Below are 144,179 nucleotides of genomic sequence, written 5' to 3' on the forward strand. Positions count from 1 at the left end.
TTCACCCGAAACCCCTCCGCCACGGAAACCTCATCACCAATGAACCAGAGCCCCTCCACCGTCGACTCAACCACCAGCAGGTAGGCAACGATGAGCTGGACCTATTCCTGTCGTCGTTAGGTCGAGGATGTCGGTAGCCACGCCGGCGAGCCCATCCTCCTCTCTGGCCAGAGGTAGGAGACGACCCCGACAGGTGTGCCCCACCTATCGGTTTCCCATCTGTCTCTCCCTCGCTGCCCGCAGGCACTGACCACAAGGGACCACGCGTCAGGTTCAAAACTGACGGCGCACGCGCCTGGGTAGGCTGGTTGGCTGGCCAGTGGGCTGGTCCAGTCCCAGGCCAAGCTAGGCCAGGGGTTGTAGCCCTTTTTCTTTTTTATTTAAAACTTTATTTTAAATGATTTTTGTAAAAAGATTTAACCAGTGAAAATTATGATTCTTCCATGATATTTTTCTAAAAATATGTAGTATTTAACAAAACCCTTGGCTGAATTTTTATAACAACTATTTTATTTTATAATAAAAAGGGTTAATTTGGAATAGTTTTGCTTCTGTTACAATGATATTAAAAATATTCTTTCACTAAAACCAGAGACTAATATTTTTAAAATAATAACATGGATTTATCAGAATTAAACAACATTTTTAAAGTGACTTGGTGATCTATTTTGGAGTGAGCTACTTATTGCTTTTTATTTAAATTGACGCTAGAAAACCCGTGTGACGAAGGAGTTGGACTGGAAGACCCCGAAGACCTCGGATACCTAGCTGTCCAAGGCAAGCAGCCCTTTGACCATGTTTTGAACATATGTTATATTGCATGCTAGTAGAGAAAATATTTCCGTTGCATGTGATCATAAGCATCGGTAAATCATTGAAGTGATGTTACCGATGGCTCCTCCCGAGCACTTGCATTTCGAGCATGATCCTACCACCTATGAGGGTCACGCTAATATCATGTTGACCTGCAAAGCTAAGCAGAGTAGCATGAGCATGATGTTGGTATAAAAATCAAAGGTTTACGAAAACCCCGTTGGGTGCCACTAATGCCCGAGGGTGATGATGAGTTAGGTGGCCCCTTTTGGTGAAGTGGTGCACCGGGGAATTCTGTGTGTATGGTTTCGGAAAGGGGATTAGATTTATGATGTGTCGGCCGTCCCAACCTTCCATGTACGACCACGTTACCCCTTTATGCGACGTGGCTTTGTTGATTACTCTGGTCGGTGCTAGCAAAGAGCCACATTACTAGTGGCGGGAGTGATGTGTGGTCACTCTCGTGATGGGGTCGTGCCAGGTAGGGCGACTATGTCGTTTTTACATGTTCCAGGCACACCATTGATCACCGCATGGACGATACTGTCCAGAGTCAGTGCTCATAAGACGTACATCATGTGGGCTAGGTACCAGTCGAGTGGACCTCTTTGTCGAGTATCGTCAGGGGAAAGGCATTGATCGGGTACTTACCTTGGGTATGTTATATACCGCGAGTCGTGGATGACACAAAAGTTTCCCGGATCTCGTGGATCCAGCATGCTACCTCTTCAAAGTGTAAAACTATTCGAATAGTCGTGTCCACGGTCAAGAATAGTTGGGTGCTGCTGTTTAAACTACATCCAGTTGTTTCCACATAAACCAAGTGTGTGTGGTAAATAGTGTTAATATGAAACAGTTGATATGACCAAGTTTGGTGACTTGGCATAAAGGGTGAATCCGGAGTATTCATCCCTTGAGAGTTATGTTAATATTTGTAACCTGTTTTCCAAATCAACATCTAGTTTATGTTGCATATCCTTCATCAAGTTTATTCATAGATAAGAAGCTATCCACCAAAGATGCATATTACATGTTATACTTTCAGCTGCAATGTTCATGCCATGGGCTATTTGCGAGTACATTCAAAAGTACTCATTGGCTTGCCACTGATTCTATTATTGACCAGACATGGAAGGACCGGAGTTTGGAGAAGAGTACGTCTTCGGAGACGGCCCTGCGAACTAGGACGCTTCCCAGTCAGAATGGTTGTTGGTGTAGGCTGATGGCATGGGCACCCGCTTAGCCCCAAGATTTCTGCCGCTAGTTGTATCAGTGGGATTTGGCCTTCTAGGCCCTACCTTGTGAACTTGACCATTCGGTCATGTGATGTAATAAATTCGGCACTTGGATGTAAGACTCTTATTATTCATCATCTGTGTGTTCGGTGAGCATTGATCTCTGGGATCACTGAGCATTGATCTCTGGATGCCTTATGTAGCATTGACGATAGCCGAGAGAATTAGTGCACCTAGTCCTTACCCTGAGATTTTCTGCGCCCACTAAAACTTTCTAACCCTCTCCCGTTCATCTTTGTAGATAGCCGCCGTACCTGAGATGCTTCTGGAGACGGGCTTTCCCCTACTTTTGGGACATAGCCTCGAGATGTGTCATGTACGCCGCACGCCCATGTTCCTCTACCACGAGCACTGGGTCAACGCTAACATCAAGGAATATCACGGAGATGTGATAGTGAAGGCTAATGACTCCCCAACTAGTTGGTTCTTTGGAGGACCACAGATGGAGGATTTGATGTTGGTAGTGGAGATAGCCGCACGAGAGGCGCTCGTGCGTCTCCGCAACATCCTTCCCGAGATGGCTAACGAGCTAGCTACTCGTCACCTACCTTCTATTAAAGATGGGATAGACGGGAGTTGGACACTCAACCCATCCTTATAAGACGATATGTCACTAAGGTTTCAAACCTAATTCAGTCTCTCCTCCGACACTTTGACTCACCTTTTGATCAAGGAGTTGACCAAGATTCGCCAAGAACTGCACCAAGTCAAGGACCTACTTCGCCTGGAGAAGATGAAGACCCGCAAGGTCAAGTAGGAAGGAGCACCTGGAGGGAGATCAGCCATTGCCTTCCGAGGAGGAATACCACCGCTTCAAGCCACTCCTATTCAGAGTTGCCGCCTGACCGCGGAAGAGTACACTCAGCTCCTCACTGCTTCACCAACTAAGAGACGCCGGGATGGACCACTCCCTTCTCCTACTCCTCTGAAGGAGGATAGCACCAATGAAGATGAAGACGAAGACCCTGCAGAACCCGCCTATGAGACCGAGCAGTCCGCCGCTTAGGATTACGGCTTAGGCAATTAGAAGTCTCCACAAGCATAGTGAGTTCATGTATAGGTTCATGAAACCATGAGTGTTGTGTAAGCATGTTTGATGCAAGACACATTTCTCCCTTAGGCAGCTTGTAAGCGACTACATCGCTTGTTTTTAATATAATGTGTTAGCTTTTCCCAAAAATCTTTGGTCTAAAAATCTCACACTAGCACGACAGCAAACCCCCTTAATAGAGCATCATCCCTTATGATTCCGGCCAATTCGGCATATTGACCTGTCTACTCCCCTGACAGGATGGTTATTTCAACTCGCACGAGCACCTTTGGCAACCCCGACTCTGCCTCTTCATGTCAACAGCAGGGAACCGAAGGGGACCCGCAAGGTGGAGATCACCACGAGCAGCAGCAAGGCGATATTCCACCCCCACCGCCTCCTCCAGAAAGCTTGACTATGGCTCAGTTCCTTCAAGCTCTCCAAGAGGAACGTCAAGCCAGTAATGCCGCTATCCAGCAGCTGGCTCATGTTTTGGTGAACAACCCACCGTAGAATGGGAATGGCAACGGTCGCTCTACTCTATCTGTGTTTATGCGGACTACGCCACCCATATTTACGGAGACGACTGAACCATTGGATGCCGATGATTGGATCCGTACTATCGAAGACCTCCTCGCGCTGGTCAAATGCACTGATGATCGTGAGGAAGTCCTTTATGCTTCTCACTATCTTAGAGGCACAACCAGAGCTTGGTGGGATGGATTCCATATCATGCGAGCAGGACAAGTCATCACTTGGGCAATGTTCAAGGAAGGATTCTGCGCCGCTCACATTCCTCCCGGAATGATGACCATTAAGAAGCGGGAATTCCGAGCATTAAGGAAAGGCAGTGGAACAGTCAAGGAGTATTTGTAGAAGTTCAACCTCCTGTCAAGATAAGCACCAGAGGACGTCAACACTGAGGCTACAAAAGTGGAACACTTTATGGAAGGACCGCAGCAGTCAGTCTAGTATCACGTGGTTGTTTGTGAACGCCGGACATTCCGCGATCTCGTTAGTAAGGCCCTTATGTTGGAAGATAAGCGTCGTGCAATGGATGACACCCGTAAGCGCAAGCTGATTGGTAGTGGAGGACATAGTAATCTGAAGCCTCGACCATGGCAGTCAGCTCCAGCAAGACCCAGTCATCAGCAGTAGCAGTATAAGGCTCCAACATTTTGCCAGAACTACTAGCCTCAGCACCAAGTCAACACCAAGCCAGCATTCAACCCACCAAACAACAGCGGAGTTAAGACCAACCTTCCAGGACAAGTTACATGTTTTGGATGTGGACAGACTGGGAACTATTCCCGGCAGTATCCCAACAAGAAGCCCGACGCACCGCGCCCCCAATGCGCCAAATCAAGGTCAAGGAGCACCAGGCAGGAACCAAGCTCCCCGCAATCAGCAGTATCACAACAGGGGACATATTAATCACATCTCCGTAGAAGAGGCACAAGAAGACCCAGACTGCATTATGGGTACGTTCCTCGTCAACTCCATCCCAGCAACAATATTGTTTGATTATGGTGCTTCGCATTCTTTTGTCACTCAGAAGTTTGCGGAAAAGTGTGGTTTGAAGCCTACCCTGCTTAACGGGCAAATGGCAGTACATACCCCGGGAGCAGTGTTAAGGACCAATCTAGGGTGTAGAGGAGTAGGGATTGTTATGAATGGGATAAGCTTCTCAACAGATCTCATCGTCATTAAGTCGTAAGGCCTAGAAGTAATTCTTGGTATGGATTGGTTGGCCAAACACCAGAGCATCTTGGACTGTGCCAACAGGGCAATTACCATGACAAGCGACCAAGGGGTCAAAGTCAAGTATGTCTCTGAGCCAGTATCCACTCGAGTACCGCAGGTTAATAGCCTATCGGGAGAAGAGCTGGACCGAGTGTCGATAGTCCGTGAGTACCCAGACGTCTTTCCTAATGAGCTACCAAGGATACCTCCTGACTGAGACATCGAGTTCATCATTGAGCTCATGCCCGGATCGAGGCCTATCTATAAGAAGCCTTATAGGATGGGATCCGAAGAGCTAGCAGAGTTGAATGAGCAACTCGGGAAGGGATTCATTCCTCCGAGTTCATCACCTTGGGGATAACCTTTTATGTCTGTGTCCAAGAAGGATGGGACTATCAGATTCCGCGTCGATTACTGTTCTCTCAATGAGGTCACGATCAAGAACAAGTACCCACTCCCCAAGATTGAACACTTGTTTGACCAGTTAAATGGAGCCAACGTATTTTCCAAGATCGATCTCCGGTCTGGATTTTACTAGCTGAAGATCCGACCTGAAGATATACCCAAGACTGCATTCGTGACCCGGAACGGTCTATACGAGTGCACTGTTATGTCTTTCTGTAAGTGCATCTAGTGCCCCTTAGTGATTTTGGTGGTTTGAAGACTTATAGGTTAAGTATCTAATGTGTTTATAAGTGTACACATGATCTATAAGTCATTGAGGAGTTTGAGATATTTGAAGAATATCGACCCCTAAAAATATATGTCTTCAGTTGAAGAAATTGGTCTGAAGCTGAAGAAATGAATCGCGAAGAATTTGCGATGAAATTGATATTCCTCATGAAGATATTGATATTGAGAAGATCGGTGGTTCCTGAAGAAAATCGTTCTTAAGAAATTGAAGCATGAAGATTTACGTTTTCTGTTTTCCTTTCTTCGCATTTGATGAATAGGAACACCGTACTGTTAAAGGGGGTCAAAGTAACGCTATGGAATGAATTTCCTCATGATGCTCAACCCAAGCCAAATCCTACCAAAAGCCTCAAGTGAGGAATATGAGTCACATGAGGACTCTCACAGTTGAGGGTCCCGACCGTTTCGATAGCCACGCCAAGTCACTGGTCTTATCCACTCCAACGGTCATATTATTTAAGGGCATTAATGTCAAATCATGTCGGGATGCTCCCAGGCAATAAATAGCCGCCCCCCACAACCACTAGCTGGTTGGCTGCTCCGTTAGAAACTGACACTTGTCATAAGAGCAACCCAAATTCCTCAGAGCTTTCGAGAGTAAATCATCAGTGAGGAAATACACCACCCACCGAAACCACAAACCAAACCTAGTGATTGAGCATCACTGAAGAAGTTGTTCCTGTATGGAACTGAAGCCTTTTACCTTTGAGGACTATGCATCCTCCAGACGGTTAGGCGTCATGGTCTAGAGCAATCCAGCAGTCAATTGTGGATCGTCGGGTGACCGAGTTTGCGAGGGTTTGGAAGTCTGCCCTGAAGACTTACCACGAGTGTTGGGCGAGGACTGTGTGTCCTTAGCTCAAGGAGAGTACGGTAGGGACTGTGTGTCCCGGGACTGGGTGTCCTTTGGTTTCAATACCAAGCCGCTCCAAACCAGATGTACGACTGTCACAGCAGTTGGAACTGGGTCATCAACAACAGTCTTCACCAAGAATCGGGTTCTAATTTCTCAACTCTTTACATTCTCTGTATTATGTGTTGATGACATTCACTGTGACTGTTTGAAAAATTTGCTGAAGACTTTCTCTGAATTTCCTCAACCCCAACTTCTTCACTTGAGTAAATCATCATCTGTATTCTGTGTGCCTGCTTACTGTGCAATCTGTTTTCATAATCTTCACTCTGCAATACTGCTGTTGTGAACGATTGCACTACTGATCCTTAACTGTTTCCGCTGTAAGTTAGTCATCAGTGAGGAATTTCCTCAAAAGGAATTTCCCCAGTGATGAAATTCTAATATTCTCCTATTCACCCCCCTCTAGTCGATATAACGCACTTTCAATTGGTATCAGAGCAAGGTACTCCCTTGTTCTGTGTGATTTTGGTTTAACCACCTGGAGTTTTAGTTATGTCGACTGCACGCATGTTTAAGGTGACTGCAGCATGTCCTACCTACGAGGGAAAGAATTTTCCCTTTTGGAAGAACAAAATGCAAATGCATCTACAAGCTATAGACAATGATCTCTGGTATATTGTGGAAAATGGTGTCCCCATCATTTCTGCTAGTGTCACTGCAGCTGATGTGAAGAAATTCAAGCAACTCGAGTCTCAAGCGAAGAACATCATCTGTGGTCATCTGAGCCCTGGCCAGTTTGGAAGAGTAAGTGCCTTAGGCTCTGCAACACTGATCTGGGAGAGACTGTGCAAGGTAAATGAAGGAGTATCAACCCAACGCGACTCTCGTGTTGATATTCTTCGCAATCTCTTCAATCGCTTCAAGAGACATGACAATGAAAGCTGCCAAGACACCTTTGATCGCCTCACTGACATATCAAATGAACTGCAAGCACTGGGAGCTCGAGACATCACTGATCACGAAGTTGTGAAGAAACTGTTGAGATCTTTGGATTCTTCATTTGACACTTTAGTTCTGATGATCCAAGAAAGACCAGACTACAAGATGCTACATCCTGCTGATATCCTTGAAAGTCTAAATACTCATGAATTCCAGCTAGAAGAAAAGAGAGATCTATATGGACAAAGCTGTTCCAGACCACGTGCACTGAAGGCAAGAGCAATTTCCTCATCTAAAGAAGAAGAGACAGATGACAGCAGTTGTGACCCTGAAGAATTTGGTCAGGAACTTGCAATGCTTGTGAGGAAATTCCAGAGATTTACACGACGAGGCCAGTTTGGTAAATCATCAAGAAGAGACATGAGGAAATCAGAATCTGCATCTGAGGACTACAAGAAACGGACCTGTCACAAGTGCAAGAAATCAGGTCATTACATTGCTGATTGTCCTCGCTGGGGAAAGGAATCAAAGAAGAAGAAATACAAGGATGACAGTTCTGATGACTCAAAGAAGAAGAAGAAATCTTCAAAATCCTCATCTTCAAAGTCCTCCTCACACAAGAAGACTAGTTTCAGAAAGGCTCGGGCACTTATTGGCAAGGAAATGGATTCCGAGGCAGAATCAGAAGAATGTGATGATGAAGAAGGCTCTGGAGAAGATTCAGAATCCGGACAGGCTAGTCTTGCACTAGCAACCAATTTTGTCAGCAAGTCAATCTTCAATCTTGAAAAAATGAGTGCACCATCCATACTGATGACTATGCTGATGACTTCGCTCCAACCTATTGCTTCATGGCAAAAGGTTCAAAGGTATCACATAATGCCTCCTCATCTGATTCAAGTGACTGTGAACATGATGATTACAAAAAACCCAGTTACAGTAAACTTGCCATCATTGCCACTAAACAACAAACTGCTCTGGAAAAGCTTCAAAAACTGCTAGACAAAAGTGATGATCTGTTGAATGATGAAATGAATCTTAATAAAATCCTCGCTGATGACATGAAAAATCTTCAGTCTAAATTTGATATTCTTCGGGATCGTTATGATACACTCCTCACTAATCATGAGAAGCTTTCCTACGAATTTCTTCAAAGGAAGCTTGATCTTGAGAAGTTGAGGATGTCTTATGATGATCTTCGTATGGAAAATAATTCATTACTAGCTCAACAGATCAGCGCTAGTCAAGTTGAATTTATACCTCCATGTATTAAATGCATTGATCGTGAAACTGCTAATTCTTCACCAGAATCTTCAAATGCTACCACTGCTACAAATACTTCAACTGCACCTGTTGTGTCTATTTCCTCACTTGAGGAAAATACAAATGTCACTGATGAAAATGCAGGGTTGAAGGAATTGTACGTAACAGGCATGTACAAAAGCCTCAAAGGACATCAAATCCTTTGTGATGTGCTCAAAAAGCAGATCTTGAACAGGAACCCGAGGAAAGAAGGAATTGCCTTTGAGAGGAAATTGAATGCTGATGGATCTTATTGGAAACCTGAGAAGTATCCCAAAAGCTCATGGGTTGCTGCTATAGGGCCTCGTTTTGATCCATCTAATCTAACTGGCTTCTCATGTGAATTATCCTATTCCTCGGATGAGTCATTTGATTCCAACTATAAACTGTTCAAAGATCAATCTGGTGAAGTATTTGCTCGATATGTTGGAACTAACTGCAGGAATGGCCCTCCTCTGAGGAAAATCTGGGTTCCCAAAAGTTGTCTTGAAAATGTTCAAGTAAATGTCCTCATGACATCACCTCTGAAGAATCTGAACCCCAGATCAAATTCCTCAGGAGGACCAAAGTCTTCAAGAGGATCAAAATCCTCAACTGGTCAAAACTATGCTCATAACCGTGCTTATGCGTCTAACATGCAGGGAAACTACAAGGAATATGATTATGAGCTCTATTCTTCAAGTCATTATGTTCATAAATCCTCAAACCAGTTCTCTGCATACTCATATGGGTACTTTAACCCCCCTACTGTTAAGAGAAGTGCATTAGCTTCAATGCCACCTTTCTCATATGGTGCTCGCAGGATGATGAACGCTTTGCCACCCCTTCAGATGTGGGTGGTGAAGAAATCAAACTAATCACTTCTACAGGTCAGGTCTCCAGATGAATATCATCATCTGAAGAATTTGCTGGAGACCTGAGGAAATGCTTGATAGGACGCAAGCTAATGATTGATGAAATAGAAATATTTCACACGTCCTTATATTTCTATTATGATGAAATTAGTATCATATTCTTCAAATTTGAAGCATATGAGATGGTAAGCTGTACTAATTCATCTGCAGGATGACAAAACCAAAAATACTGAGTGGGTTCTCGATAGTGGCTGCACACATCACATGACTGGTGATAAAAGCCTACTGATGAATATGCCACTAACTCCATCACCTCTGAAGCAAATCACATATGCTGATAAAGGTAAAAGCAAGGTATTGGGCCTTGGCAAAGTAGTTATTTCCAAGGATAGGCATATGGACAAAGTGATGCTTATTGAATCCCTTGGTTTTAACCTCATGTCAGTCTCGATGCTTTGTGATCTTGATATGATTGTTATCTTTGGTAGATATAGATGTGTAGTCATCATGGAATCTGACAGATCCAAAGTCTTCGAAGGTGTAAGAAGAGGGGATTTGTACATTGTTGACTTCTCTACAGGTCCTTAACCAGCCACTTGCTTACTAGCAAAAACCTCAGAAGGATGGCTGTGGCACAGAAGACTAGGTCATGCAGGCATGAGGAATTTGCACACACTTGCAAAGAAGAAGCATGTCATTGGCATCGAATGAGTCAAATTCCTCAAGGATCATCTGTGCGGTGCTTGTGAATCTGGGAAAATGACCAGATCCAAGCATCCCTCCAAAACCATCATGACCACTACACGTCCTTTTGAATTGCTTCATATGGATTTATTTGGACCTACACACTATGCAACACTAACCAATGCAGCATCCATATATGGCTTGGGTGCATATCATAGTGTATAAAACTGAAGTGCAGGAAATCTTCAAACGATTTTCTTCAAGGGCCTCGACGAACTTCGGCATCAAGATCAAACATATTAGGAGTGATAATGGAACCGAGTTCAAAAACAATGGTCTTGATGATTATCTTGATGAACTTGGTATTACTCACGAATTGTCTGCTCCTTATACACCTCGGCAGAATGGTGTCGTCGAAAGAAAGAACAGGACTCTGGTTGAGATGGCGAGAACTATGCCTGAAGAATATCAGACTCCTCATCGCTTATGGCCTGAAGTAATCAATACTGCATGCCATATCATCAACAGGGTATATCTTCAGAAATTCGTCAAGAAAACCTCATATGAACTCCTCACTGACAAGAAACCCAATGTAAGTTATTTCAAAGTCTTCGATGCAAAATGCTGGATTAGAGATCCTCATCATAGCTCGAAATTTGCACCTAAGGCACATGAAGGTTTCATGCCCGGTTATGGAAAGGACTCGCACACCTACAGAGTCTTCAACAACTATCACAACAAAGTTGTTGAGAGTGTAGATGTGCGGTTTGATGAAACTAATGGCTCGCAAAGAGAGCAATTGCCTTATGATCCAGATAAGCTGTCTCCTGAGGAAGCAATAAAGCTTAAGCCTACTGAAGACATTGTTCCCTCTGAGGAAATTGGTGAACAAACAATCCCTATCGTTGATGAGAGTCAAGAAGATGCTCCTGAGGAAATTGCAACAGCACCACTTCCTCAGCCCAGACAAAATCCTCAACCAGCTCATCCAAGGATTGCAAATGAAGTAGAACTTGACAAAATCCTCAACGACATCAACGCGCCAGGTCCTCTCACTCGCTCAAAAGCTTCACACTTAGTTAACTTTTGTGGGCATTTTTCTTTTGTATCTATCACAGAACCCTCTAAAGTAGCTGAGGCTTTTCTGGAACCGGAGTGGATCCAAGCCATGCAAGACGAACTTCTTCAATTCAAGCTGAATGACGTATGGGAGCTCGTCAAACGACCAGATCCTCGCAAGCATAACATAATCGGCACCAAGTGGATTTTCCGAAACAAGCAAGATGAGGACGGTCAAGTGGTGAGGAACAAGGCACGACTTGTAGCCCAAGGCTACACCCAGGTTGAAGGAATAGATTTCGATGAAACTTTCACACCTGTTGCTAGACTTGAAGCTATTCGAATCCTACTTGCTTATGCTAATCATCATAACATCATCTTATATCAAATGGATGTGAAAAGTGCATTCCTCAATGGTAAGCTTGAGGAAGAAGTATATGTTGCTCAGCCCCCAGGTTTTGAGGATCCAAAGAATCCAAACAAAGTCTTCAGACTCAAAAAGGCTCTGTATGGCCTCAAGCAAGCCCCTCGGGCATGGTATGATACATTGAAGGAATTCCTCATGAAGAAAGGCTTCAAACCTGGTTCACTCGATCCAACTCTTTTCACAAAATCTTATGATACTGAATTGTTTGTATGTCAAATATATGTTGATGATATCATATTTGGCTGTACTGACAAAAGATACAGTGATGAATTTGCCTATATGATGAGTGAAGAATATCAGATGTCTATGATGGAGGAGCTGAAATTCTTCTTAGGTCTTCAAATTCGTCAACAAAGCAATGGAATCTTCATATCACAGGAGAAATACCTCAAGGATGTTCTGAGGAAATTCGACATGCATGAATGCAAAGGTGCCAAGACTCCAATGCCTACCAACGGTCACCTCGGCACTGATGAAAATGGTAAAGATTCCGATCAGCAGGTATACCGTTCTATGATTGGCTCTTTATTGTATCTATGTGCATCTAGGCCAGACATAATGCTTAGCGTTTGCATGTGTGCACCTTTTCAAGCAAAACCGAAGGAATCACACCATAAGGCTGTGAAACATATTCTTCGATACCTAGCTCACACACCAACACTAGGATTATGGTATCCCAAGGGCTCCAATCTTCATCTAGTAGGGTATTCTGATTCAGACTATGCTGGTGACCGTGTGGATCGCAAGTCAACTTCTGGCACATGCCATTTCCTCGGAAGATCACTGGTTTGCTGGTCCTCAAAGAAGCAGAACTGCGTATCACTCTCCACTGCCGAAGCTGAGTACATTGCTGCTGGTTCTTGCTGTGCTCAATTACTATGGATGAAGCAAACCCTCAAGGATTACGGCATCAACATGAAGAATGTGCCTCTCTACTGTGAAAATGAGAGTGCTATCAAGATTGCCTACAACCCAATACAGCACTCGAAGACCAAGCACATCCAGATTCGTCATCATTTTCTTCGGGATCATGTCCTCAAGGGCAATATCCTCATCGACCATGTGAAGACTGATGATCAACTGGCTGACATCTTCACTAAGCCCTTGGATGAGAAAAGGTTATGCAAGTTGCAGTGTGAGCTAAATATCTTAGAGTCTTCAAATGTTTTGTAAAAACATGCACACATCCTAACACTTATGCAAAGTTGATGACTTAGATGTGCAACACATGATGAAACGATTTTCTTCAACCAATGAAGAAAGTCACTCTGAATGTGAAGAAATTAACGAAGAAATTGATTCTCAGGGCCCTACGACAATTGTACGCGGCGTCTGTAATCAACATTCTTATATGGTGGGCAACGCCACCGCCCAATGTGAAATTCCTCAAGTTGATTTTCTTCAAATGATCAAATTCCTCACAATGTATTTTTCTTCAAAACAGCTGTTCTTCATTGTGATGATCTATTGCAAAATCTTCAAAAACACTTGATGACTTTCATTTGCCTAGGTAGACTGTGATTTCTAGTCCTCAACAGCATTCACTTATTGCTATTTCTTCAAGTTGATGTTTCTGCTAAGTGAATGTGATCGGACCCTATTTTCCCTCTATGCTATACTTATCTAGTCTATTTAATTCATCATATGCGTTCTACTTGAAACTTTGTTCAAAATCCTCACTGCATCCTTGTAAGCTGATGATTTTGTAACAAAAATCCTCAAATCTTCAAAAAATTGTTTTCTTCCAAGGAACAGTAACTGAACCCCCACTTCCCACGATTGGATAGCCACGATCTCCACTATCTCCACCGCATCGTACGGGAGCTACACGTGTCCTGCGGAGACGTAGCGGCAAGGGCTATTCGGTCCGAAACTTTCGCGCCAAACATTAAATTTCGGGCTATAAATATGTCCTTGACCCCCTCGGTATCATCTTCTTCGCCTCATCGCTCTCCTGCCACAGCACACCGAACCCTAGCGCCACCGCTGGTAGTCTTGTCGCCGGCAAGGAAGAGCTTCACTGCCTCAACCTTCCCGTCGCCAGGATCACGCCGGAGTCGGAACATCTACGTCCGCCGCCGCCGTAGACGTCCTCTGCTAACAAGTTAGGGTGCATTGGACACTTGACCGAAGAGCCTCTCCAACACCACCTTTTTGTGTTCTTCGTTCGCACCTTCCAGGGAAATTATATCCCATTTTTACAACAGATTAGATCTGAAATTTTACCTCTCCCATGTGAAATCTGTTTTTTCCTCAAGATACGATGCGCACATGATTCCTCAAACACTATCCATCACCACAATCATTGATGAACTAGCTAAGCATCTAAGATTTTCACGAGATTCCTCAATTGTGCGAATTTCCGGATCTGTACAACTCTGGAACCCAAGAACAGAATGCTTAAGCAAATTCCTCAACCACTGGTTATATTCCTCAAACTGTCAAACTTTTCATTTTCTTCAAATCCGAGAACGCATATGACCTCTCCAAATTCCTCGCAACTATACTCTGTTCACAGGTACACACATGTCAGCTGATGAATCTCTCGGTTCTCATCACATTAACTCATTTGCAGCGTTTCTGGAAGAAACTCTTCAAGGCTCATCAGAATCCTCAAGAGTTCAAAATCCTCAGAAAGTTCCTTGTCTGAAGAAAATGGAGGAAGAAAGGAAACAGAAGGGTGGAAAGAAACTGGAGCAGAACACAGCTGTTGATATTCCTGATGACAAATACCTGGACTATTGCACGCGTGATGATGAACCTGAGACTATGCCTAAAAGAAAGATTAGGCTGCAGAAAATTGAACGCAGATGGGCAAAGGAGTGGAAGGAGTACAGGTTTGTGACTCCAAAATATGTGAAGAAATTCGCGTTGAAGCCTCCTGGCAGAAGGGCCCCACTTGAGGATCATCAAGTACCTCATCCCTCAAGTCTTATGTCACTTGATGACTACCCAGATGAAAAAGAAAGGCATCTGGCCAAGCTCAAGAAGCAAGCCGAAACAGTAGTGAAGAAATTTCATGAATCCTCAGATGCTGCCTCCGGTGCTGCTCATTCATCAGCAGCAGAAACCTCAGGCTCCGACATTCCTCAACCAAAGTCTGTGCCAACAAAGCCAAAAGCTTCAAAGCCCCAAGAGAAGGTTGCACAGACTTCTGTCACCAAATCCTCAGCTCCACCTCCAAAGCCAGTACAGAAGAAAGTCGTGAAGACTACGACTGCCAGCTCCAGCTCCTCACTCCCAGCTGCAACAAGCTCGGAGACGAAGTCTTCAACACCCCTTTTGAAGACTTTGACAACAACTGAACCTGCACCTCTGCCCAGCCCCAGCAAAATCATCACAGTCCCATCTGCATCAGAGGGAAGTGATGAATATGATGATGAAACTCTGGAAGCCATCATCAGGAACAAGCAAGAAAGGGTAGCACAAGCATCAGGCAGTGCTATTCCTCTGGCGATGGACCCCAAGGTCCTCCTTGACTTCATCAATGTCTGGTATGAAGACCCAAACACACCCATTGATGATTTGAAACTTCCTCCTCGTGTCAGCCACATGGTGGCTACCTTCATAAACGAAGCCAAGTGGATGGAACAGAAGGCCAAGCAGGCAAAGATTGCAAAGGCCAGAAAGGAGAAATTCCTCAGGCAAAATGTTCTCAAGCTGACGCTTGAAGCATTGGTGTCCACCCAGGCAGAGCTGCAAGTCTTGACTGACAAGTGTGAGAAACTGTCGGACCGCACAAGCATCAAACGCAATTTCATCAAGCTAGCCACTAGTGCTGTTGATGACTACAACAAACGTCACCCCCACCAGCACCGACTCCTCAGCCCCTGGTTGAACAGCCAGAAGATGCATCTCCTGATGAGGAGGAAATTCCTCAAGCTGAGGAACAACACCAAGAGCGTCGTGCTGATCAGCCAGCTATTGAAGAAATCATCACCGAGACCGCTCCTGATGAATCTGCAACCCCTGATGAAACTGCTCCTGATCCAGCTGCTTCATCAAAGAAGGCTGGTGACTCTGTTCCAGCTGGTTCCTCACTGCCAGCTGAAGAATCTGTTGAGAAAACACCCTCACCAAAAACTTCAAGGGTGAAGAAATTAATCCCATCTGCATCAGACGCGAAAAAGACAAGAGCTGCTGAGAAGGAAGCAAAGAAGAGAAAAGCTTACTCAGCAGAAGAAAAGATTGAGGCAAAACGCCTCAAGGAAACTGAAGAATCTGCCCCTCTGGACCCGGTGCCTCTAAATGTTGCACCCTCATATGAAATGGTCGTCCTTGGTGACCACACTACAAGGGCAGATGAGGAAATGAAGGATGCTGCCTCTGAGGAGCATATCGATGAGGAAATACAAATTGATGACAGTCCTCAACCTCATATTCCTCAGAAAGAGACTACTGAAGCTTCAGCTGCAGCAGCTGATGAATCTGCTTCGGCCACAAAGTCAGCTGATGAAAATCAAGCTGAAGAAAATGTCCAGTCTGAGCAGGCTCCTCCCACTGAACAGGCTGACCAAACTCCTCAAGCTGAGAAGGAAGAAGAAATTCCTCAGCCTGATGCTCAGCCTGAGCAAGAAATTCCTCAACCTGAGGAAACTGCTGAAGAAAATGTTCCCGCCCCTGACAATGAATTCATTGTGCTCAACCCAGAGACTGCCATGGTTGTTTCCCCTCCCATTCCTCAGCACAATCTCAATCCAGTTCAGCGCCTGCCATTCTCAAAGCGGCCAAAGTTTCAGAAAGAGAATTTCTTTGAGGAACGCATGTATTTCATCGGAGAGAATCCTTATGACAAGCCTCAAATGAGGCATCTGAAGTTTTGGACCAGGACTCAGATGAACTACTATGCTTCTGTGCTCTGTGGCCGCAACAAGATATTCCAGCACAGGCACATTCCTCATGATGAACTTGAAGATATTCCCTGCATGGAACCAGTCCTCAGTGTACTACATGATGCAGGTTTGCTCCCTATGTGCTCCGACATATCAGATTGGAATAGTGAGCTAATTCTTCAGTTCTATTCAACTCTGCACATCTCAGGCAATGCTGATGACATCAACACTTGGGTGTTTGACTGGATGACCCAAAATACTCACTACAAGGCTCCAGCGTCTGAACTCCTCAGAGAACTGCCCGTACCAATTCCTTCAGAAGGGGTAGTGAAGCTTTATGGTGAGCGTGAGCTGCCAAATGGAATGATGGAAGTCCTCATGAAGCCTTTGGCTGCAGGAAAACCCTCAAGAACCACATTCCTCGTCCATGAGCTCAAGTACACACCCCGGTCTGTCTACCGCATTCTCTGCAGTGTGCTAGCGCCAATCAAAGGCCATGATGATGACGAAGATGTCGTCGACCTCATGAAGAATATCCTCTTCAACATCATTCACGGTATCCCCATGAATATCCATGATTTCTTCTTGAGGACTTTGGCTGACAATGCAATGTGCCCATATGATCACAAAATTTATGCACCATGGATCATGAGATTCCTCAGGACAAGGACAGGCATCAACTTTCACGCAGATTTCCAGAACCATGTTGGTTATATGCCTCCTATCCGGGTCAACAAGAAGACTTTCGAGCCCATTGAGGGAAAAGGAAAGTTTGTAATTGATGAAGGAAGCAGGCCTCTTGATGGTCAATCTAAAGAGCCAGATGCATATTCCTCATGGGACGATACTGAGACTCGTCCACCAAGCCCAGTTCCTCCTCGCGTGCTAAACACCAGAGAGCTTCTTCTCAGTCTTCATCAAAAGGTGGATCACAACCACAAATGGGTCAAACGCCAGTTTGGTGCCATTGTGAAAACCCTCACTGAGACACAGAACTGTGTGAAGCTTAATCATCACTATCTGCATGAGGTTTTTGATCGCACCTGGGCTACCCTTGCCCATCTGATGACCCAGACTAAGCTTGAAGAATTGAACTTTGAGCAGGACTTTGACTGGTCGTGGCCTCCCAAGAAGAAGTTCAGGCCCATTCCAATGCCAGATCTTGAAGACAGCTCCTTCTCGTCCTTCCGCACCACCGAATCTGATGAGGAACAGCTCGACACCGCAACAGGCCCAGGGAAGAAGACTACACCCAAGAAGCGCCAAGGATCTTCATCAACCGCCAAGAAATGAAGTGTTCACGGGAGTTAGTCCTCAGTTTGTCCCTTTTTGTCACTTGATGACAAAGGGGGAGAAACTTGAGAGTTAGTCTTCAAACGGGAGTTATTTTTGGGGCTTATGAACTATATTTAAGTTACAAACTCTTGGATCTTCTAAAGTTTTTATGTAATGAATTGTAACATAAGCCCGATGGTACTCTGGCGCTTTTTGAACGTTTTTCTTTCCATGCTTATTCCTCAAGTTTTAATGCACGCATGCTGGAATTCGTCAGATACCATTTGTCATCATGCATCTTCATTTTCTTCATATGATATGTTATATGTATGCATGATTTACAAGATTCAGGGGGTAATCTCCATGATATAAATCATCAATGTGCATATGCTATAAAAGCAAAATCCTCAAGGTTTGCACATCTTCAGGGGGAGTCTCTGTGAATCTTGTCTTCAAATTCCTAAATTAAGTATTTACACTTCACATTTTTATTCCCTGTTGAAGACTTAACCTAATTGTCATCAACCACCAAAAAGGGGGAGATTGTAAGTGCATCTAGTGCCCCTTAGTGATTTTGGTGGTTTGAAGACTTATAGGTTAAGTATCTAATGTGTTTATAAGTGTACACAGGATCTATAAGTCATTGAGGAGTTTGAGATATTTGAACAATATCGACCCCTAAAAATATATGTCTTCAGTTGAAGAAATTGGTCTGAAGCTGAAGAAATGAATCGCGAAGAATTTGCGATGAAATTGATATTCCTCATGAAGATATTGATATTGAGAAGATCGGTGGTTCCTGAAGAAAATCGTTCTGAAGAAATTGAAGCATGAAGATTTACGTTTTCTGTTTTACTTTCTTCGCATTTGATGAATAGGAACACCGTACTGTTAAAGGGGGTCAAAGTAACGCTATGGAATGAATTTCCTCATGATGCTCAACCCAAGCCAAATCCTACCAAAAGCCTCAAGTGAGGAATATGAGTCACATGAGGACTCTCACAGTTGAGGGTCCCGACCGTTTCGATAGCCACGCCAAGTCACTGGTCTTATCCACTCCAACGGTCATATTATTTAAGGGCATTAATGTCAAATCATGTCGGGATGCTCCCAGGCTATAAATAGCCGCCCCCCACAACCACTAGCTGGTTGGCTGCTCCGTTAGAAACTAACACTTGTCATAAGAGCAACCCAAATTCCTCAGAGCTTTCGAGAGTAAATCATCAGTGAGGAAATACACCACCCACCGAAACCACAAACCAAACCTAGTGATTGAGCATCACTGAAGAAGTTGTTCCTGTGTGGAACTGAAGCCTTTTACATTTGAGGACTGTGCATCCTCTAGACGGTTAGGCGTCATGGTCTAGAGCAATCCAGCAGTCAATTGTGGATCGCCGGGTGACCGAGTTTGTGAGGGTTTGGAAGTCTGCCCTGAAGACTTACCACGAATGTTGGGCGAGGACTGTGTGTCCTTAGCTCAAGGAGAGTACGGTAGGGACTGGGTGTCCCGGGACTGGGTGTCCTTTGGTTTCAATACCAAGCCGCTCCAAACCAGATGTGCAACTCTCACAGCAGTTGGAACTGGGTCATCAACAACAGTCTTCACCAAGAATCGGGTTCTAATTCCTCAACCCTTTATATTCTCTGTATTATGTGTTGATGACATTCACTGTGACTGTTTGAAGAATTTGCTGAAGACTTTCTCTGAATTTCCTCAACCCCAAATTCTTCACTTGAGTAAATCATCATCTGTATTCTGCGTGCCTGCTTACTGTGCAATCTGTTTTCATAATCTTCACTCTGCAATACTGCTGTTGTGAACGATTGCACTACTGATCCTTAACTGTTTCCGTTGTAAGTTAGTCATCAGTGAGGAATTTCCTCAAAAGGAATTTCCTCAGTGATGAAATTCTAAAAATCTACTATTCACCCCCCCTCTAGTCGATATAACACACTTTCACTTTCGGGTTGACAAATGCCCCAGCTTACTTCATGTACCTCATGAAGAAGGTCTTCATGAAATACCTAGATAAGTTTGTCGTCGTATTTATTGATGACATATTAATCTTCTCCAAGTCCGAACAAGAGCATGAGCAACACTTGAGGTCAGTGTTCGAGAAGCTTCGAGAGCACCTACTTTATGCCAAATTCAGCAAATGCCAATTCTGGCTGAAAGAAGTTGGATTCTTGGGTCATACCATGACGGCATGTGGATTGGCGGTCGATCCTTCCAAGATTACTACGGTAACCAACTGGGAGTCTCCAATCGATGTGAAGGAAGTCAGGAGCTTCCTCAGACTCGCGGGATATTACCGCAAGGTTGTGGAGGGATTCTCCCGCATCGCTCGACCCATGACTCAGCTCTTGAAGAAAGGCATGAAGTTTGAATGGACACCAAAGTGTGAAGCAAGCTTCCAGGAATTGAAGTAGAGATTGACTACCGCCCCGTTATTGGCTACTCCATATATCAGCAAGGAGTTTGTGTTATATTGTGATTCCTCCAAAACCGTGCTCGGTGGAGTCCTAATGCAAGACGGTAGGGTCGTGGCGTATCTGTCACGGCAACTGCGCCCGCATGAGGAGAATTATGCAACCCATGATCTCGAGTTAGCAACAGTAGTGCATGCTCCTGAAGACCTGGCGACATTACCTTCTAGGGAAGTGATGTGTTCACACTAACCACAAAAGTCTGAAGTATATATTTACTCAAAGGGAATTGCATATGAGGCAGCGAAGGTTGTTGAGGTTAATGAAAGACTACGACCTCAGCATTCAATACCACCCCGATAAGTCCATTGTAGTTGTTGATGCCTTAAGCAAGAAGGCCAGCACCTTGAATGTTATGCTCAAGGAAAGGCTACCCGCATTGTATGAAGAAATGGAAAGCTTCGTGTTGGAGCTAGTTGAACCAGGATTCCTGGCTAATCTCGAAGTCAAACCAACGCTGGCTGATGATACGTCCATTTTGAATCATGCTTTCATGTTAATATTTATCGCTTTATGGGCTATTATTACACTTCATGGTACAATACTTATGCCTTTTCTCTCTTATTTTGCAAGGTTTACATGAAGAGGGAGAATGCCGGGAGCTAGAATTCTGGCCTGAAAAAGGAGCAAGTTTGATATACCTATTCTGCGCAACTCCAAAAGCCATGAAAATCAACGAGGATTTATTTTGGAATTTATAAAAAATACTGGGCCGAAGAAGTACCACAGGGGAGCCAGCAGGAGACCACAAGCCTGCTAGGCGCCCCCTGGCCGCGCCTAGGGGGCTTGTGGGCTCCCAGCAGGCCCTCTGCCCCCCTCTTTTGCTACAAAAAGGGTTTCATTCCAGAAAAAATTAAGAGGAGGCTTTCGGGAGGAATCGCCGCCGCCACGAGGCGGAACTTGAGCAGAACCAATCTAGAGCTCCGGCAGGGTCGTCCTGCGAGGGAAACTTCCCTCCTGGAGGGGGAAATCGTTGCCATCGTCATCACCAACACTCCTCTCATCGGAGGGGACTCATCACCATCAACATCTTCATCAGCACCATCTCAACTCCAAACCCTAGTTCATCTCTTGTAACCAATCTCCGTCTCGCAACTCCGATTGGTACTTGTAAGGTTGCTAGTAGTGTTAATTACTCTTTGTAGTTGATGCTAGTTAGATTACTTGGTGGAATATTATATGTTCAGATCCTTGATGCTACTTATTACCTCTCTGGTCATGAATATGATTATGCTTTGTGAGTAGTCACTTTTGTTCCTGACAACATGGGATAAGTCATGCCATAAGTAGTCATGTGAATTTGGTATTCGTTCGATATTTTGATGTGTTGTATGTTGTCTTCCCTCTAGTGGTGTTATGTGAACGTCGACTACATAAAACTTCACCATTGTTTGGGCCTAGAGGAAGGCATTGGGAAGTAGTAAGTAGATGATGAGTTGCTAGAGTAACAGAAGCTTAAACCCTAGTTTATGTGTTGCTTCGTAAGGGGCTGATTTGGATCCACTAGTTTAATGCTATGGTTAGACTTTGTCTTAATTCTTCTTTCGTAGTTGCGGGTGCTTACGAGAGGGGTTAATCATGAGTGGGATGCTTGTCCAAGTAAGGAAAGTACCCAATTGCCGGTCCACCCACATATCAAACTATCAAAGTAGCGAACGCGAATCATATGAACATGATGAAAACTAGCTTGAGAGAAATTCCCATGTGTCCTCGGGAGCGCTTTACCTCCTATAAGAGTTTGTCCAGGCTTGTCCCTTGCTACAAAAGGGATTGGGCCACTTTGCTTCACCTTTGTTGCCGTTGTTACTTGCTAGTTGCTATGAATCATCTTGTCACACAACTACTTGTTACCGATAATTTCAGTGCTTGGAGAGATTACCTTGCTGAAAATCACTTGTCAGATCCTTCTGCTCCTCGTTGGGTTCGACACTCTTACTTATCGAAAGGACTACGATAGATCCCCTATACTTGTGGGTCATCAAGACTCTTTTCTGGCGCCGTTGCCGGGGAGTGAAGCGCCTTTGGTAAGTGGAATTTGGTAAGGAAACATTTATATAGTGTGCTGAAATTTATTGTCACTTGTCACTATGGAAACTAATCCTTTGAGGAGCTTGTTCGGGGTATCTTCACCTCGAACGGAAGCATAAGGAGTTGCTCCTCAACTTGCTGCACCTACTGAAAATATTTTCTATGAATTTCCTTCGGGTATGCTTGAGAAACTGCTGGCTAATCCTTTTACAGGAGAAGGAACATCACATCCAGACTTGCATCTAATCTATGTACATGAAGTTTGTGGTTTATTTAAGCTTACAGGTTTGCCCGAGGATGAGGTCAAGAAGAAGGTCTTTCCCTTATCTTTGAGGGATAAGGCCTTGACATGGTATAGGCTATGTGATGATACTGGATCATGGAACTACAACCGGTTGAAATTGGAATTTCATAAAAAGTTTTATTCTATGCATCTAGTACATCGTGATCGGAATTATATTTATAATTTTTGGCCTCGTGACAGAGAAAGCATCGCTCAAGCTTGGGGGAGGCTTAAATCAATGTTATATTCATGCCCCAACCATGAGCTCTCGAGAGAAATTATCATTCAAAACTTCTATGCTCGGCTTTCTCATGATGATCGCACCATGCTTGACAATTCTTGTACCGGTTCTTTTATGAAGAGAGATATTGACTTCAAATGGAATTTATTGGAAAGAATTAAATGCAACTCTGAAGATTGGGAGCTTGATGAAGGTAAGGAGTCAGGTATGAATTTCAAGTTTGGTTGCGTTAAATCCTTTGTTGAAACAAATACTTTTTGTGATTTTAGCGCTAAATATGGACTTGACTCTGAGATAGTAGCTTCATTGTGTGAATCATTTGCTGCTCACATTGACCTCCCCAAAGAGAAGTGGTTTAAATATCATCCTCCCTTAGAATTCAATGTAGCTAAACCCAATCCAGTTGAAGAGAAAGTCATTGCCTATAATGATCCTATTGTTCCTAGTGCTTACATTGAGAAACCACCTTTCCTTGTTACAACAAAGGATCATTCTAGAGCTTCAACTGTGATACGTAGGGGCCACATTAGAACACCTACACCCCCTGAGCAATTTAGAGTTGAACCTAGCATTGCTATTATAAAAATCTCCTGTCCGATAATGTTGATGGCCATGGTATTCACTTCTGTGAAGATGCTGCTAGAATTGCTAAACCACATGCTAGAGACAAACATAGGCCTGTTGTTGGCACACATGTTGTTTCTGTTAAGATAGGAGATCATTGTTATCATGGTTTATGTGACGTGGGTGCTAGTGTTAGTGCAATACCTCAATCCTTATATGATGAAATAAAATACAAGATTGCACTTGTTGAGATGGAACCTATTGATGTGACTATCCAGCTTGCCAATAGAGATACTATCTGCCCTGTGGGAATTGTCAGAGATGTTGAAGTCTTGTGTGGTAAAACGAAGTATCCTACTGATTTCCTCGTTCTTTCTACCACACAAGATAGCTTTTGTCCCATCATATTTAGCAGACCCTTCCTCAATACTGTCAATGCTCATATTGACTGTGAGAAGCAAACTGTCACTGTTGGCTTTGAAGGTGTGTCACATGAGTTCAATTTCTCCAAGTTTGGAAGACAACCTCATGAAAAAGAATTGCCTAGTAACGATGAAACTATTGTCCCGGCTTCTATTGCCGTGCCTCCTATTGATCCCTTAGAGTAATACTTGCTAGAGCATGAAAATGATATGCATATGGATGAAAGGGATGAGATAGATAGAGTTATCTTTGAACAATACCCTATCCTTAAGAATAACTTGCCTGTTGAACTGCTTGGAGATCCACCCCCACCAAAGGGTGATCCTGTGTTCGAGCTTAAACAGTTGCCTGATACTCTTAAGTATGCTTATCTTGATGAAAAAGAGATATATCCTGTTATAATTAGTGCTAGTCTCTCAGAGCATGAAGAAACTAAGTTACTAAAAACTCTGAGGAAGCAACGTGCTGCTATTGGATATACTCTTGATGATCTTAAGGGAATTAGTCCCACTCTATGCCAGCACAATATTAAAACCGATCCTGATTCCAAACCAGTTGCTGATCATCAACGGAGATTAAATCCTAAGATGAAAGAGGTAGTAAGAAAAGAAATACTAAAGCTCCTGGAAGCAGGTATTATCTATCCTGTTGCTCATAGTGATTGGGTGAGTCCGGTGCATTGCGTCCCTAAGAAGGGAGGTATTACCATTGTCCCTAATGATAAGGATGAATTGATCCCACAGAGGATTATTACTGGCTATAGGATGGTGATCGATTTTAGGAAATTGAATAAAGCCACTAGGAAAGATCATTACCCTTTGCCTTTTATCGACCAAATGCTAGAAAGACTCTCTAAATACACACACTTCTGATTTTTAGATGGTTATTCTGGTTTCTCCCAAATACCTGTTGCACAATCTGATCAGGAGAAAACCACTTTCACCTGCCTTTTCGGTACCTTTGCTTACAGACGTATGTCTTTTGGCTTATGTAATGCACTTGCTTACAGACGTATGCCTTTTGGCTTACAGGTCTTCTTTTGATGATTGCCTCAGCAATCTTGATCTAGTCTTGCAGAGATGTAAAGATACCAACCTTGTCTTGAATTGGGAGAAGTGCCACTTTATGGTTAATGAAGGCATCGTCTTAGGACATAAAATTTCTGAAAGAGGTATTGAAGTCGATAAGGCTAAGGTTGATGCAATCGACAAATGCCATGCCCCACGGATATCAAAGGTATAAGAAGTTTCCTTGGTCATGCTGGTTTCTATAGAAGGTTCATTAAAGACTTCTCTAAGATTTCTAGGCCTCTTACCAATCTCTTGCAAAAGGATATTCCTTTTGTTTTTGACGATGATTGTGAGGAAGCCTTCGAAATACTTAAGACGGCTTTGATAACTGAACCTATTGTTCAACCACTTGATTGGAATTTACCTTTTGAAATCATGTGTGATGCTAGTGATTATGTTGTTGGTGTTGTCCTAGGACAAAGAGTTGATAAGAGGTTGAATGTTATTCACCATGCTAGTAAAACTCTAGACAGTGCCCAAAAAAAACTATGCTACTACTGAAAAGGAATTTTTAGCAGTCACTATTCACACTGATCATGTTGCTATTAAATACCTCATGGAAAAGAAAGACGCTAAACCTAGATTTATCAGATGGGTTCTCTTGCTACAAGAATTTGATTGGCATGTTGTCGACAGGAAGGGTCCTATTGATGACCCACAACCTATTGATGATAGCTTTCCTGATGAGCAATTGAATGTCATCAATGCTTCACGTAGTACACCGTGGTATGCTGATTATGCAAACTATATCGTTGCCAAATATATACCACCTAGTTTAACATACCAGCAAAAGAAGAAATTCTTCTTTGATTTGAGACATTACTTTCAGGATGATCCTCACATTTATAAGGGAGTAGATGGTGTTATTAGACGTTGTGTACCTGAACATGAACACGGACAGATCCTACAGAAGTGTCATTCCGAGGCCTACGGAGGACACCAAGCAGGAGATAGAACTGCACACACGGTATTGCAATCAGGTTTCTATTGGCCCACTCTCTTCAAGGATGCCCGTAAGTTTGTCATGTCTTGTGACGAATTGTAAGTGCATCTAGTGCCCCTTAGTGATTTTGGTGGTTTGAAGACTTATAGGTTAAGTATCTAATGTGTTCTTGAGTGTACACAAGATCTATAAGTCGCTGAGGAGTTTGAAATATTCGATGAATATCGACCCCTAAAAATGTATATCTTCGGTTGAAGAAATTGGTCTCAAGCTGAAGAATTGAATCGTGAAGAATTTGCGATGAAATTGATATTCCTCATGAAGATATTGAAATTGAGGAATTCGGTGTGTCCCGAAGAAAATCAATCTGAAGACTTTGAAGCATTAAGATTTATTCTTTCTGTTTTCTTTTCTTCACACTTGAGTAATAGGAAAATTGTACTGTTAAAGGGGGTCGAGGTAACACATTGGAATGAATTTCCTCATGATGCTCAACCCAAGCCTAATCCTACCAAAAGCCTCAAGTGAGGAATATGAGAGACATGAGGACTCTCACAGTTGAGGGTCCCGGCCGTTATCGACAGCCACGCTACATCATTGGTCTTATCCACACCAACGGTCACATTAGTTAAGGGCATTAATGTCAAATCTTGTCGGGATGCTCCCAGGCTATAAATAGCCGCCCCCACAACCATTAGCTGGTTGTCTACTCCGTTAGAAACTGACACTTGTCATAAGAGCAACCCAAATTCCTCAGAGTCTTCGAGAGTAATTGATCAGTGAGGAAATACCCCAAACACCAAACCACAAACCGAAAACCAAGTGATTGAGCATCACTGAAGAAGTTGTTCCTGTGTGGAACTGAAGCCTTTTACCTTTGAGGACTGTGCATCCTCCAGACGGTTAGGCGTCATGGTCTAGAGCAATCCAGCAGTCAATTGTGGATCGCCAGGTGACCAAGTTTGTGCGGGTTTGGAAGTATGCCCTGAAGACTTACCACGAGTGTTGGGCGAGGACTGTGTGTTCTTAGCCCAAGGAGAATACGGTAGGGACTGTGTGTCTCGGGACTGTGTGTCCTTTGGTTTCAATACCAAGCCGCTCCAAACCAGATGTACAACTGTCACAGCAGTTGGAACTAGGTCATCAACCTTTGACTTCACTGTGAAACGGGTTCTATTTCCTCAACTCTTTATATTCCTCAGATTGTGTATTGATGATTTTCACTGTCACTGTTTGAAAATTTTGCTGAAGACTTTCTCAGAAATTCCTCAACCCCAAATTCTTCAAGCAAGCTAATCCTCATTTGTTTTCTGCGTGCCTGCATACTGTGCAAACTGTTTTCATATTCTTCATTCTGAAAAACTGCTATAGTGAAACTTTGCACTCCTGATCCTTTACTGTTTCCGCTGTAAGTTAGTCATCAGTGAGGAATTTCCTCAAAAGGAATTTCTTGAGTGATGAAATTCTAAAAATCTCCTATTCACCCCCCCTCTAGTCGATATAACGCACTTTCAATTGGTATCAGAGCAAGGTACTCCCTTGTTCTGTGTGATTTTGGTTTAACCACCTGGAGTTTTAGTTATGTCGACTGCAGGCATGATTAAGGTTACTGCAGCATGTCCTGCTTTCGAAGGGAAGGACTTTCCCTTCTGGAAGACTAAGACGCAGATGCATCTACAAGCTATTGTCAATCATCTCTGGTATATTGTGGAACATGGCGTCCCCATCATCTCTCCTTCTGTCTTTGCTGTTGATGTGAAGAAGTTCAAGAAACTTGATTCTCAAGCGAAGAATATCATCTGTGGCCATCTGAGCAAAGGCCAGTATGGCAGAGTGAGTGCTTTGGGCTCATCGAAACTTATCTGGCAAAGGCTGTCCAAAGTTAATGAAGGAGTATCAACCCAGCGTGATTGTCGTGTTGATGTTCTTCGCAATCTCTTCAATCGCTTCAAGAGGTTTGACAATGAAAGCTGCCAAGATACCTTTGATCGCCTCACTGGCATATGAAATAAACTGCAAGCACTAGAAGCTCGAGACATTACTGATCACGAAGTTGTGAAGAAACTGCTAAGATCTTTGGATTCTTCATTTGCTACTTTAGTTCTGATGATTCAAGAAAGACAAGACTACAAGATGCTTGATCCAGCTGATATACTCGAAAGACTCAATACTCATGAATTCCAACAAGAAGAAAAGAGAGATCTATATGGACCAAGCAATTCTAGACCACGTGCACTGAAGGCCAAAGCAATTTCCTCATCTGAAGAAGAAGACTCGGATGGTGGCATTGGTGATCCTGAAGAATTTGGACAGGAGCTTGCAATGCTCGTGAGGAAATTCCAGAGGTCTACATGACGTGGCCAGTTCGGTAAATCTTCAAGAAGAGATATGAGGAAATCAGAATCTTCATCTAAGAACTACAAGAAAAGAACCTGCCACAAATGCAAGAAATCAGGCCACTACATTGTTGATTGTCCTCGTTGGGGAAAGGAATCAAAGAACAAGAAATACGAGGATGAAAGTTCTGATGACTCGAAGAAAAAGAAGAAACCTTCAAAATCCTCATCATCAAAGTCCTCATCGCACAAGAAGACTAGTTTCATAAAGGCTCGGCACTTATTGGCAAGGAAATGGATTCCGAGGCAGAATCCGAGGAATGTGATGAAGAGGGGGGTTCTGATGAAGACTCAGAATCCAGACAGGCTAGTCTTGCACTTGCAACCACATTCGTCAGCAAGTCAATCTTCAACCTTGAAGAAAATGATAACACCATCCACACTGATGACTATGCTGATGACTTCGCTCCAACCTATTGCTTCATGGCAAAAGGTTCAAAGGTACCGAATGATGCTTCCTCCTCTGATTCAAGTGACTATGAACCTGATGATTATAAAAAACCCAGTTATAGTAAACTTGCTCTCATTGCCACTAAACAACAAACTGCCTTGGAAAAGCTTGAGAAACTGCTAGATAGAAGCGATGATCTGTTGAATGATGAAATGAATCTTACCCAAATCCTCACTGAAGATGTGAAAAATCTTCAGTCTAGTTTTGATAATCTTCAAGATCGTCATGATACACTCCTCGCTGATCATGAGAAACTTTCCTATGAATTTCTTCAAAGGAAGCTTGATCTAGAGAAGTTGAGGATTTCTCATGATGATCTTCGTATGGAAAATGATTCATTACTAGCTCAACAGAGCAGCGCTGCTCAAGCTGAATTCATTCCTCCATGTCTTAAATGCATTGAATGTGAAATTGCTAATTCTTCACCAGAATCATCAAATGCTTCAATTGCTACAAATTCTTCAACTGCTCCTGTAGTGTCAAATTCCTCACTTGAGGAAAACACAAATGTCACTGATGAAAATACAGGGCTGAAGGAATTGTATGTGACAGGCATATACAAAAGTCTCAAAGCACATCAAACCCTTTGTGATGTTCTCAAAAAGCAGATCTTGAACAAGAACCCGAGGAAAGAAGGAATTGCCTTTGAGAGGAAATTGAATGCTGATGGATCTTATTGGAAACCTGAGCAGTATCCCAAAACCTCACGGGTTGCTGCTACTGGGCCTCCTTTTGATCCATCCAATCTAACAGGCTTTTCATGTGAATTATCCTATTACTCATATGAGTCATTTGACTCCAACTATAAATTGTTCAAAAATCAATCTGGTGAAGTATTTGCTCGATATGTTGGAACTAAGTGCAGGAATGGCCCTTCCCTGAGGAAAATCTAGGTTCCCAAAAGTTGTCTTGAAATTCTTCAGGTGAATGTCCTTATGAGACCACCGATGAAGAAGTTGAAGCCCAGATAAAATTCCTCAGGAGGACCAAAGTCTTCAAGAGGATCAAAATCCTCAACTGGTCAAAACTATGCTCGTACCCGTGCTAATACTTCTAACATGGAGGGAAACTACAAGGAATATGAATATGAGTGTTATTCTTCAAATCATTATGTTCATAAATCCTCAAACCAGTTTTCTGCATATTCATATGAGTACTTTAACCCCCCTACTGTTAAGAGAAGTGCATTAGCTTCAATGCCCCCTTTCTCATATGGTGCTCGCAGGATGATGAATGCTTTACCACCCCTTCAGATGTGGGTGGTGAAGAAATTGAACTAATCATTTCTGCAGGTTAGGTCTCCACATGAAAATCATCATGTGAAGAATTTGCTGGAGACCTGAGGAAAATGCTTGATAGGACGCAAGCTAATATTGATGAAATAGAAATATTTCACACGTCCTTATAATTCTGTTATGATGAAATTCCTATCTCATGAAATTGATATCATATACTTCAAGTCTGAAGCATATGAGATTGTAAGCTGTACTAATTCATCTGCAGGATGACAAACCCAAGAGTATTGAGTGGGTTCTTGATAGTGGCTTCACACATCACATGACTGGTGATAAAAGCTTGCTTATGAATATGCCACTAACTCCATCACCCGTGAAGCAAATCACATACACTGACAAAGGTAAAAGCAAGGTATTGGGACTTGGCAAAGTGGTTATTTCCAAGGATAGGCATATGGACAAAGTGATGCTTGTTGAATCCCTTGGATTTAACCTCATGTCAGTCTCGATGCTTTGTGATCTTGATATGATTGTTATCTTTGGTAGATATAGATGTGTTATCATCATGGAATCTGACAGATCCAAAGTCTTCGAAGGTGTTAGAAGAGGGGATTTGTACATTGTTGATTTCTCTACAGGTCCTCAACCAGCCACTTTCTTACTAGCAAAAACCTCAAAAGGGTGGTTGTGGCATCGAAGACTTGGTCATGCAGGCATGAGGAATTTGCACACGCTCGCGAAGAAGAAGCATGTCATCGGCATTGAATCAGTCAAATTCCTCAAGGATCACCTATGCGGTGCTTGTGAATCTAGGAAAATGACCAGATCCAAGCATCCCTCGAAGACTATCATGACCACTACTCGTCCATTTGAATTGCTTCACATGGATCTATTTGGACCTACTCATTATGCCACACTAACAAATGCAGCATCTTTATATGGCTTCGTCATAGTTGATGATTATTCCAGATATACATGGGTGCATATCATCTTATATAAAACTGAAGTGCAGGAAGTCTTCAAACGATTTTCTTCAAGGGCCTCGACGAACTTCGGCATCAAGATCAAACACATCAGGTGTGATAATGGAACAGAGTTCAAAAACACTGGTCTTGATAATTATCTTGATCAACTTGGTATTACTCACGAATTGGCTGCTCCTTATACTCCTCAACAGTATGGTGTCGTCGAAAGGAAGACCAGGACTCTGGTTGAAATGGCAAGAACCATGCTTGAAGAATATCAGACTCCTTGTCGCTTTTGGCCTGAAGCAATCAACACTGCATGCCATATCATCAACAGGGTATATCTTCACAAATTCCTCAAGAAGACCTCATATGAACTCCTCACTGACAAGAATCCCAATGTAAGTTATTTCAAAGTCTTCGGGGCAAAATATTGGATTAGAGATCCTCACCATAGCTCAAAATTTGCACCTAAGGCACATGAGGGTTTTATGCTCGGTTATGGAAAGGACTCGCACACCTACAGAGTCTTCAACAACTATCACAACAAGGTTGTTGAGACTGTAGATGTGCGGTTCGACGAAACTAATGGCTCGCAAAGAGAGCAATTGCCTTCTGATCCAGATAAGCTGTCTCCTAAGGAAGCAATAAAGCTCAAACCTACTGAAGACATTGTTCCCACTGAGGAAAATGATGAAGAAATCATTCCCATCACTGATGAAAATCAAGAAGATGCTCCTGAGGAAATTGCTCGAGAACCAATTCCTCAGCCCGGACGAAATCCTCAACCAGCTCATCCAAGGATTGCAAATGAAGTAGAACTTGACAAAATGTTTTGCAAGTTGTGGTGTGAGCTAAATATCTTAGAATCTTCAAATGTTTTGTAAACACATGCACACATCCTAACACTTCTGCAAAATTGATGACTTAGATGTGCAACACATGATGAACCGATTTTCTTCAACTAATGAAGGATATCACTCCGAGTGTGAAGAAATCAACGAAGAAATTGATTCTCAGGGCCCTACGACAATTGTACGCGGCGTCCGTAATCAACATTCTTATATGGTGGGTCTCGCCACCGCCCAACGTGAAATTCCTCAAGTTGAATTTCTTCAAAGCTGCATTTCTTCAAAATTTGATTTTCTTCAAAACAGTTGCTCTTCAAAATCGTTTTTCTTCAAAACTGAAATTCATCATCATGACGCTTTATCACAAAATCCTCAAGTCATTCAAATCTTCAAAAACACTTGATGATTTTCGATTACCTAGATAGACTGTGATTTCAAGTCCTCAACAGCATTCACTGATAGCTATTTCTTCAATTTGATATTTCATCTAAGTGAATGTGATCGGACCCTACTTTCCCTCTATGCTACTCTCACCCAGTCTATTCAATTCTTCATATGTGTTCTACTTGAAACTTTTTTTGAAATCCTCACTGCGTCCTTGTCAACTGATGATTTTGTAACAAAATCCTCAAATCTTCAAAAATGTTTTTTTAATACACAGTAATTGAACCCCACTTTCCTCGTTCGGATAACCACGATCCCCACGGCTTCTCTCGTGAGCTACACGTGTCCTGCGGAGACGTAGAGACAGGGGCTATTTTGTCCGATATTTTTGCGCCAACAGTTACCTCCTGGCTATAAATATGTCCCCATCTCCCTCGGTAAAATCTTCTTCGTTCCATCGCTCTCCTGCTACAGCAAAAGCTCCAAGCCCTAGCGCCAACACTAGAAGTCTCAACGCCGGCGAAGAAGAGCTTGACTGCCTCGACCTCTCCGTCGTCGAAACCACGCCGGAACCGGACCATCTTCTTCCGTCGTCGCCGTAGCCATCCTCTGCTGCCGAGTTAGGGCGCATTGGACTCGCATCGAAAGAGCATCTACTGCTACCTCTTCTCTGTTCTTCGTGCGCGCCATCTAGGGTAAATAAAAACCCTATTTTTACAGCAAGTTTGATCTACTATTTTACCTTTGAGATGGGAAATCTGTTTTTCCTCAAGAATCCATCAGTTTCTTTTCCTCAAACACTGCCTATCACCAAACTATTGATGAACTTCACTAAGCATCTAAGATTTTCACGAGATTCCTGAGTTGTGCGAATTTTCGGATTTGTACACCTCTGGAACCCAAGAACAGTATGCTTAGACAAATTCCTCAACCACTGGTCAAATTCCTCAACTGTCAAAAAATTTCATTTCATCAAATCTGAGAATGCATATGACCTCTCCAAATTCCCCGCAACTATACTCTGTTCACAGGTACACACATGTCAGCTAATGAATCTCTCGGTCCTCATCAAACTAACTCATTTGCGGTGTTTCTTGAAGAAAATATGCAAGTCTCATCAAAATCCTCAAGAGTTCAATCTCATCAGCAAAAGCCTCAGCTGAAGAAAATGGAGGATGAAAGGAAGCAAAAGGGAGGCAAGAAACTTGAGCAGAACACTGCCGCAGATATCCCTGAGGATATATACTTGGATTACTGGACTCCTAATGAACATGAAACTATGCCCAAGAGAAAGATCAGGCTTCAAAAGATAGAACACCGATGGGCTAAGGAATGGAAGGAGTACAGATTCGTCACTCCCAAATACGTGAAGAAATTTGCTCTGAAGCCTCCTGGCAAACGGGCTCCACTTGAGGATTATCATGAAGCACATCCCTCAAGCCTCAAGACAATTGATCACTATCCTGAGGAAAAGTCTAAACACTTGTCAAAGCTTCAGAAGCAAGTAGAGGCTACTGTGAGGAAGTTCAATGAAGAATCTGTTGTTGCTGCAACTGCCGCTACTTCCTCTGCAGCTGAGACTTCTGGTACAGCAGTTCCTCAACTAAAGTTTGTGCCACCCAAACCAAAGGCTTCAAATCCTCAAGTGAAAACTGCTCCCGCATCAGCACCAAAACCTTCGGCACCAAAACCCTCAGCTCCAAAGGCTTCAAAGCCTGAACAGAAGCCGATAGTGAAGCAACTGCCCGCTGTCTCCAGCTCCTCAGTCCCATCTGCAACAAGCTTGGATACAAAGTCTTCACCGACTTCTCTGAAGACTAAGGTGACTGCTAGGAGAGGAACAAGACCAAGCCCAAGCAAAATCATCAAAGTCCCTTCTGCATCAGAAGGTAGTGATGAATTTGATGATGACACTCTGCAAGCCACCATCAGAAACAAGCAAGAGAGGGTAGCTCAAGCTTCTGGCAGCTCCATTCCTCTGGCCATGGACCCAAAAGTCCTCCTCGACTACATCAACATCTGGTACGAGGACCCCAACACTCCACTTGATGATTTGAAGCTTCCCCCAGGCATGAGCCACATGGTGGCCACATTCATCAACGAGGCCAAGTGGAAGGAGCAACAAGCCAAACAGGACAAGGTTGCCAAGCTCAAAAAGGAGAAATTTGTCACGCCCAAGATGCGACCCTATCCTCAATTTGGCACGAGGGCCTCGTTAGGGATAGAAGCGCATCTCGTCGTATCGCAAGAATGGATATCGTTACATGTACATGTACTGAAAAGAAGATATATATATATATATATATATATATATATATATAATTGGCTTACACTCGCCACAAGCTACATCAGAGTCACAAAAGTACAGTACATAAACATCATGAAGAAGAGCAGGGTCCGACTACGGACGACAACAAACGAGAAAAGAAAATGACGTCCATCCTTGCTATCCCAGGCTGCCGGCCTGGAATCCATCCTAGATCGATGAAGAAGAAGAAGACGAAGAAGAAGAAGAAGCAACTCCAAATGAACAATCAATGCGCTCGCGTCAAGTAACCTTTACCAGTACCTACAACTAGTGTTGTAGTAAACTGTGAGCCACAGGGGACTCAACAATCTCATTTCCAAAGGTATCAAGACTAGCAAAGCTAAATGGGTGAGACATGGTTATGTGGTGAGGTTGCAGCAGCGACTAAGCATATATTCGGTGGCTAAACTTACGAGTACAAGAAATAAGAGGGGGAAGATCTACGCATAGCGGACGTGAACTACGGATGATCAAATGAATGATCCTGAACACCTACCTACATCAGACATAACCCCACCGTGTCCTCGATCGGAGAAGGAACTCATGAAAGAGACAGTCACGGTTACGCACACAGTTGGCATATTTTAATTAAATTACTTCAAGTTATCTAGAACCAGTGTTAAACAAAGTTTCCACGTTGCCACATAACCGCGGGCACGACTTTCCGAAAAGATTTAACCCTGTAGGGGTTCTCCAACTAGTCCATCACAAATTACCACAAGCCGCATAGAAATCCTCAATCATGACACTCGCGATCTCGTCGGATTCCTTAGTGGAAAACCTCAACTGTGAGATTACCCAAAGCATCACCGGAATCCCGATGCACAAGATATATCGTCAAAGGTAAAACTAATCCAGCAAGGCCGCCCGACGTGTCGACGATCCCGATAGGAGTCGCGTATCTCGTTCTCACGACACGACGGATAAGCTAAGCTAGGGTGGCCTGATAGACATCACCCGAGTTGCCCTGGGTTGGCCCCGCACGGTGCTCTGTTTTGGACCAGCACCATCAGCACTGGCCCTCCATCTATTATGTAGAATTACTCCTCGGGTTCATGACGCCCTATGCTTTCAGTATTAACCGAATTATTATGTTGGGAAAATGTAGAACCAATGTTGGGCCTTGCCAGACCAGCTTTAATCTAAAACGAATTATCAAGGGGGTCCCCATAACAACCCCGATCGTGTTAGGAGCGCTCAATTATGGAACATAACACCGCTAGCCGAAACTAAGGGGGAAAAGGTGGAACAAAACACCCGGCTAGAAAGGCCGATCCTTCCACCTTTTACCAAGTATATAGGTGCATTAAATTAAATAGCATTAATATGGTGATATGAGAAGGAACCCATGTAATCACATGGAAGCAACTGCACCTGCAACTAGCAACGCTAACACAGGGTTAAGCAAGCGATAACATAGCCAATCAGTGGTTTGCTAGGTCGAACAGGTTGAAGGTTATCATGGCATTGTTGAGAGGCTGACATTTAACATGTGGTAGGCAACGAGAATAATCGGTAGAAGCGATAAATCTAGCATGGCAATGATAGTAATGGTATCTGGGGAAATGGTCATCTTGCCTGAGATCCCGCTTGGAAGAAGAACAACTCCGTGAAGTCGGCGAACCAACATAGTCGAACGGGTCCTCACATTCCGACACGCTTGCGGAACTCTATCGAGACGGAACAAACTGGAAACAAACATCAACACAAATATTCACCACACGATGCACAACATGATGCATAACCTACTATGATGCATGATCAATTCAAAGATGCAAGGGATGGCATGGAAATTCACCTCACGCAAACACTACACATTAAGTGAAGCTCGATATGCAACGATTTACATATCGACGATAATCCACGATAATTACACGACAATATTTAATTGTTGTTAACATAGCAAGGGTGAAGCAATGGTCCTACATGGCACCCTAGACGGTTAACTCGCGGAGCATAGATCGGAGCTACGTCACAAGAAACATGCAACACATATATCATGCCATGAATGCGTCATGCATGCAAGTTCATCAACACCACGGGAAGAAGAGACATAAACAAGTGTCGTCATAACGAGCGAAAGGGGACCATGGCGGTAAAACGGAAATGATGCCACGGCAACGTTCCTATCCCGATAGCTCGTCGAGATATCGTGCCAACGTATAGGAAGCGTGTGCGGGAACGTTAAATAAAGAATGGGGTGATCCCGCTACCGGGTTCCCATGTGTCGGGGCACAACATAAGAGGAACACAACGTGCAACGGCCAACATACGGTGCAACACACGATACAATTCATACATCACATTCATTCGTTACACGACACGTCTCATCAGTATACCTTCGACGCGTGCGAATCGGAGCAGTTCGGTTCGGTGAAGGGGAACAACGGTCGTCATGGACGTCGTGGAAGTCGTGGTACCGGTCTCGTCGACGGTAGTCGTTCTCTTGCGTCGGTAGACGATCTTCGGTGTCGGGAGTCGAACATGTTTCCGAAGAGGCCGTCGAGGACGACGTGGTGCTCGTCGAATTTGTCGACGGGCCACGGTGGCGGGGATGGTGCACCGGTCTTCGGTGACGTTCCCGAAAGGCGATAGGGCGAGGCACGCAACAGCAAGCAGCATCATCTGGCAGCAGCCGGCTTCAGCTAACACTAACAACAAGCTATGGCAGCAAGCGGCAGCACCTAAGCAACTAGCAACAGCAGCAAGCACTAAGATGCATAGCAGCAGCTAGCAGCAGCAAAACGCAACGCGGCAACAGGCAGCAGCTAACTCGGCAGCGGCAGGCAGCAGCAAGAGCATCTCCAAGCAACAACTCGCAACAACAATAAGCAACGGCAACCAGCATGCATGCAGCGGCAGTAACCTGGCAAGCAACAGCCAGCTACACAATGCGGCAACAGGCTCGGCACCAGCACAGCAACAGCAACTTGGTAGGAGGCAGCAACATACAGCACAACCTCGGCAAGAGGAGGAGGCCGGGGCCCTGGAGGTCTTGGCGAACTCCGGCGAACGGAGCAGGCGGGCGCGCACCGGCGGGGAGAGGGAGACCGCGGCACGGCGGCACGGTGAGGAACGGCGGCGCAGGCAAGCTGCGAGGCGGCCAGTTCAGCAGGGAGGCGAGGCGGCGCGTGAGGCACGCGGGGAGGCGGTCTGCTGCAGGGGCAAACCGGCGGTGGGGCGAGCACCGGCGGGGGACGCAGGGGACCTGCCGACGGAGGGCCATGGCCAGGGCAACGAGGACGACACGGGGCAGCGCGGGGAACGGTGCAGCGAGGCGGCGCGGCGAGTATGGCGGCTGCCGACAGCGCTGGAGCTGCGAGGGCCGAGGCTGAAGGCGAGGGATAGGGCGAGGCGGAGCAGGCGGGGGAAAGGAGGCGCTAGGAGGAGGGGATCGAGCGAGGAAGACGGTGCAGGGGGAGAACGAGAGGGATTCGGGCGAGGGAACCTCCTGCGCTAGGGTTGGGGGCTGGCTGGGCCTGGGCCGGCTCCTCCTTCCCTCTTGTGTTTTTTTTCTTTTAAAAACTTTTAAATCAGATAATTTTAAACAAAGAAAGCTTTTAGCAAAAATAAAATCAAAATAAAGGCTTTTGACTCCTTTGAAAAAAAAATCTCACCTATAATAAATAGTTGGGCATTTTCAAAAGAAATAAAATAAATCCTTTGAAGGATTAAAATTAAAACCCGTTTACAAAAGAATAAAAATCAAACCCCTTTGAAGAATTAAATAAAACCTCTTTATTTAAAGAATAAAATAAAAGCCCTTTAAAAGAGAAAAGAAAATGAGAGGGTTCTAAAATAACACAAAAGGAGAAATAAAATAAAAACCCAAGGGTTGCCCCCACATTTAATAAAAGGAGTTTTCAAAGAAGACGATTTTTAAAAGGGGTTAAAACGGAACTTTAGCAAAACCACAAAAATGAAATAAGAGGGGAGAGAAGATTTTAGGTCCGCGGTGCAACAGGGTTTGAGGTGGCGCTCACGCACCCACTCTCATCACTCCAACAAGACAACGCCACTCACAAGGCACTAACACCCAACAACACAGAGCGACAAGCAAGAGCGACAAAACACAGTTGACATGATGCCATGCATGATTCCATGATGCAAACTAAATGATGATGCAACCAACAAAATAAAATAGCCACACGACGGAAACGGAATAAAGGGGGGAATCTTCTAGAGCGTCGGTCTCGGGCTGTCACAACTCTCCTACACTACAAGAGGATCTCGCCTCGAGATCCAAGAATGAAAGGGGGAGAGGATGAGAAAGAACAAGAGGTAAAAACTTAGTCGCTTCTTTGACAAACGAGTGAAACCAACGATCCTTGAAGGTAGCAAAGAGATGAGGAATCATATGAGAAAGAAGCAAGAATTCACGGAAAATTTCGGCAGCACTTCGGTAGGAAAATGGGACAAAAAATTCCATAAGATAGGAGAAATAGACAATATTCATAACACACAACTAAATAGAACAAGGGAACACCATGATCTTGGTAGAATAACATGATAGACCCAAAAGAGCAACATCACAAAGCCTCCGGAACAAAAGAATATGAACTAGCTCATACGGAAGAAGAGAATGAAGAGAGAATGACAACTACTAACTCCAATGAACTTGGGAATCATCCTTGCAAGAAGAATTGAACTGAGTTGTTGGAAAAACAACAACGAAAAGAACAAGATAGAAGTGGGCTTATGAAACTCATCACAACATTTATGAGGTGACGACCAACCACTAAAAGAAACAAGGATAGATTGGGAGAAACAAGATATGGACAATTCTTACCCCAAGAGGATACATTGTGAACTTGGATTAATGACAAGCACCATGAAAGCAGCAATCCATAGGAAAATCTTTAGGTGAAATCCAAACCAAGATAGCTCAATGAAGAAACCATGGGTTGAAATATCTCATGATCAAAGAATTGGTGGTTTAAATATCTCATTCTTGAAAGGATAACTCTTCGAGGCTCCTACACTAACAAGAATGCTATAATACCACCTCAAAAGATAAAGGAAGAACAAATGCACTGAAAATGGAAGAGAAAGAATACTTGAGGTATTCCAACATGAATCTTGAAGAACACTTCAGAATGAATGAAATCTTGACGAACCACCAAGAAGGACCTCTGTATACAAATGAATGATGCAAAGATATGAAGGTACAAAAGAATAAGATTATGACCTTGCCAAGATTTAGATGAAGCTTCACAAAGAGATACTTGAGAAAACTTGGAACTCCGAAAAAGAAAAGATAAGAACACTTGAGAAAAAGGAATTGATACCGTGAGCCACTCCGGAAGAAGAATTCAGATTACTATGAACAAGAATAAGAATTATGTTGCGCTCATCCTTCATCAATTAAATTGATGACAAGCAACGGATTTAGCATACAACTTATTCTTCCTGAAAGAATCTTGAAGAGACAGAGAGATAAGCACCACTTGAGGCATAATTGAAGGAAGCACCGGTAAGAATTCAGAGGAACACCACAAATTAATGGAGATACATGAGAACGAAGAGATCATGAGTCACCTGAGAGGGAGCTAAAACAAGGCACCGGATAAACAAGAGACGAACGAAGAGACAACAATGGAGAAGAATTGAGGATGAAAGCTGAAAGCTGAGAACGAAGAATCTTCTAAAATGATGGCCTTCGGAGGAACGAGAAATAAAAACAACTCAGAGAAGCACCGGATAGCACGAAAGGGATTACTCATGATTGGAACAAATAATATAATGCTACAAAGCTGAAATGAAGAATCTACAAGAGAATGGACCAAGATTCGAGAGAAACACTCCTTCGGTCTTGAAAGAAGAGAATGATGAGAACACCACCAAGAATTAATGAGACACTCCGGAATAAAGAAGAATGAAATGTTGAGCCAATATGAGAATTAATTCAAATAAATCTTGAAGAAGTAATATGACTGATGGAAATCATACTTACGTCATAGTTGAAAAGAATTAATGATCTCCGGAGATCATTAAAAGAGCCAGGTAAGATCCTGGGAAAGAACTTGTGGGTTATGGGCCCACTCAAAGAAACCACCTTTGAAAAGATTGCTTAGAAGAGAGATATTGCACCGGTATGAAGAGAACTAGATGAGGTTGAGAACCTCGAAATAATTGAAAAGACTCGAAAGAAGAACTACAGAGATAACTTCAATGCTCCGGATCGAAAGAGAGAAATAAATACCAAGATAGGCTCATAAAAATTTCCGACATGGGAAAGAATTACAAGGATAAATAGGATATGATGAACATGGACAACAGAATTAAATTCACCGAAAAAAGATAACCAGGTTGAAGGAATGATGAATTAGAACTCCTGAAAATCTAAACAATGAATCGCCGGGTAAGAGAGAAAAGAACAAACAGCGAAAGCACAATGAAAAGAAAACTCTTGGATGAAAATTGAATCACTGAAGAAAAAGGGTGGGAGGGTGGGGAAAAACAAGACAACTTGGGACAGATGAGACAAACTCCCGTAAGAATTGAGAGATTGATCTCCAAAATTAGAGAGGATTGAATTCACTTGGAGAGAAACACACCGATTGAATGGAATTGATATGATGACTCCGGTTGACAAGAATTGAAAAGACACTTTGATTGAGCAAAAGAATTAGTACTCTCATAAAAATATGAGAACACCTCTTAGAAAAGATCTGAAATCACCACTTGACATCGAAGCAACACGAATTTGTTGGAAGATCGCCCGATAAGTAACTACTTGAATTCCCATCTAAGAATTCCCGAAATTTCTGGTCATGCAATCTGGTACACGGTACAAGGAGTAATATCACACAACTCCTATACTAACCCGTCACCTGTATCACATCCGTCAACACACAACCAGAATCTCGGACCTTCATCTACAACAGACCCTCGTGATCACAACGATACAAAGTATGGCAGTACTCCCGAACAATCTGCACCAGTACTGGGGACATCGGGGTTATCTCGCCACTACTAGTATTGAAGCAATCACGAACATCCTTCGTTCTGAGATACTAAGAAATCTGAATGATAACGATGTGCTCAAGAATCCCCTCGAGCTCAGATAGGAGGCACCAAGACAGAACTCCGTCACATCGGCATCATATAGATTCCAAAAATATCCGCGTGATCCTAAAAAAATTGAGTGAGAAGACGAGTAGAATTAAATTATTACGTCAAGATTCCTCACCAGAGCATAGAAGAGGAGAAAAAATAATCCTACTCTCCGATATATAACTAGACTCAAAGCAGTTTTTCACTAGACTCGACTCGGCCAAGTTCGATCAATCAAGGGGGCTCCTAGGTCGGTACTGCTCTGATACCAACTTGTCACGCCCAAGATGCGACCCTATCCTCAATTTGGCACGAGGGCCTCGTCAGGGATAGAAGCGCATCTCGTCGTGTCGCAAGAATGGATATCGTTACAAGTACATGTACTGAAAAGAAGATATATATATATATATATATATATATATATATATATATAATTGGCTTACACTCGCCACAAGCTACATTAGAGTCACAACAGTACAGTACATAAACATCACGAAGAAGAGCAGGGTCCGACTACGGACGAAAACAAATGAGAAAAGAAGAACGACGTCCATCCTTGCTATCCCAGGCTGCCGGCCTGGAACCCATCCTAGATCGATGATGAAGAAGAAGCAACTCCAAATGAACAATCAACGCGCTCGCATCAAGTAACCTTTACCTGTACCTGCAACTGGTGTTTTAGTAAACTGTGAGCCACAGGGGACTCACCAATCTCATTTCCAAAGGTATCAAGACTAGCAAAGCTAAATGGGTGAGACATGGTTAAGTGGTGAGGTTGCAGCAGCGACTAAGCATATATTTGGTGGCTAAACTTACGAGTACAAGAAAAAGAGGGGGAAGATCTATGCATAGCGGACGTGAACTACGGATGATCAAATGAATGATCCTGAACACCTACCTACGTCAGACATAACCCCACCGTGTCCTCGATCGGAGAAGGAACTCACGAAAGAGACAGTCACGGTTACGCACACAGTTGGCATATTTTAATTAAATTACTTCAAGTTATCTAGAACCAGTGTTAAACAAAGTTTCCACGTTGCCACATAACCGCGGGCACGGCTTTCCGAAAAGATTTAACCCTGTAGGGGTGCTCCAACTAGTCCATCACAAATTACCACAAGCCGCATAGAAATCCTCAATCACGACACTCGCGATCTCGTCGGATTCCTTAGTGGAAAACCTCAAGTGTGAGATTACCCAAAGCATCACCAGAATCCCGATGCACAAGATATCTCGTCAAAGGTAAAACTAATCCAGCAAGGCCGCCCGACGTGTCGACGATCCCGATAGGAGTCGCGTATCTCGTTCTCAGGACACGACGGATAAGCGAAGCATACGGTGGCCTGATAGACATCACCCGAGTTGCCCCGGGTTGGCCCCGCACGGTGCTCTGCTTTGGACCAGCACCATCAGCACTGGCCCTCCCTGTATTATGTAATATTACTCCTCGGGTTCATGACGCCCTATGCTTTCAGTATTAACAGAATTATTATGTTGGGCAAATGTAGAACCAATGTTGGGCCTTGCCAGACCAGCTTTAATCTAAAACGAATTACCAAGGGGGTCCCCATAACAACCCCGATCGTGTTAGGAGCGCTCAGTTATGGAACATAACACCGGTAGTCGAAACTAAGGGGGCAAAGGTGGAACAAAACACCGGGCTAGAAAGGCCGAGCCTTCCACCTTTTACCAAGTATATAGGTGCATTAAATTAAATAGCATTAATATGGTGATATGACAAGGAACCCATTTAATAAGATGGAAGCAACTGCACCTGCAACTAGCAATGCTAACACAACATGTGGTAGGCAACGAGACATAATCGATAGAAGCGATAAATCTAGCATGGTAATGATAGTAATGGTATCTGGGGAAATGGTCATCTTGCCTGAGATCCCGCTTGGAAGAAGAACAACTCCATGAAGTCGGCGAACCAACGTAGTCGAACGGGTCCTCACATTCCAACACGCTTGCGGAACTCCATCGAGACGGAACAAACCGGAAACAAACATCAACACAAATATTCACCACAGGATGCGCAACATGATGCATAACCTACTATGATGCATGATCAGTTCAAAGATGCAAGGGATGGCATGGCAATTCACCTCACGCAAACATTACACATTAAGTGAAGCTCGATATGCAATGAGTTACATATCGAGGAAACTCCACGTTTAATTATTTAGTTCACTCCCGATTATTTACACGACAATATTTAATTGTTGTTAACATAGCAAGGGTGAAGCGATGGTCCTACATGGCATCCTAGACGGTTAACTCGCGGAGCATAGATCGGAGCTACATCACAAGAAACATGCAACACATATATCATGCCATGAATGCGTCATGCATGCAAGTTCATCAACACCACGGCAAGAAGAGACAGAAACAAGTGTCGCCACGGCGAGCGAAAGGGGACCATGGCGGCAAGACGGAAACGATGCCACAACAACGTTCCTATCCTGATAGCTCGTCGAGATATCATGCCAACGTACAAGAAGCGTGTGCGGGAACGTTAAATAAAGAATGGGGTGATCCCGGTACCGGGTTCCCATGTGTCGGGGCACAACATAAGAGGAACACAACGTGCAACGGCCAACATACGGTGCAACACACGATACAATTCATACATCACATTCGTTCGTTACACGACACGTCTCATCGGTATACCTTCGACGCGTGCGAATCGGAGCAGTTCGGTTCGGTGAAGGGGAACAACGGTCGTCATGGACGTCGTGGAAGTCGTGGTACCGGTCTCCTCGACGGTAGTCGTTCTCTTGCATTGGTAGACGATCTTCGGCGTCGGGAGTCGAACAGGTTTCCGAAGAGTCCGTCGAGGACGACGTGGTGCTCGTCGAATTTGTCGACAGGCCATGGTGGCGGGGATGGTGCACCGGTCTTCGGCGACATTCCCGAAAGGCGATAGTGCGAGGCACGCAACAGCAAGCAGCATCATCTGGCAGCAGCCGGCTTCAGCTAACACTAACAACAAGCTATGGCGGCAAGGGGCAGCACCTAAGCAACTAGCAACAGCCGCAAGCACTAAGCTGCCTAGCAGCAGCTAGCAGCAGCAAAACGCATAGCGGGAACATGCAACAGCTAACTCGGCAGCGGCAGGCAGCAGCAAGACCATCTCCAAGCAGCAACCCGCAACAGCAATAAGCAACGGCAACCAGCATGCACGCAGCGGCAGCAACCTGGCAAGCAACAGCCAGCTACACAATGCGGCAACAGGCTCGGCACCAGCGCAGCAACAGCAACTCGGCAGCAGGCAGCGACATACAACGGCAAGCACAACCTCGGCAGGAGGAGGAGGCCGGGGCCCTGGAGGTCTTGGCGGACTCCGGCGGACGAAGTAGGAAGGCGCGCACCAGCGGGGAGAGGGAGGCCGCGGCACGGCGACGCACGCAAGCTGCAAGGCGGCCGGTTCAGCACGGAGGCGAGGCGGCGCGTGGGGCACGCGGGGAGGCGGTCTGCTGCAGGGGCAAACCGGCGGCGGGGTGAGCACCGACGGGGGACCCAGGGGACCTGCCGACGGAGGGCCATGGCCAGGGCGACGAGGACGGCACGGGGGTAGCGCGGGAAACGGTGCAGCGAGCCGGCGCGACGAGTATGGCGGCAGCCGACAGCGCTGGAGCTACGAGGGCCGAGGGCGAGGGACAGGGCGAGGCGGAGCACGCGGGGGAAAGGAGGCGCTGGGAGGAGGGGATCGAGCGAGGAAGACGACACACGGGGAGAACGAGAGGGATTCGGGCGAGGGAACCTCCTGCGCTAGGGTTGGGGGGATGGCTGGGCCTCGGCCGGCTCCTCCTTCCCTCTTGTGTTTTTTTTCTTTTGAAAACTTTTAAATCAGATAATTTTAAACAAAGAAAGCTTTTAACAAAAATAAAATAAAAATAAAGGCTTTTGACTCCTTTGAAAAAATATATATTCCCAGCTATATTAAATAGTTGGGCATTTTCAAAAGAAATAAAATAAAACCTTTGAAGGATTAAAATTAAAACCCGTTCACAAAACAATAAAAAATCAAACCCCTTTGAAGGATTAAATGAAACCTCTTTATTTAAAGAATAAAAGAAAAGCCCTTTAAAAGAGAAAAGAAAATGAGAGGGTTTTAAAATAACACACAAGGGGAAATAAAATAAAAACCCAAGGGTTACCCCACATTTAATAAAAGGAGTTTTAAAAGAAGACGATTTTTAAAAGGGGTTAAAACGGAACTTTAGCAAAACCACAAAAATGAAATAAGAGGGGAGAGAAGGTTTTAGGTCCGCGGTGCAACACGGTTTGAGGTGGCTCTCACGCACCCACTCTCATCACTCCAACAAGACAACGCCACTCACAAGGCACTAACACCCAACAACACGGAGCGACAAGCAACAGCGACAAAACAGAGTTGACATGATGCCATGCATGATGCCATGATTCAAACTAAATGATGATGCAACCAACAAAATAAAATAGCCACACGATAGAAACGGAATAAAGGGGGGAATCTTCTGGAGCGTCGGTCTCGGGCTGTCACAAAATTCCTCAGGCAGAATCTCCTCAACCTGACGCCTGATGCACTTGTGTCAACACATGCTGAATTGAAGACTTTGACAGATAAGTACTCCAAGCTGTGTGACCGTCAAAGTCTCAAAAGCAGTTTCATCAAATTTGCCACTGAAGCTGTTGACAACTACAACAAAAAGGATGCCCCTCCAGTACCAACTCCTCAGCCTCTGATTGAAGAACCAGATGATGAAATGGCTCATGCTGAGGAAATCCCTCGAGGAAGCCGTGCGGATGAACCGGCGATTGAGGAAATCACCAAGGAAAATCCAGCTGATGACTCTGCTACAGCTGGTGAGACTGACTCTGCTCCAGCTGGTGCTTCAAAGCCAGCTGATGAAAATGTCTCTGCTAAGAAAACACCTTCACCAAAAGCTTCAAATGTGAAGAAAATGACTCCGTCTGCATCAGACGTGAAAAAGACCAGGGCTGCTAATAAGGAAGCCAAGAAAAGAAAAGCTTCATCAGCAGAAGAATCCACTGAGGCCAAGCGCCTCAAAGCACTTGAGGAAAATGCTCCTCTGGATCATGTGCCTCTTAACAGCGCTCCATCTTATGAGATGATTCCCTTCGCAAGCGAAGATTAGGAGCAAGGGACAGATGAGGAAATGAAGAATGCTGAATCTGACGAACATATTGATGAGGAAATTCGCATTGATGAGAGTCCTCAGCCCTCCATACCTCATGAAGAAACTGCACAAGGATCAGCTGTACCAGCTGATGAATTTGCCTCCGTCACCAAGCAAGCTGAGGAAGAACAAAGTGAAAATCCTCAGCCTGATGAAAGTCACAGTCCTGAGCAAAATCCTCAACCTGAGGATCAGGCTGACCCAACTCCTCCTCCTCCTGAGAAAAACCCTCAAGGTGAGGCTCAGGATGAACCTATTCCTCCTCCTGAGCAAAACCCCCAACAGGATTCTCCAGTTGACGACATTCCTCAGCCTGAAGCTTAACCAGAGCACATTCCTCAGCCTGAAGCTCCGGCTGGTGAAATTCCTCACCCTGAGGACCATGCTGAGGAAAATGCACCAGACCCAGACAATGCCTTCGTCGTCCTCAACCCAGAATCTGCAATAGTTGTCTCCCCTCAAGTCCAGCCGCAAAATCTTCAGCCAATGCAGCGTGAGCCGTTCTCCAATCAGCAAAAGTTTCAAAAGGAGTCCTTCTTTGAAGAACGCATGTTCTTCATCGGAGAAAATCCCTATGACAAGCCTTGCATCAGGCATCTGAAGTTTTGGACAAGGACTCAGCTCAACTACTATGCCTTTCTGTTGTGTGGAAGAAACAAGATTTTCCAGCACATGCATATTCCTCACGTTGAGCTTGAAGAAATAGCATGCTTTGCTCCTGTCCTCAACGTCCTTTTTGAAGCTGGACTCCTCCCAATGTGCTCGGATATCTGTGATTGGATCAGTGAGCTTATTCTTCAATTTTATGCAACTCTTCACATCTCAGGAGATCCAACAGACATCAACACATGGGTGCTAGACTGGATGACGCAAACCACACACTTCAAGGCTCCTGCCATTGAGCTACTGCGTGTACTACCAGTATCAATTCCCTCAGAGCAGGTCATGAAGCTTTATGATGAACGTGAGCTGCCTAACAAGCTGATGGATGTCCTCATGAAGCCTTTGGCTAAGGGGCAGCCACCAAGAACGACCTTCCTGATCCATGAGCTCATATATAAACCCATGACGGTTTATAGAATCCTCTGCAGCGTTCTTGCGCCAATCAAGGGCCATGATGATGAAGAAGATGTCGTAGGCATCATGAAGAATATCCTCTTCAACATCATACATGGTATTCCCATCAACATTCATGATTTCTTCTTGAGGACTTTGGCCGAGAATGCAATGTCTCCTTTTGACCACAAGATATATGCTCCCTGGATCATGAGATTCATCAGAACAAGGTCAGGCATCAATTATCACGCTGATTTCAACAACCATGTCGGTTATATACCTCCTATAAGGGTCAACAAGAAGACTTTCAAGCCTGTTGAAGGAAAAGGCAAGTCTGTCATTGATGAAGGCAGTTGGACCCTTGATGGCCAGTTCAGAGAGCCCGAAGCTTATTCTTCATGGGATGACACTAAAACCCATCCTCCAAATCCTGTTGCTCCTAGGGTGATGAATACCAGAGAGCTTCTTCTCAGTCTTCACCAGAAGGTGGATCGGAATCACAAGTGGGTCAAATGCCAGTTCGGCGCCATTGTGAAAACCCTCAATGAAACGCAGAATGTTGTGAAGCTTAACCAATATTATCTTCATGAGGTTTTTGATCGCACCTGGGCTACACTGGCTCATCTTAAGACTCCAGTAGAACTTGATGAATTGGAGTTTGTGCGGGACTTCGGCTAGTTGTGGCCACCAAAGAAGAAATTCAGGCCAATTCCAGTTCCAGGCCTTGAGGACAGTTCTTTTTCTTCATTCTGCACTGCTGAACCTGATGCAGAACAACAAGACACTCCCACCGGTCCAAGGAGGAAGTCTGCTCCCAAGAATCGTCACGCGTCTTCATCAACTGCCAAGGAGTGAAAGTCTTCACGAGCGTTAGTCCTCACTTTGTCCCTTTTTGTCACTTGATGACAAAGGGGAGAAAACTTGACGGTTAGTCTTCACGCGGGATATTTTGGGGGCTTATGAACTATATTTAAGTTACAAACTCTTGGCTCTTCCGAAGTGTTTTATGTAATGAGTTGTAACTTAAGCCCGATGGTACTCTAACGCTTTTGAACGTTTTTCTTCGCATGCTTATTCCTCAAAATAATAATGCACGCATGCTGGAATTCGTCATATACCATTTGTCATCATGCATCCTCAATTTCTTCATACTATATGTCGTCTGTATGCATGATTTACAAGACTCAAGGGGAGATCTCCATGATATAAATCATCAATGTGCTTTTGCTGTGAAAAGCAAAATCCTCAAGATATGCACATCTTCAGGGGGAGTCTCTCTCAATCTTGATTTCAAATTCCTCAAATGAGTATTTACACTTCATATTTTTATCCCTGTTGAAGACTTAATCTAATTGTCATCAAGCACCAAAAAGGGGGAGATTGTAAGTGCATCTAGTGCCCCTTAGTGATTTTGGTGGTTTGAAGACTTATAGGTTAAGTATCTAAGGTGTTCTTGAGTGTATACAGGATCTATAAGTCGCTGAGGAGTTTGAAATATTCGATGAATATCGACCCCTAAAAATGTATATCTTCGGTTGAAGAAATTGGTTTGAAGCTGAAGAATTGAATCGTGAAGAATTTGCGATGAAATAGATATTCCTCATGAAGATATTTAAATTGAGGAATTCGGTGTGTCCTGAAGAAAATCAATCTGAAGACTTTGAAGCATGAAAATTTATTCTTTCTATTTTGTTTTCTTCACACTTGAGTAATAGGAACACCGTACTGTTAAAGGGGGTCAAGGTAACACATTGGAATGAATTTCCTCATGATGCTCAACCCAAGCCTAATCCTACCAAAAGCCTCAAGTGAGGAATATGAGAGACATGAGGACTCTCACAGTTGAGGGTCCCGACCGTTATCGATAGCCACGCCACATCATTGGTCTTATCCACACCAACGGTCACATTATTTAAGGGCATTAATGTCAAATCATGTCGGGATGCTCCCAGGCTATAAATAGCCGCCCCCCACAACCATTAGCTAGTTGGCTGCTCCGTTAGAAACTGACACTTGTCATAAGAGCAACCCAAATTCCTCAGAGTCTTCGAGAGTAATTCATCAGTGAGGAAATACCCCAAACACCAAACCACAAACCGAAAACCAAGTGATTGAGCATCACTTAAGAAGTTGTTCCTGTGTGGAACTGAAGCCTTTTACCTTTGAGGACTGTGCATCCTCCAGACGGTTAGGCGTCATGGTCTAGATCAATCCAACAGTCAATTGTGGATCGCCAGGTGACCAAGTTTGTGAGGGTTTGGAAGTCTGCCCTGAAGACTTACCACAAGTGTTGGGTGAGGACTGTGTGTTCTTAGCCCAAGGAGAATACGGTAGGGACTGTGTGTCCTTTGGTTTCAATACCAAGCCGCTCCAAACCAGATGTACAACTGTCACAACAGTTGGAACTGGGTCATCAACCACTGTCTTCACTGTGAAACGGGTTCTATTTCCTCAACTCTTTATATTCCTCAGATTGTGTGTTGATGATTTTCAGTGTCATTGTTTGAAGAATTTGCTGAAGACTTTGTCTGAAATTCCTCAAGCCCAAATTCTTCATCTGTTTTCTGCATGCCTACATACTGTGCAAACTGTTTTCATATTCTTCATTCTGAAAAACTGCTATAGTGAAACTTTGCACTCCTGATCCTTTACTGTTTCCACTGTAAGTTAGTCATCAGTGAGGAATTTCCTCAAAAGGAATTTCCTCAGTGATGAAATTCTAAAAATCTCCTATTCACCCCCCTGTAGTCGATATAACGCACTTTCACGAATGTCAAAGAATAGGTAATATCGGTACACGTCAGGAAATGCCTATAAATTATTCACTTGTCATTGTACCATTTGATGTTTGGGGCTTTGATTATATGGGACCTTTTCCAAAATCCAACGGGTATACTCATATCCTAGTTGTTGTTGATTATGTTACTAAGTGGGTAGAAGCTATCCCAACTAGTAGTGCTGATCACGACACTTCTATCAGGATGCTTAAAGAAGTTATTTTCCCTAGATTTGGAGTCCCTAGATATCTAATGACTGATGGTGGTTCACATTTTATTCATGATGCTTTGTGTAAAACGCTTGCTAAGTACGATGTCAATCATAGAATTGCATCTCCCTATCACCCTTTGTCCAGTGGTCAAGTAGAGCTAAGGAATAGAGAGATTAAACTAATTCTGCAAAAGACTGTCAATAGGTCTAGAAAGAATTGGTCTAAGAAGCTCGATGATGCACTGTGGGCTTATAGAACTGCCTATAAGAATCCCATGGGCACGTCTCCGTACAAAATGGCTTACAACAAAGCATGTCATTTACCTCTTGAGCTAGAGCATAAGGCTTATTGGGCAATCAAAGAGCTCAACTTTGATTTCAAATTTGCTGGTGAGAAGAGGTTATTTGATATTAGCTCACTTGATGAATGGAGAACTCAGGCATATGAGAATGCCAAGTTGTTCAAAGAAAAGGTTAAGAGGTGGCATGATAAAAGGATACAAAAGCGTGAGTTCAATGTAGGTGATTATGTCTTGCTATATAGTTCTCGTTTAAGATTTTTTGCAGGCAAGCTTCTCTCTAAATGGGAAGGTCCTTACATTGTTGAGGAAGTCTATCGTTCCAGTGCCATCAAGATCAACAACACGGAAGGTAATTTTCCGAGAGTGGTAAATGAGTAGAGAATCAAGCATTATATCTCAGGTACTCCCATAAATGTTGAAAGCAATATTATCAATACCATAACTCCGGAGGAGTACATAAGGGATATTTATCAGCCTATTTCAGACTCTGAAAACGAAGAGGTATGTGATTTGGTAAGTAAACTGACTCCAAAACTTTTCCAGTAGGAATTTTTCTCCGTTTGGAATTTTTGAAAAAATAGAAAATTTTAAAGTAGTCCGGAAAGCGCACGAGGAGGCGACAAGCCTGCGAGGCGCGGGCCACCCCTCTCGCTGTGCCTGGGGGGCTTGTGACCACCTCGTGTGCCTCCCGGACTCCGTTTTCTTGCGGAGTACTCCTTCTGGTTGGAAAAAAAATCATTATATATTCTCCTGAAAGGTCTCACCCTCGTATCACGCAAATTCCCTCTATTTTCGTTTCGAGTCTGTTTCCGCTGTAGATCTAGATGGACATGGCATCCCCAAAATCTCCAAAGGACAAGATCTTCGAGAAGGTCATCAATCCCTACCTCGTGGGAGTGCTGCAACACCCTCAATCTATCGAGATGCGTGAGGGGATGCTGCACATCCGTGATGTTGAGGGGCCCAAGAAGACTGGAAGCGTGGAGGCGAGGCTCGAAGAAATGGAGCAACAAGTCTTCAAGTGCCAAGGGATGGTGGAGCGTGGACTCAACGCCAACCACATGATGATCACGGAGTTTACCAACAAGCACAAGATCGATGCCAATGACATCGGGAAGCACCTCTCCAGGCTCTATGATAGAATTGATCACCTCCAAGCCGAGATCTATGACCTGCAGAAACAAAACTGTGAGTATGAGTATAGATTTAAATCAATACGGTTGGCTGCAGATTTGAGGATTCCGGAGACTCGGTCATCTTTCCATGATGGAGCACCTATGCCTTGGAAGACAGAGGATCAAACCCAGGTTGCAACAACTCTACCACCATCACCTCCAAAGGAAGACAACTAAGAATGGGTATGGGCAATCCCCTTGGCTTGTGCCAAGCTTGGGGGAGTTCCCCGGTATCGTATCACCATCACATCTTTTGCCTTTACCTTTTCTTAGTTCGTTCCTTTTTGGTTTTATCTTTCTTTAGTAGAATAAGGTTCTTAGTGTTTTAGGCTTGAGTTTTGCTTTGTGTCTCCCCCGATGTATTCGAGCTCGTGAGCCTTATAAGAAAGAGAGTCTTAGTTAAGGGCCTTGCCTCATGCCATGATCAAGATAATGAGAAAAGAACAAAAGCATGAAAGATCATGTAATGATCTTATGGGAAGTGACGGCTTCACATATAAAAAGAAAGTTGATTGAAACTTGTTGAGGGTAGACAAACATAGACCTTGGTCATTGTTCCAATTAATAGGAAGTGATAAAGAAGGAGAGGTTCACATATAAATATAATATCTTTAACACCATCTGTGATTGTGAACACTCACTAAACTATTACATGCTTAGAAGTAGATGTTGGACAAGGAAGACAACATAATGAATTGTGTTTGCTTGGTTCCGAACAATGTTATATGACTAGACATCCCTTAGCATGTGACGATTGCTTCCACCTCTTATTAGCCAAAACTCCCGCACCAAGTAGAGATACTACTTGTGCATCCATAAACCTTCAACCCAGTTTTGCCATGAGAGTCCACCATACCTACCTATGGATTGAATAAGATCCCTCAAGTAAGTTGTCATCGGTGCAAGCAATAAAAATTGCTCCCTAATATGTATGATCTATTAGTGTGTGGAAAATAATCTTTGTACGAACATGTGACGAGGAAGACATAAAAGCGACAGACTGCATAATAAAGTTCTTTATCACCGGAGGCAATATAAAGTGACGTTCCTCCACACTAAGAGGACACACATCCAAACCTCAAAAGCGCATGACAACCTCTGCTTCCCTCTGCGAAGGGCCTATCTTGTACCTTTACTTTTTTCCCTCGAAAGAGTCATGGTGATCTACACCAATTCCTTATTCCGCCTTTATCTTGGCTAACGTCATATGCTAGGGAAAGATCTATATTCATATGTCAACTTGGAAGTAAGTATTCGTGAATCATTATTGTTGACTTTACCCTTGAGGTAAATGGTTGGGAGGCGAAACTATAAGACCCTATCTTTCTCTGTGTCCGACTGAAACTTTGATCTCATGAGTACCACGTGAGTTGTAGCAATCGTAGAAGACAAAAGGATGATTGAGTATGTGGATTTGCTTTACAAGCTCTTATTTGACTCTTTTCGATGTTGTGATAAATTGCAATTGCTTCAATGACTAAAGGTTATCGGTTGTTAATTCTCAGTAAGGCTCTTGATCCATACTTTACCTTGTGAAGGAATTGTCACATTAGCATAAGAGTTCATATTATGGTATTGTTGTTCTGACTATGATCATGATGTCTGCATGTCCATATCTTGTTTTGTCGACACCTCTCTCTCTAAACATGTGGGCATATTTATTGATCTCGACTTCCGCTTGAGGACAAGCGAGGTCTAAGCTTGGGGGAGTTGATACGTCCATTTTGCATCATGCTTTCATGTTTATATTTATCGCTTTATGGGCTGTTATTACACTTCACGGTACAATACTTATGCCTTTTCTCTCTTTTTTGCAAGGTTTACATGAAGAGGGAGAATGCCGGCAGCTGGAATTCTGGCCTGAAAAAGGAGCAAGTTTGAGATACCTATTCTGCGCAACTCCAAAAGCCATGAAAATCAACGAGGATTTATTTTGGAATATATAAAAAATACTGGGCCGAAGAAGTACCAGAGGGGAGCCAGCAGGAGGCCACAAGCGTGCTGGGCGCGGGGCCCCCTGGCCGCGCCTAGGGGGCTTGTGGGCTCCCAGCTGGCCCTCTGGCCCCCCTCTTTTGCTACGAGAAGGGTTTCGTTCCAGAAAAAATTAAGAGGAGGCTTTCGGGAGGAGTCGCCGCCACAAGGCAGAACTTGAGCAGAACCAATCTAGAGCTTCGGCAGGGTCGTCCTGCTAGGGAAACTTCCCTCTCGGAGGGGGAAATCATCGCCATCATCATCACCAACACTCCTCTCATCGGAGGGGACTCATCACCATCAACATCTTCATCAGCACCATCTCATCTCCAAACCCTAGTTCATCTCTTGTAACCAATCTCCGTCTCGCGACTCCGATTGGTACTTGTAAGGTTGCTAGTAGTGTTAATTACTCTTTGTAGTTGATGCTAGTTGGATTACTTGGTGGAAGATTATATGTTCAGATCCTTGATGCTACTCATTACCTCTCTGGTCATGAATATGATTATGCTTTGTGAGTAGTCACTTTTGTTCCTGAGGACATGGGATAAGTTATGCTATAAGTAGTCATGTGAATTTGGTATTCGTTCGATATTTTGATGTGTTGTATGTTGTCTTTCCTCTAGTGGTGTTATGTGAACGTAGACTACATAACACTTCACCATTATTTGGGCCTAGAGGAAGGCATTGGGAAGTAGTAAGTAGATGATGGGTTGCTAGAGTGACAGAAGCTTAAACCCTAGTTTATGCGTTGCTTCGTAAGGGGCTGATTTGGATCCACTAGTTTAATGCTATGGTTAGACTTTGTCTTAATTCTTCTTTCGTAGTTGCGGATGCTTGCGAGAGGGGTTAATCATGAGTGGGATGCTTGTCCAAGTAAGGGAAGTACCCAAGCGCTGGTCCACCCACATATCAAACTATCAAAGTAGCGAACACGAATCATATGAACATGATGAAAACTAGCTTGACAGAAATTCCCATGTGTCCTCGGGAGCGCTTTACCTCCTATAAGAGTTTGTCCAGGCTTGTCCCTTGCTACAAAAGGGATTGGGCCACTTTGCTGCACCTTTGTTACCATTGTTACTTGCTACTTGCTACGAATCATCTTGTCACACAACTACTTGTTACCGATAATTTCAGTGCCTGCAGAGATTACCTTGCGGAAAACCACTTGTCACATCCTTTTGCTCCTCGTTGGGTTCAACACTCTTACTTATCGAAAGGACTACGATAGATCGCCTATACTTGTGGGTCATCAGCTGACGATATCAAGGAGGCCCAGAAGGGGCACAAGAGCATTGAAGGCATCAAGAAGAAGATCCAGGAAAGCAAGGCCCCAAGAATTTCGGTGGATGAGCAAGGACTAGTGTGGTTTGGGAAATGTTTATGCGTACCCAACAAGGCAGAACTGAGGAAGCAATGACAAACCCTACTCTATTCACCCCCGGTGGTACCAAGATGTATCAAGATCTCCGAGAAATATTCCGGTGGCATGGCATGAAGAGGGAAATAGCGTCTTATGTTGCCAAGTGTGACATGTGCAAGAGAGTCAAGGCTGAGCATCAGTGACCTGCTAGACTGCCACAACCTCTCCAAGTGTCTGAATGGAAGTGGGACAAAGTCGACATGGACTTCATCACTCGGTTGCCCAGGTCAAGGAAAGCGCATAACTCCATATGGGTTATTGTCGACCATCTGACCAAGGTGGCCCATTTCATTCCACTCAACACCACTTATGATGGAAGCCAGTTGCATAGTCTGTACATCCATCGTTTAGTGAGTCTCCACGGAGTTCACCTCAAGATTCTGGAAGAAGTTCCAGGAAGCCCACGGAACCAAGCTCTCTTTCAGCACCGCCTTCCACCCGCAAACGGGCGGACAAACGAAAAGAGTGAATCAGATACTAGAAGATATGCTCTGCGCTTGTGTCTTGGCACATGGTGCCAAATGGGAAGACTGTCTGCCATTCGCTGAGTTCTCAAACAACAACAGCTACCAATCCAGTCTCCAGATGGCCCCATTTGAAGTGTTGTATGGACAAAAGTGCCGCACCCTACTTAACTGGTCCGAAACCGGTGAAGGGTTGATTTTTCAGGCCTGAAGTTCTGCAAGAGGCAGAAGATAAGGTGCAGTTTGTCCGAGAAAACTTGAAGGCAGCCAAGTCGTGACAAAAGAGCTATGCGGATTCTCACCGCAGAGAAGTGGAGTTCATTCCCGAAGACCAGGTGTACCTTCGTGTCACACCTCTCAAGGGGATCAAGCATTTCCACGTCAAGGGGAAACTTGCTCCAAGGTTCATTGGACCTTTTATGATCACGGCAAGGCGTGGAGAAGTTGCCTACCAGTTGGAGCTACCTCCGAAACTTTCGGGTCTACACAACATCTTCCACGTGTCACAACTTTGGAAGTGTCTTCAAGCGCCAAACTGTCCAGATCTTTATAAGGACATTGACCATCAGACCATCGACCTTTAGCCAGACCTCACTTATCGTGAGAGGCTGATCCGCATCCTGGATGAAGCAGAGCATTGCACCATAAGCTGCACCATCAAGTATTTCAGGGTTCACTGGAGCAACCACACCGAAGCAGAAACAACATGGGAGCATGAAGACTAACTCCAATGTGAGTTTTCTTACCTTTTTAGCACCTAGCTTAGGAATCTCGGGGACAAGATTCTTCTAAGGGGGATAGGTCTGTCACACCCTATTTTCACTATCACTTTTTGTGTAATTCAAAAACCTAAGTTTATTAAAACTTTTTCAAAACTAATGTTGAGTGTGCCATGATTGTCATTGTATGCTTGTATGGTTGATTATGTGATACCAAAAACCATATTTCACCTAACTTATTTATTTTAAAAAACCTTTTTCGTATTTCTCGTAAATACAAAACCCTACTTTGGGTTGCACTACAAGTCCTTGATGGCAAGAAGTGCTCTCAACCAAAGTAGGTGATTTGGTTCTAAAACCATTGTAGCTCACCAAAGCCATAAAATAATTATTTTATGAATTATTTCCCTATTTTATTTGCATTTCCATTTTGAGGCCAGAAATGGTATTCCTATATGGAAAAATACTTTTCTGCCTTAGAAAAATCTGAGAAAATTTGGAGATACTCAAAAGGACATATATTTTCCACACATAAGGTTTTCAACCCCTATTTATGTTATAATCATTTGAGTAAAACCCTGAAAACCTTTTCTGTCTGTTTTGACCTTTTGAAATATTTCCAAAGGAAATATTCTCAATAAATTCCTAGAAAATTCTAGCGGTATCCCTAAGCCATATTTGGTGCCCATATAAAGTTTCACCTTGATACAAGGTGGTTAAGGTCACCAAATAATTGCAAAGCCCCTTTTGTCCAGTATGAAGTTAGAGCAACTCTATAGAGCAAAGTTTATCCAATAGAGCTGAAACTTTGCGGGAGTGCCTAATACCTCAAATGAGGACTCCATGCCAAAATTGGGATTTGCGGGACTTGATTTGCCCACACTCCCTTTGGAAGGAACAGATCTGGTCATTTAGGGATGTTTTCAAGTTTACAAAGCTAAACTTCTCCAATGGAGCTCAAACTTGGTGTAGCCTCATGTTTTAGCACCAAACCCAATCATGTTAAGTTGCAAAGCCAGTGGTGGGGTGCAACCTCCGCAAACCACTTTCGAGCACCTTTTACAGTTGGGTAAAACCCCTCCGAACCTTAGCTAAACCCAATCCCTTTCTCCCAAACTCATAGATTAGGTGGACGATACCAATGCCTAATTCCAGTCAAGTGGCCCCTCTCTTGATCAAAGTAGATAAACCAAAATCTCCAATTTAAGCTTCAGCCCAAGGCTGACAACACATGTTTTCTTGTCTTCCATTGACCAGCCGTGGCTCCCACGGGACTCCAACGGCTAACCATCTCCAAGCGAGTGCCCAGGACATGCTAGACACGTCCAAGGCACCCCACAGCGCGCCAGCATGCCATGCCATGCCAAAGCTGCGCTCTAGGCGTGCTAGAGAGAGCAACCGAGGTGGGTTGACTCCCTCGGCCAGTTCTGGTCTCCCCAGTGTGTCTCTCCTCTCCCCCTGACAGCCCCTCTGCATCAGGCAGCCCTCAGGGCCCCTCCTTTCCCGCGCTAAGAGAAGCCCCAGAGGAGCGCGACTGCGATAGCTCGCCTCTCCTCTCTCCCTCTCTCTCGCAGTGAGTCCTGGAGGTCCAGAACCATGTCCTCAGACCGTGGTTTCGACCCAGCCTCTCTCTGCACACCCATGCATGCCATGGTGGATCACCAGCGCTCCTGGGTCGGCTCACCATTGCGGGCCTATAAATAGCCCCTCCCCTCGCTCCAGAACCCCTCACTCCACCTCACTAAGACCTCAGTCACCTCCCTAGGCACCCCATTGAGCAAGCAGAGCCCCGGTGCTCGAGATCAACCAAGGACCCTCCGCCTCGGAGCTCCGGTCGATCTACGGCTACACGTCAGCTCCCACATCCCTCTGCCCACCAGAGCACTCCCCGTGACACCAAGAAGCTTCCCTCCTCTTCCCCGAGCGAATCCGTGGCCGTAGCTGCCACCTCCGCCTTCACCCGAAACCCCTTCGTCGCGGCAACCTCGTCGCCGGTGAACCAGAGCCCCTCCGCCGTCGACTCGAACACCAGCAGGTAGATGACGACGAGCCGGACCCATTCCTGTCGTTGTTAGGGCCCGAGGACTTCGGTAGCCACGCCGGCGTGCCCCTCCTCCTCTCTCGCTAGAGGTAGGAGACGACCCCGACAAGTGTGCCCCATCTGTCGGTGGATCATCTCTCTCTCCCTCGCTGCCCGCAGCCACTAACGTCAGGGGCCCGCGCGTTAGGTTCAAACCTGACGGCACGCACGCCTCAGCAGGCTGGTTGGCTGGCCAATGTGCAGGCCCAGTCCCAGGCCAAGCCAGGCCCGGGGTTGTAGCCCTTTTTCTTTTTGTTCAAAACTTGATTTTAAATGATTTTTGTACAAAATTTAACCAGTGAAAAATTATGATTCTTCCAGTGATATTTTTCTAAAAATATGTAGTATTTAACAAAACCCTTGGATGATTTTAAAAAGGGTTAATTTGGAATAGTTTTGCTTTTGTTATATTGATTTTAAAAATATTCTTTCACTAAAACCAAAGACAAATATTTTTAAAATAACAATATGGATTTATCATAATTAAACAACATTTTGAAAGTGACTTTGTGATCTGTTATGGAGTGAGCTACTTATTGCTTTTTATTTAAATTGACGATAGAAAACCCGTGCGACAAAGGAGTTGGACTTGAAGACCCTGAAGACCCCGGATACCTAGCTGACCACGGCAAGCAGCCCTTTGACCATGTTTTGAACATATGTTATATCGCATGCTAGTAGAGAAAATATTTCCGTTGCATGTGATCATAAGTATCTGTAAGTCATTGAAGTGATGTTACCGATGGCTCATCCGGAGCACTTGTATTTCGAGCATGATCCTACCACCTATGAGGGTCACGCTAATATCATGTTGACAAGTAGAGCTAAGCATGGTAGCATGAGCACGATGTTGGTATAAAAATCAAAGGTTTATGAAAACTCCGTCAGGTGCCACTAATGCCCGAGGGTGATGATGAGTTAGGTGGCCACTTTTTGTGAAGTGGTGCACCGGGTATTTGTGTGTGTATGGTTTTGGAAATGGGATTAGATTTATGATGTGTCGACCGTCCCAACCTTACATGTACGACCACGTTACCCCTTTATGGGATGGGGCTTTGTTGATTACTTTGGTCGGTGCTAGCAAACAGCCACATTACTAGTGGCGGGAGTGATGTGTGGTCACCCTCGTGATGGGGTCGTGCGAGGTAGGGCGACTATGCCGTTTTTACGTGTTCCAGGCACACCGTTGGTCCCCGCATGGATGATACTATCCAGAGTCGGTGCTTGTAAGACGTACATCATGTGGGCTGGGTACCAATCGAGTGGACCTCTTTGTCGAGTATCGTCAGTGGACAGGCATTGATCGGGTACTTACCTTGGGTATGTTATATACCACGAGTCCTGGATGACAGAGAAGTTTCCCAAATCTTGTGGGTCCAGCGTACTACCTCTAAAAAGTGTAAAACTATTCGAATAGTCGTGTCCACGATCAAGGACAGTTGGGTGGTGCTTCTTAAACTACGTCTAGTCGTTTCCGCATAAACCAAGTGTGTGCGGTAAGTAGTGTTAATATGAAAGAGTTGATATGACCAAGTTTGCTGACTTGGCATAAAGGGTGAATCCGGAGTATTCAGCCCTTGAAAGATATGTTGATATATGTAACCTGTTCTTCAAATCAACATCTAGTTTATGTTGCATATCCTTGATCAAGTTTATTCATAGATAAGAAGCTATCCACCAAAGATGCATATTACTTGTTATACTTTCAACTGCATTGTTCATATCATGGGCTATTTGCGAGTACATTCAAAAGTACTCGTTGGCTTGCCACTGGTTATATTATTGACCAGACATGGAAGGACCGGAGTTTGGAGAAGAGTACGTCTTCGGAGACGGCCCTGCAAACTAGGACGCTTCCCAGTCAAAATGCCTATTGGTGTAGGATGATGGCATGGGCACCAGCTTAGCCCCAAGATTTCCACTGCTAGTTGTATCAGTGTGATTTGGCCTTCTAGGCCCTATCTTGTGAACTTGACCATTCGGTCACGTGATGTAATAAATTCGGTACTTGAATGTAAGACTCTTATTATTCAGCATCTGTGTGTTTGGTTAGCATTGAACTCTGGGATCACTGAGCACGTTCATTCGGTGATCTCGACCCGTAATTCGGGGTCCCCACAGTAGGGGAGAGTTGTGACACCCTTGGATTAAGCTATAGTGATCATTGTAATTAAGCTACAGTGATGGCCAAGCTTAAGCTAATGCTTTTTGTAAAAAGTGCTTCAGTCTTAGAGTCATATCTCATTTCAAATTTTGTGTTGAAATTCAAAATTCAAATAATAAGTTCAAAGAATCAACTAAGTATTACCCCTTCCTTTCCTCTTTATCTTCCTCATCTCACTCCAAGATCTTGGGTCGAGATCTCTTGTTAGTGAAGGGGAGTTGTAAAAGCCCGAGAGTGACGCTTCAGATGCCTTCAATGTTTTCCGTGTTTCGTCGTGTGTTGCATTTGTTTGTTGCATTCATCATCGCATCATCCGCATCATTCGCATAGCATGCACTCCTTGACATCATTTTTTTCAAAACTGGTATCCATTCTGGTTGCCGGTTCTCCTCGTTTTCGTCGACGACTGTCTGAGACCAACACACTCGCATGCGCCCGCAGCATCGCTAAAATACCGTTTTTCTAAGTGCGTATAAAACTTTCTTGAAATGGGTTGAAAGTTGGTGTGTGGTTTTAATTTATTTTAGGTAGATCGCGTGTCCAATTTCGTCGCATTCGGAGGTTGTGTGATACCCCAACAGTTAAACCTATAGCGGCACTATAGCAGGTGAAATCGCGAACGTTTTCGGTTTTTGAAAACTTTGTTGTAGGGCTGCCCGATTTTTCTCTCATCCGTGCCTAGCTTTTCTGCAGAGTCCAAAACATCCCGAACCCAAAACGTACGATCATGACTGTTGGAGCCGGATCAGCCTCGTAATACCCGAGACTATCATCGGTTTATCAATTGGATTTCTTAGCCTAGTTATTCTCAACCATCCGATCTAATCGGACAATCCAAATGGCCATAAATTTAACCCATTTGCTATATATAGTCCACGGCTAGTCCAAAATCAGACAAACCCTAATTTGTAGGAACCTACCCTAACATCGCCAGCCACATTCCCTCAGGATCCACTCCCGATCCACCTCCCCGGGAAACCACTGTATCCAGCCAGCCAACCCAATCTACTCCCTCTTCTCCACCGTTGGATCGTGGATGGATGACCATGAGAGCCTCCCAGCCCCTACGCTCGCTCGTACAGGCGCCTCTTGCCTTGGAGCTCAATCCCTCATTCTCGAGAGCTGCCGCCGCCTTCGTTCCGCCATCGGCAGCCGCGTCGGCGAGCGCCGCCGCCGGACCTACATCGCCAAAGGCTAGCCCTTATTGCCCGCTGCAGTAGCTTCTCTCCTTTTTCCACGAACTCTCTCTCTCTCTAATTTCCCTCTCACTGTCGTTCTATCCCGGAGATTCCATGGCCGTGCCTAGTGAAGCCCCAACGTCGCCACCACGGGAACTGTCCGGATCCGTTGAACATCGCCCAGATCCGGTGTCCCTCACCCATGCATCATCCGCGCATCCAAGGTCCAGCTCGCCCGCACTGTCGCTCCCCTGCATCTCAAGGCACTGCGCGCAGCTCTCTGCATGAAAGCAGTAACGCAAGTGCAGCAAACGTGCTTTCATCGACCACGCGTGCACTCATCTTGGGCTGGCCCATCCGTCAGCCGTGACCTCCTCTGTGTGCGTCCCCATCCACCAGACCCGAAGGCCCGACCTCCCTTGCCCATTCCCAGCATGGTCATGGCCATCATCCTCTGTTTCCCGATGTGTGAATTGTATCTGAACTTCGTATTTTCGTAGATCCGTTCTGGTTGTAGAGGTTATTTAGACTTGGCACTATATTTGTCCACGAGCACAATATTACTGCAGTTCGCTAGACTAGCCAACCTGGACCTCGAGGTCCCGAGTTCGAATTTCAGGTCCACCAATTTTTGCATGTTTCTCTTTAATTGGACGCACACACACATTGACCAATTGGGTCGATTCCCCTGCTGGGCTACTACACTCTGCTGCTTCTGTCCCGAGGAGTTTTTTTTTTTCTGTTCTGAGGGTCTAGCTGTTTTTTTTCCGATGCATTGCATAATTACAAAATGTCATGATTTTAAAATGCTAATGACTAATTAGCTGCACATCTAAATAAAATATATCATATGTGAAAAGTTATTATAAATTCATGTAGTTTCACAATATGCAACTTTTATCCATGATAAAATTGTTTAACTTGTTGTTTGCAATAATGACCTAGCAAAACGATTTATTCGATATCTAATTAACCGTTGCTCTAATTAAAATATTATATATATGTAACTTGACTAGAAAAACGTGTAGAATAACATGATATAGTTTATTTTCCTATTTAATAAATATCAAAATATGGTTAGTTTAGATCTTGTCCAATTTCAAAAATTGCAAATGGGGTTCTTTCGAAAATATTATATGTTGTTTTCGGCCTCATTTAAAATGCCTAGATGATATATTTGTTCATGCTTCACCTCTTGCCATGATTAACAATGTTTAAAATGATTGCTTAGTTAAAACAACATTAATCACATTTCTCTTACATATGGAATGTTAATATTTTGTTATATGTATGTTCTCCTTCTCCATTAAAAATTGCTTAATTCCATCTTCACCTTATGTCATGACCACCCATGTTTAATAAGATTTAATATTGTCGTGTACCTAAATGGGAGTGAACTAAGTAATTTAAATGTAGAGTTTCGTTAATATGCAACTCGATGCATATTGAGCTTCACTTAATGTATAGAAGTTGATTGTTGTGCTTCACTTAATGTATATCACTTCTATCGATATCTCTTGTTACCTACCACGTGAATGTCAAGGCTCTCAACATTGTCATGAAAAGCCTCTAACCCCTTCACATCCCAGCAAACCTTTGTTTGGATATGTTGTCGCTTGCTCATCCGTTCTTATAGCGTTGCTAGTTGCAGGTAGAAGTTGCTTCCATGTGAAAGCATGGATTTCTTGAGATGTCACAATAGTATAGCTATTTTATTTAATGCACCTATATAGTTTGTAAAATGTGGAAAGCTTGGACTTTTGATCGGTGTTCTGTTGCACCTTTGTCGCCCTAGTTACTTATGTACCGGTGTTATGTTCTATATTGAGCGCTCCTAAAATGCTTGGGTTTTTTATGGGGACCCCCTTGATAATTTGTTTTAGGTTAAATCTCTTTTGGCAAGGCCCAACATTTGTACTACATTTGCCTAATAACTAATAAAATTATATAGGGACTTTCCAAATCTCGTGGATAATTAATCAACCCCCAGGCCAGTGAGTCGATGGCCTTGCTGGATTTGTTTTACGTTTTACAAAATATCTTGTAAACCGGGATTCCGGGGATACTTTGGGCTATCTCGAGGTTTTGGTTTTCCACCAGGAATCTGAGGTGACTACGAGTTTTCCGTTTAGAGGTTTTCCACGCAACTTGTGGCTAGTTTTTGATGGATGAGTTGGAGCACCCCTAGAGGGTTAGATCATTCTAAGAGCCATGTCCGCGGTTATGTGACAGTTTGAAAACTTTTGTTAACAAGCGGACATAGGAAACTTGAAGTAAACTCAAATAAAATATGCCAACTGTGTGCGTAACCACGACTGACTATACTCGTGAGTTGTGAATCCGAGAGAGGACACGATGGGGTTACAGTTCACTCATAAGTAGGTGTAGATCATTTCTTGATCAGTATTAGTTCACAGCCATTTATGTGTAGATCGCCCACCTCTTATTCTTGTAATCATAAGTGAGCCACTCAAACAAATTCTTAGTGCTTACTACAACCTCACCACTTAATCATATCTCATCCATTAAGCTTTGCTAGGCTTGATACCTTTGTAAATAAGATTGCTCGGTCCGTGTGGCTCGGAGATTACTACAAAAACAGTTCCAGGTACAGGTTAAGCGATACTTTGACGTGAGTGCGATGATTGTTCTATTCAGAGTTCTTCTTTTTTTCATCGATCATAGGATGATTTCCACGCCGGTATCCTGGGATAGCAAGGATGAACTTGTTTTTGTTGTTTGATTGTGTCCGTAGTCGGACCCAGCTCTTCTGACTAGTGACTAAATGCATGTTTGTATTGATATGATCATTATTAGCTTGTGATGAGTGTAAGACAATTCCATATACTCATCTCTTCTTTACATGTATTTGTAACGATATCCATTCTTGTGAAACGACAAGATGCGTTTCAATCCCTTTCGAGGCCCTCGTGCCAAAATAAGGATAGGATCACATCTTGGGCATTACATTCCCAAAAATGATATAAAATAGAACATAATTTGATATAAAACATCCAAGATTGATAGTATAATAGCATGTAACAACTAACAATTATCACTTTGTTGGAGAAGTATTGATGCAGAGCATCCTATGGTCATCCCCATGTACACTCCGACTACTCCCTAAGCCCCAATTGCCATTGGACATAATGTGAACTCAGTCCTAAGTCCCTCTCCTTTCAATTCACTCGAGACATGGATGCTACCGCAAGCGGAAACACTATGCATGCTTAGGTACCATGAATGTGACCTCGGAGACACTCGGAGTGAAGGCCAAGCCCTCAGGAAGACAAACGACAAAGGTCATCAGGTGGAGGCATGCAAAGTCTACAACAGTCGGACATCAGGTCCATGGCCGACACATCTGGTGCGTGAAGACCTATCTAGTGCTAAGGCAGGGCCGACAAAGCTATAACGATTGGACATCTGACCTCGCCCTAGACATCCAACTGTTGGGAACGTCGCATGGGAAACAAAAAAATTCCTACGCACACGCAATACCTATCCATGGTGATGATCATCTACGAGAGGGGAGAGTGAATCTACATACCCTTGTAGATCGCTAAGTGGAAGCATATATAACGCGGTTGATGTAGTGGAACATCTTCGCGATCCAAATCGCAGCCCGTCCTGCGATCTCATCACGACCCGTCCCGCGATCCCATCACAATCCGTCCCGCGATCCCATCACGATCCATCCCGATCTAGTGCCGAACGGACGACATCTCCTCGTTCAGCACACGTACAACTCGATGATGATCCCCGACTTCTTGATCCACCAAGAGGGGCGGAGAGTTAGATGAGTTCGCCAACATGGCAGTGTGGTGGTGGTGGTGAACTAATCCAGCACAGCTTCGCCTAAGCACCGTCGAACTAGACTAGAGGAGAAACATATCTAGAGAGAAGTAGAGGGAGCACGTGGCTGTTTTTCTGTGTCTCAAAAACCCTCAATACCTCTAGTATATACAGGCGGGAGGGAGGGGAGGAGGCAGCCTCAAACCCTCAAGGTTTGGCCAAAATTGGAGGTGGAGGAGTCCTACTCCAATCCTACTAGGAGTAGGATTCCTCCCTTCCACTTGGAAACGCTTTCCACCTTTTCCACCTTTGGGTTTTTTGCCTCTCAAACCTCATGGGCCTTAGTGGGAGCTTATGTCAGTCCACTAGGGGCTGGTTTGTATCCTCCCGTAGCCCATAAGGCTTCTAGGGGCGTGACACCCCTCCCGATGGTCCCTGATACCCTCCCAGCACTCCCGATACACTACCGATGATCCCGAAAATTTTCCGTTGACCAAAACAGGACTTGCTATATATCATTCTTTACCTCCGGATCATTCCGGAGCTCCTCGTGACGTTTGGGATCTCATCCGGGAATACGAATAACTTTCGGTTACCAACACCTATAACTCAACTAGACTGAAACGTCACCGTAGCTTAAGTGTGCAGACCCTGCAGGTTCGAGAACTATGCAGACATGACCTGAGACACTCCTCGGTAAATAACCAATAGCGGGTCCTGGATGTCCATATTTGCTCGTACATATTCTAGGAAGATCTCTGTCAGTTGAACCTCTATGTCAAGGATTCAGTTAATCCCGTATGTTGTTCCCTTTGTCCTTCGGTATGTTACTTGCCCGAGATTCGATTGTCGGTATATCCATACCTAGTTCAACCTCATTACCGGCAAGTCTCTTTACTCGTTCCGTAATACAAGATCTTGTAACTAACTCCTTAGTCACATTGCTTGCAAGGCTTGTTGTGATGTTATATTACCGAGTGGGCCCGAGATACCTCTCCGTCACACGGAGTGACAAATCCCAGTCTTGATCCATGCCAACCCAGCAGACACCTTCGAAGATACCTTTAGAGCACCTTTATAGTCATCCAGTTACGTTGCGTTGTTTGATACACACAAGGTATTCCTCCGGTGTCCGGGAGTTGCATGATCTCATGGTCATAGGAACAGATACATTGACATGCAGAAAATAGTAGAAATAAACTGACACGATCATATGGTACGTTTATAGTTTGGGTCTTGTCCATCATGTGTAACGACTAAGATGCGGTCCTTTCCGATTTAGGGGAACGAGGCCCCAAAGAGGAAAGAAGCGCATCTAAGCGTTTCGCAAGCACGGTAACATAGCACATACATAACAATAGAATGACAATTAGGGATTGAACTGCCATCTCATAAATAATATCAGAGTTACATCACACATCCAAACAAGGTAGTTCCGCTACGGACTACAAAACATGAGAAATGACTATGCTACCCTGCATGCTTGCCCACGATCACGACCACGCCTGAGTCTTCTGGATAGTTCACGTGCAGGCAGTCGTTCTCCTCATCGTACTGCCACGCCAGCTGCATGCCGTCGGGATCACCTGTGTCGGGGGTACCTGTACCTGTTGGTGTTTTGAAGGAATATGTGAACCACGGGGACTCAGCAATCTATGACCTCGGTGCCAGAACTAGTCAAGTTATTAGGTAAGGAAGGTTCAATGTTTAGGTTGCAGCATGCTAAGCATATATGGTGGCTAGCTTACATAGAACAATTATTGAAGGTGGTATATACTAGCGATCGATGATTAGCTGATCACTAAGTGATCCTGAACACCTACCTACGTCAAGCATAACCCCACCGTGTTCCCGATGAAAGAGAGGTCTTCGAGGGGACGGTCACGGTTACGTAAATAGTTGGCAATTTTATTAGATTAGGTTCAAGTTATCTATAACCGGATGTTAACAAATATTCCAAGTTGCCACATTACCGCAGGCACGGCATTCCGAAAGATTAAACCCTGGAGGGGTGCTCCAACTAGTCCATCAGAAACGGTCATGGGCCGCAAAGTAATCCTCTATCACGAATCTCGTGATCTCGTTGGATTCCTTAGAGGAAAATCACAACTCTAGGGAGAACCAAAGCTTCACCGGGATTCATATACGCAAGATATATCGCTAAGGTAAGACAAGACTAGCAGGACCTCCCGGTGTGTCGACGATCCTGATAAGAGCCGCGTATCTCAGTCTCAGGACAACACCGTCTATGCATAGTGGACAATGACCAAACCTCAAGTTTCCCCAAGGTGGTATTGCCGACTGCTAGGTGGGTGGACCAACACTCATGAGGAGCACTGGCCCGGGTTGTTGATTAATTCCTCGGGGTAGCTATTCCTTATGCAGATTATTAAGTGATTAGCAGATTAAAACCAATGTTGGGTCCTGCCGGACAAGTTTTAACACTGCATGATTTATCAAGTGGGTCCCCATAACAACCCCGAACGTGTTAGGAGCGATTAGTTATGGAATCGAACACCGGTAGCCGGTAACTGTGGCGGCAATAACGGAACAAAGCACCCGGCAAAAGGCTAGGCCTTCCGTTATTTACCAAGTATATAGGTGCATTAATTAAACATCAGATTTAACATAATGATATCAACACATGTTATCACATGAGATAAATGCACCTGCAACTAGCAACACGAACATTTGAAGCAGAGCAAAGCCTACTTAGCCATTCAAGATTTGCTAGGAAGGGATAAGTGTTTGGGTTTCATGGCAATTCAGGAGGCAATTATTTCAGTGGTAGGCAGCGAGCATATGACGGAAGAAACGTGAATCTAGCATAACAAGTCTAGAGATGGAATCAAGGTCATATCATCTTGCGTGTGATGTCCTCAGCTTGGAACTGCTCTTGTTCGTCCTGCACGTACTCTCCTGGATCCACGTACTCGTTCTCTGATCCCGGTGCTACCCAACATAAAAATAGCATCCAATGAACAACAGCACAATAAGATGCAACAAGCACATGATGCATGAGATGAAAATGAACATGCATCTCTATTCTAGTCACTAGCACAAGCACGAGAAGATAATACAAGTTCCTGGACAGAACTGCACTCTAAGCTATCTTGACATGCATGAGGATGACATTAACAGATGCGTCACGCGAAAATGATGCAAAAACATATAAAGAACGTAACGATCGGAGCTACGGATCAACGGGAAACAACGAAACAAGAAAGGAAGTCCTACATATCAAAACCATCACAACACACTCCAATGGCATACTTCTGGTATTCCCAGGTTGACAAATCACAAAACAAACAAACATGGATGGGATGGTGCAAGGAATATCACCACACCATCATCTATGCACTCACAAGCATCAAAACATTAATAGTATACAATCTGCCACAAACAACAACATAGCAGTTTGAGGGCTACATGCAAAGTACCTACAGCCACCCAAATATGCCAAATAGGATATGTGGAAGAAGCTATTCAAAAGTACTACAAGCATGAGCAACAATCTAATTAAAAGGAGTTACACACAGGAAGTTACACAACTGCTAACTTGGACAAAAACATCAGTTTTCAGGGACTTAGTGAAAATTCCAGATTCTCACTAGCTGTTTATGCTCTGAAGCATTTTGATAGCACCCAAAAACAATATATACACGACTCCAAATGGAATGAAAATTGACAGAGATCTAGACAAACACAAAAGATAAAACTTTCCACTTGATAGCAAAGGCTGATTCCCAACACATGGACTTCTACAAGCACTACAACAGGAGAAGAAAATATACGCAGATTCTGAGACTTGGTGAAAATCCCAGATTTTCACTAAACTGGAATTTCAGCCACATGCCTACTTTGACTAGGCACAACTTGCACACATGAACTCCTAAGCATGAAACAAAACCAACATGTGGTAGAGGGCTTCACCCTCTACTGCCACAACAAAGAATCAGCCTCTTGGGCTCATCAAAACACATGGAACCAAGCTCTAAACATGGAACAAACCGGAAATATGACATTCCCTGAAAGTGTTCCAAAGTGGAATCTGAACCCACCATTGGATTCCTGGGATGATTCTACCCCAAAAACATATATAATACATAGGCACTTGCATAGAACAATTGGGCACAAACTTGAAAAGCAAATCTAGATGGAATCACATAGGGTGAATAGTGCATCGTCACATGTGCTTCTCACTAGGACACCACCTACACAAGCATATGCATACTCTCACAAGGCCAATGGTGCACATGAGGGGTGGACCTCATGTTCATGTGCTTTAGCACACCACCACACGCACACATACATCAAACACATGCATAAGAAGCACCTACACATGCTAGTTAGATCACAAGCACTAACTTACCTCACATGCACATACATACACCCACACACTCCTTGGGTGCTTGCACCACACAAGCACACATGCATAGAAGGTGCACCACATATAAGCCTAAGTATAAGAACAAACAACACAAAGTATGTGGGGGAAACCTTCACATACACACACACATACTCTTGCACACACTAGTGCATGAGCTCATCACCATGCACATGGATACACACCACACACATACTCACAAGCCTACACATGCATTCCTACACATGAGAAAAATGCTAGAGGCAACCTACTTGATTGGAGGCAGGCAAAATAACTACACAAGCATCACTAGCTTATAGCAAGCACACATGTTAATCACACACACACATGCATATTTCTTGGGCCACCTACACTAGGATAAATCTCTACATATGTCTACTACCAAGCAAGCAAAACACAAGAGACTACATGCTGCTTGTGAGGGGAAATAAAATACCTCACAAGGCTACCTAGTGCACCATAGCAACTACATAGCAACAAAAGAAATCGGCAAGAGAATAGCACAGGAAAAAAAATAAAAGGAAAGAAGGGGATTCGAACCCAAGACTTCCTGGTTCAACCCACAAAACCATACCACTCTGCTACCAGGCACTAGCTCGACGTACAAGGAAGGCTAACTGGGTAAGTCATCCTATGCGCTACTGTACAAAAATAATCCCACAAAGGGGGTGGCACCGCGGGGACTCGAACCTAGCACCTCATCATCAACTGGCCACACTGCAACCACTACGCTACGCTACGGATCTCGACAGAACAGAGGCATCCAACTAGGTAAACCACACGGATGACCTGCTCTGCTACGCACAGGGATACTGGCAGCAACGCCGACGCATCAAGCCACCGGAGCATGCCTTCTACTCTACTGCTGTGCCAGGGAAAAACCTACGGCTACTGCACCTACTGCGCTGCTCTGCTCTGCACAACCCGAGCACAACCACAACACTGATCAACACATGCACTACAACACATGCAAACCATCACAACATCAACTGCACCTCGTGCTCGTCTCTGATCAGAGAGGAATGGCCTCGATCCTTGCCGCAACTACAGAGGGGAAAGGGAGGAAGGATCACGGCTCACCTTGTGGAAGAAGAAGGGGGGCGATCTGATCGGAGAAGAAGCCCTGAAGACGACGAAGATGATCTGAAGAAGACTGAAGGTGTTCTGTCGCCGAACCGAAGAAGAGGAAGATGATCACCGGGTACACGCCGTGGACGAGCTCCTGCCCGTCGCTGTGGTCGCTCCCCGACCTCAACGACGGCGGGAATGGAGCGCGGGCATCCTCCCCGATCCCCTGGACATGCTGGCCGGTGCCGGAGACAACGGACACGCGGAGGACGACGGCGACACCCTTCTGTCTCTCTCTCTGCTACCGATCTACAAAGCTCTTACCTCGGGAGGAAGGAGAGATGGAGGGAGGTGGCGGTGCTAGGAGGGGAAAGGGAGGAACCCTAGGCCAAGGGGCACTGTGACAGCCCGATGCCGACGTTCCAGAAGATTCCCCTTCTATTCCGTTTTCGTCGTGTGTCTATTTTGTTTTGTCGCATCATCATCGCATCATTCACATCATCTGCATTGCATCGACATCTCCGTTGCCGCCAGTATTCAAACTTGCATCCGTTGTTAGTTGCCGGTTCACGTCGTTGTCCGTTTTGAGCCCAACCGCACACGCACGCGCCCGCGGCATCGTCAAAACCACGTTTTAAAAGTGTGTTGAAAACTTTCTCTGATCGGGGTGAAACTTGGCAAGCGGTCGTAATTAGTTATAGCTAGGCAACGTGTCGAATTTCGTCGCGATCGGACACCGTCTGGTACCCGAACGGTCGACCGAAGCGGAACCATATTCGGCCTACCGTCAGACGGTTGTCGGTGTTTTTAAAATACGTTGCCGGGTGCCCGTTTTCCCTCTCATCTCCGCCTAGCCCCTCTGCACAGTGCATCGACCCTACGCGCAGCCCAGTCCGAAAACCGCCCGGAACCCGAACCCGGCAGTCGTGACCGTTGGATCCGGATCAACCCTGTTTTACCGCAAATCGTCATCGGTTTGTCCATTGCACTCCCGAACCTAATTATCTCGACCATCCGATCTAAAACGGAGGGTCCAGATGCCCCTATACCTAATCCACTAGCTATATAGACTACCCTAGCTCAAATAGACCGAAACCCTAGAAATTCTCCCCTGTCCCATCAGCGCCGCCGCCGCACACCACCTGGTCTCCTTTCTCGTTTTTCTCCACCTCCCAATCAGGCGCGAGATCCATTCCCTAGCCCACCTAGATTTCCCCGCTAGGCAACCAGGCGCCCCTGCAGCCGCCAGCCCCTCACCTCGATCCTCTCCCCTCGTCCCGAGCTGCCCCGCCTCTGTGCTCGCGTCAGCGCCGCCTCCTACCGAAAAGAGAGCCCGTGCAGCCCCTTCCCTCGATCTGCGAGCCGTCCCCGCCGCCAGCTCCGCTCAAACCCCGAGCCGCGCGTGCCGCGTCCCCAGTTGCGCAGTCAGCCAACCGCCGTGTCCTCGACGCCCCCCTGCTGACAGTCGCCCTCGGGAGCATCGCCTCCTTCCCGCGATCTGGATTGGGAGTCTAGATCGGGAGGCGTCCCGAGCCGTCCAGCGCCAGCCGCTAGTCGTGGCCTTTCCCCGGGCGATGGGAACGAGGCAGCGAGTGCCTCGCACCGGCGTTGACTCCCGTGCTAGTCCAGGCCCCGATCCAGCACGCCCCGTGGGCCTTCGCCCCGGCCCAGCAGCACGCAGCGCCAGCGCCCCTCCAGCGCCCAAGGCATCGGCTCCCGTAGGCCAACCCCAGTTGCTCCCATGTTCGACCCATCTCCAGCAGCTCCCCAACCGGCCCAAGGTGAGACCCCCTCCCCTGGCCTTTTGTTTTTTCCCTCGCCCAGGCAGATGGTAACTATTTTGCACGCACCTGTTAGACCCATTAATAAACTTAGGTATTTTCGGAATTAATATAAATTCCAGAAAATAAACGATATTAATTGCCTGTAGTTTAATAACCGCGTGTCGGTTCGAGACGTATTGTATATGGTTTTGGTGTAGAATTTCGTGTAGAAACCGAATTTACAACTTGCATATTATTTGACGTCGTTTAGCATGACGTATGCCTAGATTCGTGTGATGTCTATAATATTTTGCCCGTAGTTATTTTTTTCGCGCGCGCCTGGATTGCTCGAATGCCTTAGATAAAATGTCCATGTTTTAGGAACCCCTTTGTCATGTATTTTAGAGTAGCCGTTGGTATTTTTGTATGTAGGGATTTGCCGCTAGTTTATTTTTCGTGCTTAGGACATTATCTCGCATTTACGTGTGGTGAAATTATTGTTATGCAACCCCACATTTTTCTGTGCAATTAGTTTTAGCTTTTGAGCAAGTTAGTTCGCGCGATATTTTGCTATGTTGCCCTCTTGTCTATTTCGTATGATTTATTCCGTGCTTCGTTTGAAGGGGTTGTCAACTAGAGAGTTGCCCTTTGATGTTTAGTCCAGCCCCTGGTAATTTTGGTTGCAGTAGAAATGCATGTTTAGGTGTGGTTTTCTTGCTCTCAAGTTGCTAGAAATAGTGTAGTTTTAGTGATGCTGAAATATTTCTAAGTCTGGAATCTGTTATATTTTGTTGCTGTCTTGTCTTGCTTCTATCTTGTGATCTGTAGCTCTTTTGAGGTTGGTGCAATGGAGTTAGTTGTAGAATTTGTGTTTATCTAGCATGCGGTAAATTTTCATGCCATTTGGAGTCCTGTAGCTTATGTTTTTGCTGCGGTCAATATGCCTTCAGATCAAAAACTGCAGCTTCATAAACTGCAATTTTCACTAAGTCTGAAATAGTGTGTGATAAGCCATTTTGTGACTTCTTTTCCTAGTGATCCATGCTCCCATGCTAGGTGTTATAAGTTCTTTGTTGTAGTGCTTCTTTCCCTCTTTCGTGTCATGCCTTGGTTGAGTATATTGGAGTTGTGTAGCTCGTCGTTGTGGGGTGTTGAAAGTGCTATGTGGCTGATTTTGGCAGATTGTAGTGATTTCTTGTTTAGCTCGTAGTTTTTGATCCGTAGCTCCGTTTTGATCGTGTCCTATATGAAACTTGCTTAGAATATCGTGTAGTTTCATTTTCCCTTGCTGGTTGTATGTTTCGGAGTGCTCGTGACTGTCGTTGCATACATTTTGCATTCATGCCACCATATCTTGCGGTGTCCGTATCTTTTGAACCGTAGCTCCGTTGGAGATGATCTCTATGTGTAAATTGCTTGTAACGACGCATAGAATCATGTGAAGCTATTTTTTAGCTGTTTAACTACTAATTAAATGTGTTAGTTCAGATCTGGACAGAATTGTAAATTAACACGTGAGGTCCTCTCGGAGATGCTATATGTCATTTCCGACCTCATTTAAAATGCCTAGATAGGTAGATAAAATTACGCTTCACCTCTTACATGTTTAACCACATTTAATATTGTCATGTATCTAATCGGGATATAACTAAATAAATAAACGTGGAGTTTCGTCAATATGCAACTCGTTGCATATTGAACTTCACTTAATGTGTAGTGTTTGATTGTCGTGAATTGTCATGCCGTGTCTAGCATGTATTCTTTTGTTCATGCATTATTTGTGTTGTGCATCGTGTGGTGAATATCGTGTGTTTATTCTTGTTTCCCGTTTCCTTCGTCTCGATAGAGTTCCGCAAGCGTGTCGGATTGTGATGACCCGTTCGACTACGTCGGTTCGTCTGCTTCACGGAGTCATTCTTCTTCCAAGCGGGATCTCAGGCAAGATGACCATTTCCCCAGATACCATTACTATCATTGCCATGCTAGTTTTACCGCTTCTATCGTTTATGTCTTGTTGCCTACCACATGTTAAATATCAGCCTCTCAACAATGCCATGTTAACCTTCAACCTGTTCAACCTAGCAAACCACTGATTGGCTATGTTACCGCTTGCTTAACCTTGTGTTAGCGTTGCTAGTTGCAGGTGCAGTTCTTTCCATGTGAAAACATGGGTTCCTTGTCATATCACACTATTAAATGTTATTTAATTTAATGCACCTATATACTTGGTAAAAGGTGGAAGGCTCGGCCTTTCTAGCCTGGTGTTTTGTTCCACCTTTGCCCCCTTAGTTTCGGCTACCGGTGTTATGTTCCATATTTGAGCGCTCCTAACACGATCGGGGTTATGGGGACCCCTTGATAATTCGTTTTAGATTAAAGCTGGTCTGGCAAGGCCCAACATTGGTTCTACATTTGTCCAACATAATAATTTGATAATACTGAAATGAATAGGGAGTTAGGGCTACCCGAGGAGTAATTCTACATAATACAGGGAGGGCCAGTGCTGATGGTGCTGGTCCAAAAAGAGCACTGTGCGGGGCCAACCCAGGGCAACTCGCGAGATTTCTATCAGGCCACCGTACGCTTCGCTTATCCATCGTGTCCTGAGAACGAGATACGCGGCTCGTATCGGGATCGTCGACACGTCGGGTGGCTTTGCTGGATTAGTTTTACCTTTGACGAGATATCTTGTGCATCGGGATTCCAGTGACTCTTTGGGTAATCTCAGAGTTGAGGTTTTCCATTAAGGAATCCGACGAGATCGCGAGTGTTGTGATCGAGGATTTCTATGCGGCTGGTGGTAATTTGTGATGGACTAGTCGGAGCACCCCTGTAGGGTTAAATCTTTCGGAAAGCCATGCCCCCGATTATGTGGCTACGTGGAAACTTTGTTTAACACTGGTTCTAGATAACTTGAAGTTAACTTACTTAAAACTTGCCAACTGTGTGCGTAACCATGACTGTCTCTTTCGTGAGTTCCTTCTCCGATCGAGGACACTGTGGGGTTATGTCTGACGTAGGTAGGTGTTCAGGATCATTCATTTGATCATCAGTAGTTCACGTCCGCTATGCGTAGATCTTTCCCCCTCTTATTTCTTGTACTCGTAAGTTAGCCACCAAATATATGCTTAGCCGCTGCTGCAACCTCACCACTTAACCATGCCTCACCCAAATAAGATTTGCTAGTCTTGATACCTTTGGAAATGAGATTGCTGAGTCCCCTATGGCTCACAGATAACTACAACACCAGTTGCAGGTACAGGTAACGATTACTTGACGCGAGCGCGTTGATTGTTCATTTGGAGTTGCTTCTTCTTCTTCTTCTTCTTCTTCTTCTTCTTCTTCGACCTAGGATGGGTTCCAGGCCGGCAGCCTGGGATAGCAAGGATGGACGTCGTTCTTCTTTTCTTGTTTGTTTTCGTCCGTAGTCGGACCCTGCTCTTCTTCATGATGATTATGTATTGTACTGCTGTGACTCTGATGTAGCTTGTGGCGAGTGTAAGCCAATTCTATATATATATATCTATTCTTTTCAGTACATGTACTTGGCACGATATCCATTCTTGCGACACGACGAGATGCGCTTCTATCCCTGACGAGGCCCTCGTGCCAAATTGAGGATAGGGTCGCATCTTGGGCGTGACAAGTTGGTATCAGATCAGTACCGACCTAGGAGCCCCCTTGATTGATCGAACTTGGCCGAGTCGAGTCTAGTGAAAAACTAATTTGACTCTAGTTATATATCGGAGAGTAGGATTCTTTTTTCTCCTCTTCTATGCTCTGGTGAGGAATCTTGACGTAATAATTTAAGTCTACTCCTCTTCTCACTCAAATTTTATTTAGGATCACGCGGATACTCTTGGAATCTATATGATGCTGATGTGACGGAGTTCTGTCTTGGTGCCTCCTGTCTGACTTGATTTCTTCCGGGGAGTTGAGCTCCAGGGGATTCTCGAGCACATCATTATCATTTAGGTTTCTTAGTATCTCTCGACGAAGGATGTTCGTAATTGCTTCAATATTAGTAGTGGAGAGATAACCCCGATGTCCCCAGTACTGGTGCAGATTGTTCGGGAGTACTGCCATACTTTGTATCGTTGTGATCACAAGGGTTTGTAGTAGATGAAGGTCCGAGAGTCTGGTTGTGTGTTGACGATGTGATACAGGTGACGGGTTAGTATAGGAGTTGTGTGATTATTACTCCTTGTATCCGTGTACCAGAATGCATGACCAGACATTTTGGGAATTCTTAGGTGGGAATTCAAGTAGTTACTTATAGGACAATCTTCCAACAAATGCATGATGTTAGGTTGGGGTTCGACATCTAGTGGATTCGTTTGTTGACGGTCGACTTACAGCGGTTCTTGTTGTGTCTTAAAGAGTCCTTGTAGCTTGCTACGACTCGGGGATGCTTCGTATGTCGGGTGCACTGCCTTGCACTTGATGGCTACTGTAATATCGAGCCCGTGCGATCCTGTCCACGAAAATATCGTACGAAATCTTTCTCATGAGTTTGTTCTGGCTAATTGCAAGCCGCATCCTTTGTTTTGTTGGAATATGGTAATTAGAGTTGCTTCAATGTCAGATGGTGATTTCAGATCTTTCCAAGAGGTGTTCTCATAATTTTTATGTGAATGCAAATTCTTTTGTTCAATCAGGTTGTCATATCAATTCTTGTCTACCGGAGTCGTCATGTTAATTCTTTTTCAACCGGTGTGTTTCTCTCCAAGTGAATTCAATCCTCTCCAATATTGCAGATTGTTCTCTCAATTCTTACCGGAGTTTGTCTCATCTGTCCCAAGTTATCTTTGTTTTTCCCCGCCCTCCCGCCCTTTTCTTCAGTGATTCAATTCTCATCCAAGTGCCTTGATATTCAGTGATGCTTCCGCTATCTTTTCTTCCGTGTCGTATCCGGTGATTCGTTGTGAAGATTATCAGGAACTTCGCGTTCATCTTTATTCAATCGTGTTATTTTTTTCCGGTGAATTCAATTCAGCTATCCGTGTTCTTCATACCCTTTTCGTCCTTGTAATTCTTTCTGTGTTGGAAATTCTTATTAGCCTATCTTGTTATTCATTCCTCTCTGTTCTAGCCGGAGTGTTGAAGTTATCTGAGAAGTTTCTCATTTTCAATTCGTTAATTATTTCGAGGGCCTCACCTCATCTAGTTTTCTTTATACCGGTGCAATATCCCTCTTTCTAGCAATCTTTTCAACGGTGGTTTCTTTGAGTGGGCCCATAACCCACAGGTTCTTTCCCAGGATATTATCTGGCTCTTGTAATCTTTCGCGGAGTTCTCTAATTCTTTCAACTATGACGTAAGTATGATTTCCATCACTGATATTACTTCTTCAAGATCTATTCGAATTAATTCTCATATTTGGCTCAACCTTGCATTTTTCTTTATTCCGGAGTGTCTCATTATCCTTGGTGCTGTTTCTCATCATCATTCTCAGCTTGCAACTTCGAAGGAGTGTTTCTCTCAGTCTTGCTCCATTCTTGTGAAGTTTGTCATCTCAGCTTCGTGTTATCCTCTCATTTGTTCCAATCATGAGAATCCATTTCTCGCTATCCGGTGCTTTTCTGAGTTGTTTTCATTCTCGATCCTCCGAAGGCCATCATTTCAGAAGATTCTTTGTTCTCAGCTTTCAGCTTTCATCCTCAATTCTTCTCAATTGTTGTCCCTTCGTTCGTCTCTCGTTTATCCGGTGCCTTGTTATAGTTTTATTTCAGGTGGATCATGATCTCTTCATTCTCATGTATCTCCATTAATTCTTGGTTGCCTCATTCATTTTAATTCACACCGGTGTCTCTTTCAAGATTTCTTCTAGTCTGTGTTCATATCTCTCCTCAATCGTTTCAAGAAGTTTAAGTGGTTTGCTAAATCCGTTGCTTGTCATCAGTTTAACTTGATGAAGGATAAGCATAACATAATTCTTATTATTGTTCATAGTAATCCGAATTCTTCTTTCGGAGTAGCTCATGATATCAATTCTTTTCTCAAGTGCTTATCTTTTCTTTTCCGGAGTTCCAAGTTTTCTCAAGTATCTCTTTGTGAAGCTTCATCTAAATCTTGGTAAGGTCACAATCTTATTCTTTCTACCTTCATATCTTTGCATCATTCATGTGTATACGGTGGTCCTTCATGGTGGTTCATCAAGGTTTCAAGTCGTTCTCAAGTGTTATTCAAGATTCTTATTGGAGAACTTCAAGTTTTTCTTATCTTGCATTTCCAAGTGCATTTGTTCTTCCTTATCCTTTGAGGTGGTATTATAGCATTCTTGTTAGTGTAGGAGCCTCGAAGAGATTTCCTTTCAAGAATGAGATAATTAAACCCACCAATTCTATGATCATGGGATTTCTTCAACCCATGATTTCTTCATTGAGCTATCTTGGTTTGGATTTCACCTAAAGCTTTTCCTATGGATTGTTGCTATCATGGTGCTTGTCATTAATCCAAGTTCTCAATGTATCCTCTTGGTGTAAGAAATTGTTCATATCTTGTTTCTCCCAATCAATCCTTGTTCTTTTAGTGGCTAGTTGTCACTTCATTAGTTTGAAAGGTTTCCATAAGCCCACTACTATCTTGTTCTTTTCGTTGTTGTTTTTCCAACAACTACGTTCAATTCTTCTTGAAAGGATGCGCTCCAAGTTCATTTGCGATATAGTTGTCATTCTTTTCTTCATTCTCTTCTTCCGTATGAGCTAGTTCCTATTCTATTGTTCCGGGGGCATTGTGATATTGCTCTTTTGGGTCTAGCTTCTTGTTCTGTTAAGATCATGGTGTTCCCTTGTTCTATGTAGTTGTTTGTTATGAATATTGTCTAATTCTCCACCTTATCGAATTTTGTGTCCCATTTTCCTACCGAAGTGCGGTCGAAATTTTCCGTGAATTCTTGCTTCTTTCTCATATCATTCCGCATCTCTTTGCAACCTTCAAGGATCGTTGGTTTCACTCGTTTGTCAAGAAGCGACTAAGTTTGTACCTCTTGTTCTTTCTCATCCTATCCCCCCTTTCATTCTTGGATCTCGGGGCGAGATCCTCTTGTAGTGTAGGAGAGTTGTGACAGCCCGATGCTGACGTTCCAGAAGATTCCCGTTCTATTCCGTTTTCGTCGTGAATCTATTTTCTTTTGTTGCATCATCATCGCATCATTCGCATCATCTGCATTGCATCGGCATCTCCGTTGCCGCCAGTTTTCAAACTTGCATCCGTTGTTAGTTGCCGGTTCACGTCGTTGTCCGTTCTAAGCCCGACCGCACACGCATGCGCCCTCGACATCGTCAAAACCCTGTTTTAAAAGTGTGTTGAAAACTTTCTATGACCGGGGTGAAACTTGGCAGGCGGTCGTAATTAGTTATAGCTAGGCCGCGTGTCGAATTTCGTCACGATCGGAGACCGTCTGGTACCCGAACGGTCGACCGTAGCGGCACCGTATTCAGCCTACCGTCAGACGGTTGTCGGTGTTTTTAAAATACGTTGCCGGGAGCCCGTTTTCCCTCTCATCTCTGCCTAGCCCCTCTGCACAGTGCATCGACCCTACGCGCAGCCAAGTCCGAAAAACTCCCGGAACCCGAACCCGGCGGTCGTGACCGTTGGTTCCGGATCAACCCTGTTTTACCGCAAATCGTCATCGGTTTGTCCATTGCACTCCCAAACCTAATTAACTCGACAATCCGATCTAAAACGGAGGGTCCAGATGCCCCTATACCTAACCCACTAGCTATATAGACTACCCTAGCTCAAGTAGACCGGAACCCTAGAAATTCTCCCCTGTCCCATCAGCACCACCACCGCACACCACCTGGTCTTCTTTCTCATTTTTCTCCACCTCCCAATCAGGTGCCAGATCCATTCCCTAGCCCACCTAGCTTTTCCCGCCACGCATCCAGGCACCCCTGCAGCCGCCAGCCCCTCGCCTCGATCCTCTCCCCTCGTCCCGAGTTGCCCTGCCTGTGTGCTCGCGTCAGCGCTGCCTCCTGCCCAAAAGAGAGCCAGCGCAGCCCCTTCCCTCGATCTGCGAGCCGTCCCCGCCGCCAGCTCCGCTCGAACCCCGAGCCGCGCGTGCCGCGTTCCCAGTTGCACAGTCAGCCAACTGCCCGTGTCCTCGGCGCCCCCTGCTGATAGTCGCCCTCTGGAGCCTCGCCTCCTTCCCGTGATCTGGATCGGGAGTCCAGATCGGGAGGCGTCCCGAGCCGTCCCGCGCGAGCCGCCTGTCGTGGCCTCGCCTCGGGCGATCGGAACGAGGCAGCGAGCGCCTCACCCCGACGTTGACTCCCGCGCCAGTCCAGGCCCCAATCCAGCGTGCCCCGTGGGCCTTCGCCCCGGCCCAGCAGCACGCAGCGCCAGCGCCCCTCCCGCGCCCAAGGCCTTTGCTCCCGCAGGCCAGCCCTAGCTGCTCCCCTGTTCGGCCCATCTCCAACAGCTCCCCAACTGGCCCAAGGTGAGACCCCCTCCCCTGGCCTTTTGTTTTTTCCCTCACCCAGGCAGATGGTAACTATTTTGCGCCCACCTATTAGACACATTAATTAATTTAGGTATTTTTGGAATTAATATAAATTCCAGAAAATAAACGATATTAATTGCCCATAGTTTAATAACCGTGTATCGGTTCGAGACGTATTGTATATGGTTTTGGTGTAGAACTTCACATAGAAACCGAATTTATAACTTGCATATTTATTTGACGTCGTTTAGCGTGTCGTATGCCTAGATTCGTGTGCTGTCTATAATGTTTTGCCCGTAGTTTTTTTTTCACGCGCGCCCTTGCTCGAATGCCTTAGATAAGATGTCCATATTTTAGGAACCTATTTGCCATGTATTTTAGAGTAGCCGTTGGTATTTTTGTGTGTAGGGATTTGCCGCTAGTTTATTTTCCGTGCTTAGGACATTATCTCGCATTTATGTGTGGTGAAATTATTGTTGTGCAACCCCACATGTTTTGTATGTTTTCGGGGTAGAAAAATCCATAGGATTTTTCTGTGCAATTAGTTTTAGCTTTTGAGCAAGTTAGTTCGCGCGATGTTTTGCTATGTTGCCCTCTTGTCTATTTCGTAGGATTTATTCCGTGCTACGATTGAAGGGGTTGTCAACTAGAGAGTTGCCCTTTGATCTTTAGTCTAGCCCCTGTTAATTTTGGTTGCAGTAGAAATGCATGTTTTTGTGTGGTTTGCTTGCTCTCAAGTTGCTAGAAATAGTGTAGTTTTAGTGATGCTGAAATATTTCTAAGTCTGGAATCTGTTATATTTTGTTGCTGTCTTGTCTTGCTTCTATCTTGTGATCTGTAGCTCTTTTGAGGTTGGTGCAATGGAGTTAGTTGTAGACTTTGTGTTTCTCTAGCATGCGGTAAATTGTCATGCCATTTGGAGTCCTGTAGATTATGATTTTGCTGCTGTCAATATGCCTTCAGATCGAAAACTGCAGCTTCATAAACTGCTATTTTAACTAAGTCTGAAATAGTGGATGAGAAGCCATTTTGTGACTTCTTTTCCTAGTGATCCATGCTCCCATGCTAGGCATTATAAGTTGTTTGTTGTAGTGCTTCTTGCCCTCTTTCATGTCATGCCTTGGTTGAGTATATTGGAGTTGTGTAGCTCGAAGTTGTGGGTGTAGAAAGTTCTATGTGGCTGATATTGGCAGATTGTAGTGATTTCTTGTTTAGCTCATAGTTTTTGATCCGTAGCTCCATTTTGGTCGTGTCCTATATGAAACTTGCTTAAAATCTCGTGTAGTTTCATTTTCCCTTGATGGTTGTATGTTTTGAAGTGCTCGTGACCATCGTTGCACATATTTTGCATTCATGCCATCATATCTTGCGGTGTCCGTATCTTTTGAACCGTAGCTCCGTTGGAGATGATCTCTATGTCTAAATTGCTTGTAACGACGCGTAGAATCACGTGAACCTATTTGTTTTTCTGTTTAACAACTAATTAAATGTGGTAGTTCAGATCTGGACAGAATTGTAAATTAACACGTGAGGTCCTCTCGGAGATGCTATATGTCATTTCCGACCTCATTTAAAATGCCTAGATAGGTAGATAAAATTACGCTTCACCTCTTGCCATGTTTAACCACATTTAATATTGTCATGTATCTAATCAGGATAGAACTAAATAAATAAACGTGGAGTTTCGTCAATATGCAACTCGTTGCATATTGAACTTCACTTAATGTGTAGTGTTTGATTGTCGTGAATTGTCATGCCGTGTCTAGCATGTATTCTTTTGTTCATGCATCATTTGTGTTGTGCATCGTGTGGTGAATATCGTGTGTTGATTCTTGTTTCCGGTTTCCTTCGTCTCGATAGAGTTCCGCAAGCGTGTCGGATTGTGAGGACCCGTTCGACTACGTCGGTTCGTCTGCTTCACGGAGTCATTCTCCTTCCAAGCGGGATCTCAGGCAAGATGACCATTTCCCTAGATACCATTACTATCATTGCCATGCTAGTTTTACCGCTTCTATCATTTATGTCTCGTTGCCTACCACATGTTAAATATCAGCCTCTCAACAATGCCATGTTATCCTTCAACCTGTTCAACCTACCAAACCACTGATTGGCTATGTTACTGCTTGCTTAACCTTGTGTTAGCGTTGCTAGTTGCAGGTGCAGTTGTTTCCATGTGAAAACATGGGTTCCTTGTCATATCATCCTATTAAATGCTATTTAATTTAATGCACCTATATACTTGGTAAAAGGTGGAAGGCTCGGCCTTTCTAGCCTGGTGTTTTGTTCCACCTTTGCCCCCTTAGTTTCGGCTACCGATGTTATGTTCCAAATTTGAGCGCTCCTAACACGATTGGGGTTGTTATGGGGACGCCTTGATAATTCGTTTTAGATTAAAGCTGGTCTGGCAAGGCCCAACATTGGTTCTACATTTTCCCAACATAATAATTTGATAATACTGAAATGAATAGGGAGTTAGCGCTACCTGAGGACTAATTCTACATAATACAGGGAGGGCCAGTGCTGATGGTGCTGGTCCAAAACGGAGCACCGTGGCGGGCCAACCCAGGGCAACTCGGGAGATTTCTATCAGACCACCGTACGCTTCGCTTTTCCGTCGTGTCCTGAGAACGAGATACGCAGCTCCTATCGGGATCGTCGACACGTCGGATGGCCTTGCTGGATTAGTTTTACCTTTGACGAGATATGTTGTGCATCGGGATTCCGGTGACGCTTTGGGTAATCTCAGAGTTGAGGTTTTCCATTAAGGAATCCGACAAGATCGCGAGTGTCATGATCGAGGATTTCTATGCGGCTTGTGGTAATTTGTGATGGACTAGTTGGAGCACCCCTACAGGGTTAAATCTTTCGGAAAGCCGTGCCCGCGGTTATGTGGCTACGTGGAAACTCTGTTTAACACTGGTTTTAGATAACTTGAAGTTAACTTAATTAAAACTTGCCAACTGTGTGCGTAACCGTGACTGTCTCTTTTGTGAGTTCCTTCTCCGATCGAGGACACGGTGGGGTTATGTCTTACGTATGTAGGTGTTCAGGATCATTCGTTTGATCATCAGTAGTTCACGTCCGCTATGCGTAGATCTTCCCCCCTGTTATTTCTTGTACTCGTAAGTTAGCCACCAAATATATGCTTAGTCGCTGCTGCAACCTCACCACTTAACCATGCCTCACCCAAATAAGCTTTGCTCGTCTTGATACCTTTGGTAATGAGATTGCTGAGTCCCCTATGGCTCACAGATTACTACAACACTAGTTGCAGGTACATGTAAAGATTACTTGACGCGAGCGCGTTGATTGTTCATTTGGAGTTGCTTCTTCTTCTTCTTCTAGTTCGATCTAGGATGGGTTCCAGGCCGGCAGCCTGGGATAGCAAGGATGGACGTCGTTCTTCTTTTCTCGTTTGTTTTCTTCCGTATTCGGACCCTGCTCTTCTTCATGATGATTATGTATTGTAATGTTGTGACTCTGATGTAGCTTGTGGCGAGTGTAAGCCAATTCTATATATATATATATATATCTTTTCTTTTTAGTACATGTACTTTTTATGATATCCATTCTCGCGGCACGACGAGATGCGCTTCTATCCCTGACGAGGCCCTCGTGCCAAATTGAGGATAGGGTCGCATCTTGGGCATCACATGCACGCACGCCGAGGATTATATGAGGGCCTCGACGTCCATGAGCCCTCACGGCGTGCTCTCTATCTCTCTACTATAGGACGAAAAGAAACACACTGGGGGGACGGCGTGAGGAAGAAGCCGGTCGTGCCGCTTGGGCTGGCGCTAGGGAAAGAGAGGAGAGCGATGGGCCTACTAGTGGTAGGAAGCCCACTAGTGGCTTCAGAAAAGAGAGAATAAAACCTCTGGGGTTTTCTATTTAATCCCAACACAGACAAGGAAATAAAAGCACAGGCCAAATATTGAAGCAAAAAAATAAAGCAAACAAATCCCTGGTCATAAGGAATTATGACCTATTTGAATAAAATAGAAAAGGGATTTTAGGAGCAAGTACATATTTACAAAACAATATTTATTCCACTGTTTTGTGAATATATAGAATCTCTCAAACAAGTTTCAAACCAGCAACTGCATAACTTCACATCCACCACAAAAATATACTAAATCATGGGCATTTCTAAACGAGGATGGGACAAGTGAAAATTGACTTGAGATAAAAGAAAAAGGGGGGGGGGACTTTTGAAACCCTAGTGCAAACCACATAGTGCTAACTACTTGCAACAACACTACTCCACATCATCACATATACCACATATCATCACATGACATCACACCACAACACCCATCACAAGGACAACAAAACAAAGCATGGAATGGATGGAATGCATGCATGCAAATGAAGAATAAAGCAAGGTGACACATGAAATAACACATGCATTATGCTCTCATTGCAATGACAAGGTGGGCCCACATAGAGAAGGTTCCAATTATGGCAAGATACGCACTTGGGGCATTACAAACTCTCTCACACTGCAAAAAGATCTCTTCCTGAGATCTAAGACTGAAAGAACTCCGGAAATTCAGAACGGAGGTGATCCTCGCTTTCCCAAGTAGCCTCTTTATCGGAATGGTGTGACCACTTCACTTTGAGAAACTTGACAGTCTTGTTGCGGGTCTTGCGTTCAGTCGCCTCGAGAACCGCAACTGGATGCTCACGATAGGATAGGTCGGGTTGAAGGTCGATATCTTGAAGATGAACTGTGAGCTCGGGAGTCTTGAAGCATTTCCGGAGCTGAGAGACATGGAACACGTCATGCACATTTGCAAAGTTTGTCGGGAGCTCGAGCTGGTACGCAAGGTCGCCTCTCTTGCAACAACTCTGAATGTACCAAATAAACGAGGCGCAAGCTTGCCTTTAATGCCAAAGCGTCGTGCACCCTTCATAGGGGACACCTTGAGATAGACGAAGTCATCAAGCTCATAAGACATGTCACGATGCTTGCTATCATAATAGCTCTTCTGACGGGACTGAGCTGCTCTGAGATTATCTCGAATGACCCGACACATCTCTTCAGCTTCTTCTATCAAGTCATTCCCAAGAATCTGACGCTCGCCGGTCTTGGACCAGTTGAGAGGGGTACGACGCTTCCTGCCATAGAGAATCTCAAACGGAGCTTTGCCTGAACTAGCTTGATAACTGTTGTTATACGAGAACTCAGGGAAAGGCAGGCAATCTTCCCACTTCATGACAAAAGAGATAACACAGGCTCTCAGCATGTCCTCAAGAACTTGATTGAGTCTCTCCACTTGACCACTATTCTGAGGATGAAAAGTTGTGCTGAAGCGTATCTTCGTGCCCATTGCAGACTGAAAATAGTCCCAGAACTTGGAAGTGAAGATACTTCCGCGATCCGAAGAAATCATCATTGGCACGCCGTGCAAGGATACTATCCTGGAAGTGTACAACTCCGCAAGCTAAGCTACCGAAATGGATTCCTTGACTGGACGAAAATGAGCCACTTTACTCAACTTGTCGATGACGACGAAGATGGCATCATTACCCTTCTTGGACTTCAGAAACCCGGTGACAAAATCCATCTCAATATGATCGAACTTCCACTCGGGAAAGGGCAAAGGGTGCAAAATACCTGCTGGACGTTGATGCTCTGCTTTCACCCTTCGACATACATCACATTCATTTACGAACCGAGCAATCTCACGCTTCATGCAAGTCGACCAGAAGGTCTGTTTCAAGTCCTGATACATCTTGGAGCTTCCAGGATGTATAGAGAGCAGAGAGTTATGAGCTTCTTCCATGATTACCCTTCTAAAATCACCTTTCGGAACGACAAGACGAACCTCAAAGAACAACGTGTCTCTGGCATCAACACTGAAGCACTTATATTTGGGAAGATCCTTTGCCACACCAATCTTGACTTTCTTCACCATTGCATCTAGAAGTTGTGCTGCTCGGACCTGATCTTCCAAGGTAGGAGAGATCTGAGGATTTGCAAGAAATCCCTGAGGTACTAACTGAAGGTTGAGCTTCCTGAAAGACTCACAAAGGTCAGGCTGGAGAGGCTTCAGATTGAGACTATTGCAGTAAGCCTTCCTGCTCAAAGCATCTGCCACGACATTAGCTTTGCCTGCCGTGTACTCAACACTCGGATTGAAACCTTGGAGCATTTCCACCCAACAAGTTTGCCGGAGATTCAGGTTAGGCTGGGTGAAGATGTACTTGAGACTCTTGTGATCGCTGAACACTTCAACCTTACGTTCCAACAAGAGGTGTCTCCAAGTCATCAGAGCATGTACCACAGCTGCTAGCTCAAGATCATGCAAAGGATAGTTCTACTCCGCTGGCTTCAACTGCCTGGAGGTATAAGCAACCACTTTCTTCTCTTGCATCAGAACTGCACCAAGACCTTGAAGAGAGGCGTCACAGAACACTTGGTAAGGCTTGGAATGATCCGGAGGAACCAAGACTGGAGTAGAGGTGAGCTTCTCTTTGAGTGTGTCGAAGGCCAACTAACACTCTGGAGACCAAGCATACTTCACACCCTTCTGAAGAAGATTTGAGAGCGGCTTAGCAATCTTGGAGAAGCTCAACGAACCTTCTATAATAGCTTGCAAGCCCGAGAAAGCTTCGAAGCTGCTTCACATTATGCGGAGGCTCCCATTCAACAATGGCCTGCACCTTCGACAGATCAACTTTGATGCCCTCGCTAGAGATGATGTGCCCAAGATAGATGACTTCTTTCAACTAGAACTCACACTTGGAAAACTTGGCATACAATTTTTACCCTCTCAGCTTATCAAGCACCAATCTGAGATGTTCTTCATGTTCTTCCTCAGTTTCAGAAAAGACCAGAATATCGTCGAGATAAAGCAAGACAAAGTCATTCTTGAACGAAGAGAATATGTAGTTCATCAATCGACAAAATGTCGACGGAGCATTTTCCAGACCAAAAGACATGACCGTATACTCATAAGAGCCAAAACTAGTTCTCAAAGCAGTCTTCGGAATGTCCTCTTCGCGAATGCGAATTTGATGATAGCCAATTCTGAGATCGAGCTTGGAGAAGATCTTAGCCCCTTTCAACTGTTCAAACAACTCATTTATGTTCGGAAGTGGATACTTGTTCCTGATTGTCTTCTTGTTCAATGGACGGTAATCGACACACAACCGGTCCATGCCATCCTTGTTCTTGACAAACAGAACTCCACAGCCCCACGGAGACGAGCTCGGTCTGATCAGACCCAAACGCTCCTACTCATCGAGTTGCCTCTTAAGTTCCTTCAACTCTTCTGGACCCAATTTGTACGACCGTTTGCACACAGGCTCAGTACCTGGTTCAAGCTCAATGACAAATTCAACCTCTCGGTGTGGAGGCATTCCTGGCAGTTCTTCTAGAAACACATCTTCATATTCGCAGACCACTTGGACTTGCGAAATAGGATTAATCTCACCCTTTTCATTCAAAGAGAACAGACGATTGTATCATCGTGCGCCGCGAATATAATCACGTCCTCCGAAGAGTGAGTAAGCTTCACTTCTTTAGCTTCACAATCAATCAATGCCTTGTTCATGGCCAACCAGTCCATACCAAGGATCACATCAATGTCGGAATTGCCCAAGACAATAGGAGACGCCAGAAAAGAATAACTACCCATCTTGACAGAAACATTTGGAACCACCATATGGGAACTCATGATCTTGCCGGGAGACACAATTGCTAGAGGCTTAGGCAAATCACGAGTTGAGAACCCATGCTTAAGTGAGAATGGCCTTGAGATAAAAAAATGCGATGCACCAATATCAAATAACACTTTAGTAGGAATATCATTGACGAGGAGGTTACCCATGATCACCTCTGACGAGTTTTCTGCCTCAGCGGCATTCACCATGTTGAATCGAGCAGAGCTGGGGTTGAACTTCACGAGAGCATTGCTTGGAGGTTTTCGTGGAGGAGGAGGTGGCAGACGGAGCTGAGAAGCGCACTTGTTGGCATAGTGACGCTTCTGCCCACACTTGTGACAAGTAACATCTGCTGGCTGACGGTACTGTGTTTGAGGAGGCCCTTGCTTCTGCTGCTGGAATCTCTGATGGAAAGTTGGGTTGGGTGGGTGGGAAGAACCACGACCACCAGAATGCTTGAACTGCTGCGTGTGCTGAGGAGGAGGAGGAGACACCCAAAACTTATGTTGCTTCTGAACCACCTGAGTAGAAGACGAGATGGAATCTCTGAAGCGCTTCTTAGAATTCTCTACCCTGAGCAAAGCTGCCTCAGCCCTGAGAGCTAAGTTGTAGAACTTATCGAACTCCTCAGGATTGTGCAAAGCAAGAGCTAACTACAAATCTTCTTTCAAGCCACCTCTGAACTGATAAATCTTGATCTTCTGATCAGGGATATCCTGCAAGGCGTATCGGGCTAGCTCGTGGAACTCGACATTGTACTTGTACACGGAGTTACCACCCTGCTTCAAGCGCGTGAACTTCTCACGCATTTCCTCCACGAAGCTAGACAGAATGTAGTGGGATATAAAGTCATGACAGAACTCATCCCAAGTGATCACTCTAGCACCTCTAGAATCCTTGAACTGTTGCCACCAGATAGATGCTTGCCCCTTCAGCTGGAATGTAGCAAACTTGACGAAATCCCCAGGACGAACATTGCTGCATTCAAAGTGCTTGTTCATGTCATGGATCCAATCCTCAGCATCAAACGACTGGTCACAGGAAGTGAAAGTATTCGGCTGATTTGATAGGAACTGACTCAGATTAGCAAACTGATTGCCACCATGCTGGAAATTGCCTTGCTGCTGATTAGCCCTCTCTTGCAACAACTGTATCGGCATATGAGTGTTTGCATTTGTAGCAGCCATCACCGCTTGCCAAGCCTCTGCAGGAGGAGGCGGCAGCGGAGGAGGATTCTCCGGAGGAGGAGGTGGTGGCGGCACATCCTCACGCCTTGGATTCTGACGAGTTGGTGGAGCCATCCTGAAGACGGATAACACATTAGCCCACAGAATAAATTGACTGTATAGCTGAAATAAAAAGGCAGGAATATCTGAACAGGAATATAGCAATTGCACTCGAACAAAATAGTAAGAATGCTTCCTCAAATTGACAGTCGACAAAATTCTGATTAAGACCACTTGCAAACAAGTATGAGCTAGAATTGCTCGGAACAAACATATGATCAAGATTTCATCTGATATCCTCGTGGATAAGATCGCACGGGCTCGAATTTACAATAGCCATCCTGTCCAAGGTAGTGCACACGACTTATGAAGTAAGCCCGAGTCATAGCGAGCTACAAGGACTCTTTAGGACACAACGAGAACCGTTGTAAGACGACCGTGAACAAACATACCCACTGAATATCAAATCCCAACCTCACATCATGCATCTGTAGGAAGGTTGTCCTATAAGTCACTACTTGATATCCCACCTATGAATTCCCGAAATATCAGGTCATGCAATCTGGTACACGGATACAAGGAGTAATATTCACACAACTCCTATACTAACCCGTCCACTGTATCACATCCGTCGACACATAACCAGAATCTCGGACCTTCATCTACAACAGACCCTCGTGATCACAACGATACAAAGTATGGTTGTACTCCCGAACAATCTGCACCAGTACTAGGGACATCGGGGTTATCTTGCCACTACTAGTATTGAAGCGATTACGAACATCCTTCGTTCTTAGATACTCAGAAATCCGAATGATGGCGATGTGCACAAGAATCCCCTGGAGCTCAACTCCCCGGAAGAAATCAAGGCACACAGGAGGCACCAAGACAAAACTTCGTCACATCGAAATCATATAGATTTCACAAATATCCGGGTGATCCTAAAAAAAATTAGCGAGAAGAGGAGTAGAATTAAGATTTCCGAAGTCGGGAACCTCACCAGAGCATGGAAGAGGAGAACAAAGAATCCTACTCTCCGATAAAACTAAGACTCAAAACATTTTACTAGACTCAACTCGGCCAAGTACGATCACACAAAGGCTCCTATGGTCGTAAGGCTCTGATTACCAACTTGTAACGACTAGGATGCGGTCCTTTCCGGTTTAGGGGAACGAGGCCCCAAAGAGGAAAGAAGCGCATCTAAGCGTTTCGCAAGCACGGTAACATAGCACATACATAACAATAGAATGGCAATTAGGGATTGAACTGCCATCTCATAAATAATATCAGAGTTACATCACACATCCAAACAAGGTAGTTCCGCTACGGACTACAAAACATGAGAAATGACTATGCTACCCTGCATGCTTGCCCACGATCACGACCACGCCTGAGTCTTCTGGATAGTTCACGTGCAGGCAGTCGTTCTCCTCATCGTACTGCCACGCCAGCTGCATGCCGTCGGGATCACCTGTGTCGGGGGTACCTGTACCTGTTGGTGTTTTGAAGGAATATGTGAACCACGGGGACTCAGCAATCTATGACCTCGGTGCCAGAACTAGTCAAGTTATTAGGTAAGGAAGGTTCAATGTTTAGGTTGCAGCATGCTAAGCATATATGGTGGCTAGCTTACATAGAACAATTATTGAAGGTGGTATATACTAGCGGTCGATGATTAGCTGATCACTAAGTGATCCTGAACACCTACCTACGTCAAGCATAACCCCACCGTGTTCCCGATGAAAGAGAGGTCTTCGAGGGGACGGTCACGGTTACGTAAATAGTTGGCAATTTTATTAGATTAGGTTCAAGTTATCTATAACCGGATGTTAACAAATATTCCAAGTTGCCACATTACCGCAGGCACGACATTCTGAAAGATTAAACCCTGGAGGGGTGCTCCAACTAGTCCATCACAAATGGTCATGGGCCGCAAAGTAATCCTCTATCACGAATCTCGTGATCTCGTTGGATTCCTTAGAGGAAAATCACAACTCTAGGGAGAACCAAAGCTTCACCGGGATTCATATACGCAAGATATATCGCTAAGGTAAGACAAGACTAGCAGCACCTCCCGGTGTGTCGACGACCCTGATAAGAGCCGCGTATCTTAGTCTCAGGACAACACCGTCTATGCATAGTGGACAATGACCAAACCTCAAGTTTCTCCGAGGTGGTATTGCCGACTGCTAGGTGGGTGGACCAAAACTCATGAGGAGCACTGGCCCGGGTTGTTGATTTATTCCTCAAGGTAGCTATTCCCTATGCAGATTATTAAGTGATTAGCAGATTAAAACCAATGTTGGGTCCTGCCGAACAAGTCTTAACACTACACGATTTATCAAGAGGGTCCCCATAACAACCCCCGAACATGTTAGGAGCGATAAGTTATGGAATCAAACATCGGTAGCCGGTAACTATGGCGAAAATAACGGAACAAAACACCCGGAAAAATGCTAGGCCTTCCGTTATTTACCAAGTATATAGGTGCATTAATTAAACATCAGATTTAACATAATGATATCAACTCATGTTATCACATGAGATAAATGCACCTGCAACTAGCAACACGAACATTTGAAGCTGAGCAAAGCCTACTTAGCCATTCAAGATTTGCTAGGAAGGGATAAGTGTTTGGGTTTCATGGCAATTCACGAGGCAATTATTTCAGTGGTAGGCAGCGAGCATATGACGGAAGAAACGTGAATCTAGCATAACAAGTCTAGAGATGGAATCAAGGTCATATCATCTTGCCTGTGATGTCCTCAGCTTGGAACTGCTCTTGTTCGTCCTGCACGTACTCTCCCGGATCGACGTACTCGTTCTCTGATCCCGGTGCTACCCAACATAAAAATAGCATCCAATGAACAACAGCACAATAAGATGCAACAAGCACATGATGCATGAGATGAAAATGAACATGCATCTCTATTCTAGTCACTAGCACAAGCACGAGAAGATAATACAAGTTCCTGGACAGAACTGCACTCTAAGCTATATTGACATGCATGAGGATGACATGAACAGATGCGCCACACGAAAACGATGTAAAAATATTTAAAGAACGTAACGATCGGAGCTACGGATCAACGGGAAACAACGAAACAAGAAAGGAAGTCCTACGTATCAAAACCATCACAACACACTCCAATGGCATACTTCTGGTATTGCCAGGTTGCCAAATCACAAAACAAACAAACATGGATGGGGTGGTGCAAGGAATATCACCACACCATCATCTATGCACTCACAAGCATCAAAACATCAAAACTATACAATCTGTCATAAACAGCAACATAGCAGTTTGAGAGCTACATGCAAAGTACCTACAGCCACCCAAATATGCCAAATAGGATATGTGGCAGAAGCTATTCAAAAGTACTACAAGCATGAGCAACAATCTAATACAAAGGAGTTACACACACGAAGTTACCCACCTGCTAACTTGGACAGAAACATCAGTTTTCAGGGACTTAGTGAAAATTCCAGATTCTCACTAGCTGTTTATGCTCTGAAGCATTTTCACCGCACCCAAAACAATATCTACAGGACTCCAAATGGAATGAAAATTGAGAGGGAGGTAGACAAACACAAAATCTACAACTTTAAAGTTGATAGCAAAGGCTGATTACCAACACATGGACTTCTACAAGCACTACAACAGGAGAACAAAATATACGTAGATTCTCACACTTAGTGAAAATCCCAGATTTTCACTAAACTGGAATTTCAGCGACATGCCTATTTTGACTAGGCACAACTTGCACACATGAACTCCTAAGCATGAAACAAAACCAACATGTGGTAGAGGGGTTTACCCTCTACTGCCACAACAAAGAATCAACCTCTTGGGCTCATCACAACACATGGAACTAAGCTCTAAACATGGAACAAAACTGAAATATGACATTCCCAGAAAGTGTTCCAAAGTGGAATATGAACCCACCATTGGATTCCTGGGATGATTCTACCCCAAAAACATATATAATACATAGGCACTTGCATAGAACAATTGGGCACAAACTTGAAAAGCAAATCTACATGGAATCACATAGGGTGAATAGTGCATCATCACATGTGCTTATCACTAGAACACCACCTACACAAGCATATACACACTCTCACAAGGCCAATGGTGCACATGAGGGGTTGACCTCATGTTCATGTGCTTCAGCACACCACCACACACACATACATCAAACACATGCATAAGAAGCACCTACACATGCTAGTTAGATCACAAACACTAGCTTACCTCACATGCACATACATACACCCACACACTCCTTGGGTGCTTGCACCACACAAGCACACATGCATAGGAGGTGCACCACATATAGGCCTAAGTATAAGCACAAACAACACAAAGTATGTGGAGGAAAGCTTCACAGACACACACATACTCTTGCACACACTAGTGCATGAACTCATCACCATGCACATGGATACATACCACACACATACTCACAAGCCTACACATGCATTCCTACACATGGGAAAAATGCTAGAGGCAACCTATTTGATTGGAGGCAAGCAAAATAACTACACAAGCATCACTAGCTTATAGCAAGCACACATGTTAATCACACACACATGCATATCTCTTGGGCCACCTACACTCGCATAAATCTCTACATATGTCTACTACAAAGCAAGCAAAACACAAGAGACTACATGCTTCTTGTGAGGGGAAATAAAATACCTCACAAGGCTACGTAGTGCACCATAGCAACTACATAGCAACAAAAGAAATCAGCAAGAGAATAGCACAGGAAAAAATAAAAGGAAAGGGGGGATTCGAACCCAGGACTTCCTGGTTCAACCCACAGAACCATACCACTCTGCTACCAGGCACTAGCTTGACAGTACAAGGAAGGCTAATAGGGTAAGTCATCCTATACGCTACTGTACCAAAATAATCCCAAAAAGGGGGTGGCACCGCGAGGACTCGAACCCAGCACCTCATCATCAACTAGCTACACTATGGATCTCGACAGAACAGAGGCATCCAACTAGGTAAACCACGCGGATGACCTGCTCAGCTACGCACAGGGATGCCGGCAGCAACACCGACGCAGCAAGCCACCGGAGCATGCCTTCTACTCTACTGCTACGCCAGGGAAAAACCTACGGCTACTGCACCTACTGCCCTGCTCTGCTCTGCACAACCCGAGCACAACCACAACACTGATCAACACATGCACTACAACACATGCAAACCATCACAACATCAACTTCACATCGTGCTCGTCTTTGGTCATAGAGGCACGCCCTCGATCCTTGCCGCAACTACACACGGGGGGAAGGAGCACGGCTCACCCTGCGGAAGAAGAAGGGGGCCGATCTGATTGGAGAAGAAGCCTTGAAGACGACGAAGATGATCCGAAGAAGAATGAAGGTGTTCTGTCGCCGAACCGGAGAAGAGGAAGGAGATCGCCGGGTACACACTATGGACGAGCCCCTGCCCATCCCTGTGGTCGCTCCCCGACCTCAACGACGACAGGAATGGAGCGCGGGCATCCTCCCCGAGCCCCTGGACATGCTGGCCAGCGCCGGAGACGACGGACACGCGGAGGACGACTACGACGCCCTTCTGTCTCTGTGTGCTACCGATCTACAGAGCTCTTACCTGCGGAGGAAGGAGAGATGGAGGGAGGTGGCGGCGCTAGGAGGGAAAGGGAGGAACCCTAGGCCAAGGGGCACACACGCCGAGGATTATATGAGGGCCTCGACGTCCGTGAGCCCTCACGGCGTGTTCGCTCTCTCTCTGCTGTATGACGGAAAGCAACGCACTGGGGGGACGGCATCAGGAAGAAGGCGGTCGTGCCGCTTGGGCTAGCGCTAGGGAAAGAGAGGAGAGCGATGGGCCTCCTAGTGGGAGGAAGCCCACTAGTGGTGCCAGATAAGAGAGAATAAAACCTCTGGGGTTTTCTATTTAATGCCAACACATACAAGGAAATAAAAGCACATGCCAAATATTGAAGAAAAAAATAAAGCAAACAAACCCCTGGTCATAAGGAATTATGACCTATTTGAATAAAATGGAAAAGGGATTTTAGGAGCAAGTAAATATTTACAAAACAATATTTATTCCACTGTTTTGTGAATATATAGGACCTCTCAAACAAGTTTCAAATCAACAACTACATAACTTCACATCCACCACAAAAACATACTTAATCATGGGCATTTTTAAAACGAGGATGGGACAAGTGAAAATTGACTTGAGATAAAAGAAAAGGGGGGGAGTTTTGAAACCCTAGTGCAAACCACATAGTGCTAACTACTTGCAACAACACTACTCCACATCATCACATATACCACATATCATCACATGACATCACACCACAACACCCATCACAAGGACAACAAAACAAATCATGGAATGGATGGAATGCATGCTTGCAAAGGAAGAATAAAACAAGGTGACACATGAAATAACACATGCATTATGCTCTCATTGCAATGACAAGGTGGACCCACATAGAGAAGGTTCCAATTATGGCAAGATACACACTTGGGGAATTACATCACGTCATTCTCCTAATGATCTGATCTCGTTATCAAGTGAAAAAATCTGTATATGGCTAGGAATCCTTAACCATCTTTGATCAACGAGCTAGTCAACTAGAGGCTTTCTAGGGACATGGTTTTGTCTATATATCCACACATGTATTTGAGTTTCCAATCCATACAATTTTAACATGGATAATAAACGATTATCATGACCAAGGAAATATAATAATAACCAATTTATTATTGCCTCTAGGGCATATTCCAACAGTCTCCCACTTGCACTATAGTCAATAATCTAGTTCACATCACTATGTGATTTTGATGAATCTAACACCCATACAGTTCTGGGGTTTGATTATCAACAATATGTCAACCACATATACTCATCAGAAATTCTATAGTGCTCCCACTCACTTCCTTGGAAATACAAGTTCCTCACAAACTTTGTATAAACCCAAAAGCTTTGATCGTCACATCAAAGCGCATATCCAACTCCGAGATGCTTACTCTAGTCCTTAGAAGGATCGCTAGAGCTTGCATACTTGTTAGCATCCTTAGGATCGACAAGACCTTCTATTTGTATCACATACAACATTTCCTCAAGGAAACCGTCGAGGAAACAATGTTTAGACATCCATCTGCAAGATGCAGCAACTGCTAACATAATTCCAACAGACTTTTAGCATCGCTATGAGTGAGAAAGTATCATCGTAGTCAACTCCTTGAACTTGTCGGAAGCCTCTTTGCAACAAGTCGAGCTTTCTTAAATGGTGACGTTCACCATCATTGTCTGTCCTCTTTTAAAGATCCAGCTGTTCTTAATAGTCTTACAACCAACAAGTAGTTATTCCAAAGTCCACACTTTGTTTTCATACATGGATCCTCTCTCAGATTTCATGGCCTCCGGCCATTTGTCGGAATCCAGACCCACCATTGGTTCTCCATAGCTCGTAGGTTCATTGTTGTCCTGCAACATGACCTCCAAGACAGGATTACTGCACCATTTTGTAGTAGTGCGTATCCTTGTCAACCTACGAGGTTTGGTAGTAACTTGATCCGAAGCTTCATGATCACCATCATTGGCTTCCACTTCAACTGGTGTAGGCGCCACAGGAATAGCTTCATGCGCCGTTTTACTCTCTGGTTGAAGTGTTGGTTCAGTAACCTCATCAAGTTCCTCCATTCTCCCACTCAATTCTTTCGAGAGAAACTCTTTCTCGAGAAAGGACCCATTTTCCGAAACAAACACTTTGCTTCTAGATCAGAGATAGGAGATCTACCCAACTATTTTGGGTATCTTATGAAGATGCATTTATCCGCTTTGGGTTCGATCTTATCAGGACGAAGCCTTTGTACATAAGCATCATAGCCCCAAACTTTTAAGAAACGACAGCTTAGGTTTCTCCAAATGATAGTTCATACAGTTTCATCTCAACGGAACTGTGTGATGCCCTGTTAAAGTGAATGTTGTTGTCTTCAATGCATAACCCCAAAACGATAGTGGTAATTCGATAAGAGACATCATAATATGCACCATATCTAATAGGGTGGGCTATGACGTTCGGACACACCATCACACTATGATGTTCCAGGTGGCATTAGGTGTGAAACAATTTTCAAATTGTCTTAAATGTATACCAAACTCGCAACTCAGGTATTTACCTCCACGATCACATCGTAGACATATTATCCTCTTGTCAAGACGATATTCAATTTCACTCTGAAATTGCTTGAACCTTTCAATAATCCAGACTTGTGTTTCATCAAGTAAATATACTAGTATCTAATAACCCACAAGTGTAGGGGATCACAACAGTTTTCGAGGGTAGATTATTCAACCCAAATTTATTGATTCGACACAAAGGGAAGCGAAAGAATATTCTCAAGTATTAGCAGCTGAGTTTGTCAGCTTCAACCACACCTGAAAGATTAGTGTCTGCAAGCAAAGTGGTATGATAGCAACGGTGTCAGAAAAAGATCTGTTGACGACAGACTATTCCTAACTGTTGTATCAATGGCGCCAGTAAATAGCACGTTGACGGGGAACTATTCTTCCCTAGCAACTGCTCCAGAAAAGTCTTGCAACAAGTAATAGCAAAGTAACATCAGTAGCAAGGAACAACAGTAGTGACAGCAGCAGCAAGTAACATCAGTAGCAACAGAAGTAGCAACACTAGTAGCAGCAAAGTAACGTAGCATGGACCAGTAGTAAAAGACTCGTAGGTAGTGGATTGGTGATGGATGAGTATGACGGATGTGATTCATCATGTAACAGCTATAACACGGAGAGATATGTAACTAGCTCCCGTTCGTCAATCTAATGTAGGCATGTATTCCGTATGTAGTCATACATGATTAGGGAAAAGAACTTGCATGACATCTATTGTCCATCCCTCCCGTGGCAGCGGGGTCCTAATGGAAACTACGGGATATTAAGGTTCTTCTTTTAATAAAGAACCGGACCAACGCATTAACACTTGGTGAATACATGAACTCCTCATACTATGGTCATCTCCGGGAGTGGTTCCGACTATTGTCACTCCGGAGTTGCCGGGTCATAACACATAGTAGGTGACTACAACTTTTAAGATAGGATCTAAAACACGCATATATTGGCGACAACATAATAGGTTCAGATCTGAAATCATGGCACTCGGGCCCTAGTGACAAGCATTAAGCATGGCAAAGTAGTAGCAACATCAATCTCAGAACATAGTGGATACTAGGGATCAGTCCCCGTCAAAACTAACTCGATTACATGATAGATCTCGTCCAACTCATCACCGTCCAGCAAGCCTACGATGAGTTTACTCACGAACGGTGAAGAACATCATGGAATTGTCGATCGAGGAAGGTTGATCATGACGATGGCGACGATTTCCCCTCTCCGGAGCCCAAAACAGACTCCAGATCTGCCCTCCAGATGAAGAAGAGGAGGTGGCGGCGCCTCCGTATCGTAAAACGCGATGAATCCTTCTCTCTAATTTTTTTCCGGTCGAGACGGAATAAATAGAGCTAAGTTTGGAGGCGGTGGCGCCACGTGGGCCCCATAAGTCCTCATGGTGCGACCTGGGGGGGTGGCCGCTGCCTGTGGGCTTGTGGCCCACTGGCCCACCTCCTCTGGTGGATCTTTGCTCATGTATTTTTCATTTATTCCATAAAATTCTCCGTAAATTTTCAGGACATTCCGAGAACTTTTATTTCTGCACAAAAACAACACCATGGCAATTCTGCCAAAAACAGCGTTAGTCCGGGTTAGTTCCATTCAAATCATGCAAATTAGAGTCCAAAACAAGGGCAAAAGAGTTCAGAAAAGTAGATACGACGGAGATGTATCAACTCCCCCAAGCTTAAAGCCTTGCTTGTCCTCAAGCAATTCAGTTGACAAACTGAAAGAGACAAAAGAAAAACTTTGACGAACTCTGTTTGACCTTGTTGTTGCAACTATGTCTAACTCATAACCATAATTTCAGCAAGATCACAAGCAAACCACAAAAGCAAATGACATCTAGGTCTCACGGTATACTCATATCAATGGCATCATCAACTAGCGAGCAAATAATAATAAGCCTCAAATGTCAACACTTCAATCAAAACAACATGAAGCAGTATGAATAGATGGTATCTTGCTAGCTCTTTCTTAGACCGCAAAACATAAATGCAGAGCACCTTCAAAGACCAAGGGCTGACTAAACATTGTAATTCAAGGCAATGAAGATCGAGTCATAGTCATACTCAACACAGTTAAAAGCAAAGCATAAAAATGACAGAGGTGCTCTCTAATTGGTGGTTTTGTAAGAGGAGGATGACTCAACAGGAACATAAATAGACATGCCCTTCGCAGAGGGAAGCACTAATTTGCAGAGGTGCCAGAGCTCAAGCTTTGAAAACAGAGATAATAATTTTGGGTGGCATGCTTTCATTGTCAACGCAATGACTAAGAGTTCTCAATATCTTCCACGCTACACATGCTATAGGCGGTTCCCACACAGAAAAGTAATGTTTTGACTCCCCCACCACCAATCAATCACACTCCACGGCTGGTCGAATCCTCGGGTACTGTCCATACCAACATCAATCCTGGGGGAGTTTTGTTTGCAATTATCTTTTCGATTTGAGCATGGAACTGGGAATTCCAATTACCGGCCCCTTTCTCGTGAGTGATAGTGAATAAACACATATCGAGGATAACACACCTAGCATGGAAGATACCAATAGCCCCCTGTCACCACATGAGCGGTTCGGGCATGCAAAACAGATTATTTCTTGAAGGTTTAGAGAGTGGCACATGCAAATTTACTTGGAACGGCAGGTAGATACCGCACATAGGTAGGTATGATGGACTCATATGGAACAACTTTGGGTTTATGGAAGTGGGTGCACAAGTAGTATTCTTGCTTAGTACAAGTGAAGGCTACCAAAAGACTGGGAAGCGACCAACTAGAGAGCGACAACAGTCATCAAAATACATTGAGATTAACTAACATTGAGTGCAAGCATGAGTAGGACATAAATCACCATGAACATGAACATCATAGAGGCTATGTTGATTTTGTTCCAACTACATGCATGAACATGCGCTAAGTCAAGCCACTTGAATCATGCAAAGGAGGATACCATCCTATCATACTACATCATAGTCATCTCAACATTCATGTGGGCAACCAAGACAGACCATTATAAGCTCCTAGCTCATTAAGCATGGCATAAGCAACTATGATCTCTAAGTTGTCACTGCAAACATGTTTCCCTCACAACAAAGCTGAATCAGGCATGATGAGCTAGTCATATTTACAAAAACAAAATAGATCGAGTTCATACCAGCTTTTTCAGGCTCAATCACTTCATCATATATTGTCATTATTGCCTTTCACTTGCACGATCGAACGATGTGAACAATAATAAGCGTGCTCGTGCATTGGACTACCCTGGAATCTGCAGGCAAACACAAAGGAGAAGACAAAGTAATATGGCTCTTTGAAAGCTAAACAAGTATGCATGCAAGAGCCACTAAACATTGTAACCAATATCTTCTACCTTGACCCAAAGAAAAACAAAACTATATACACGGGAAAGTTCCAACAAGCAAAAGAAGAAAAATAAAATATTTTTGGTTTTTTTCAAACTAGACAGACATACGAAAAGAAAACGAGAAAAAGAAAATAAACTAGCATGGATGATATAGTGGCAAAGTGTGAACACCGGCTAACAAAGTGAAAGCATAAGCAAGAATGTAAAGTCGGTGAGAACACGTACTCCCCCAAGTTTAGGATTTAGGCCTAAGTTGGTCTACTCCCAAGGAGGGAAATAACCAGCTCCGGGATACTCCGGAGTGGACTAAGGATGCCACTGCTATGTGAGCTCCTCTGGCTCCGACTAATAAACTGGCGTCTAGTACTCGACTGGTGGCTCGGGCACGAGCACCTGTGGTTGGGCCAAGGCCCAATATGCGTAGATGTCCGAGGGCATAACAAATAAGGAGCAGGCAAAGTAATAGTCTCATGAGTACCCTGACTGAACACCAGGTTATAAATCATCCTTCTATTTATATCTCTATCAAGAAAGTCATGGCGAACCATGCTATCGTAATCTAGATATCTCTCGGGCAGAAGAATCTCTTCTTCCTTGTCCAGTCTAATAGGTATCTCAAAGTGTCCGGCAAGACGGGTAGCATAGATACTTCCATAGACAACACCTTTAGAACGGTTCAGGTTCAACCTTTGAGCTACTGTAGCGGCCAAGCTATAAGTTTTATCGTTATAAAGGGCTTCCCGCAAGACCGCAAGATCTGGGGAACTAAGTGACCCAGCTTTCCCACGGCCAATCAAACATTTTCCCACAAATAGTGAGAAGTACCAAAGCACGGGAAAATGAATGCTAGCGGCTCTAGCGCAAGACAATCTTCTCTCCTCTCCTCTCCTATATCAATAGTACCGATGAAAGCTTCCAAGTCTCGTGGACGAGGTTCATGAATATCCCCAACAAAAGGCAATTTGCAAACATTGCAAAAATCCTGGAGTGACATGCACTGGGGATATCATAAAGTTTGAACTCAAGCGTAGGAAGATTCTTCCTCGGATAGAAGTTAAAGCTTTGAACGAATATATTAGTGAGGATGAGGTATTGCAGACACTTATCTTCAACGAAGGCGGTAAGGCCTGTGTTTTCCACCAAGTGATAAAAGTCCTCATAAATTCCAGCGACGCGTAAGAACACGTTGCTTGGCCACTCGTACGCTCGAACTTCTGCGACTCGAGGGACCAAATACTTGGGCTTCTTCTCACTTCCATCATCCTTGGGGTTACGGCTTGAAGAGCCTCTTAAGAACCTCCTCATCTTTTCCCTTTTCTATCTCTGAATTTTTTTGAATTTTTTAGTGATTCTAAGGAAAAGTGAACAAGTCTCAACAAAACTCATAATAACTACTCCAACAAGTGCCTAGAGACCATATTACGCATCAAAACTACTTGGGACCAGGTATAATTAGCATGCAAATCTCAAGAACATGGTCACCAAGGCAGCAAAAATACGCGGAGTATAAGGCAATAGAGAAAAAACTAATTGGACCAATGGAGGAGTCACTTACCAAGGAGTAATTTCCCCAAAATAGTTCGGAGAATGGTGATTGGAGCAAAGAGATCGAAAATCCCAGCAAGAGGAGCGAGAACACGGGTTTGAGCTGCGAAACGATTTTTTTCTAGAGGTAGGAGAACCAGATGAGAGCAAGAATGAGTGGAGGGGGTGCTTGTGGGCCCCACAAGCCTGGGTGGCGCGGCCAAGGGGGTGCCTGCGCCCCTGGGCTTGTGGCCCACTGGTGCAGCCCCCAGACAAGCTCTTCGTCTCAGTGTTTTTCAAAAATTCCAGAAAAAATCATACTTGATTTTCACGGCATTCGGAGAACTTTTATTTTTGGGGTACTTTTCTACCGGGCGCTAAGACAGAAAACAGGGAAAACTAAACTAAATATAACATTTTTCTTCTAAGCAACCTAAAGTGAAAGCTTGGAACAGAGGTTTGTGACTCCTCGATTCATCCATCTCATGGTCATCGAAAGAAATCCATCAATTAGGTTGATCAAGTCTCCTCGACAAACCTTTTCGAATCGCAAAAGAGAACGGAGAATTTTCGAATAGTCACTAGGTCACCTCAATGGGGATGTGTATCTCCCCAATAAGCAAATCATACTTTATCTTGACACGAGGAATAGGGCATTCAAAGCTCCCAATAAGAATTAATGAAGTTTTTTTGATAGAGTTGATGCAATGTACTCGATATTGTTTCTTCGGAAAGTGCACCGTATTCTCATTACCATTGACATGGAAAGTGACATTGCCTTTTTTGCAATCTATAACAGCCCCTGCGGTGTTTAAAAAGGGTCTTCCGAGGATGACAGCCATGACATCGTCCTCGGGAATATCCAAGATAACAAAGTATGTTAAGATAGTGACGTTAGCAACCACAACAGGCACATCCTCGCAAATTCCGATAGGGAAAGCAGTTGATTTGTCGGCCATTTGCAGTGATATTTCAGTGGGTGTCAACTTATCCAGTTCAAGTCTACGATAAAGAGAGAGAGGCATAACACTAACACCGGCTCCAAGATCGCATAACGCAGTTCTAACGTAGTTGCCTTTAATGGAGCAAGGTATAGTGGGCACACCGGGATCACCTAGTTTCTTAGGAGTTCCACCCTTGAAGGTATAATTAGCAAGCATTGTTGAAATCTCAACCTCAGGGATCCTCCTCTTATTAGTCACAATATCTTTCATGTACTTAGCATACGGAGACATCTTGAGCATATCCGTCAAACGCATTTGCAGAAAGACAGGTCTGATCATTCCAACAAAGCGCTCAAAATCCTCATCATCCTTTTTCTTGGATGGTTTGGGAGGAAAGGGCATGGGTTTCTGAACCCATGGTTCCCTTTCTTTACCATGCTTCCTAGCAGTGAAGTCATTCTTATCATATCTTTTATTCTTAGGCTGTGGGTTATCAAGATCAGGTTCAATCTCCACATCCTTATCATTGCTAGGTTGAGCATCTTCATGTACATCACTATTGATATTATCATTAGGCTCATGTTCATCGCCAGATTGTGTCTCAGCATCAGAGACAAAGACATCGTTTGGAATCTCAGGGGTAGCAGCAACAGGGTTGCTAGCGTGCAGGTTCCTATCATTTTTCTTCTTCTTTCTAGGATGACTAGGTGCATCAGTGCTAACTCCTTGAGAATCTTGTTCAATTCTCTTCGGATGACCCTCAGGATACAAAGGTTCCTGGGTCATTCTACCGCCTCTAGTGACGACTCTAACGGAATTGTCATTCAACTCATTGAGCTAGTCATTTTGAGCCTTAAGTACTTGTTCTACCTGAGTAGTAACCATAGAGGCATGTTTACTTAGAAGTTTAAGATCATTGACATTTCTGTCCACATAAGTACTTAAATGACTAAGCTTACGAGCATTTTGTTCCACTTGTCTGCTAACATAATCATTGAAACTCTGTTGTTTGGCAACAAAGTTATCAAATTCATCCAGGCATAAGCTAGCAGGTTTATTAAAAAGGAATATCACTCTCATCAAACCTATGCAGAGAATTTACTTCTACTACCTGTATCGGGTTATCGAGACCATGGATCTCTTTGATAGGTGGTAGATTTTTGACATCTTCAGATTTAATGCCTTTCTCTCGCATAGATTTCTTGGATTCTTGGATATCTTCAGGACTGAGGAATAGAATACCTCTTTTCTTCGGAGTTGGCTTAGGAGGTGGTTCGGGAATAGTCCAAGCATTCTCATTGCACAAGATGTTATTCAGTAGAATCTCAGCTTCTTCTACAGTTCGTTCCCTTAAAACACAACCGACACAACTATCTAGGTGGTCTTTGGAAGCATCGGCAAGTCCATTATAGAAGATATCAAGTATTTCATTCTTCTCAAGAGGGTGATCAGGCAAAGCATTCAGTAGCTGGACGAGCCTCCCCCAAGCTTGTGGGAGACCCTCTTCTTCAGTTTGAGCAAAGTTGTATATTTCCTGCAAGGCAGCTTGCTTCTTATGGGCAGGGAAATATTTTTCAGAGAAGTAGTAGACCATATCCTGGGGGCTACGCACACAACCAGGAGCAAGAGAAGTGAACCAAGTCTTAGCATCATCCTTTAGCGAGAAAGGAAACAGCTTGGGGATATAGTAGTGGCGGATCTTTTCCTCATTAGTGAATAGGGTGGCTATATTGTGCAGTTTGGTAAGATGGGCTACAACCGTTTCAGACTCATAACCGTGAAAAGGATCAGATTCGACCAGAGTGATTAACTCAGGGTCGACAGATAATTCATAATCCTTATCGATCACAAAGATAGGCGAAGTGGCAAACTTCGGGTCGTATTTCATCCTAGCATTCAGAGATTTTTCTTTCCACTTGCGCAGTAAATTCTCAACATCATAGCTATCCATACACGCAAGAAAATCCTCAGCTATCTGCCCGCCCATAACATAATGCGTATCAGGCATATAAGGCAATTCAGGCATAGGAGAGCTAGTTCTAGCAGGCAGAATAGAAAGTTCTACTTCAACAGTATCAGCAGTTTCAGAAGTATCATCACATCTAGCAGCAACTCTAGCAATTTGTGCATCAAGTAATGCAGCTAGTGGCAAAGTAGTATCAAGTATAGCATCATCAGGCATAGTATCAAGCATAGCATCATCAGGCATAGTATCAAGCATAACATCATCAGGCATAGTATCAAGCATAGCATCATCATAAGGATCATGGGCAGCAGAAGTAGCATCATCAAGCACATGCGAGATATCAAGATTTCTAGAAGGAGGTGGTGTCGCAAACTTACTCATAACTGAAGGTGAAGCAAGTGTAGAGCTAGATGGCAGTTCCTTACCTGTCCTCGTAGTGGAAGGCAAGACTTTAGTTCTTGGATCTTTCGGATTCCTCATAGTGACCAGTAGACGAAAATCCCAAGTGACTCAGAGAATATAGCTGTGCTTCCCCGGCAACGGGGCCAGAAAATAGTCTTGATAACCCACAAGTGTAGGGTATCGCAACAGTTTTCGAGGGTAGAGTATTCAAACCAAATTTATTGATTCCACAAAAAGGGAAGCGAAAGAATATTCTCAACTATTAGCAGCTGAGTTTGTCAGATTCAACCACACCTGAAAGATTAGTATGTGCAAGCAAAGTATCAGTAGCAAAGTGGTATGATAGAACGGTGTCAGAAAAAGATCTGTTGACAGCAGACTATTCCTAACTGTTGTATCAATGGCGCCAGTAAGTAGCACGTTGACGGGGAACTATTCTTCCCTAACAATTGCTCTAGAAAAGTCTTGCAACAAGTAACAGCAAAGTAACGGAAGTAGCAAGGAACAATAGTAGTGACAGCAGGAGCAAGTAACAACAGTAACAAGAGTAGTACCAGCAAAGTAACGTAGCAAGGACCAGTAGTAAAAGACTCGTAGGCAGTGGATCGGTGATGGATGAGTATGACGGATGTGATTCATCATGTAACAAGTACAACACGGAGAGATATGTAACTAGCTCCCGTTCGTCAATCTAATGTAGGCATGTATTCTGTATGTAGTCATACGTGCTTCGGGAAAAGAACTTGCATGACATCCATTGTCCATCCCTCCCGTGGCAACGGGGTCCTAATGGAAACTACGGGATATTAAGGTTCTCCTTTTAATAAAGAACCGGACCAACGCATTCACACTTGGTGAATACATGAACTCCTCATACTACGGTCATCTCCGGGAGTGGTTCCGGCTATTGTCACTCCGGGGTTGCTGGGTCATAACACATAGTAGGTGACTACAACTTGCAAGATAGGATCTAAAACACGCATATATTGGTGACAACATAATAGGTTCAGATAATAAATCATGGCACTCGGGCCATAGTGACAAGTATTAAGCATGGCAAAGTAGTAGCAACATCAATCTCAGAACATAGTGGATACTAGGGATCAATCCCCGTCAAAACTAACTCGATTACATGATAGATCTCATCCAACTCATCACCGTCCAGCAAGCCTACGATGAGATTACTCACGAACGGTGAAGAGCATCATGGAATTGTCAATGGAGGAAGGTTGATGATGACGATGCCAACGATTTCCCCTCTCCGGAGCCCAAAACGGACTCCAGATCTGCCCTTCCAGATGAAGAATAGGAGGTGGCGGCGCCTCCGTATAGTAAAACGCGATGAATCTTTCTCTCTGATTTTTTTCCGGGCGAGACGGAATAAATAGAGCTGAGTTTGGAGGCGTTGGCGCCACATGGGCCCCACAAGCCCTCACGGCGTGACCTGGGGGGGGGGGGGTGGTCGCGTCCTGTGTGCTTGTGACCCACTGGCCCACCTCCGCTAGTGGATCTTTGCGCAGGTATTTTTCATTTAATCCAGAAAAATTCTCTGTAAATTTTCAGGACATTCCGAGAACTTTTATTTGTGCACAAAAACAACACCATGGCAATTCTGCTGAAAACAGCGTTAGTCCAGTTTAGTTCCATTCAAATCATGCAAATTAGAGTCCAAAACAAGGGCAAAAGAGTTTGGAAAAGTAGATACGACGGAGACGTATCAGTATCTACTCAAATCATCTGTGAAGTAAGAACATAATGATATCCAGCGCGTGCCTCAGCACTCATTGGACTGCATACATCAAAATGCATTACTTCCAAAAAGTTACTTTCTTGTTCCATCTCAATGGAAAACGAGGCCTTCAGTCATCTTGCCCACGTGGCATGATTTGCATGTCTCAAGTGATTTAAAATCAAGTGAGTCCAAACAATCCATCTGCATGGAGTTTCTTCATGCGTTTACACCAATAGGGATGGTTTGTATGTCTCAAACGACTCAAAAACGAGTGAGTCCAAAGATCCATCAGCATGGAGCTTCTTCATGCGTTTTACAATAATATGACTCAAGTGTCAGTGCCACAAGTAAGTGGTACTATCATTACTACTTTGCATCTTTTGGCATCAATATTATGAACATGTGTATCACTACGATCGAGATTCAATGAACCATTCATATTAGTGCATGACCATTGAAGGTATTATTCATGCAAACAGAGTAACTTTTATTCTCTAAATTAAATGAATAACCGTATTGCAATAAACACAATCCAATCATGTTCATGCTCAACGGAAACACCAAATAACATTTATTTAGGTTCAACACTAATCCCGATGGTAGAGGGAGCATGCGATGTTGATCATATCAACCTTGGAAACACTTCCAACACATCGCCACCTCCCATTTAGCTAGTATTTGTTTATTCCGTAGCTTTTATTTCGAGTTACTAACACTTAGCAACCTGAACCGGTATCTAATACCCCGGTGCTACTAGGAGTACTAGTAAAGTACACATCAAAATCAAATATATCCAATAAACTTTTGTCGACTTTGCCAGCCTTCTCATCTCTCAAGTAACTAGGGTAGTTCCGCTTTAGTGACTGTTGTCCTCATAATATAAGAACTTAGTCTCCGGTTTGGGTTCAACCTTGGGTTTCTTTAGTAGAGTGGCAACTGGTTTGCCATTTCATAAAGCATCCCTTTTAACCCTTACCCTTCTCGAAACTAGTGGTTCTACTAACCATCAACACTTGATGCTCCTACTTGATTTCTACCTTCGCGATGTCAAACATCACAAATAGCTCAATGATTATCAATTCTATCCCTGGCATGTTATAGTTCATCACGAAGCTCTATAGCTTGGTAGCAGTGACTTTGGAGAACTATGTCAATCACTATCTTATCTGCAAGATCAGCTCCCACTCGATTCAAGCGATTGTAGCACTGAGACAATTTGAGCACATGATCAACGATTGAGCTTTTCTCCCTTACTTTGTAGGCAAAGAATCATGTCGAAGGTCTAATACCTCTCAACACAGGCACGAGCCTGAAATCCTATTCATCTCTCAGAACATCTCATATGTCCCGTGACGTTCATAACGTCTTCGGCGCCTTACTTCTAAGACGTTTAAGCATTACACACTGAACTATCATGTAATCATCAAAAACGTGTGTGTGAGATGTTCGCAACATCTATAGACGATGCTCTGGGTTTAGCACACTGAGCGGTGCATTAAGGACATAAGCCTTCTGTGCAGCAATGAGGACAATCCTGAGTTTACGGACCTAGTCCGCATAATTGCTACTATCATCTTTCAACTAAATTTTCTCTAGGAACATATCAAAATAGTAGAGCTACAGCGCAAGCTACAATATAATTTGCAAAGACATTTCGACTATGTTCATGATAATTGAGTTTGGCTAATCATATTACTAATAAACTACCACTCAAATAGCCATCCCTCTAGTCAGTCGAGTGGCGCATGATCCAAATCCACTAACTCAAGTCCGATCATCACGTGAGTTGAGTATAGTTTCAGTGGTGAACATCTCCATGTTGATCATATCAACTATATGATTCATGCTCGACCTTTCGGTCTCTCGTGTTCCGAGGCCATGTGTGTACATGCTAGGCTCATCAAGTTTAACCCGAGTGTTCTGCGTGTGCAACTTTTTTGCACCCGTTGTACGTGAACGTTGAGTCTACCATACCCGATCATCACGTGGTGTCTCGAAACAACGAACTGTCGCAACGGTGCACAGTAGGGAGAACACAATTTTATCTTGATTTTTAGTAAGGGATCACCTTATAAAGCTACCGTCGCTCTAAGAAAAATAAGGTGAATAAAAGGAATAGCATCACATGAAAATCATAAGTGAGATGATATGACCATGAACTTGTGCTTCTTGATCTCCATCACCAAAGCACCAGCATGATCTCCATCGTCACCGGCGCCGCACCATGATCTCCATCATCGTGCCGCCATCGGGGTTGTCGTGCTATCTATGCTATTACTACTAAAGCTACCACCTAGCGATATAGTAAAAGCATCTGCAAGCACAAACATTAGTTTGAAGACAACCCTATGCTCCTGCCGGTTATCGTAGCATCGATGTGCAAGTCGATATTTAACTACTACATCACATACATCCAATATATCATATCATGTCTTTGTCCATATCACATCACATGCATACCCTGCAAAAACAAGTTAGAGATCCTTTAATTTGTTGTTGCATGCTTTACGTGGCTGCTATGGGTATTTAGTATGATCGCATCTTACTTACGCAAAGCCACAACAGTGATATGAAAACTAATATTTAACCTTCTCCAAGGACCGCCTCGGTCGAATCCGATTCAACTAAAGTTGAAGAAACAGACACCCGCCAGTCATCTTTATGCAACGAGTTGCACGTTAGTTGGTGAAATCGGTCTCTAGTAATCGTACGAGTAAAGTTGGTCTGAGCCGCTTCAATCCAACAATACCACCGAATCAAGAAAAGACTAAGGAGGGAAGCAAATTGAACATCAACGCCCACAATATCTTTTGTATTCTACTCGAGATATCACCTATGCATGAACCTAGCTCATGATGTCACCGTTGGGGAACGTCGCATGGGGAACAAAAAATTTCCTACGCACACGCGGTTGATGTAGTGGAACATCTTTGCGATCCAAATCGCAGCCCGTCCCGCGATCCCATCACGATCCATCCCGATCTAGTGCCGAACGGACGGCACCTCCTCGTTCAGCACACGTACAGCTCGATGATGATCCCTGCCTTCTTGAAACAGCAAGAGGGGCGGAGAGTTAGATGAGTTCTCCAGCATGCGGCGTGGTAGTGGTGGTGGTGAACTAATCCAGCAGGGCTTCGCCTAAGCACCGTCGAACTAGACTAGAGGAGAAACAGATCTAGAGAGAAGTAGAGGGAGCACGTGGCTGTTTTTCTGTGTCTCAAAAACCCTCAATACCTCTAGTATATATAGGAGGGAGGGAGGGGAGGAGGCAGCCTCAAACCCTCAAGGTTTTTCCGAAATTGGAGGTGGAGGAGTCCTACTCCAATCCTACTAGGAGTAGGGTTCCTCCTTTCCACTTGGAAACCCTTTCCACCTTTTGCACCTTTGGGTTTTTGCCTCCCAAACCTCATGGGCCTTAGTGGGATCTTATGTCAGCCCACTAGGGGCTGGTTTGTATCCTCCCACAGCCCATAAGGCCCCTCGGGGCGTGACACCCCTCCCGATGGTCCCTGGTACCCTCCCGGCACTCCCGTACACTACCGATGTGCCCCAAAATTTTCCGGTGACCAAAACAGGACTTCCTATATATCAATCTTTACATCCGGACCATTCTGGAGCTCCTCTTGATGTCCGGGATCTCATTAGGGACTCCAAACAACTTTCGGTTACCAACACCTATAACTCAAGTATACCAAAATGTCACCGAACCTTAAGTGTGCAGACCCTACGGGTTCGAGAACTATGCAGACATGACCTAAGACACTCCCCGGTCAATAACCAATAGCGGGACCTGGATGTCCATATTGGCTCCTACATATTCTACGAAGATCTCTATCGATTGAACCTCTATGTCAAGGATTTAGTTAATCCTATATGTTGCTCGCTTTGTCCTTCGGTATGTTACTTGCCTGAGATTCGATCGTCGGTATATCCATACCTAGTTCAATCTCGTTACCGGAAAGTCTCTTTACTCGTTCCGTAATACAAGATCCCATAACTAACTCCTTAGTCACATTGATTGCAAGGTTTGTTGTGATGTTGTATTACCGAGTGGGCCCCGAGATACCTCTCCGTTACACGGAGTGACAATTCCCAGTCTTGATCCATGCCAACCCAACAGACACCTTCGGAGATACCTATAGAGCACCTTTATAGTGACCCAGTTACGTTGCGACGTTTGATACACACAAGGTATTCCTCCAGTTTCCCAGAGTTGCATGATCTCATGGTCATATTAACAGATACATTGACATGCACAAAACAGTAGCAACAAACTAACACGATCATATGCTACGTTTATAGTTTGGGTCTTGTCCATCACGTCATTCTTCTAATGATGTGATCCTGTTATCAAGTGATAACACTTGTCTATGGCTAGGAAACCTTAACCATCTTTGATCAACGAGCCAGTCAACTAGAGGCTTACTAGGGACAATGTTTTGTATATGTATCCACACATGTATTTGAGTTTCCAATCAATACAATTATAGCATGGATAATAAACGATTATCATGACCAAGGAAATATAATGAAAACCAATTTATTATTGCCTCTAGGGCATATTTACAACACCAGCCCCTACTCGGATATTTGGCCTCCGCCCAGAAATCCGGCTCAAAGACACCAGAACTGGAAGCTCTCTAATCAGGTCAAGCTCAAACAGTCGGCAAGCCCGGACATCTGGCTACTCGACAAGCCATAGAGATTCGGCCCCCCTATCACGGACATCCATCCCATCCTGAAGCCTTGGACATCACGCGTCCAGCCGGAAAACCCGGGCTTGCATGCAGCCACAGCCAAGAGGCCATGTATCCCCCTCTCTTACGTTCCATCTTTCTCTAAACTATAAATAGACCACCTCCTCCATCCAGGGTTAGCAATGGTTTAGCTCATAGATTAGTTGAGAATTGGTCCTTACACTACCTCTCCCATGGAGATGAGACCACCATATGAGAAGATCCCTGATGCAAGTGATATGGGTTGGGTTTTTCGTGAAGAGGAACGGGTTACTGCCGGACAATGCGAGTAAGTATTTCCCTCGATTAAGAAATTAAGGTTTATCGAACCAATAGGAACATCAATCCTCAACCATCTTCAGTGGCTCCACACAAAAGAGCAAACAACTTGCACCTAACACGGGCAAGAGGGTTGTCAATCCGCTTATTCTTTTTATTCGGAAGCAAGTGAGTTGTGTCGATACTTGTTAAGATAGTAACTAAAATAAAAGATAAGAGAAGTTATTGAGGAAAATATAAGTTTTATGAATATATACGTGAATAGACCTAGGGGCCGTAGTGTGACGCCCCCTGATAATCCACAAGTATAGGGGATCGCAACAGTTTTCGAGGGTAGAGTATTAAACCCAAATTTGTTGATTCGACACAAGGTGAGCCGAAGAATATTCTCGAGTATTATCAGCTAATTTATCAATTCAACCACACCTGGAAAACTTAGTATCTACAACAAAGTGTTTAGTAGCAAAGTAATATGGAAGTAACGGTAACAGTAGTTGTTTCGTAGTGATTGTAACAGTAGCAACGGAAAAGTAACTTAACAAAGATCAATATGTGGAAATATCGTAGTCAATGGATCGATGATGTATAATAATGTCAAATGGCATTCATCATGCAACAGTCATAACATAGGGTGATACAGAACTAGCTCTAATTCATTAATGTAATGTAGGCATGTATTCCATATATAGTCATACGTGCTTATGGAAAAGAACTTGCATGACATCTTTTGTCCTACCCTCCCGTGGCAGCGGGGTCCTAATGGAAACTAAGGGATATTAAGTTCTCCTTTTAATAGAAAACCGGACCAAAGCATTAGCACTTAGTGAATACATGAACTCCTCAAACTACGGTAATCACCGGAAAGAATCCCAGTTATTGTCACCGTGGGGGATGCGGATCATAACTCGTAATACGTGTTTATAACTTGCAAGATAAGATCAAAGTCATAATGGGTTCAGATCTGAAATCATGGGACACGGGCCCAAGTGATAAGCATTAAGCATATCAAAGTCATAGCAACATCAATCTCAGAACATAATGGATACTAGGGATCAAATCCTAACAAAACTAACTCGATTACATGATAGATCTCATCCAACCCATCATCGTCCAAAAAGCCTACGATGGATTTAGTCATGAACGACGGAGAGTATCATGAAATTGGTGATGAAGGATGGTTGGTGATGAGGAGGGCGTCGATTTCCCCTCTCTGGAGCCCAAATCACACTCTAGATCTGCCCTCCCGAGGAAGAACAGGAGGTGGCGGCGGCTCCATATCGTAAAACGCGATGAACTCTTCTCTCCGATTTTTTGTCCGCAAATGGGAATATATAGGAGTAAAAACAAGGTTTCTGGAGATCCAGGGTCCCCACAAGCCCAGGGGGCGTGACCTAGGGGGCGTGCTCTGCAGGCTTGTGGCCTGGGGGTGGCCCCTCTCCGATATATTCTTTAGCTGACATTTTTTAGTAAATTTGCCGGTCTATCCGAGAAGTTTTATTTATGCACAAAAAATAAAACCAAGGCAATTCTGCAGAAAACAACATTAGTCTGGTTTAGTTCCATTCATATCATGCAAAGTAGAGTCCAAAACAAGGGCAAAAGAGGTTGGAAAAGTAGATACGTTGGAGACGTATCAACTCCCCCAAGCTTAAACCTTTGCTTGTCCTCAAGCAATTTAGTTGATAAACTGAAAGTGATAAAGAAAATATTTTACAAAGTCTATTTGATCTTGTTGTTGTAAATACGTCTAACTTATGTTCAGATTTTCAGCTCAGATTATAACTAACCACATTAACAATAGGAACAATAATATTTAGGTCTCATGTTTACTTATATCAATGGCATAATCAACTAGCGAATAATAATAATAAGTCTCAGATGACAACAATTTATTCAAAACAACCATAATACAATATGATAAACCGGTATCTCGCTAGCCCTTTGTGGGACCGGAAAAATAAATGCAGAACACCTCCAAAGAACAAGGACTGATTAGACATTGTAATCCATGGTAAAAGATATTCATTCATACTCATACTCAACATCAATTAATAGCAAAGCATACAAATGACAGGGTGCTCTTTAACTGGTGCCTTTTATAAGAAGAGGATGACTCAACAATGAAGTAAAGTAGATAGGCCCTTCGCAGAGGGAAGTATTGATTTGCAGAGGTGCCAGAGCTCGAGCTTTTAAAACAAGGATGAATCAAAATTTTGGGTGGTATGCTTTCATTTTCAATGTAACAACTAAGAGTTCTCAATATCTTCCAAGCTAAATATATTATAGGCGGTTCCCAAACAGAATAGTAAAGTTTTTACTCCCCCTCCACCAATCAATCACATTCCACGGCGGGCCGCATCCACGGGTTCCGTCCATACAAACATCAATACCGGGGGAGTTTTGTTTTATTAAATTTGTTTTGACTTTTGAGCATGGAACTGGGCATCCCAATTACGAGCCACTTTCTCGTGAACGATAGTGAATCAACACATATGTTGAGAATAACCCACCTAGCATGGAAGATACTGATAGCCCCTAGTCAACACACGAGCGATTCACACATACAAAACAGAATATTTATTTGAATATTTTAGAATATGGCACATGCAAATTTACTTGGGACGGCAGGTGAATACCTCATATAGGTAGGTATGGTGAACTCATATGAAACAACTTTGGGTTTATGGGATGGATGCACAAGAAGAATTCCCTCTTAATACAAGTGGAGGCTAGCAAGAGACTGGGAGGCGACCAACTAGAGAGCGACAGTAGTCCTTGTAAGTGCATCTAGTGCCCCTTAGTGATTTTGGTGGTTTGAAGACTTATAGGTTAAGTATCTAATGTGTTTATAAGTGTACACAGGATCTATAAGTCATTGAGGAGTTTGAGATATTTGAAGAATATCGACCCCTAAAAATATATGTCTTCAGTTGAAGAAATTGGTCTGAAGCTGAAGAAATGAATCGCGAAGAAATTGCGATGAAATTGATATTCCTCATGAAGATATTGATATTGAGAAGATCGGTGGTTCCTAAAGATAATCGTTCTGAAGAAATTGAAGTGTGAAGATTTTTGCTTTCTGTTTTATTTTCTTCGCATTTGATGAATAGGGACACCGTACTGTTAAAGGGGGTCAAAGTAACACTATGGAATGGATTTCCTCATGATGCTCAACCCAAGACAAATCCTACCAAAAGCCTCAAGTGAGGAATATGAGTGACATGAGGACTCTCACAGTTGAGAGTCCCAACCATTTCGATAAGTCTTGCCAAGTCACTGATCTTATCCACTCCAACGGTCATATTATTTAAGGGCATTAATGTCAAATCATGTCGGGATGCTCCCAGGCTATAAATAGCCGCCCCCCACAACCACTAGCTGGTTGGCTGCTCCGCTAGAAACTGACACTTGAGCAACCCAATTCCTCAGAGCTTTCGAGAGTAAATCATCAGTGAGGAAATACACCACCCACCGAAACCACAAACCAAATCTAGTGATTGAGCATCACTGAAGAAGTTGTTCCTGTGTGGGACTGAAGCCTTTTACCTTTGAGGACTGTGCATCCTCCAGACGGTTAGGTGTCATGGTCTAGAGCAATCCAGCAGTCAATTGTGGATCGTCGGGTGACCGAGTTTGTGAGGGTTTGGAAGTCTGCCCTGAAGACTTACCACGAGTGTTGGGCGAGGACTGTGTGTCCTTAGCTCAAGGAGAATACAGTAGGGACTGTGTGTCCCGGGACTGGGTGTCCTTTGGTTTAAATACCAAGCCGCTCCAAACCAGATGTACAACTGTCACAGCAGTTGGAACTGGGTCATCAACAACAGTCTTCACCAAGAATCGGGTTCTAATTCCTCAACTCTTTACATTCTCTGTATTATGTGTTGATGACTTTCACTGTGACTGTTTGAAGAATTTGCTGAAGACTTTCTCTGAATTTCCTCAACCCCAAATTCTTCACTTGAGTAAATCATCATCTGTATTCTGCGTGCCTGCTTGCTGTGCAATCTGTTTTCATAATCTTCACTCTGTAATACTGCCATTGTGAACGATTGGACAACTGATCCTTAACTGTTTCCGCTGTAAGTTAGTCATCAGTGAGGAATTTCCTCAGTGATGAAATTCTAAAATCTCCTATTCACCCCCCTCTAGTCGATATAACGCACTTTCAATTGGTATCAGAGCAAGGTACTCCCTTGTTCTGTGTGATTTTAGTTTAACCACCTGGAGTTTTAGTTATGTTGACTGCAGGCATGTTTAAGGTGACTGCAGCATGTCCTACCTACGAGGGAAAGAACTTTCCCTTCTGGAAGAACAAAATGCAAATGCATCTACAAGCTATAGACAATGATCTCTGGTATATTGTGGAAAATGGTGTCCCCATCATTTCTGCTAGTGTCACTGCAGCTGATGTGAAGAAATTCAAGCAACTCGATTCTCAAGCGAAGAACATCATCTGTGGTCATCTGAGCCCTGGCCAGTTTGGAAGAGTAAGTGCCTTAGGCTCTGCAACACTGATCTGGGAGAGACTGTGCAAGGTAAATGAAGGAGTATCAACCCAACGCGACTCTCGTGTTGATATTCTTCGCAATCTCTTCAATCGCTTCAAGAGACATGACAATGAAAGCTGTCAAGACACCTTTGATCGCCTCACTGACATATCAAATGAACTGCAAGCACTGGGAGCTCGAGACATTACTGATCACGAAGTTGTGAAGAAACTGCTGAGATCTTTGGATTCTTCATTTGACACTTTAGTTCTGATGATTCAAGAAAGACCAGACTACAAGATGCTAGATCCTGCTGATATCCTCGAAAGGCTAAATACTCATGAATTCCAGCTAGAAGAAAAGAGAGATCTATATGGACAAAGCTATTCCAGACCACGTGCACTGAAGGCAAAAGCAATTTCCTCATCTGAAGAAGAAGACACAGATGACAGCAGTTGTGACCCTGAAGAATTTGGTCAGGAACTTGCAATGCTTGTGAGGAAATTCCAGAGATTTACACGACAAGGCCAGTTCGGTAAATCATCAAGAAGAGACATGAGGAAATCAGAATCTGCATCTGAGGACTACAAGAGACGGACCTGTCACTAGTGCAAGAAATCAGGTCATTACATTGCTGATTATCCTCGCTGGGGAAAGGAATCAAAGAAGAAGAAATACAAGGATGACAGTTCTGATGACTCAAAGAAGAAAAAGCAATCTTCAAAATCCTCATCTTCAAAGTCCTCCTCACACAAGAAGACTAGCTTCAGAAAGGCTCGGGCACTTATTGGCAAGGAAATGGATTCCGAGGCAGAATCAGAAGAATGTGATGATGAAGAAGGCTCTGGAGAAGATTCAGAATCCGGACAGGCTAGTCTTGCACTAGCAACCAATTTCGTCAGCAAGTCAATCTTCAATATTGAAGAAAATGAGTGCACCATCCATACTGATGACTATGCTGATGACTTCGCTCCAACCTATTGCTTCATGGCAAAAGGTTCAAAGGTATCACATAATACCTCTTCCTCTGATTCAAGTGACTGTGAACATGATGATTACAAAAAACCCAGTTACAGTAAACTTGCCATCATTGCCACTAAACAACAAACTGCTCTGGAAAAGCTTCAAAAACTGCTAGACAAAAGTGATGATCTGTTGAATGATGAAATGAATCTTAATCAAATCCTCGCTGATGACATGAAAAATCTTCAATCTAGATTTGATATTCTTCAGGATCGTTATGATACACTCCTCATTGATCATGAGAAGCTTTCCTATGAATTTCTTCAAAGGAAGCTTTATCTTGAGAAGCTGAGGATGTCTTATGATGATCTTCGTACTGAAAATGTTTCATTACTAGCTCAACAGATCAGCGCTAGTCAATTTGAATTTATTCCTCCATGTTTTAAATGCATTGATCGTGAAACTGCTAATTTTTCACCAGAATCTTCAAATGCTACCACTGCTACAAATTCTTCAACTGCACCTGTTGTGTCTATTTCCTCACTTGAGGAAAATACAAATGTCACTGATGAAAATGCAGGGTTGAAGGAATTGTACTTGACAAGCATGTACAAAAGCCTTAAAGGACATCAAATCCTTTGTGATGTGCTCAAAAAGCAGATCTTGAACAGGAACCCGAGGAAAGAAGGAATTGCCTTTGAGAGGAAACTGAATGCTCATGGATCTTATTGGAAACCTGAGCAGTATCCCAAAACCTCATGGGTTGCTGCTACTGGGCCTCCTTTTGATCCATCTAATCTAACTGGCTTCTCATGTGAATTATCCTATTCCTCTGATGAGTCATTTGATTCCAACTATAAACTGTTCAAAAATCAATCTGGTGAAGTATTTTCTCGATATGTTGGAACTAACTGCATGAATGGCCCTCCTCTGAGGAAAATCTGGGTTCCCAAAAGTTGTCTTGAAAATCTTCAAGTGAATGTCCTCATGACATCACCTCTGAAGAATCTGAACCCCAGATCAAATTCCTCAGGAGGACCAAAGTCTTCAAGAGGATCAAAATCCTCAACTGGTCAAAACTATGTTCATACCCGTGCTTATGCGTCTAACATGTGGGGAAACTACAAGGAATATGATTATGAGCGCTATTCTTCAAATCATTATGTTCATAAATCCTCAAACCAGTTCTCTGCATACTCATATGAGTACTTTAACCCCCCTACTGTTAAGAGAAGTGCATTAGCTTCAATGCAACCTTTCTCATATGGTGCTCGCAGGATGTTGAACGCTTTGCCACCCCTTCAGATGTGGGTGGTGAGGAAATCAAACTAATCACTTCTGCAGGTCAGGTCTCCAGATGAAAATCATCATCTGAAGAATTTGCTGGAGACCTGAGGAAATGCTTGATAGGACGCAAGCTAATGATTGATGAAATAGAAATATTTCACACGTCCTTACATTTCTGTTATGATGAAATTAGTATCATATTCTTCAAACTTGAAGCATATGAGATGGTAAGCTGCACTAATTCATCTGCAGGATGACAAACCCAAAAACACTGAGTGGGTTCTCGATAGTGGCTGCACACATCACATGACTGGTGATAAAAGCCTACTGATGAATATGCCACTAACTCCATCACCTCTGAAGCAAATCACATATGCTGATAAAGGTAAAAGCAAGGTATTGGGACTTGGCAAAGTAGCTATTTCCAAGGATAGGCATATGGACAAAGTGATGCTTGTTGAATCCCTTGGTTTTAACCTCATGTCAGTCTCGATGCTTTGTGATCTTGATATGATTGTTATCTTTGGTAGATATAGATGTGTAGTCATCATGGAATCTGACAGATCAAAGTCTTCGAAGGTGTAAGAAGAGGGGATTTGTACATTGTTGACTTCTCTACAGGTCCTCAACCGGCCACTTGCTTACTAGCAAAAACCTCAGAAGGATAGCTGTGGCACAGAAGACTAGGTCATGCAGGCATGAGGAATTTGCACACACTTGCAAAGAGGAAGCATGTCATTGGCATCGAATCAGTCAAATTCCTCAAGGATCATCTCTGCGGTGCTTGTGAATCTGGGAAAATGACCAGATCCAAGCATCCCTCCAAAACCATCATGACCACTACCCGTCCATTTGAATTGCTTCATATGGATTTGTTTGGACCTACTCACTATGCAACGCTAACCAATGCAGCATCTCTATATGGCTTTGTCATAGTTGATGATTATTCCAGATACACTTGGGTGCATATCATAGTGTATAAAACTGAAGTGCAGGAAATCTTCAAACGATTTTCTTCAAGGGCCTCGACGAACTTCGGCATCAAGATCAAACATATTAGGAGTGATAATGGAACCGAGTTCAAAAACACTGGTCTTGATGATTATCTTGATGAACTTGGTATTACTCACGAATTGTCTGCTCCTTATACTCCTCAGCAGAATGGTGTTGTCGAAAGAAAGAACAGGACTCTGGTTGAAATGGCATGAACTATGCTTGAAGAATATCAGACTCCTCGTCGCTTCTGGCCTGAAGCAATCAACACTGCATGCCATATCATCAACAGAGTATATCTTCAAAATTCCTCAAGAAAACCTCATATGAACTCCTCACTGAGAAGAAACCCAATGTAAGTTATTTCAAAGTCTTCGGTGCAAAATGCTGGATTAGACATCCTCACCATAGCTCAAAATTTGAACCTAAGGCACATGAAGGTTTTATGCTCGGTTATGGAAAGGACTCGCACACCTACAAAGTCTTCAACAACTATCACAACAAAGTTGTTAAGACTGTAGATGTGCGGTTCGATGAAACTAATGGCTCGCAAAGAGAGCAATTGCCTTCTGATCCAGATAAACTGTCCCCTGAGGAAGCAATAAAGCTTAAACCTACTGAAGACATTGTTCCCACTGAGGAAATTGGTGAAGAAACAATCCCCATCGTTGATGAAAGACAAGAAGATGTTCCTGAGGAAATTACAACAACACCACTTCCTCAGCCCAGACAAAATCCTCAACCAGCTCATCCGAGGATTGCAAATGAAGTAGAACTTGACAAAATCAACAACGACATCAACACGCCGGGGCCTCTCACTCGCTCAAAAGCTTCACACTTAGTTAACTTTTGTGGGCATTTCTCTTTTGTATCTATCACAGAACCCTCAAAAGTAGCTGAGGCTTTTCTGGAACCGGAGTGGATCCAAGCCATGCAAGATGAACTTCTTCAATTCAAGCTGAATGACGTATGGGAGCTCGTCAAACGACCCGATCCTCGCAAGCATAACATCATCGGCACCAAGTGGATTTTCCGAAACAAGCAAGATGAGGACGGTCAAGTGGTGAGGAACAAGGCACGACTTGTAGCCCAAGGCTACACCCAGGTTGAAGGAATAGATTTCGATGAAACTTTTGCACCTGTTGCTAGACTTGAAGCTATTCGAATTCTACTTGCTTATGCCAATCATCATAACATCATCTTATATCAAATGGATGTGAAAAGTGCATTTCTCAATGGTAAGCTTGAGGAAGAAGTATATGTTGCTCAGCCCCCAGGTTTTGAGGATCCAAAGAATCCAGACAAAGTCTTCAGACTCAAGAAGGCTCTGTATGGCCTCAAGCAAGCCCCTCGGGCATGGTATGATACATTGAAGGAATTCCTCATGAAGAAAGGCTTCAAACCTGGTTCGCTCGATCCAACTCTTTTCACAAAATCTTATGATAATGAACTGTTTGTATGTCAAATTTATGTTGATGATATCATATTTGGTTGTACTGACAAAAGATACAGTGATGAATTTGCCTATATGATGAGTGAAGAATATCAGATGTCTATGATGGGGGAGCTGAAATTCTTCTTAGGTCTTCAAATTCGTCAACAAAACAATGGAATCTTCATATCACAGGAGAAATATCTCAAGGATGTTCTGAGGAAATTCGACATGCATGAATGCAAAGGTGCCAAGACTCCAATGCCTACCAACGGTCACCTCGGCACTGATGAAAATGGTAAAGATTTCGATCAGCAGGTATACCGTTCTATGATTGGCTCTTTATTGTATCTATGTGCATCTAGGCCAGACATAATGCTTAGTGTTTGCATGTGTGCACGTTTTCAAGCAAAACCGAAGGAATCACACCATAAGGCTGTGAAACATATTCTTCGATACTTAGCTCACACACCAACACTAGGATTATGGTATCCCAAGGGCTCCAATCTTCATCTGGTAGGGTATTCTGATTCAGACTATGCTGGTGACCGTGTGGATCGCAAGTCAACATCTGGCACATGCCATTTCCTCGGAAGATCACTTGTTTGCTGGTCCTCAAAGAAGCAGAACTGCGTATCACTCTCCACTGCCGAAGCTGAGTACATTGCTGATGGTTCTTGCTGTGCTCAATTACTATGGATGAAGCAAACCCTCAAGGACTACGGCATCAACATGAAGAATGTGCCTCTCTACTGTGACAATGAGAGTGCTATCAAGATTGCCTACAACCCAGTACAGCACTCGAAGACCAAGCACATCCAGATTCGTCATCATTTTCTTCGGGACCATGTCCTCAAGGGCAATATCCTCATCGACCATGTGAAGACTGATGATCAACTGGCTGATATCTTCACTAAGCCCTTGGATGAGAAAAGGTTTTGCAAGTTGCGGTGTGAGCTAAATATCTTAGAGTCTTCAAATGTTTTGTAAAAACATGCACACATCCTAACACTTATGCAAAGTTGATGACTTAGATGTGCAACACATGATGAAACGATTTTCTTCAACCGATGAAGAAAGTCACTCTGAATGTGAAGAAATTAACGAAGAAATTGATTCTCAGGGCCCTACGACAATTGTACGCGGCGTCTGTAATCAACTTTCTTATATGGTGGGCAACGCCACCGCCAAATGTGAAATTCCTCAAGTTGATTTTCTTCAAATGATCAAATTCCTCACAATGCATTTTTCTTCAAAACAGTTGTTCTTCATTGTGATGATCTATTGCAAAATCTTCAAAAACACTTGATGACTTTCGTTTGCCTAGGTAGACTGAGATTTCTAGTCCTCAACAGCATTCACTTATTGCTATTTCTTCAAGTTGATGTTTCTGCTAAGTGAATGTGATCGGACCCGATCTTCCCTCTATGCTATACTTATCCAGTCTATCCAATTCTTCATATACGTTCTACTTGAAACTTTGTTCCAAATCCTCACTGCATCCTTGTCAGCTGATGATTTTGTAACGAAAATCCTCAAATCTTCGAAAAATTGTTTTCTTCAAAGGAACAGTAACTGAACCCCCACATCCCACGATTGGACAGCCACGATCTCCACTATCTCCACCGCATCGTACGGGAGCTACCCGTGTCCTACAGAGACGTAGAGGCAAGGGCTATTCGGTCCGAAACTTTCGCGCCAAACAGTAACTTTCGGGCTATAAATATGTCCTTAACCCCCTCGGTATCATCTTCTTCGCCTCATCGCTCTCCTGCCACAGCACACCGAACCCTAGCGCCACCGCTGGAAGTCTTGACGCCGGCAAGGAAGAGCTTCACTGCCTCAACCTTCTCGCCGCCAGGATCACGCCGGAGACGGAACATCTACGTCCGCCGCCACCGTAGACGTCCTCTGCTGCCAAGTTAGGGTACATTGGACACTTGACCGAAGAGCCTCTTCAACGCCACCTTTTTGTGTTCTTCGTTCGCACCTTCCAGGGTAAATATATCCCATTTTTACAACACATTAGATCTAAAATTTTACCTCTCCCTTGTGAAATCTGTTTTTTCTTCAAGATACGAAGCGCACATGATTCCTCACACACTATCCATCACCACAATCATTGATGAACTAGCTAAGCATCTAAGATTTTCACGAGATTCCTCAATTGTGCGAATTTTCGGATCTGTACAACTCTGGAACCCAAGAACAGAATGTTTAAGCAAATTCCTCAACCACTGGTTATATTTCTCAAACTGTCAAACCTTTCCTTTTTCTTCAAATTTGAGAACGCATATGACCTCTCCAAATTCCTCGCAACTATACTCTGTTCACAGGTACACACATGTCAGCTGATGAATCTCTCGGTTCTCATCACATTAACTCATTTGCAGCGTTTCTGGAAGAAACTCTTCAAGGCTCATCAGAATCCTCAAGAGTTCAAAATCCTCAGATAGTTCCTCGTCTGAAGAAAATGGAGGAAGAAAGGAAACAGAGGGGAGGAAAGAAACTGGAGCAGAACACAGCTGTGGACATTCCTAATGACATATACATGGACTACTGCACGCCTGATGATGAACCTGAGACTATGCCTAAAAGGAAGACTAGGCTGCAGAAAATTGAACGCAGATGGGCAAAGGAGTGGAAGGACTACAGGTTTGTGACTCCAAAGTATGCGAAGAAATTTGCCTTGAAGCCTCCTGGCAGAAGGGCCCCACTTGAGGATCATCAAGTTGCTCATCCCTCAAGCCTCATGACACTTGATAACTACCCAGAGGAAAAAGAAAGGCATCTGGCCAAGCTCAAGAAGCAAGCAGAAAGAGCAGTGAAGAAATTTCATGAATCTTCAGCTGCTGCCTCCGGTGCTGCTCATTCCTCAGCAGCAGAAACCTCAGGCACCGAGATTCCTCAACCAAAGTCTGTGCCAGCAAAGGCAAAAGCTTCAAAACCCCAAGAAAAGTTTGCACAGGCTTCAGTCACCAAACCCTCAGCTCCAAAACCCTCGGTTCCAAAACCGTCAGCGCCAAAACCCTCAGCACCAATCTCATCTACACCAAAGTCCTCAGCTCCACCTCCAAAGCCAGTACAGAAGAAAGTCGTGAAGACTACGACTGCCAGCTCTAGCTCCTCACTCCCAGCTGCAACTAGCTCGGAGACAAAGTCTTCAACACCCCATGTGAAGACTTTGGCTACTACTGAACCTGCACCTCTGCCCAGCCCAAGCAAAATCATCACAGTCCCGTCTGCATCAGTGGGAAGTGAAGAATATGATGATGAAACTCTGGAAGCCATCATTAGGAACAAACAAGAAAGGGTAGCACAAGCATCAGGCAGTGCTATTCCTCTGGCGATGGACCCCAAGGTCCTCCTCGATTTCATCAATGTGTGGTATGAAGACCCAAACACACCCATTGATGATTTGAAACTTCCTCCTGGTGTCAGCCACATGGTGGCTACTTCCATAAACGAAGCCAAGTGGAAGGAACAGAAGGCCAAGCAGGCAAAAATTGCAAAGGCCAGAAAGGAGAAATTCCTTAGGCAAAATGTTCTCAAGCTGACGCCTGAAGCATTGGTGTCCACCCAGGCAGAGCTGCAAGTCTTGACTGACAAGTGTGAGAAACTGTCAGATCGCACAAGCATCAAAAGCAATTTCATCAAGCTAGCCACTAGTGCTGTTAATGACTACAACAGACGTCACCCCCCACCAGCACCAACTCCTCAGCCCCTGGTTGAACAGCCAAAAGATGCATCTCCTGTTGAGGAGCAAATTCCTCAAGCTGAGGAACAACACCAAGAGCGCCGTGCTGATGCGCCGGCCATTGAAGAAATCATCACTGAGACTGCTCCTGATGAAACTGCTACCGATCCAGCTGCTTCACCAAAGCAGGCTGATGACTATGTTCCAGCTGGTTCCTCACTGCCAGCTGAAGAATCTGTTAATAATACACCTTCCCCAAAAACATCAAAGGTGAAGAAGTTAATCCCGTCTGCATCAGACGCGAAAAAGACAAGGGCTGCTGAGAAGGAAGCGAAGAAGAGAAAATCTTCCTCAGCAGAAGAAAAAATTGAGGCAAAACGCCTCAAGGAAATTGAAGAATCTGCCCCACTGGACCCGGTGCCTCTTAATGTTGCACCTCATTTGAAATGGTCGTCGTTGGTGACCACACTACGAGGGCACATGAGGAAATGAAGGATGCTGCCTCTGAGGAGCATACTGATGAGGAAATACAGATTGATGACAGTCCTCAACCTCGTATTCCTCAGAAAGAGACTACTCAAGCCTCAGCTGAAGCAGCTGATGAATCTGCTTCTGCCACAAAGTCAGCTGATGAAAATCAAGCTGAAGAAAATGTCCAGTCTGAGCAGGCTCCTCCCACTGAACAAGCTGATCAAACTCCTCAAGCTGAGAAGGATGAAGAAATTTCTCAGCCTGATGCTCAGCTAGAACAAGAAATTCCTCATCCTGAAGAAACTGCTGAAGAAAATGTTCCCGCCCCTGACAATGAGTTCATTGTCCTCAAACCAGAATCTGCCATGGTTGTTTCCCCTCACATTCCTCAGCACAATCTCAATCCAGTTCAGCGCCTGCCATTCTCGAAGAGGCCAAAGTTTCAGAAAGAGAATTTCTTTGAGGAACGTATGTATTTCATCGGAGAGTATCCTTATGACAAGCCTCAAATGAGGCATCTGAAGTTTTGGACAAGGACGCAAATGAACTACTATGCTTCTGTGCTCTGTGGCCCCAACAAGATATTCCAGCACAGGCACATTCCTCATGCTGACCTTGAAGAAATTCCCTGCATGGAACCAGTCCTCAGTGTACTACATGATGCAGGTTTGCTCTCTATGTGCTCCGACATATCAGATTGGAATAGTGAGCTAATTCTTCAGTTCTATTCAACTCTGCACATCTCGGGCAATGCTGATGACATAAACACTTGGGTGTTCGACTGGATGACCCAAAATACTCACTACAAGGCTCCAGCGTCTGAACTCCTCAGAGAACTGCCCGTACCATTTCCTTCAGAAGGGGCAGTGAAGCTTTATGGTGAGCGTGAGCTGCCAAATAGAATGATGGAAGTCCTCATGAAGCCTTTGGCTCCAGGAAAACCCTCAAGAACCACATTACTCGTCCATGAGCTAAAGTACACACCACGGTCGGTCTACCGCATTCTCTGCAGTGTGCTAGCGCCAATCAAAGGCCATGATGATGATGAAGATGTCGTCGGCCTCATGAAAAACATCCTCTTCAACATCATTCACGGTATCCCCATGAATATCCATGATTTCTTCTTGAGGACTTTGGCTGACAATGCAATGTGCCCCTATGATCACAAAATCTATGCACCATGGATCATGAGATTCCTCAGGACAAGGACAGGCATCAACTTTCACGCAGATTTCCAGAACCATGTTGGTTATATGCCTCCTATCCGGGTCAACAAGAAGACTTTCGAGCCCATTGAGGGAAAAGGAAAGTCTGTGATTGATGAAGGAAGCAGGCCCCTTGATGGCTAGTTCAAAGAACCAGATGCATATTCCTCATGGGATGACACTGAGACTCGTCCGCCAAGCCCAGTTCCTCCTCGCGTGCTAACCACCAGAGAACTTCTTCTCAGTCTTCATCAGAAGGTGGATCACAACCACAAATGGGTCAAACGCCAGTTTGGTGCCATTGTGAAAACCCTCACTGAGACACAGAACAGTGTGAAGCTTAATCATCACTATCTGCATGAGGTTTTTGATCGCACCTGGGCTACCCTTGCACATCTGAAGACCCAGACTGAGCTTGAAGAATTAAACTTTGAGGAGGACTTTGACTGGTCGTGGCCTCCCAAGAAGAAGTTCAGGCCCATTCCCGTGCCAGATCTTGAAGACAGTTCCTTCTCGTCCTTCCGCACCGCCGAATCTGATGAGGAACAACTTGACACCGCGACAGGCCCAAGGAAGAAGACTACACCAAAGAAGCGCCAAGGATCTTCATCAACTGCCAAGCAATGAAGTCTTCACGGGCGTTAGTCCTCAGTTTGTCCCTTTTTGTCCCTTGATGACAAAGGGGGAGAAACTTGAGAGTTAGTCTTCGAACGGGGTTTATTTTTGGGGCTTATGAACTATATTTAAGTTACAAACTCTTGGCTCTTCTGAAGTTTTTATGTAATGAGTTGTAACTTAAGCCCGATGGTACTCTGACGCCTTTTGAACGTTTTTCTTCGCATGCTTATTCCTCAAGTTTTAATGCACGCATGCTGAAATTCGTCAGATACCATTTGCCATCATGCATCTTCATTTTCTTCATATAATATGTTATATGTATTCATGATTTACAAGATTCAAGGGGAGATCTCCATGATATAAATCATCAATGTGCATATGCTATAAAAGCAAAATCCTCAAGGTATGCACATCTTCAGGGGGAGTCTCTGTGAATCTTGTTTTCAAATTCCTCAAATGAGCATTTACACTTCATATTTTTGATCCCTGTTGAAGACTTAACCTAATTGTCATCAACCATCAAAAAGGGGGAGATTGTAAGTGCATCTAGTGCCCCTTAGTGATTTTGGTGGTTTGAAGACTTATAGGTTAAGTATCTAATGTGTTTTTAAGTGTACACATGATCTATAAGTCATTGAGGAGTTTGAGATATTTGAAGAATATCGACCCCTAAAAATATATGTCTTCAGTTGAAGAAATTGGTCTGAAGCTGAAGAAATGAATCGCGAAGAATTTGCGATGAAATTGATATTCCTCATGAAGATATTGATATTGAGAAGATCGGTGGTTCCTGAAGAAAATCGTTCTGAAGAAATTGAAGCGTGAAGATTTACGGTTTCTGTTTTACTTTCTTCGCATTTGATGAATAGGAACGCCGTACTGTTAAAGGGGGTCAAAGTAACACTATGGAATGGATTTCCTCATGATGCTCAACCCTAGCCAAATCCTACCAAAAGCCTCAAGTGAGGAATATGAGTGACATGAGGACTCTCACAGTTGAGAGTCCCGACCGTTTCGATAAGCCACGCCAAGTCACTGATCTTATCCACTCCAACGGTCATATTGTTTAAGGGCATTAATGTCAAATCATGTCGGGATGCTCCCAGGCTATAAATAGCCGCCCCCCACAACCACTAGCTGGTTGGCTGCTCCGCTAGAAACTGACACTTCTCATAAGAGCAACCCAATTCCTCAGAGCTTTCGAGAGTAAATCATCAGTGAGGAAATACACCACCCACCGAAACCACAAACCAAATCTAGTGATTGAGCATCATTGAAGAAGTTGTTCCTGTGTGGGACTGAAGCCTTTTACCTTTGAGGACTGTGCATCCTCCAGACGGTTAGGCGTCATGGTCTAGAGCAATCCAGCAGTCAATTGTGGATCGCCGGGTGACCGAGTTTGTGAGGGTTTGGAAGTCTGCCCTGAAGACTTACCACGAGTGTTGGGCGAGGACTGTGTGTCCTTAGCTCAAGGAGAATACGGTAGGGACTGTGTGTCCCGGGACTGGGTGTCCTTTGGTTTAAATACCAAGCCGCTCCAAACCAGATGTACAACTGTAACAGCAGTTGGAACTGGGTCATCAACGACAGTCTTCACCAAGAATCGGGTTCTAATTCCTCAACTCTTTACATTCTCTGTATTATGTGTTGATGACTTTCACTGTGACTGTTTGAAGAATTTGCTGAAGACTCTCTCTAAATTTCCTCAACCTCAAATTCTTCACTTGAGTAAATCATCATCTGTATTCTGCGTGCCTGCTTGCTGTGCAATCTGTTTTCATAATCTTCACTCTGTAATACTGCCATTGTGAACGATTGCAAAACTGATCCTTAACTGTTTCCGCTGTAAGTTAGTCATCAGTGAGGAATTTCCACAAAAGGAATTTCCTCAGTAATGAAATTCTAAAAATCTCCTATTCACCCCCCCTCTAGTCGATATAATGCACTTTCACAAACATATTAGGAGTGATAATGGAACCGAGTTCAAAAACACTGGTCTTGATGAGTATCTTGATGAACTTGGTATTACTCATGAATTGTCTGCTCCTTATACTCCTCAGCAGAATGGTGTCGTCGAAAGAAAGAACATGACTCTGGTTGAAATGGCAAGAACTATGCTTGAAGAATATCAGACTCCTCGTCGCTTCTGGCCTGAAGCAATCAACACTGCATGTCATATCATCAACAGGGTATATCTTCACAAATTCCTCAAGAAAACCTCATATGAACTCCTCACTGAGAAGAAACCCAATGTAAGTTATTTCAAAGTCTTCGGTGCAAAATGCTGGATTAGAGATCCTCACCATAGCTCAAAATTTGCACCTAAGGCACATGAAGGTTTTATGCTCGGTTACGGAAAGGACTCGCACACCTACAGAGTCTTCAACAACTATGACAACAAAGTTGTTGAGACTGTAGATGTGCGGTTCGATGAAACTAATGGCTCGCAAAGAGAGCAATTGCCGTCTGATCCAGATAAGCTGTCTCCTGAGGAAGCAATAAAGCTTAAACCTACTGAAGACATTGTTCCCACTGAGGAAATTGGTGAAGAAACAATCCCCATCGCTGATGAAAGACAAGAAGATGTTCCTGAGGAAATTGCTACAACACCACTTCCTCAGCCCACACAAAATCCTCAACCAGCTCATCCGAGGATTGCAAATGAAGTAGAACTTGACAAAATCCTCAACGACATCAACGCGCCAGGTCCTCTCACTCGCTCAAAAGATTCACACTGTGTTAACTTTTGTGGGCATTTCTCTTTTGTATCTATCACAGAACCCTCAAAAGTAGCTGAGGCTTTTCTGGAACCGGAGTGGATCCAAGCCATGCAAGACGAACTTCTTCAATTCAAGCTGAATGACGTATGAGAGCTCGTCAAACGACCCAATCCTCGCAAGCATAACATCATCGGCACCAAATGGATTTTCGAAAAAAGCAAGATGAGGACGGTCAAGTGGTGAGGAACAAGGCACGACTTGTAGCCCAAGGCTACACCCAGGTTGAAGGAATAGATTTCGATGAAACTTTTGCACCTGTTGCTAGACTTGAAGCTATTCGAATTCTACTTGCTTATGCAAATCATCATAACATCATCTTATATCAAATGGATGTGAAAAGTGCATTCCTCAATGGTAATCTTGAGGAAGAAGTATATGTTGCTCAGCCCCCAGGTTTTGAGGATCCAAAGAATCCAGACAAAGTCTTCAGACTCAAGAAGGCTCTGTGTGGCCTCAAGCAAGCCCCTCGGGCATGGTATGATACATTGAAGGAATTCCTCATGAAGAAAGGCTTCAAACCTGGTTCACTCGATCCAACTCTTTTCACAAAATCTTATGATAATGAACTGTTTGTATGTCAAATTTATGTTGATGATATCATATTTGGTTGTACTGACAAAAGATACAGTGATGAATTTGCCTATATGATGAGTGAAGAATATCAGATGTCTATGATGGGGCAGCTAAAATAATTCTTAGGTCTTCAAATTCGTCAACAAAACAATGGAATCTTCATATCACAGGAGAAATACCTCAAGGATGTTCTGAGGAAATTCGACATGCATGAATGCAAAGGTGCCAAGACTCCAATGCCTACCAATGGTCACCTCGGCACTGATGAAAATGGTAAAGATTTCGATCAGCAGGTATACCGTTCTATGATTGGCTCTTTATTGTATCTATGTGCATCTAGGCCAGACATAATTCTTAGTGTTTGCATGTGTGCACGTTTTCAAGCAAAACCGAAGGAATCACACCATAAGGCTGTGAAACATATTCTTCGATACTTAGCTCACACACCAACACTAGGATTATGGTATCCCAAGGGCTCCAATCTTCATCTGGTAGGGTATTCTGATTCAGACTATGCTGGTGACCGTGTGGATCGCAAGTCAACATCTGGCACATGCCATTTCCTCGGAAGATCACTTGTTTGCTGGTCCTCAAAGAAGCAGAACTGCGTATCACTCTCCACTGCCGAAGCTGAGTACATTGTTGATGGTTCTTGCTGTGCTCAATTACTATGGATGAAGCAAACCCTCAAGGACTACGGCATCAACATGAAGAATGTGCCTCTCTACTGTGACAATGAGAGTGCTATCAAGATTGCCTACAACCCAGTACAACACTCGAAGACCAAGCACATCCAGATTCGTCATCATTTTCTTCGGGACCATGTCCTCAAGGGCAATATCCTCATCGACCATGTGAAGACTGATGATCAACTGGCTGATATCTTCACTAAGCCCTTGGATGTGAAAAGGTTTTGCAAGTTGCGGTGTGAGCTAAATATCTTATAGTCTTCAAATGTTTTGTAAAAACATGCACACATCCTAACACTTATGCAAAGTTGATGACTTAGATGTGCAACACATGATGAAACGATTTTCTTCAACTGATGAAGAAAGTCACTCTGAATGTGAAGAAATTAACGAAGAAATTGATTCTCAGGGCCCTACGACAATTGTACGCGGCGTCTGTAATCAACTTTCTTATATGGTGGGCAACGCCACCGCCAAATGTGAAATTCCTCAAGTTGATTTTCTTCAAATGATCAAATTCCTCACAATGCATTTTTCTTCAAAACAGTTGTTCTTCATTGTGATGATCTATTGCAAAATCTTCAAAAACACTTGATGACTTTCATTTGCCTAGGTAGACTGAGATTTCTAGTCCTCAACAGCATTCACTTATTGCTATTTCTTCAAGTTGATGTTTCTGCTAAGTGAATGTGATCGGACCCGATCTTCCCTCTATGCTATACTTATCCAGTCTATTCAATTCTTCATATGCGTTCTACTTGAAACTTTGTTCCAAATCCTCACTGCATCCTTGTCAGCTGATGATTTTGTAACGAAAATCCTCAAATCTTCGAAAAATTGTTTTCTTCAAAGGAACAGTAACTGAACCCCCACATCCCACGATTGGATAGCCACGATCTCCACTATCTCCACCGCATCGTACGGGAGCTACACGTGTCCTGCGGAGACGTAGAGGCAAGGGCTATTCGGTCTGAAACTTTCGCGCCAAACAGTAACTTTTGGGCTATAAATATGTCCTTAACCCCCTCGGTATCATCTTCTTCGCCTCATCGCTCTCCTGCCACAGCACACCGAACCCTAGCGCCACCGCTGGAAGTCTTGACGCCGGCAAGGAAGAGCTTCACTGCCTCAACCTTCTCGCCGCCAGGATCACGCAGGAGACGGAACATCTACGTCCGCCGCCGCCGTAGACGTCCTCTGCTGCCAAGTTAGGGTACATTGGACACTTGACCGAAGAGCCTCTTCAACGCCACCTTTTTGTGTTCTTCGTTCGCACCTTCCAGGGTAAATATATCCCATTTTTACAACAGATTAGATCTAAAATTTTACCTCTCCCTTGTGAAATCTGTTTTACTTCAAGATACGATGCGCACATGATTCCTCACACACTATCCATCACCACAATCATTGATGAACTAGCTAAGCATCTAAGATTTTCACAAGATTCCTCAATTGTGCGAATTTTCGGATATGTACAACTCTCGAACCCAAGAACAAAATGCTTAAGCAAATTCCTCAACCACTGGTTATATTTCTCAAACTGTCAAACCTTTCCTTTTTCTTCAAATTTGAGAACGCATATGACCTCTCCAAATTCCTCGCAACTATACTCTGTTCACAGGTACACACATGTCAGCTGATGAATCTCTCGGTTCTCATCAAATTAACTCATTTGCAGCGTTTCTGGAAGAAACTCTTCAAGGCTCATCAGAATCCTCAAGAGTTCAAAATCCTCAGAAAGTTCCTCGTTTGAAGAAAATGGAGGAAGAAAGGAAACAGAAGGGATTAAAGAAACTGGAGCAGAACAGAGCTGTGGACATTCCTGATGACATATACCTGGACTACTGCACGCCTGATGATGAACCTGAGACTATGCCTAAAAGGAAGATTAGGCTGCAGAAAATTGAACGCAGATGGGCAAAGGAGTGGAAGGAGTACAGGTTTGTGACTCCAAAGTATGCGAAGAAATTCGCCTTGAAGCCTCCTGGCAGAAGGGCCCCGCTTGAGGATCATCAAGTTGCTCATCCCTCAAGTCTTATGACACTTGATGACTACCCAGAGGAAAAAGAAAGGCATCTGGCCAAGCTCAAGAAGCAAGCAGAAACAGCAGTGAAGAAATTTCATGAATCTTCAGCTGTTGCCTCCGGTGCTGCTCATTCCTCAGCAGCAGAAACCTCAGGCTCCGAGATTCCTCAACCAAAGTCTGTGCCAGCAAAGGCAAAAGCTTCAAAACCCCAAGAAAAGTTTGCACAGGCTTCAGTCACCAAACCCTCAGCTCCAAAACCCTCGGTTCCAAAACCGTCCACACCAAAACCATCAGCACCAAAACCCTCAGCACCAATCTCATCTACACCAAAGTCCTCAGCTCCACCTCCAAAGCCAGTACAGAAGAAAGTCGTGAAGACTACGACTGCCAGCTCCACCTCCTCACTCCCAGCTGCAACTAGCTCGGAGACAAAGTCTTCAACTCCCCATGTGAAGACTTTGGCTACTACTGAACCTGCACCTCTGCCCAGCCCAAGCAAAATCATCACAGTCCCGTCTGCATCAGAGGGAAGTGAAGAATATGATGATGAAACTCTGGAAGCCATCATCAGGAACAAACAAGAAAGGGTAGCACAAGCATCAGGCAGTGCTATTCCTCTGGCGATGGATCCCAAGGTCCTCCTCGATTTCATCAACGTGTGGTATGAAGACCCAAACACACCCATTGATGATTTGAAACTTCCTCCTGGTGTAAGCCACATGGTGGCTACTTTCATAAACGAAGCCAAGTGGAAGGAACAGAAGGCCAAGCAGGCAAAGATTGCAAAGGCCAGAAAGGAGAAATTCCTCAGGCAAAATGTTCTCAAACTGACGCCTGAAGCATTGGTGTCCACCCAGGCAGAACTGCAAGTCCTAACTGACAAGTGTGAGAAACTGTCAGACCGCACAAGCATCAAACGCAATTTCATCAAGCTAGCCACTAGTGCTGTTGATGACTACAACAGACGTCACCCCGCACCAGCACCAACTCCTCAGCCCCTGGTTGAACAGCCAGAAGATACATCTCCTGTTGAGGAGGAAATTCCTCAAGCTGAGGAACAACACCAAGAGCGCCGTGCTGATGAGCCGGCTATTGAAGAAATCATCACTGAGACCGCTCCTGATGAATCTGCAAACCCTGATGAAACTGCTATCGATTCAGCTGCTTCACCAAAGCAGGCTGATGACTCTGTTCCAGCTGGTTCCTCACCGCCAGCTGAAGAATCTGTTAAGAAAACACCTTCACCAAAAACTTCAAAGGTGAAGAAGTTAATCCCGTCTGCATCAGACGCGAAAAAGACAAGGGCTGCTGAGAAGGAAGCAAAGAAGAGAAAAGCTTCCTCAGCAGAAGAAAAGATTGAGGCAAAACGCCTCAAGGAAATTGATGAATCTACCCCACTGGACCCGGTGCCTCTTAGTGTTGCACCCTCATTTGAAATGGTCGTCGTTGGTGACCACACTACGAGGGCAGATGAGGAAATGAAGGATGCTGCCTCTGAGGAGCATACTGATAAGGAAATACAGATTGATGACAGTCCTCAACCTCATATTCCTCAGAAAGAAACTACTGAAGCCTCAGCTGCAGCAGCTGATGAATCTGCTTCTGCCACAAAGTCAGCTGATGAAAATCAAGCTGAAGAAAATGTCCAGTCTGAGCAGGCTCCTCCCACTGAACAAGCTGATCAAACTCCTCAAGCTGAGAAGGATGAAGAAATTTCTCAGCCTGATGCTCAGCTAGAACAAGAAATTCCTCATCATGAGGAAACTGCTGAAGAAAATGTTCCCGCCCCTGACAATGAATTCATTGTCCTCAACCCAGAATCTGCCATGGTTGTTTCCCCTCCCATTCCTCAGCACAATCTCAATCCAGTTTAGCGCCTGCCATTCTCGAAGAGGCCAAAGTATCAGAAAGAGAATTTCTTTGAGGAACGCACGTATTTCATCGGCGAGAATCCTTATGACAGGCCTCAAATGAGGCATCTGAAGTTTTGGACAAGGACTCAGATGAACTACTATGCCTCTGTGCTCTGTGGCCGCAACAAGATATTCCAGCACAGGCACATTCCTCATGATGAACTTGAAGATATTCCCTGCAGGGAACCAGTCCTCAGTGTACTACATGATGCAGGTTTGCTCCCTATGTGCTCCGACATATCAGATTGGAATAGTGAGCTAATTCTTCAGTTCTATTCAACTCTGCACATCTCGGGCAATGCTGATGACATCAACACTTGGGTGTTCGACTGGATGACCCAAAATACTCACTACAAGGCTCCAGCGTCTGAACTCCTCAGAGAACTGCCCGTGCCAATTCCTTCAGAAGGGGCAGTGAAGCTTTATGGTGAGCGTGAGCTGCCAAATGGAATGATGGAAGTCCTCATGAAGCCTTTGGCTGCAGGAAAACCCTCTAGAACCACATTCCTCGTCCATGAGCTCAAGTACACACCCCGGTCTGTCTACCGCATTCTCTACAGTGTGCTAGCGCCAATCAAAGGCCATGATGATGACGAAGATGTCGTCGGCCTCATGAAGAATATCCTCTTCAACATCATTCACGGTATCCCCATGAATATCCATGATTTCTTCTTGAGGACTTTGGCTGACAATGCAATGTGCCCATATGATCACAAAATTTATGCACCATGGATCATGAGATTCCTCAGGACAAGGACAGGCATCAACTTTCACGCAGATTTCCAGAACCATGTTGGTTATATGCCTCCTATTCGAGTCAACAAGAAGACTTTCGAGCCTATTGAGGGAAAAGGAAAGTCTGTAATTGATAAAGGAAGCAGGCCTCTTGATGGTCAATTTAAAGAGCCAGATGCATATTCCTCATGGGACGACACTGAGACTCGTCCGCCAAGCCCAGTTCCTCCTCGCGTGCTAAACACCAGAGAGCTTCTTCTCAGTCTTCATCAGAAGGTGGATCACAATCACAAATGGGTCAAACGCCAGTTTGGTGCCATTGTGAAAACCCTCACTGAGACACAGAACAGTGTGAAGCTTAATCATCACTATCTGCATGAGGTTTTTGATCGCACCTGGGCTACACTTGCACATCTGAAGACCCAGACTGACCTTGAAGAATTGAACTTTGAGCAGGACTTTGGCTGGTCGTGGCCTCCCAAGAAGAAGTTCAGGCCCATTCCAGTGCCAGATCTTGAAGACAGCTCCTTCTCGTCCTTCCGCACCGCCGAATCTGATGAGGAACAACTTGACACCGCGACAGGCCCAAGGAAGAAGACTACACCAAAGAAGCGCCAAGGATCTTCATCAACTGCCAAGCAATGAAGTCTTCACGGGCGTTAGTCCTCAGTTTGTCCCTTTTTGTCCCTTGATGACAAAGGAGGAGAAGCTTGAGAGTTAGTCTTCAAACGGGATTTATTTTTGGGGCTTATGAACTATATTTAAGTTACAAACTCTTGGCTCTTCTGAAGTGTTGATGTAATGAGTTGTAACTTAAGCCCGATGGTACTCTGACGTTTTTTTTAACATTTTTCTTCGCATGCTTATTCCTCAAGTTTTAATGCACGCATGCTGAAATTCGTCAGATACCATTTGTCATCATGCATCTTCATTTTCTTCATATGATATATTATATGTATGCATGATTTACAAGATTCAGGGGGAGATCTCCATGATATAAATCATCAATGTGCATATGCTATAAAAGCAAAATCCTCAAGGTATGCACATCTTCAGGGGGAGTCTATGTGAATCTTGTCTTCAAATTCCTCAATTGAGTATTTACACTTCACATTTTTATTCCCCGTTGAAGACTTAACCTAATTGTCATCAACCACCAAAAAGGGGGAGATTGTAAGTGCATCTAGTGCCCCTTAGTGATTTTGGTGGTTTGAAGACTTATAGGTTAAGTATCTAATGTGTTTATAAGTGTACACAGGATCTATAAGTCATTGAGGAGTTTGAGATATTTGAAGAATATCGACCCCTAAAAATATATGTCTTCAGTTGAAGAAATTGGTCTGAAGCTGAAGAAATGAATAGCGAAGAAATTGCGATGAAATTGATATTCCTCATGAAGATATTGATATTGAGAAGATCAGTGGTTCCTAAAGAAAATCGTTCTGAAGAAATTGAAGCGTGAAGATTTTCGCTTTCTGTTTTATTTTCTTCGCATTTGATGAATAGGAACACCGTACTGTTAAAGGGGGTCAAAGTAACACTATGGAATGGATTTCCTCATGATGCTCAACCCAAGCCAAATCCTACCAAAAGCCTCAAGTGAGGAATATGAGTGACATGAGGACTCTCACAGTTGAGAGTCCCGACCGTTTCGATAAGTCATGCCAAGTCACTGATCTTATCCACTCCAACGGTCATATTATTTAAGGGCATTAATGTCAAATCATGTTGGGATGCTCCCAGGCTATAAATAGCCGCCCCCCACAACCACTAGCTGGTTGGCTGCTCCGCTAGAAACTGACACTTGTCATAAGAGCAACCCAATTCCTCAGAGCTTTCGAGAGTAAATCATCAGTGAGGAAATACACCACCCACCGAAACCACAAACCAAATCTAGTGATTGAGCATCACTGAAGAAGTTGTTCCTATGTGGGACTGAAGCCTTTTACCTTTGAGGACTGTGCATCCTCCAGACGGTTAGGTGTCATGGTCTAGAGCAATCCAGCAGTCAATTGTGGATCGCCGGGTGACCGAGTTTGTGAGGGTTTGGAAGTCTGCCCTGAAGACTTACCACGAGTGTTGGGCGAGGACTGTGTGTCCTTAGCTCAAGGAGAATACGGTAGGGACTGTGTGTCCCGGGACTGGGTGTCCTTTGGTTTAAATACTAAGCCGCTCCAAACCAGATGTACAACTATCACAGCAGTTGGAACTGGGTCATCAACAACAGTCTTCACCAAGAATCGGGTTCTAATTCCTCAACTCTTTACATTCTCTGTATTATGTGTTGATGACTTTCACTGTGACTGTTTGAAGAATTTGCTGAAGACTTTCTCTGAATTTCCTCAATCCCAAATTCTTCACTTGAGTAAATCATCATCTGTATTCTGCGTGCCTGCTTGCTGTGCAATCTGTTTTCATAATCTTCACTCTGTAATACTGCCATTGTGAACGATTGCACAACTGATCCTTAACTGTTTCCGCTGTAAGTTAGTCATCAGTGAGAAATTTCCTCAAAAGGAATTTCCTCAGTGATGAAATTCTAAAAATCTCCTATTCACCCCCCCTCTAGTCGATATAACGCACTTTCAGTCATAAACATGCTTTGAGACTAACCAACATTGAGTGCAAGCATGAGTAGGATATAAATCACCGTGAACATAAACATCGTAGAGGCTTTGTTGATTTGTTTCAACTACAGGCGTGAACATGTGCCAATTCAAGCCACTTGAATCATTCGGAGGAGTATACCATTCTATCATACTACATCACAACCATTTTAACATGCATGTTGGCAGTCAAGAGAAACCATTATTCACTCCTTGCTAATTAAGCATGGCATAAGTACCTATAATCTCCAATTGTCATTGCAAACATGTTCAATTCATAACGAGCTGAATCAAGAACGATGAGCTAATCATATTTACAAAAACAAAATAAGTCGAGTTCATGTCAACTTTTCTTCATCTCTGTCACTTCATCATAAATCATCATTATTGCCTTTCACCTGCACGACCGAACGATGTGAAAAATAATAATAAGAGTGTTTGTGCATTGGGCTAAGCTGAAATCTGCAAAGAATAACTCAAAGGAGAATACGAGGTAATATGGACTCTCTGATAGATAAACGATAATGAATATAAGAGCTACTCCGCATGTCATCAGGGTCTTCTCCTTACGACCCAAAGAAGAAAGAAAAACTATTTACATGGGGAAGCCCCCAACAAGCAAAAGAAGAACGAAAAATCTTTTTGTGTTTTCCTTTAATACTACAACTAAACAACTAGAAGGTAATGCTATTTTTTATTTTCTCAAGGTTAATGAAACACACAAGAATAAAATAAAAAGAAGAAATAAAGTACCATGGATGATACAAGGAAAAAGTATAAACATCGACAACTGGAATGTGTGCGTGAACATGAATGTAATGTCGGTGAGAAATACGTACTCCCCCAAGCTTAGGCTTCGGGCCTAAGTTGGTCTAAGGCCATGGCTAGAAATAACCCTCTCCTAGATAATATCCAGAGTCATAGTTCGGGTAGTACAGTGATGCGGTAGCTGCTGCGTGAACGACTTCAGCGTGGAGGCGAGCGGTTGTCGCCTCTCTCTTGTACTCATCTGCCTCCTCTATGGTTATGAAGTACCTTTGCTTTTTTGAAAGTTAAAGAAGGGAGGAGCATGAAGGGTAATATGGACAACATGATGTCTATCAAAAATTAGTCAATAAAGGAGGTGTTGATCATTTCTCTTGAGGAACTCGGAGCGCACCATAGCCTCATAATCAAGAAAAGCAGGTGGTAGCTCAATATCATTCTCCTTTATAGGTTTCCTAAGATAATTGGCTACACGGGTGGCATAAATTCCACCAAATAAATATCCGTGCTTAGCATTTTTGTGTAGCCTCCTAGCGATAATAGCTCCTAAGTTATATCGTCTATCACCCATGGCTGCACTCTTACGAATACTAAGGTCGGGTACACAAAGGTGGTTATGCTCGTGCATACCGTTAATACATCTACCTATGAAGAGAGCAAGATAATGTATGGCAGGAAAGTGAATGCTCCCCAGGGTAGCCTGTGTAATATTTCTAGTTTCTCCCATGGTGATGCTAGCAAAAAATCATTATAATCAGCTTTGTGAGGATCACTAAAACTACCCCATTGTGGAATATTGCATGCATGGTTAAAATCTTCTAGGTCCATAGTATAAGATTCATCAGAAAGATTAAATCGAACGAAAAGCGTATTACGCCTGGATGAAAATTCAAACCTCTGCATGAAGGAATCAATGAGTTGATAATATTGCTTACATTGGTCTGAAACAAAATCTTCAATTCCAGCATTTCATATATACGCGTAAAATTCTTCCTTGAATCTAGCCTGGACCATGAATGATTCCGATGGCCATTCACAACGCCGGACTTGAGCTTCCCTTGGGTGTTCAAGGTCGGGCTTGCGTATCGCGAGTCTCGGGGTCTTCTTGCTCGAGGAACCACCTTGGTATATTTTCCTTACCATTTTACTTTTTCTGAAAAATAAATCTGAAATTATTAGTGACTCCACATAAAGATGAACAAAACTCAATCAGAGCTTATAGCAATTACTCCCACAAGTGCCTTGAAGCGATATCATGCATCAAAACTACTTGGGACCCTACAAATTTGACATTCAAGCTCAAGAACAAGGTCACCACAGCAGCAAGATTTTGCAAAATATAAAGTACTAGAACAAAAACTAATTGGACCATTGGAGGAGTCACATACTGATGAACAAATCCCTAAAACTGTTTTGCAAATGAATCTTTGAGCAAGGAGATCCAAAATGGAAGCAAGATGAGATAAAACACGGGTTTGAGCAATGGTGGGATTTTTTTTCTGCAGGAAGAAGGACTGGATGGGTACTGGAATAAATGAAGGGGCTCCACGTGGGACCCATATGCGAGGGGGCGCGCCCACGGGGGTTGCGGCGCCCTGAACGCTTGTGGCCCACTAGTGCAACCCCATGATGTGTTCTTAGTACCAAAAATTCTTAAATATTGGAGAAAAAAATCATACTAAATTTTCAGGGGGTTTTGAGAACTTTTATTTTTAGGTCATTTTTCTAATGCACGGATAAAATGGGAAATAGAGAAATAATAACTTTTCTCCTAAATTAAATCTAAGGAACATGAAATAAAAAGTTAGATACAGAAGGTTGTGCTTTCTAAATTCATCCATCTCATGCACGTCAAAAAGAATCCATCAATAAGGTTGATCAAGTCTTATTGACAAACTTTTTTCGATTGACATGGAACTGGAGAACTTTCAAATAATACTAGGCTACCTCAATGGGGATATGCATGTCCCCAACAATAAGTTCATCATTTTTCTTCTTGGCTGTAGGAAGGGGGAATTCAAAGTCTCCAATAATGAACGTTGAAATTCTTCAATGGAGTTGATGCTATGAACTTGAGATTGTTTCTTCCGAAAGTGTATCGTATGATCAATACCATTGACATGAAAAGAGACATTGCCTTTGTTTCCATCAATAATAGTCCATGTTGTATTCAAAAAGGGTCTACCAAGGATGATCGACAAACTCTTGTCCTCAGGGATATCAAGAATAACAAAGTCCGTTAAGATGGTAACGTTTGCAACCACAACAGGCACATCCTCACAAATACAGATAGGTAAAGTAGTTGATTTATCAGCCATTTGAAGAGAGATTTCAGTAGGTGTCAACTTATTCTAATCAAGTCTACGATATAAAGAGAACGACATAACACTAACACCAACTCCAAGGTCACATAAAGCAGTTTTAACATAATTTCCTTTAATGGAGCATGGTATAGTAGGTACTCCGAGATCTCCTAGTTTCTTTTGTATTCCACCCTTAAAGGTATAATTAGCAAGCATTGTGGAAATCTCAGCTTCATGTATCTTTATTTTATTAGTAACAATATCTTTCATGTACGTAGCATACGGAGACATTTTCAGAATATCACTTAAGCGCATACGTAAAAAGACAGGTCTCAACATTTCTGCGAAGTGCTCAAAATCCTTATCATCCTTTTTCTTGGATGGGTTAGGAGGAAAGTGTTGGGTAACGTCGCATGGGAAACAAAAATTTTCCTACGCGCACGAAGACCTATCATGGTGATGTCCATCTACGAGAGGGGATGAGTGATCTACATACCCTTGTAGATCGTACAGCAGAAGCGTTAGAGAACGCGGTTGATGTAGTGGAACGTCCTCACGTCCCTCGATCCGTCCCGCGAACAATCCCGCGATCAGTCCCACGATCTAGTACCGAACGGACGGCACCTCCGCGTTCAGCACACGTACAGCTCGACGATGATCTCGGCCTTCTTGATCCAGCAAGAGAGACGGAGAGGTAGAAGAGTTCTCCGGTAGCGTGACGGCGCTCCGGAGGTTGGTGATGACCTTGTCTCAGCAGGGCTCCGCCCGAGCTCCGCAGAAACGCGATCTAGAGGAAAAACCGTGGAGGTATGTGGTCGGGCAGCCATGAGAAAGTCGTCTCAAATCAGCCCTAATTGCTCCATATATATAGGAGGAGGGAGGGGGGCCTTGCCTTGGGGTCCAAGGACCCCCAAGGAGTCGGCCGAGCCAAGGGGGAGGACTCTCCCCCCC

Source organism: Hordeum vulgare, chromosome 4H (assembly GCF_904849725.1).
Source record: "Hordeum vulgare subsp. vulgare chromosome 4H, MorexV3_pseudomolecules_assembly, whole genome shotgun sequence".
Taxonomy (NCBI): domain Eukaryota; kingdom Viridiplantae; phylum Streptophyta; class Magnoliopsida; order Poales; family Poaceae; genus Hordeum; species Hordeum vulgare.